The sequence below is a fragment of the Mustelus asterias genome, chromosome 16 (assembly GCF_964213995.1).
Source record: "Mustelus asterias chromosome 16, sMusAst1.hap1.1, whole genome shotgun sequence".
NCBI lineage: Eukaryota > Metazoa > Chordata > Chondrichthyes > Carcharhiniformes > Triakidae > Mustelus > Mustelus asterias.
Window position 1 is genome coordinate 34178312 of NC_135816.1, and position 144179 is coordinate 34322490.

General features: G+C 44.6%; 2 protein-coding genes across 9 annotated transcripts; one reads left to right on the forward strand and one right to left on the reverse strand.

Moving 5' to 3' along the window:
- Nucleotides 1-584: 584 nt before the first annotated feature.
- Nucleotides 585-43028, forward strand: LOC144505090 (F-box/LRR-repeat protein 3-like). Of its 5 annotated transcripts, none has more exons than XM_078230886.1 (8): nucleotides 585-723; nucleotides 24401-24572; nucleotides 27055-27120; nucleotides 32289-32428; nucleotides 33616-33985; nucleotides 35814-35936; nucleotides 36028-36199; nucleotides 39034-43028. In XM_078230886.1, the coding sequence occupies exons 5-8, from the start codon at nucleotides 33617-33619 to the stop codon at nucleotides 39675-39677; spliced, it is 1308 nt and encodes a 435-aa protein (XP_078087012.1). In that variant the 5' UTR covers nucleotides 585-723; nucleotides 24401-24572; nucleotides 27055-27120; nucleotides 32289-32428; nucleotide 33616; the 3' UTR covers nucleotides 39678-43028. The 5 variants fall into 5 exon arrangements, with proteins under 5 accessions (XP_078087012.1, XP_078087013.1, XP_078087014.1 ...); XM_078230885.1 differs by lacking the exon at nucleotides 585-723 and adding an exon at nucleotides 14781-15020; XM_078230887.1 differs by lacking the exons at nucleotides 585-723; nucleotides 32289-32428 and adding an exon at nucleotides 14758-14829.
- Nucleotides 43029-63286: 20258 nt separating this feature from the next.
- Nucleotides 63287-104512, reverse strand: LOC144505092 (uncharacterized). 4 transcript variants are annotated; one of them, XM_078230891.1, is made up of 5 exons: nucleotides 104350-104512; nucleotides 82344-82419; nucleotides 73811-74233; nucleotides 70716-70804; nucleotides 63287-66938 (listed from the first exon to the last, which is right to left on the reverse strand). In XM_078230891.1, exons 2-5 carry the CDS (start codon nucleotides 82378-82380, stop codon nucleotides 66861-66863), a joined length of 627 nt encoding a protein of 208 aa, XP_078087017.1. In that variant the 5' UTR covers nucleotides 82381-82419; nucleotides 104350-104512; the 3' UTR covers nucleotides 63287-66860. The 4 variants fall into 4 exon arrangements, with proteins under 4 accessions (XP_078087017.1, XP_078087018.1, XP_078087019.1 ...); XM_078230892.1 differs by lacking the exon at nucleotides 104350-104512 and adding an exon at nucleotides 103247-103386; XM_078230893.1 differs by lacking the exon at nucleotides 104350-104512 and adding an exon at nucleotides 91042-91388.
- Between the last annotated feature and the right edge of the window lie 39667 nt (nucleotides 104513-144179).

Consider the following 144179-nt stretch of genomic DNA (forward strand, 5'->3'; position numbering starts at 1 on the left):
TGAGATCTGACCCACTATGGTGATGTCATCCAAATGAACAAGGGATCTCCCACTCACATTCTTTAAGGCAGCTAGTTATACAGGTGTCTTATGGTAAGACTGATCCTGCAAAAGGTTTTGTGCTACCGATGAGTCATTTACACATGCTCATACCCACTAAAGTCATCAGTATATATTCAAATAGGAAGATGCTTACCATAACACTCTGTAACATACTTGTCCTTGAGGAGTAGATGATGAAACATTGCAGTTATTAAAGTGGATGATTCCAATTGTCCTGACTTCAGCAACTGAGCAATAGGTTTGGGGATTCTTGGTTCTACAGATCAGCTAAAAAGTTTTGTCTTGTTTCCTTTTTGACTATGGCTTTGTTGACTTGCTTCCAGCAATCAGAAAGAGTGAGACATTTTATCTGCAAGAGCAGGGGTGCTTAGATATTATTCAACTGTGACCATCACAGCACACACTAACACAGTAGAGCCAGGACACCAGACTAGCACACAGAGATCAGACTTGCAGTTGGTTTTTAACCCCTTTTCTTCTGCATTCCAGGAAGGGGAAAACTACAAACATGTCTGCAATATAACACACAGATTGTTTCTGCTGAAATGGTAATCAGCATCCATTATCTCCATAGGACATTACAGTTCAACTTGCATTGCATCTCTCCCTTTGAAATGTCTCTCTCAGGACTGAGTATAATTCACAGAGGAATCCTAGCAAGTGAGTATATTGCTGTGTCAGCCAGCCTTTGCTTGGTTGTGCTTTTTTAAAGAACATGTCTTATTTAAAAGTTCAAAATGTTCGTACGTAATCCGGGGCTATGATTCATTGTCATGACAAGGTGCAGGCTACCTTGAGTACATGCATGCCAGCAAAACTGTGTGATTGACACATGTGCTGTTAGGTCCCCTGCTGGGTGTTCAGAGTGTGGAGATGCCGGCGTTGGACTGGGGTAAACACAGTAAGAAGTTTAACAACACCAGGTTAAAGTCCAACAGGTTTATTTGGTAGCAAAAGCCACACAAGCTTTCGGAGCTCTTAGCCCCTTCTTCAGGTGAGTGGGAATTCTGTTCACAAACAGAGCTTATAAAGACACAGACTCAATTTACATGAATAATGGTTGGAATGCAAATACTTACAACTAATCAAGTCTTTAAGAAACAAAACAATGTGAGTGGAGAGAGCATCAAGACAGGCTAAAAAGATGTGTATTGTCTCCAGACAGTGAAACTCTGCAGGTCCACGCAACTGTGGGAGTTACAAATAGTGTGACATGAACCCAATATCCCGGTTGAGGCTGTCCTCGTGTGTGCGGAACTTGGCTATCAGTTTCTGCTCAGCGACTCTGCGCTGTCGTGTGTCGCGAAGGCCGCCTTGGAGAACGTTTACCCGAATATCAGAGGCCGAATGCCCGTGACCGCTGAAGTGCTCCCCAACAGGAAGAGAACAGTCTTGCCTGGTGATTGTCGAGCGGTGTTCATTCATCCGTTGTCGCAGCGTCTGCATAGTTTCCCCAATGTACCATGCCTCGGGACATCCTTTCTTGCAGCGTATCAGGTAGACAACGTTGGCCGAATTGCAAGAGTATGTACCGTGTACCTGGTGGATGGTGTTCTCACGTGAGATGATGGCATCTGTGTCGATGATCCGGCACGTCTTGCAGAGGTTGCTGTGGCAGGGTTGTGTGGTGCCATGGTCACTGTTCTCCTGAAGGCTGGGTAGTTTGCTGCGGACAATGGTCTGTTTGAGGTTGTGCGGTTGTTTGAAGGCAAGAAGTGGGGGTGTGGGAATGGCCTTGGCGAGATGTTCGTCTTCATCAATGACATGTTGAAGGCTCCGGAGGAGATGCCGTAGCACCCATCAACTCAACACTCTGATCAAGACCTTTGATCCGGACCTTCAGAACACCCTCCGTGCTCTCATCCCAAGTACTCCCCGCGTTGGAGATCTCTACTGCCTCCCGAAGATACACAAGGCAAACACACCCGGCCGTCCCATCGTATCGGGCAATGGGACCCTGTGCGAGAACCTCTCTGGCTATGTCGAGGGCATCCTGAAACCCATTGTACAAAGAACCCCCAGCTTTTGTCGCGACACGACGGACTTCCTACAGAAACTCGGCACACATGGAGCAGTTGAACCAGGAGCGCTCCTCGTCACAATGGATGTCTCGGCACTCTACACCAGCATCCCCCATGACGATGGCATTGCTGCAACGGCCTCAGTGCTCAGCGCCAACAACTGCCAGTTTCCAGATGCAATTTTACATCTCATCCGCTTCATCCTGGACCACAATATCTTCACCTTCAACAACCAGTTCTTCATCCAGACACACGGAACAGCCATGGGGACCAAATCCGCACCTCAATATGCCAACATCTTCATGCACAGGTTCGAACAAGACTTCTTCACCGCACGGGACCTTCAACCGATGCTATACACTAGATACATCGATGACATTTTCTTCCTTTGGACTCATGGCGAACAATCACTGAAACAACTATATGATGACATCAACAAGTTCCATCCCACCATCAGGCTCACCATAAACTACTCTCCGGAATCGGTTGCATTCTTGGACACACGCATCTCCATTAAGGACGGTCACCTCAGCACCTCACTGTACCGCAAGCCCACGGATAACCTCACGATGCTCCACTTCTCCAGCTTCCACCCTAAACACGTTAAAGAAGCCATCCCCTACGGACAAGCCCTCCGTATACACAGGATCTGCTCAGATGAGGAGGATCGCAACAGACACATCCAGACGCTGAAAGATGCCCTCATAAGAACAGGATATGGCGCTAGACTCATTGATCAACAGTTCCAACGCGCCACAGCGAAAAACCGCACCGACCTCCTCAGAAGACAAACACGGGACACAGTGGACAGTGTACCCTTCGTTGTCCAGTACTTCCCCGGAGCGGAGAAGCTACTGCATCTCCTCCGGAGCCTTCAACATGTCATTGATGAAGACGAACATCTCGCCAAGGCCATTCCCACACCCCCACTTCTTGCCTTCAAACAACCGCACAACCTCAAACAGACCATTGTCCGCAGCAAACTACCCAGCCTTCAGGAGAACAGTGACCATGGCACCACACAACCCTGCCACAGCAACCTCTGCAAGACGTGCCGGATCATCGACACAGATGCCATCATCTCACGTGAGAACACCATCCACCAGGTACACGGTACATACTCTTGCAATTCGGCCAACGTTGTCTACCTGATACGCTGCAAGAAAGGATGTCCCGAGGCATGGTACATTGGGGAAACTATGCAGACGCTGCGACAACGGATGAATGAACACCGCTCGACAATCACCAGGCAAGACTGTTCTCTTCCTGTTGGGGAGCACTTCAGCGGTCACGGGCATTCGGCCTCTGATATTCGGGTAAACGTTCTCCAAGGCGGCCTTCGCGACACACGACAGCGCAGAGTCGCTGAGCAGAAACTGATAGCCAAGTTCCGCACACACGAGGACGGCCTCAACCGGGATATTGGGTTCATGTCACACTATTTGTAACTCCCACAGTTGGGTGGACCTGCAGAGTTTCACTGGCTGTCTTGTCTGGAGACAATACACATCTTTTTAGCCTGTCTTGATGCTCTCTCCACTCACATTGTTTTGTTTCTTAAAGACTTGATTAGTTGTAAGTATTTGCATTCCAACCATTATTCATGTAAATTGAGTCTGTGTCTTTATAAGCTCTGTTTGTGAACAGAATTCCCACTCACCTGAAGAAGGGGCTTAGAGCTCCGAAAGCTTGTGTGGCTTTTGCTACCAAATAAACCTGTTGGACTTTAACCTGGTGTTGTTAAACTTCTTAGGGTGTTCAGAGGTCAGCATTATATGCACAGTGAAATAATTTAGATTCATGGGCAGCCGGAAGTTTGTGTATTGCTTGCCTCAGCAAGACCAGTAGTGGAGCGATCACACATCATGACCCATCACTGAAAATGACCCAAACGGGGAAAACTAGCACAGAGGCATGCAGCCCATAACAATAAACTACTTGGTCTTTGAGGCCTGATTGCCAAGACATGTATTTCAAGATTTATATCAAACTATCTAGAATGATTTTAACTTTTCTGGCCCTTGGGTTCACCGAAAGACAGAAAAAAAGTAACCTGTTCACTTTGTATATTGAATCATAAGCCTATTTATTTTTAATGTTTTTGTGACGCTGCTACACATAGCAACCAGAGGGACAGTATCCACTACATATGCAAAGACAGCAGGTCCACAGCTAGATAAACAGCATTTACCACAGATAAACAATCCATCACTTATTTAGTTAGCAGGAACCGGATGATTCATTTTGCATATTCTGGGTACAGAAGCAGTTGAATAAGCTCAGGGAATATTTTTGCAAGGTTTTACTGATGACGTCTAAATTTACTGATGTGTAACAGAAGAACTGATTGCATAACCCTTTCATTTTCTTCCAAAGTGCATCTTGTTCTACTCCATTAAAAGATTGGCCTCATTCATATTTAATCTCTTCAACAAGAATTACCTAGAGAGTACTGCTGCTGGATTGAGTCGACAAAAGCTTAATGTTTCTGTACGGCTTTCATTTGTCATCTCTTTTAGTCACAGGGTCACTCCATTTAAATTATGCGTTACTGCTGAAGTTGAAATATAACACAAGTGACCATCACCCAGGATTCGCCTGCTAATTTTACCAGAAGGGGCTTTTTTTTCAGCTTTTCTCATAATTTGTGCAGTAGAGATGCATTTTCAAAGAAGGTACAATTTTCCAAAAACAGTATATTATTACATTGTCATGTGTTTACAGCATTGATTTCCAATAGATATTGCTGAACATATCCACACCAAGGACTGAACTTTTATCTGTTGTCTAGTCATAGAGTACCAGTATTCCCATTAATTATTGGCAGACGCAAGATAAAAAAAATACCATTGTGTTCGAACTGAATAATTTTTCTTATCACATTCTTGTGCCAATTTTCCTATTTCTCTGGCCATGAGCAATGACCTGTATGCACATTTATGACAAATATACTCCAAGGTTTCTCATCTAATTCAGAGATGTTTGAAAACGTCACCAATGGTATGCCAGGTCACATGCTTGTGTGAAAGATTTTCTGCCGAGTTTGTATTCCAGTCTCAGCTGCGACCTTGTGTAGGGACGTTCGTGGACAACACTGAGAGAGAGAACATGTAAGAAGTGCCATTTCTAGGATGTTCTTCTGCCTCATTTGAGCACTGGCAACAGAGTCGTTGGTTTGATTCTTGATGAGAGCTGGTATGTAGTGTAATGAGCAAAGGAAGAAAATAATAAATATATTTCAAAATCAAGAAAATAGATAGATGAGCAAGCAAAAAAAATAGTGAAGAATGAACATAATTTACTGGTCCAAGAAAAATCACAAGGCAGAGAGTAAAGGAAGCTGGCATAGACCACGTAATCTATCACTCCCCACACAATCCTTAATGAGATCCTTAATGAGTGGGTGAGATCCTTAATGAGTACTCTATCGGTATTCATCAAGGAGAAGGACATGACAGATGTTGAGGTCAGGGATAGGTATGTGAATGCTCCAGAGAATGTCAATATATCGAAGGAGGAAGCTTACTGCAGGGCAAGGGAAGAAATAGTTGGGGCTTTAACAGATATTTTCAAATCCTCTTTGACCACAGGTGAAATTCCAGAGGACTGGAGAATAGCCAATGTTGTTCTCTTGCGTAAGAAAGGAAGCAGGGATAATCCAAGAAATTATAGGCCAGAAAGCCTGACGTCATTGGTGGGGAAGCTTTTGGAAAAGATACTGAGGGACAGGATATATGCACAGTTGGAAGAAAATAGGCTAGTTAGTGAAAGACAGCTTGGTTTTGAACAGGCAAAGTCATGTCTCACGAACTTGATTGAATTTTTTGAAGAGGTGCCAAAGATAATTGATGAGGGAAAAGCTGTGGATGTAGTTTATATGGACTTTACTAAGGCATTTGACAAGGTCCCACATGGCAGACCTGTACAAAAACTAAAACTACATGGGATTCGGGGTGGGCTGGCTAGACAGATACAGAACTGGCTTGGTTATTGAAGGCAGAGAGTAGCAGTGGAAGAGTGTTTTTCAAAATAGAGATCTGTAGCTAGTGGTGCTCCACAGGGATCAGTGCTGGGACCCCTGTTGTTTGTAGTATATATAAATGATCTGGAGGAAAATGTGAATGGTTTGATTAGTAAGTTTGTCGATGGCATTAGGATTGGTGGAGTTGCTGATAGTGTCGGGGATTGTCAGAAGATACAACGGGATATAGATAGATTGGAGACTTGGGCACAGAAATGACAGATGGAGTTTAACATGGACAAATGCGAGGTGATGCATTTTAGAAGATCAAATTTAGGTGTGAATTATACTGTAAATGGCAGAACCCTTACGAACATTAACATACAGAGGGATCTGGGTGTGCAGACCCACAGTCCCCTAAAAGTGGCAACACAGGTGGTCAAGATGATTAAGAAAGCATATAGCATGCTTCCCTTCATCAGCTGGGGCATTGAGTACAAGAGTTGGGAAATCATGTTGCAGCTATATAAAACCTTGGTTAGGCCGTATTTGGCGTGCAGTTCTGGTCACCACACTACTGGAAGGACATGGAAGCTTTGGAGAGAGTCCAAAGAATATTCACCAGGATATTGCATGGTAACGAGGGTGTTGGCTATCAGGAGAGGTTGAGTAAACTAGGATTGTTTTCACTGGAAGGACGGAGGCTGAGGGGAGACCTGATAGAGGTCTAAAAAATTATGAAAGGCATAGACAGGGTGGATAGTCAGAGGCTTTTCCAAGGGTGGAAGTGTCAATTGCAAGGGAGCACAGGTTCAATGTGAGAGAGGAAAGAGGGGGGGAAGTTTTTCATGCAGAGAGTGGTGGGTGCCTAGAACGTGCTGCCAAAGAAGGTGGTGGATGCAGGCTCATTAGCAACATTTAAGAAGCATCTGGAAGGGTATGTGAATGTGGACCGAGTAAGGGCAGAGGGTTTTGTTTTAGCTTAGTTGGGGCATCTTGATCGGCATAGGCTTGGAAGGCCAAAGGGCCTGTTCCTGTACTGTACATTTATTTGTTCTTTGTACAAGTCTCCTCAAGATGCATGCACCCATTGTTTATAAAAAAGAAAGTCAAAACAACTCTGGAAGCACAGTTTCAGGATATGTTTATTGGAAGTGGCCTTTTACAGTTGTATTTTAATTTCAGGTCCGAGTGTTTATCAGGATCTAACTTTCTGTTCCATGATTATCCACATAAGCTCATAGAATGCTACAACACAGAACATAAGAACATAAGAACTAGGAGCAGGAGTAGTCCATCTGGCCCCTCGTGCCTGCTCCGCCATTCAATGAGATCATGGCTGATCTTTTTGTGGACTCAGCTCCACTTATCCGCCCATTCACCATAACCCTTAATTCCTTTACTGTTCAAAATTTATCTATCCTTGCCTTAAAAACTTTCAATGAGGTCGCCTCAACTGCTTCACTGGGCAGGGAATTCCACAGATTCACAACCCTTTGTGTGAAGAATTTCCTCGTCATCTCAGTCCTAAATCTGCTTCCCCTTATTTTGAGGCTATGCCCCCTAGTTCTAGTTTTACCCACCAGTGGAAACAACTTCCTGCTTCTATCTTATCTATTCCCTTCATAATCTTATATGTTTCTATAAGATCTCCCCTCATTCTTCTGAATTCCAATGAGTATAGCCCCAGTCTACTCAGTCTCTCCTCATAAGCCAAACCTCTCAGCTCTGGAATCAACCTAGTGAATCTCCTCTGCACCCCTTCCAGTGGCAATATATCCTTTCTCAAATAAGGAGACCAAAACTGTACACAGTCCTCCAGGTGTGGCCTCACCAGCACCTTATACAGCTGCAACATAGCCTCGCTGTTTTTAAACTCCATCCCTCTAGCAATAAAGGACAAAATTCCATTTGCCTTCTTAATTACCTGCTGCACCTGCAAACCAACTCCTTGAGATTCCTGCACAAGGACACCCAGGTTCCTCTGCACAGCAGCATGCTGCAATTTTTTACCATTTAAATAATAGTCCATTTTGCTGTTATTCCTATTTGGTGTCACATTTGCTGTTTTCAAATCTGCAGGAGCCACCCCAGAGTCCAGAGAATTTTGGTAAATTACCACTAGTGCATTTGCTATTTCTCCCGCCATCTCTTTTAGTACCTTGGGATGCATTCCATCAGGACCAGGAGACTTGTCTACCTTTAGCCCCATTAACTTGCCCAACACTAGGGGAGGAAGGAAACCACCGTGCCTGTGTTAGTTTTCTGTAGATTTATCCAATTGGTTTCACTCCCCTGTTGTTTTTCCATAATTTGGTGTCTACTATGGCCACCATGTTGAGAGTAACCATGGATGTGGACACTCTCCTCATCCCACAACTGCTCCCCAGGGTATTTGCTGAGGATTTCCTGATGTAACTGGCAATGGTTTTCTTACCAATTGGGAATACAACTTCACTCACTGACTGTGGCCCCTGGCTACTGGCTTTCTGTTGCTTTTACTCTATCAATGCCAGACATGTTCAATCAAATTTTCTCTTAACTTTTACTGCTCTAAGCCGAACAACCCCAGTTCCTCCAGTTTCTCCACATAATTGAAATCTCTCACACCAGTATCATTCTAGCAAAATTCTTCTGCACTATGCATAAGGCCCTGACACCTTCTTAAAATATGATGTCCAAGACTGAACATAATATTCTGCATGTTCAGTATTTTATAATGGTTTAGCAAACTTCTTTGCTTTTGTACTCTACTCTAAAATAAAGCCAAAGTTCCCACTTTGTTTTTTTAGTAGCCTTTTCAACTTGTAAAAATGGTACAGCAATTATCATGGGGGATTTTGTCAATTGGTCAAACCAGGTCGGTCAAGGCAGCCTTAAGGAGGAGTTCATAGAATGTATCTGCAATAGTTTCCTCGAACAGTTTGTAATGGAACAAACGAGGGAGCAAGCTATCCTAGATCTGGTCCTCTATAATTATGATGTGGAGATGCCGGTGTCGGACTGGGGTAAGCACAGTAAGAAGTCTCACAACACCACGTTAAAGTCCAACAGGTTTATTTAGCAGCACAAGCTTTCGGAGTCTCAGGCTCCTTCTTCAGGTGAAGGAGTCTGAGACTCCAAAAGCTTATGCTGCCAAATAAACCCATTAGACTTTAACCTATATAATTAGGTGGGAGTAATTAACAATCTCAGAGATAGGGGTCCTCTCAGAAGGAGCGATTACAGCATGGTTGAATTTAAAATACAGACGGAGCGTGAGGAGTTAAAACCCAATACCAGTGTCTTGTGCTTAAACAAAGGAGACTACAATGGGATGAGGGAGGAGTTGGCTAAGGTAGACGGGGAGCAAAACCTTTATGGTGGTACAATTGAGGAACAGGAGAGGACTTTCAAAGTGATTTTTCACAGTGCTCAGCAAAAGTATATAGCAATTATAAGGAAGGACTGTACAAAAAGGGATAATCAGCTATGGATATCTAAGGAAATAAAGGAGGGTATCAAATTGAAAGAAAATGCACACAAAGTGGCAAAGATTATTAGGAAACTAGAGGTTTAGGAAATCTTTATAGGTCGAAAGAAAGCCACGAATAAAACTATAAGGAAAAGTAAGATAGATTATGAGTGTAAACTACCTCAGAATATAAAAACAGGTAGCAAAGGTTTCTACAAATATATAAAATGAAAAAGAGTGGCTAAAGTAAACATTGGTCCATTACAGGATGAGAAGGGGGATTTAATAACGGGAAATGAGGAAATGGCTGAGGCATTGAACAGGTATTTTGTATCGGTCTTCACATTGGAAGACACAAATAACATGCCAAAAATTGATGACAAGAAGCTTTGGCAGGTGAGGACCTAAAAACAATCATTATCACTAAAGTAGTAGTGTTGGGCAAGCTGATGGGACTAAAGGTAGACAAGTCTCCTGGCCCTGATGGAATGCATCCCAGGGTACTAAAAGAGATGGCGGGGGAAATAGCAAATGCATGAGTGGTAATATACCAAAATTTGCTGGACTGTGGGGCGGTTCCCGCAGATTGGAAAACAGCAAATTTGATGCCACTGTTTAAGAAAGGAGGTAGACAAAAGGCGGGTAACTATAGGCCGGTTAGCTTAACTTCTGCAGTGGGGAAAATGCTTGAAACTATCAGCTAAGAAGAAATAGCAAGACATCTGGATAGAAATTGTCCCATAAGGAAGACGCAGCATGGATTTATGAAAGGCATGTCATGTTTAACTAATTCATTGGAATTCTTTGAGGACATTACGAGTGCGGTGGACAATGGGGAACCTGTGGATGTGGTGTATCTGGATTTGCAGAAGGCATTTGACAAGATGCCACACCAAAGACTGCTGCATAAGATAAAGGTGCATGGTGTTACGGGTAATGTATTAGCATGGATACAGGATTGGTTAACTAACAGAAAGCAAAGAGTCGGGGTAAAAGGGTGTTTTCTGATTGGTGATCAGTGACTAGTGGCGCGCCTCAGGGATCAGCGTTAGGACCACAATTGTTTACAATTTACATAGATGATTTGGAGTTGGAGACCAATTTAGTGTGTCAAAATTCGCAAATGACATTAAGATGAGTGGTAGAACAAAGTGTGCAGAGGACACTGTAAGTCTGCAAAGGGATATAGATAGTCTAAGTGTGTGGACAAGGGTATGGCAGATGGAGTACAATGTTGGTTAATGTGAGGTCATCCAACTTGGTAGGAATAACAGCAGAATGGACTATTATGTAAATGGTAGAAAATTGCAGCAGGCTGCTGTGCAGAGGGACCTGGGTGTACTTGTGCATAAATCGCAAAAAGTTGGTTTGCAGGTGCAGCAGTTAATTAAGAAGGTAAATGAAATTTTGTCCTTCATTGCTAGAGGGATTGAGTTGCAAACAGGGAGGTTATGGTGCAGCTGTATAACGTGCTGGTGAGGCCACACCTGGCGTACTGTGTACAGTTTTGGTCTCCTTACTTGAGAAAGGATAAACTGGCACTGGAAGGGGGTACAGAGGAGATTCACTAGGTTGATTCCGGAGTTGAGAGGGTTGGCTGATGAGGAGAGACTGAGTGGACTGGGGCTATACTCAATGGAATTCAGAAGAATGAGGGGAGATCTTATAGAACACCACAGCACAATTCCATCTAGTCTGAATAAAGACCATTCACAGCTAATCTCTGCTTGCTGTCCAACTTTTTACTATGTCGCCACTATTCTTTAATCACCCAGACTTTAATTTTGCTGATAAGTCTATCTTCGATATGATTAGATACAACTCATATCACTTACCTTTTTTGTGGTGGCTCATTTTAACTTGAATTGTTGCAAGGTCGATGGAATCAATTCTGCCACAACTTATGTTTCAATAAGGCAAGGATATTGATGTGAGGATGGACCTATGGGTATGAAATGGAGCAACCCAAGAATTAAAGTAGTAAATATGAACTGTTTAGTATTTGGTGGGCAGAAAGAGGCGGCTGCACCATTAAATTTATTTTGAGAATAAACAAATAATTTGCAACATATTGATCCACCACGTTGCAATATGGTTTGGCCATATCAGAGCTCCTGATGTTCAGGAAACTTAGCAATTAATTCCCAATGTGTTAACAAAATTAATCCCAGAATTGGCAGTCAAGGACCGCTGAAGGTTCAGGAGGAAGAACAGTCCTTCAAACAGAGACTGGCTTCAACACTGCGCTAAATGCTTCCCGCAGTTACACAAAGGTGACCATCATATCTGCACTGGCTTTCCAAATGAGCATTATGACTTAATGCCATTGCCCTGCCTTTTCCCTGTACTCATGCATCTTGTTTCTATTCAAGTATTCATTTAACACCCTTTGAATGCCCCGATTGAACCTGCCTTCACCACAATTCTAGGCAGTGCTTTCTGGACCTGAATCACTCAAAGTGAAAAAGGTTTTTTCTCACATCATATGTGCTGCTTTTGCAAATCACCATAAATCTGTGCCCTCTCATTCTTGATCCTTTTACAACCGGGAACAGTTTCTCCCTATCTACTCTGTCCAGCCTCCTTATGATTTTGAACACCTGTATCAAATCTCCTCTTCTCTCCAACGAGAACAGTCCCAACTTCTCCAATCTATACTCATAATTGAAGTTTCTTATCCCTGAAATCATTCTTGTCAACCTTTTCAGTACCCTGTCAAAGCGTTCACGTACTTCCTAGTGTGGTGGCCACAACTGTACACTGCCCCAGCTGAGGTCTAACCAATGTCTTGTATAAGTTCAGCATAACCTCCTAGCTCTTGTATCCTATGTCCCGATTAATAAAGTCCAGTATACTGTATGCTATATTAACTGCTCTCTACTTGTCCTGCTGCCTTCAAGCGTTATGTATATATACATCCTTCTGCATCCTTTAAGAATTGTACTCCTTATTTTGTCAGTCCATATTCCTCCTATCAAAATGCACCCTCTCACACTACTCCCCATTGACCTTCATCTGCTACCTTTCTGTCCACTCCACCAACTGGTCTATGTCTTTCTGAAGTTCTATATTGTCCTCCTCACAGTTTACTATGCTTCCAAGATTTGTGTCATCGGCAAACTTTGAAATTGTCCACAGCACATCAAGATCTAAATCATTAATAAACATCAGGAAAAGCAAGGGTCCCAAAACTGGCCCCGGGGCCAGTTTTGTAAGGAATAAACTACAAACCTTCTTCCAGCCCAAAAAATATCCATTGACCATTACTCTGTTTCCTATTACTTGGCCAATTTTGTATCCACATTTCTACTGTCCCTTTTATTCCATGAACTACAACTTTTCTCACAAGTCTTGCATTGTACTGTACTGAATGCCTTTTGAAAATCCATGTATACCATATCAACAGTGTTATCCTCAGCAACCTTTCTGTTACCTCTTCAAAAAACTCTAGCAAGTTAAACACAATTTCCCTTTTAAAAATCCATGCTGTCTCTTTCTGATCACCCAAATTGTTCCATGGAACTACTAATGCTATCCTATGATAATTGTTTCCAGAAGTTTCCCCACCACTTAAGTTAAACTGACTGGTCTATAATTGATGGGCTTCTCCTTACAACCTTTTTTGAACAAGGGCAATGTCTTGAGAAGGCTGAAATATTATGGCCAATTCCCTTCAGTATTTATTCCTTCAGTATTCTTAGATGCATCTCATTTGGTCCCAGTTCCTTGTCAACTTTATGGATAAACACTTCCTTCTTATCAATTCTGAACCCAGAGATCTGTCACTGTGGCCTGGATAGTATCTACTTCCGTGGTAAAGACAAATGCAAAGTATTCATTTAGTGCCTCAGCCATGCTCCCTGCCTCTTTGTGTAAATTCCCTTTTAGGTCCATAATCGGTCCTATTCCACCTTTTATCATGTATAAACTGAACAACCAAACCTGATGAAATTCCTGAACTTTGATCCAATCTGAAGTAGATAAGGTGCATAGTATGGAAGAGCAAATTCAGACCTTAAAAGCAGATAAGGAAAATTCTAACAAGTGAACTGAATGAGACAAAGGAAATCAGTGAAGATGGAAGAAAGATTCCAAAGGGAACTGAGTTTCCAGGTGATGTTGCTAAGCTCTTAGCAGATAACTCAGGTGAACTCACTAAAGTAGTTGCTGAGCTGAACGAAAAAGAGCTTTAAAAAATGAAAAATAGGAGAGTAACCAATTATTTGGCCAAAACTGTAAAACAATGGTAAGTGAAGTTTTCACTTGTGAAACATTAACTTTCAGAAAATCATAGTGGACCCACTCTCTCCAGAGCGAAGAGGCCTATGGGGTCTTGATTTGATTTATTATTATTGTCACATGTAGTAGTATACAGTGAAAAATATTGTTTCTTGCATGCTATACAGACAAATGATACCGTACATAGAGAAGGAAAGGAGAGTGCAGAATGTAGTGTTACAGTCATAGCTAGGGTGCAGAGAAGTATCAACATAGTGCGAGGTAGGTCCATTCAAAAGCCTGATGGCAGCAAGGAAGAAGCTGTTCTTGAATCAGTTGGTCCGTGACCTCAGACTTTTGTATCTTTTGCCCAACACAAGGGGGGACAGAGTATGTCTGGGGTGCGTGGGGTCCTTAATTATGCTGGCTGCTTTGCTGAGCAGCGGGAAGTGTAGACAGTGTCAGTGGATGGGAGGCTGGTTTGCGTGATGGATTGGGCTACATTCACGACCTTTTGCAGTTCCTTGCGGTCTTGGGCAGAGCGGGAGTCATACCAAGCTGTGATACAACCAGAAAGAATACGTAAACTCATAACAAAGTCAATACTACATAAACTCAATGAACATAATATACATAAACTCAATACTGCAGGAGCCACCTTCAGCAAGCTGCTTGGCTGCTCTACTGTTGCATTATGGGACTGTAGTTTCCTAGAGCGTTTGAAACTACAGGTCCCACCGTGCACCGCGCTTCCCAGCACCCTCCCCCTCCTCCTCCTCCTCCTCCTCCAGCGAGCGTCATCCAAGACCGTTTCACCAACTGCCCTCCCCACTGGTGTAGCGGGAGTTTTTCTATTGGCCAATTGGTGTGCCAATCATTATGGAACGGCCCCTTTCGCTGTGAGTTGCACTTTGATTGGTGATCCGCCGGCTGGATGTGTGCCAGGTCACTGTGGGTTCCGCCCACCCTCTGACGCATGCCGAGTCCAGTCCGCGCCTGATTGGCTGATCCCCCACGTCAATCAGGGTGATTGACGAGGTGGGGAGAAGGAGGCGGAGGAGCCAGTGTCACTGAGCTTTGAAAGGCGGCGAAGTGGCGCAGTAAACGGGAAAGTAAGTGGGGGAAAGCCACCTCATCGTTTATTTATCATGATGCTGAATTGGTTTATTGTTTAGCGGTGGGGAAGGAGGGAGTCGTGATGCGATCTGTTTGAAAGTGCGTGTGTGAGGCCGGATTGTGGAGCCTTGACCTCGCGTTGCTGCAGACCCTCCCCCCGCCGCCCCTCACTCCCAGCCTCGCGCCGGTAAGAACCGAGTCAGACTGCCGAAAGGTTTGTGGCGCAGCATGAAGCCCGGGGTGGCCGTTAATGAACGGGCAGTTTAAATGGGCCCTTCTCACAGTGCTGCTGTACGCTACCGGGGTTGCCATGGTTACTGAGGATGGTAACCTCAGTAACCATCAGACAGGTTTGCAGAGAGGGCGGGGGAAAGCTCTGTTGTCCACCATCAGGAATCCTTCATGCAAACAATTGGCATAGTGTCACTTGTTTATCCGAAACTTCTTCAGAATAAAGAACAGCTTCTTCTCTGCTGCCATCAGACTTTTGAATGGACCGACCTCGCATTAAGCAGATCTTTCTCTACACCCTCGCTATTGACTGTAACGCTACATTCTGCACTCTCTCCTTTCCTTCTATATGCTTTGTCTGTATAGTGTGAAAGAAACAATACTTTTCACTGTATGCGAACACACGTGACAATAATCAATCAAATCAAAACAGGTTTTTTTGAAATCACAAGCTTTTGGAGTGTGGCTCCTTAGGTGAAGTGGAGAGAGGCGTGCAGACACAGAATATGTAGGCAAAGTGATAATAGTCTGACACACTCAGGAAATCAGTCTCTTAATTTAAGCCTCCGTTACTTTTTAGGAGTTATTCCTGAATTATGCAAATCTGTGAGTTTTTCCAAACTGTAGATCATAAAATGCCCTGACTGTCACGCTGTTTACTTAGCTCATAGAACATAGAACAGTACAGCACAGAACAGGCCCTTCGGCCCACGATGTTGTGCTGAGCTTTGTCTGAAACCCAGATCAAGCTATTTCCTCCCTATCATCCCGAAGTACTCCATGTGCCTATCCAATAGCTTCTTAAATGTTCCTAAAGTTTCTGACTCCACTATCCCTGCAGGCAGTCCATTCCACACCCCAACCACTCTCTGAGTAAAAAACCTACCTCGGACATCCTTCCTATATCTCCCACCATGAACCCTATAGTTATGCCCCCTAGTTACCGCTCCATTCATCCGAGGAAATAGTCTTTGAACGTTCACTCTATCTATCCCCCTCATCATCTTATAAACCTCTATCAAGTCTCCTCTCAACCTCCTCCGCTTCAAAGAGAGAAGCCCAAGTTCCCTCAACCTTTCCTCATAAGACCTACCCTCCAAACCAGGCAGCATCCTGGTAAATCTCCTTTGCACTCTTTCCAGTGTCTCCACATCCTTCTTGTAGTGAGGTGACCAGAACTGCACACAATATTCCAAATGTGGTCTCACCAAGGTCCTGTAAAGTTGCCGCATAACCCCACAGCTCTTAAACTCAAACCCCCTGTTAATGAACGCCAACACACTATAGACCTTCTTCACGGCTCTATCCACTTGAGTGGCAACCTTCCGAGATCTGTGGATATGAACCCCAAGATCTCTCTGTTCCTCCACATTCTTCAGAACCCTACCTTTGACCCTGTAATCCACACTTAAATTTGTCCTACCAAAATGAATCACCTCGCATTTGTCAGGGTTAAACTCCATTTGCCATTTTTCAGCCCAGCTCTGCATCCTATCTATATCTCTTTGCAGCCTACAACAGCCCTCCACCTCATCCACTACTCCACCAATTTTGGTGTCATCAGCAAATTTACTCCACCCTTCAGCCCCCTTCTCCAAGTCATTTATAAAAATGACAAATAGCAGAGGACCAAGCACTGATCCCTGTGGCACTCAGCTGGTAACCGGTTTCCAGTCCGAAAATTTTCCATCCACCACCACCCTCTGTCTTCTGTTAGATAGCCAGTTACCTATCCAATCGGCCAAACTTCCCTCTATCCCACACATCCTTACTTTCTTCATAAGCCGACCGTGTAGGACTTTATCAAATGCCTTACTAAAATCCATGTATATGACATCAACTGCACTACCTTCATCTACACACTTAGTTACCTCCTCAAAAAATTCTATCATGGGCCAGCCTACTTGGAATTTACAATCCATAAAAGTAAAACCACTATGCAGTATATTTTTATAAATTTAAAGCTGCTTTACTAGAGGTTGAAGCTAAATTTCCTCCAATTGAATGTTGTGAAAACCCACGATTTCACTTTTGACCTCTGGCGTACACTCTGCTGGCATCCTTAGTCGAGAGACGGAGGACTGTTCCCATTGGCAGAAGCGTCAGAGACCAGAGTACACTGACGTGATGACATGAGGTATGGCAACATGTGGAAAATAGTTTTTACACAAAGTGATTAGGACCTGGAATGCACTGACTGAGTCATGTGATTCAGCTATGGTTTTCAAGAGGGTATTGAATAATGCACCTGGAGAGAGAAATATTGCAGGGAAAAGTTTGGAGAGTTGGACAATCTGAGTTGCCCTTGCAGAGAGTTGACATGGACAAGATGGACCAAATGGCTTCCTGTGCTGTAACCATTCTATGGTTCTATAAATCCTACCTCTTAATTAGGACAAGTCACCAAAACATTTTAAGGTTTTAACAAGTGTCCTGAAGGAGGAAAGAGATGTAGAGAGGCAGAACAGTTTAGGGTTGGAATTCCAGAGCTTGGAACCTAGCAGCTGAAAGTACAGCCACGCACAGATCAAGGAACATTGTGGAAAGTTAGAAACTAGTAGGAAATACAGCCATGTTCTTCATTTTGTTTCTGGCTGGCTGATCTCTACTTCATTTACCCACTTGTGCTCCATATCTGTTGATATTATTACTTAGCAAAAAATATCAGTCTTGAAATTTCAATTGACCCAGCATTTACAGCCGTTGAAGAAAAATTTCTGTCTTCCTTTTTTTACTTGGAAGTGATCTGTTTTAAGTATTAAGATTATGCTCCCCTCTTCCACTCCTGGGTTTCCCCCACCCAAGGAAATAGGGTGGCAGAGTGGTTAGCACTGCTATTATTCCGGTGAAATTTTCCAGTTTTGGGGTGAGCGTGGCCAGAAACTCCCACCCTTAGTGTCCAAAACTGAATACCTGTCCAGTTGGTGACCAAGGCTCATCTGAAGCACAACTTTTAAAAACATTTTCAGCTCTATTGAGATAAAGGTTATCGTTTTGTTCCATTAGAAGTTTGATTACTGTTTGTAACTGTGCACCAGATTTGCATCTTCTTATTTGGTAGACCCTTGGAGTCTCCGCACACTGAGACTTGCTTCCACAATAAAAACAGGTTCTTAGGTGACTGAGGAATCTAATGCGTGACCTACAGTCTCTGTCACAGGTGGGGCAATCAGTGATTAGAGACGTGGGTTGGTGGAGTGCCCGGGTTGCTACACAATCCCTTCACTGTTGATGCTTGGCTTCAGCTTGCTTTTGGCAATGAAACTGAAGGTGTTCAGCTCCTTCCCAGATTTTTTTTCTCCACTTCGGCTGGTCTTGGGCCAGGGATTCCCAGGTGTCAGTGGGGATGTTGCACTTTTTCAAAGAGGTTTTGAGGATGTCCTTGGAGAGTTTCCTCAGCCATCCTTGTGTCCATGCTCTGAGTAGCACACTTGTTTTGGGAATCTGGTGTCAGGCATGCGAATGATGTGCTCCACTCAGTGGAGCTGATCAAGTGTTGTCAATGCTTCAATGCTGGGGATTTGGCTTAAACGAGAACACTGATGTTGGTGGATTTGCAGGATCTTGTGGAAGCAGCGCTGGTGGTACTTCTCCAGGGTTTTGAGCTGACTGCTGTACATAGTCCACATCTCTGAGCCACATAGGAGGGTGGCTATCACGACTGCTCTGTAGACCATGAGCCTGGTGCCAAGTCTGAGGTCCTGGCTTTCAAGTACTCTCTTCCTCAGGTGACTGAAGGCTATGCTGGCTCACTGAAGGTGGTGTTGAACCTCATGGTTGATGTCTGCCCTTAGTAACAGTAGGCTCCCAAGATACAGAAAGTGGTTCAGGTTGTCTAAGGCCTTGTTGTGGGTTTTGATAATGGGATTAGTGCTATGTGGCGGGGGTAGTTTGAGGAGGACCTAAGTCTTATGGATATTTAGTGTAAGGCACATACTCTTGTAAACTTCAGTGAAGGTGTTGAAGGTGGCTTGGAGCTTGGCCTCCAAGTGTGCGCAGACACAAGCATCATCTGCATACTGTATTTCAATGAGAAAGGATGAGACGACCTTGGATCTGGCCTGTAGGCAGTGAAGGTTAAACAGATTCCCATTTGTTCCAGAAACAGAAAATGCTGGAAAATCTGAGCAGCTGGGGAGAGAATAGAGCCAACGTTTTGAGTCTAGATGACCTTTCGTCAGAACTGAGAGCAAAGGGAATTAGTGGAGATTTATACTATGAGGACGGGGGTGACGGGCATGGAATGTGACAAAGGGAATGAGAATACAGAAGGCTGAGAAGGTGCTAACAAAGTGTCCAATAAGTGATCATAATGGGTTTATTGGCAGAACAGAGGTGTAAATTGTTAAAGGACTGCCTGATGAATGTGGCAGTTGTCCTGAAGGCAGGGGGAGGGGGGGCACAAGAAGGAGAGCTGGAATGGAAAGTGAAAAAATGGAGGTGAGAAAGAAAGATGATAAAATGGATGCATAAAATGAAACAAATTTTTTTTAAAAATGGAAATGGGGTGAAGGTGGAGGAGAGAGTTCATGCTCTGAAGATTTTCTATTTTTGTTTCAGATTCCAGCATCGCAATGTTTTGTTTTTTCCCCATTTGTTCCATAGTTTAGTTTAGCTCCACTCCAGCGACGAGGTTGCTGAGGACGAATTGGAGCGTGGCAACAAGGAAGATTGAGAAGAGCCTTGATGCAATGATGCAGCCTTGCTTGACAACAGTCCAAATGTGAATTAGTTGTGTGGTGGATCCGTTGTTCAGGATCATGACTTGTATGTCCTCCTGGAGGGGACTGACGATGGTGATAAACCTTTGGGGGCAGCCAACTCAGAGGAGGGCACCCCATAATCCCACGCAGTTGACACTGTTGAAGGTCTTTGTGAGGTCAAAGAAGGCCATCTACAAGTGTTGGTACTTTTCCCTGCAATTTTCTTGTAGTTGCTACGCAGTGAAGAGCCTATCCAAGCATCTCTCAGTGGATAGAATCCACATTGGGACTTTGGGAGGAGCTCTTTTGACAAAAGGAGGGCTTCTGTGATTACCTTCCCTGTGGCCAACAGCAATGCTTCTCCATCATATTTTCATGTTTCGGCAGGCGTTCCATCTGCTCCTGATACCTTTTGTTCTTTAGCTGCCGGATGGCTTTTTCTACTTTGGCCAGATTGAGGTTGAGCTGAGATGGTGGCACAGTGGTTAGCATTGCTGCCTCACAGTGCCAGGGACCTGGGTTCAATTTCGGCCTCGGGTCACTGTCTGTGTGGAGTTTGCACGTTCTCCCCGTGTCTGCGTGGGTTTCCTCCGGGTGCTCCGGTTTCCTCCCATACTCCAAAGATGTGTGGGTTAGGTGGATTGCCCATACTAAATTGACCCTAGTGTCAGGGGGTTAGCAGGGTAAATATGTGGGGTTATGGGAATAGGGTCTGGATAGAATTGTGGTTGGTGCAGATTCGATGGGCTGAATGGCCTCCTTCTGCATTATAGGGATTCTGTGATTATATAGTGAGAGGTAGAATGCTGTGGGATGGAGTCGCGGACACTTGGGTTGAAGATAGAATGTCGATTAAGGAGGTCTTTGCAGCATTCATTAGCAGATAGTGACTGCCTCTCTTTTCTTGATGAACCTCTCTCTGTTCTTGGCCAGCAGTAGGTCCCATTCATTGACTCTGTCTACACATCTGACTGCCTCAGCAAAGCAGCCAGCATAATTCAGGACCCATGCACCCGGACATTCTCTCTTCCACCTTCTTCCGTCAGGGAAAAGATACAAAAGTCTGAGGTCACATACCAACCGACTCAAGAACAGCTTCTTCCCTGTTGCTGTCAGACTTTTGAATGGACCTACCTTGCATTAAGTTGATCTTTCTCTCCACTAGCTATGACTGTAACACTACATTCTGCACTCTCTCGTTTCCTTCTCTATGAACGGTATAATTTGTATAGTGCACAAGAAACAATACTTTTCACTGTATACCAATACATGTGACAATAATAAATCAAATCAAAAGGTGGGGCCTTGGGTGCTTGGGTCATAGGTCGTCTTGACTGTGCTAAAGAAATCTCATCGTAATGGTTGTCTGCTAACTGCTGGATCTCCTGCACCTTTTCCACCCACCATCTATTTTTTGGGTTGCAGGGACTTTTTGCTAAACCTCTGCCTTCAGCTGTCTATGGAGCTGTTTTCTTGCTTTCGAGCTGGGTTGCTGTTTCAGATTCAGAAAAGCTTTGCAATTGCAGCATGTCAGGTCCTGGATCTCCTGATCGTTCTCATCAAACCAGTCAATCAAATCAAGTGACCAAGCTCTCTGCAGGTTCTGATAATGGAGGCCTTGAGGCCAGACTGGATGATGTGAACACTGCGTCTCTGGATAACCTTGCACTTTATCTCATTGAGATTTGTCTATCTTTGTTTTGCCCACTTTCTTAGTCTTTGTAATTTATTGTTTCCATCTACACAATTTACAGTGAGTACATTGTAACTTGCTGTAATCTGAAAACTGAAAATACAGAGTGGTTGGGGTGTGGAATGGACTGCCTGCAGTGATAGTGGAGTCAGACACTTTAGGAACATTTAAGCGGTTATTGGATAGGCACATGGAGCACACCAGGATGATAGGGAGTGGGATAGCTTGATCTTGGTTTCAGATAAAGCTCGGCACAACATCGTGGGCCGAAGGGCCTGTTCTGTGCTGTACTGTTCTATGTTCTATGTAACTTGCTATTCCTTCAATCAAGTCGTTAACATATTGAAAGTTGAGGCACCATTGAGCAGCCTTCAAGCCACATCCAGAAAAAGTGAAGAAGTCCACTGCACAGCTTTTTAAATTGATTAAGTCCCACTCTGCTTGTTTGTTCCCCAGATTTTTCTTTCCAACATAACATTTTAAAAAGTAGCAGATGTAAATCATTAAAAGTGAATGAAAATCCCCAGAAACTCCTTCAGAACCCGCTCAACCTGTTGTGTTTGGATATTTAGCACAAGAGTAATGGGAGGTATATGTTGTCAAGAGCCCTATTCTTACGGTGATGTGGCCTCAGCCCTGCATGTCCCTGTATGATGTGGAGATGCCGGCGTTGGACTGGGGTAAACAGAGTAAGAAGTTTAACAACACCAGGTTAAAGTCCAACAGGTTTATTTGGTAGCAAAAGCCACACAAGCTTTCGGAGCTCCAAGCCCCTTCTTCAGGTGAATGGGAATTCTGTTCACAAACAGGGCATATAAGGACACAAACTCAATTAAAGACTTGATTAGTTGTAAGTATTCGCATTCCAACCATTATTCATGTAAATTGAGTTTGTGTCTTTATATGCCCTGTTTGTGAACAGAATTCCCACTCACCTGAAGAAGGGGCTTGGAGCTCCGAAAGCTTGTGTGGCTTTTGCTACCAAATAAACCTGTTGGACTTTAACCTGGTGTTGTTAAACTTCTTACTGTGTCCCTGTATGACAGTAAGAGTTTTAACAACACCAGGTTAAAGTCCAACAGGTTTATTTGGTAGCAAATGCCATTAGCTTTCGGAGCGCTGCTCCTTCGTCAGATGGAGCAGATAGCCACTCCATCTGACGAAGGAGCAGTGCTCCGAAAGCTAATGGCATTTGCTACCGAATAAATCTGTTGGACTTTAACATGGTGTTGTTAAAACTCTTACTGTGTTTACCCCAGTCCAATGCCGACATCTCCACATCGCCCCTGTATGAAGCAGTCCTCTTCGGTGAATTTTGAGCATTGTGCAACACTCAGCTGCTTTGAGCTGGAAAAGGTATTTGCACTATTGCCTGGAATATTCTGGAAGCTATGTCTCATTTTCTCTATTTTATCATAGCTGGAACTAGTGGCAGTTATAATTACAAGCAAATTCCTCTGATATTTTGAAGAATCCAATTTAAACAGCTGAACTTTAACCCTTGGTACAATGTTAGGGAAGTGCCAAGTTGATTATTTTTTGAAGCAGCTCAATTTATTTTATTTTCTCTACATGTAGGCTTCCTGGTAACTGACTTTTTTGTGTCATGTGGTTAATGTGGACCAATCAGTGTTCCAAAAATGAGGCCAAAAGCAAAACAGCTTTTTTATGTAAGAGTTCAGTTAGTATTAATAATTCTAAACTACTTGAGCTTTGCTGTTAGTTTACAGTGTAAACTAAACTGCTTAGCTATTATTGTTTTTCTTGTAACTTCTATTTATAAGAAAAGTTGTTAATGTATTCCTGACATAGCTGGTCCTATCATTTAATATTCTCCTGGTAACTCAGATCCAGTAGTATATGTTACATTTTATCTGTAAAACACTGCCTGGGAAATAAGGGCCCTATTGCAGGTGAGTGGCAAAATTGATTTGCTGTCTGCTAAGCTTATTCTAGTGGTCTGTTGAAAACTTTAGTTTCAGGCAATTCTTTTTATATTTCTGTAGATCTCTTATGGTAATGATCATATACAAAATTCTGAAGTTTATTCTCCAGATATTTGATCCGTTTCTGTCTTTCGTGATTCACTGTAAGTTTCTCCTCACCCTCCCCTCCCCTCCCTCCCCAACCCCAACCCCACCTCCATTTCTCTTCTGGGGATACTTTCTACCAAAACATTCTCTCTCATACTTCCCTTGTTTGTGTTATCCATTTCAATCCTCCTATGAAGACCAAGATTGAGACTGATTTTCTAATGGCTGGAGAAATAGAAAGGGATAGGGGGCTGTAGAATACGTTAAAAAGAGAGGGTTATATGGGGTATTAGCTGAGGTGGGAACACATCCCAGATTGGAGGGTCATTGTTTAAATGTTGCGTAATATTTGGTACCAAAATTAGGATTAATGTGGCCAGTCCAAGAACTGGTGTGGTGTATTAAAATGAGAGACTCTTTGGAGGGCTTGGCTGGAAGCAATCTTGTTTTAAGGGAAGGACCAGTGTGAGGATACTATTGGGCTGGGGTATGAGAGGGAGTAGCTAAAACTGAGATGATGTCCACAGAGTGAAATTTAGACTTTAGCCTACACTTGTCCTAATATTGTGATTATCAACCAGTCAATTGTTCCATTGTTTTCATTGTCCACTTGTGTGAGATATACTAATCTTACAATTCCCATTTTAAGATGTTTGGAAACAATTTGGATAGCTAAGCTTATGTTCTTGACATCTTTTTGTTCATTTACTTGTCCCATTACTGCTCCCATTGACCTTGCGTCATCAACCTTTCTATCCTGTCTTCTGTTCTATCATAGACCTTCATTTTAGTTTTTGTTTAGTTATCCTCTCCCTTTCACTTGTACTAACCTATTATGTTACTAACTTTCTTAGTTCTGATGAAAGGTCATTGACCTGAAACATTAACTCTGCTTCTCTCTCCACAGATGAGGTCTGATGTGCGTATTTCCAGACTTTTCTGATTTAGTTTCCACACATATATGTAACAACAGAATTTAATCCTGAAGATATTAACACGCCTACCTACAATGCTGTGCGATGGAAACACAATATAACTTATTCAATCACTTTAAATTAGTGGTTCTGGTGTTATGTAAGGTACATTACCTATTCCAGTGAATATACGTATAATGTACAGTAGATTGGGTACTGCATTGGCAAATTAATTCATATATTTAAAATTGTTTATGTCCAATTCCATGCAAATGGTAAAGACTTTTATCAAACATTTCAACCAACAAACTGCTAGAAAATGTTTTCTCAAGGACACCCACTTCTAGCTAGGTTAAAGGAGAGATTGGGAAGACATTCTTTACACAGCGGGAGTTAGAATGTTTATTCATTGTTGATCAGAATCCATGAAATATTTTAAAAAAGAATTAGGTGTTTGCCTGTAAACAGGAAAATATTGGGGCTGAGCGGGTGAATACGTGGCTTAATGTGGAGAAATATGTTCTTGCAGCTCAATGCCTGCTAATGTGACACTATTGGGACTGCCTTAATGAAACTAAAATATCATTAATTTGTTTTGTGACAAATGTAAATTCAACCTTGAAGATTCTGCAGCCCTGGTTGAAAACAGCTACATCAGTATAATTTTGTGATACAGACTTACGATATTGACCTTTGTGATATCCCCAATAACTGGGAATAGACTGTGACATATAGCTTGAATTTGACAATGACTTTGTTGGTGTTATGATTCCTGTAGAAACCAATAAATTTAAAAAAAACAAATATTCCAGTGGCAAATTTGATTGCACAACGTGATTTCAAGTTTTAAAACATTTGCTGTAACAAACAAACTAAAAGCAACATTGACTAAACATTATTTTGTCAGATACTTATACTCCAAACTATAGAAAAAATCCTTTGTTAATGCTGTAACACAACCAAAATCTCCCTCTACAGGCATACCTTACTTTGTCCTTAAGGAGACACTCTAACACCTGGAACCAGTCCAATGTGATTCTTAGCTTCTTAGGGTTTGTTTCCCTTCTTTTCCTTTTGACTTTGATAGTGAGGGTTATCCTTGAGATTCCTCCTTCGAGCCAAAGCTAGTCAAATCTTCCAGTCTCGTTTAAATTGTCATGAACTTGGCCTCTTCAGTCTCTGTCTTAAGAAAAATCCCTGTAAACTGATCATATAATGGCTTCCAATCAACGTTCCCCTTTCAAAGCCCATCTCCATGGCAAAGCGAATCATATAGGCCTTGCATCCAGGTAGAAGTGCTAATTAGTTTACACCAATCTGAACTTGAAAACTAAGTAGACAGATTAGAATATAACTATTTCCAAAATCTGACATTCCTGACACCTTTCTGGGACTTTGGAATCTAGCGGTCTATCCATAAGTCAGCACAGATGCTTTGGTTAATTTTTACAGGCATGAAGACCTTGTACCTTCTTCCCAGTAAAACAATCACCCCCCCCCCCACCTCTTAAAATTTAATACCTAGACTTGTTAACAAAATTTAGAATGAAGAGGGTTACATGATCCCCTTCATTCCTCCATTTTATCCTAAATTGAAGACACAGTATCAAAACATAATATTAAATGCCACATTTGTAACAGTGTACTCGTGTCTCTGGAAGTATATATGCACAGTAAATTCTCTTAAACTGGGAAGAGTGACAGCAGCGTGCTGAAGCACAACATTACCCACACTGTCTTTAAAATTGAAGGAACTGAATAATTTTTTTTGCTTTGCATAAATAATTTGCATCATGAAATGCAGTTATTCCATTCACATTTAAGAACAGGCAAAATAGAACAAATGTAATTCCATCGCGTAATAAAGATTTAAAGGAGATAATCTTTAATTTTAATTTGGGTTTAGGATTAACTGACTCAAACCAATATCTCGTTCATGATATTTGAGCCTTTGTCCTCTGTATGACTTTCTTAAGTAAGCGTTTTAACAACACCAGGTTAAAGTCCAACAGGTTTATTTGGTAGCAAATGCCATTAGCTTTCGGAGCACTGCTCCTTCGTCAGATGGAGTGGATTTTTGTGTCTCTGTATGCCCTGTTTGAGAGCAGCTTTCCACTCCATCTGACGAAGGAGCAGCGCTCCGAAAGCTAATGGTATTTGCTACCAAATAAACCTGTTGGACTTTAACCTGGCGTTGTTAAAGCTCTTACTGTGTTTACCCCAGTCCAACGCCGGCGTCACCACATCATGACTTTCTTAAAGCAGAGACCATTTCCTGTTTTTGTTGGGTCATATCTCATTTTCAAAACTTGAAGGATCGGAGAGAAATTTCTTATGCATTCAGTCACAGAACATATCTTAATTAGTGTACCAAAAATAGGGTACTTCTATGATTTTGTCTGAATGGATATAGAAATTTTTATGTTTGGCTCACTGTCAGTCTAAATGTGAATATTAAGTTTGAAAAGGAACTGACAAGGGGAGTATGTCCCTGTAAGTTGCAATATTACTGATGGTACTGATTTGTAATGTTCGGAATGGGGGTATGGGAATAGAAACTTATGCTATCTCTGTGACCAGTTAGTAACGTACTTAGATGTTGGGGATGTTATTTCCTGAAATTTCTAACTTGAATCCCTGCTAACAGAATTTTCAAGATGGCCGAAAATCTTCTGAAGAAAATTGAAAGCTTCGTCACATAAAGACCCGGGAGGTATTAAGCACTTTAATAATATTCCACCCTTAAATACAAGTGATGTAGTTTTTGTTGTAAATGTTTTTATCACATGTTATTAACAGAATAAGCCATAAATCTTTGAACATGAAGTTTACCTATTTTCCAAGTGCAATTTATACGTTGAGATCTATTCTTCCTGGTTTATTTCTAACCTAAACCCTATATTTTCATTTATATTATCTTACTTTCTAAACAAAATTAAGGTAATGTATTTTGCTACTTGATGTAGCATTAAATGGAACACTTTCAACAAAGTGAAATATATGTGCATATTTGTACATGGATTGAGAATTTAAATTAGAGTTGATTTATAGCCCTCGTTTTGTGGAAGGAAACTTAATTGGTATTCTGCAGATGGTGACCTTTGCACACCAGGTGTTAAATTATGAGCCATTGAATTAATTGGAAGCTAACATTTTTAATAACTTTGTTAGCTTCGGCATTCTTTTGCTAAACTAGTTATTTGAAGTTAATCTATGCAGTGACACCTTGTAATTACAAGTCTTGGGTAAATTAGTGTTCATCACTTTATTTAATGCATCTTGACGTGGTGCTCAGTTTTAGCAGCAGTTTCTGTTTTGAAAAACCAGTAGAAATTCAGTGAATGTAAACCATTGATATAAATTTATCAACTCTTGTTTTCTATAATTAGAATGTTTATTTAAATTTTAAACAAAGTAATTCTTACTGCAACAAAAACAGAAAATGCTGGAAAATTTCAGCAGATCCAAAGGGTCACCCAGACTCGAAACATTGGCTATATTCTCTCTCCACAGATGCTGTCAGACCTGCTGAGATTTTCCAGCATTTTCTGTTTTTGTTTCAGATTCCAGCATCTGCAGCATTTTGCAAGTCACTTGTCTGTTGAACAAGTGAAAAATGCACAAATTACTGACAGTATTAATGGTGCTTAACACTGTCATGAATAATTTTGCTATGACTCTCATTGGTTCTTATCTTACTCATCTGTTCTTAAAAGAAATATGATAAGTTAGCGTGGCTCTGGATCTGAAGTAACATCGTTGGCAAGGTTTTTTTTTAATAGGTTCATCAGTTGTGAGCATTGCTGGCTGGGCCAACATTTATTGTCTTTGGTGAGTTGCATTCTTGAATTGCTGCAGTCTCTGTGGTATACCCAGTATTGTTAGGGAGCAGGTTCCACAATTTAGATGCAGTGACAGTGAAGGAACAGTGATAGATTTCCAAGTCAGGATTGTTATGGTTTAAGTCAGAAACTCCAAAGTGTTTTATGGAGCCTGCCTGGATCATAACTTTTGCACCTTGAATTTGGCTAGGGTGAGCATGATATGTTTCACTTCAGGTAAGATTCAAATGACCCACGAGGGAGCTTTTATCAAACAAAGTTTATTTAAGAATATAGTTAACATGTATGGAAAGAAAATTAGCAATAACTTCTATCAATTACAAACAAAAACAAAATAACCATGATAATATATAACAGCTATATCTAAGATGTTCCAATCAAACCAAAGCCTTCCATAGACAAAATCCTTTAAATAAGTTCAACACAACAAGTCTTATGTTCACGTGACACTGGAATTGAGTCACTTGGTTGGAGAATTGAAAACTCTTAGTCTTGTAAGTTCTAGTAGTCCTCTTGACACACCCAGAACATTTTGAAGTCAGAAGAGCTTCCCAGAATCCCAGGGAGACTCTGGTCAAGCCACCAACAGCAGATTTTCCATTCCAGGAAGGCTTTCAGGGAACCCGCAGAATTTCCAAAACCAGGGAGCGAGAAATACTTCTTTACAGCTTGCTGTTCCTTCTAAAACTCAAAAACCTGCTGCCCCAAACTGAAAATGAAAAAAGCTCCTATCACCTGACTTGCCAACCAGTTTATCTCCTTATAATGCAGAATCATTAACATCCCTGTAAAAAATAAACAAACCCCCATTTAAGCAGCAATAAAAGGACATATCCAGTCAAACTGGCAACAATGACATCAGCTGAGGCTGTGAATTGCAGGAGCATGATTTCTAAAAAAAAAATTATCTTAAAGGTACACTAACGTCACAAGATAGTGTGTAGTTTGGAGGAGAACTTGCAGATGGTGGTGTTTCCATGTGCCTGCTGCCCTTGTCCTTCTAGGTAGTTGCGGTCATAGGTTGGAAGGTGCTGTCTGAGAAGTCTTGTGGAGTTCCTGCAGTGCCTCTTGTAGATGGTAGACACTGCTGCTACTAGGCGTTGATGGTGGAGGGAATGAATGTTTGTGTGTAGGGTACCAAATAAATGGACTGGTTTGGCTTGGATGTTGCTGAGCTTCTTGAGTGATGTTGAAGCTGTACTCATCCAGACAAATAGAGAGTATTCCATCACACTCCTGACTTGTGCCTTATGGATGGTGGACAGGCTTTAGGGGTATGAGGAGGTGAGTTGCTCACTGCAAGATTCCTAGCCTCTGACCTACTCTTGTAACCATCGTATTTATATGGCTAGTCCAGTTCAGTTTCTGGTCATTGCTAACCTCTAGGATATTGATAGTGGGGGATTCAGCAATGTTAATGCCATTGAATGTCAAGGGATGATGGTTAGATTCTCTCTCGTTTGGAGATGGTCATTGTCTGGCACTTGCTAGGTGCAAATGCTACTTGCCACTTGTCAGCCTAAACCTGAGTATTGTCCAGATCTTCCTGCGTTTAGACGTGAATGGTACTGAGCGGTGTGCGATCATCAGTGAATATCCCCACTTCTGAACTTATGATTGAAGGATGGTTATTAATGAAGCAGCTGAAGATGGTTGGGCCTAGGACACTGCCTTAATTAAAATTATTGATAGTAGAAACATTAACTTGTGGCAGTATAATAGTTAACATTCTGAAATTAAAATATGTTAGCAATTAATAATTGTCTTAGGCAGAATAATACTCCACTTTTTATGGCTGTCATTCACAGGATAGACTAAATATTGCTGCATGTTCTATAACCACTGTGCCACCATGCAGGGTTTAACAGCCGAGTGGTCCAAAAGAGCTCTAGAAATCACATCTTTCTTTTGGTATTAGGAGCAGGGTTTAACAGCCGAGTGGTGGAGGTAAGCTAGGAGATGCTGCCTGATCTGATTGTTTTAAGCACTTTTCAATTTTGTTGCACAATGTGAGGTATTGTGTACCTACAAAGTATTTGCAACACTTATTCGTTGCAATATGTTGTAGTAACCTTAATTTTACCTGCAAATTAAGATTTAAATTGCTATAACTATTCCTTGGGCATAAAACTGCGTGTGTTATATTTTTATGGGAGGCTTATTTGCCCTTGAAGTGTTCCTTCAAAGTATGACTTGCATCAAAGGTGATTGATGACTCAACCTACGAAAATATTCAAATTGACTTGGATAAGAATAGTCAGCAGAAATGGAAGGATTTATTTCTCCAGCAGGACTAGTTTCCCTGAAAAATCAGAATGTTATTTTTCAGCAAAGCAGAAAAATATGCATAGGTTAAGACAGTAATCACAATGGTTTGGTCCAATGATGTTTGGATGCTGTAGATAACCCAAAGCTGGAATTAGATTTATTGCTCTGAAAGCACTCCCATGTGGTTGATTTGTATTGCACTATACATTTATTATTTTATTATTTAATTATTACGTAATCAGCAATTACCAAGAAACAATATTGGTCCATATTGCATACATCTTTTTTAGAACTGAACGTGCAATTGTTTGTTATGAGCTTTGATATCAATAACACTGACTCCTAGTTTGGATTACTTTTTGAATAACACTGGTGTTCTGCTCTTCTCTTAATCTATGAAGCAGAAATATATCCTGGGTCGACGTCTGTGTGAAGGTCATACTCTTTTCCTGTGGGTCCTACAGTAATTCCCATCATTGTCCTGTAGATGTTGTCCATCATGTGCAATCCTCATTTTTACCTCCTCATTGGTATCAGTTGCTCCTTTCTGACTCTGCCTCTGGTTCAAACAAAGTGAATGCATTTGTGTCATTGCTTGCAAAGTCTAGGTAATTTGAATGCTTATGCAACCAGTGGCTCTAGTCTACACACACAAGTTAGGCCACTATGGTGCCTTTCAAGATATGATTACTTGCTAATAAGTCCTTGAGTGTTAGATGCTAGACAGAGGATCAGTTTGACATGAATACTTGTTGGGCTGGCACAGAGCTATGAAGCATCCATTCCCAGTTCACTCCTTGGTCTCACTTTTCTCCTCCATGGCCTTTCAACACATAATTGGTGTGTGCCTCCTACAGACCTGTTTGAGGCAATCTAGGTTAAATTGTTTAATTCTGATTCTCTTATAGGTTATGGTTAGTTCCCTCTTGCTAAATCAGAAAGAGTATAGGGTACAGTATCCTGGTGGTTCCATTTACTCATCTAGTAATCCAGGGACTCGAAACAATAATCCATGGATCATTGGAAACTTGTGAATTTGAATTTGAATTTGGGGGTGCGGCAAAATGGTATCGATAAAAGTGACCAGAAAGCTGTCAGATTGTCATTAAAAGCCCAAATCTCCTAGCCTATTCCTGAATTTCTATCAACCCTTCTGAGATGAATGCATTCCTCCAGTTGTAGCCTTTTGCCCATCCCTGATTTTAATCGCTTCCCCATTGGTGGCAATGTGTCCAGCTGCCTAGGTCATTCCCTCTCAATCTCTCTAAATCCCTTTAGCTCTCCGGTTAAAATGCACCTCAATATCTACCAAGCTTTTGGTCCCTTTATGTAGCTAAATGTTATTATTTTCTTGATTACACTCCTGTGAAACACTTGGGATGTTTTACTGCATTAAAATTGCTATATAATTGTTGTGAGTGAACAGACAGTTCTATGAGCATACGGAAACCTTGACCTTTGTGAACAGACTGGAATCGTATCACGGTAGTGAAGAAATTTAGGATGAGTGGATTGGAAAAATTGTTTGGCAGGTTGTATTGTTAATGTGACATTATGTTGTCGTCTGCTGACTTACTGCCTGCATAGTACAGATATCCATTTTTTCCCCATTTAGCAAGAAGTATTTGTTGAAGCCTGCTGTGGCACTCTCCCTTAGCCCCACAACCTATTGAACATTTACTTTTGTGACATGGGAGACTGTATTCACTTTGCTACTTTCTGCCATATTCCCTAAAAATTGCAACTTTCCTATATGGTATCTGTCATCTAGGAGGACCTCCCTACTCTTCTGAGACTTGACATTCAGTGGTGTTACGATCACTGAATCCCCCACTATCAACATCCTTGAGGTGACCATTGATCAGAAGCTCAACTGGACTCACCACATAAATACAGTCGCAACAAGAGCAGGTCAGAGGCTAGGAATGCTGTGGCAAGTAACTCACCTCCTGACTCCCCAAAATCTGTCCACCATATACAAGGCCCAAGTCAGGAGTGTGATGGAATATTCCCCGCTTGCCTGGATGGGTGCAACTCCAACAACACTCAAGAAGCTTGACACCATCCAGGACAAAGCAGTCTGCTTGATTAGCACCACATCCACAAACATCCGCTCCCTTTACCACCGATGCTCAATAGCAGCAGTGTGTCCTATCTACAAGATGCACTGCAGAAATTCACCAAAGATCCTTAGACAGCACCTTCCAAGCCCACAACCGCTTCCATCAGTGGTTCCCAAAGGGTGCAGCGCGCCACACTGGTGTTAAGTCGTAACACAAAGAGAGATGGCATGAAATCTGGAAACTTCTACGGGTTTCTATACATGAATGTTTAAATGTTTCTTTGATTGTCCTTGAATCTTCCCGCCATCCTCTCTCGCTGCACCAGTGTGGCGCGCCGCACCCTTTGGGAACCACTGATTAGAAGGACAAGGGCAACAGATGCACAGGAACACCACCACCTGCAAGTTCCCCTCCAAGCTACTCAACATCCTGACTTGGAAATATATCACTGTTCCTTTGCAGACACTGGGTCAAAACCCTGGAATTCCCTCCCTAATGGCATTGTAGGTAAGCCCACAACATGTGGACTGCAGTGTTTCAAGAAAGCAGCTCACCATCAGCTTCTCGAGGGCAACGAGGCAATATCTGTGAAGAAACAAATAGTAGAGAAATGCACTTACTAATTGTTGAAATTCTGTTAATATTTCTTTAGTATATATCTATAGTACTTTTATATCTATAGTAATTTTAGCTCCCTTGAAGTATTAAGAATAACTAACCCCATCGCCCTATTTCCCAAATAAAATAAGTAATATACTTGCTATTTCCACATAGTATCTGTGGGAGGGAAAAAAATCACTCGCCTATTATTTAAACTACCTTTTGACCTTCAGATTTTTTGTTGGGTAAACATCACGTCACATCGCATCTTCACCTTATTAACTGCATAATCCCATAAACTAGTCTGATTTAGTTTGAATTCAGTGCTAGGATCGAAGCTTGTCATCTGCATCCAACATTGCCAGCTATAATTAAAAGTGAGCATTTTGCACTCATCAACTAAAATAACATCAGCTTTTGTTTTCTTTCCGACAGAATGAAGCAAAACAGAATAAACCAAAATGTTGAGACCCAGCCTGCTTCAGATGTTGATAAAGGCAAAAAAAGACGAAAAACGAGCTCAGCTCCAACCAGTGAAACTCTGAGTGCATGTCAGGTAGACTGGGGAAACCTGCACTATGATGTGATTCTACACATCTTTCAGTACTTGCCATTGGTGGATCGGGCTTATGCATCATCAGTATGCAGGACATGGAATGAAGTCTTTCACATGCCTGAGCTATGGAGACGATTTGAGTTTGAATTGAACCAGCCAGCCACGTCCTATCTGAAATCAACCCACCCAGATCTAATCCAACAGATAATCAAAAAGCATGCAGATCATCTGCAGTACGTCAGTTTTAAGGTAAAAAAAATAGATATTTTTGAATCATACAATATTTAAAAATAAATATAGCTAATATTTATTTTGCTATGGATAATCTTCCTCTTTTTAACAACCATGGGAGTATACATTTCTCCCCATTTCTGAAAGCCAGCATACTGGTGGTAGATACTCTGGTACTTTAATAGTGGCTATTCTGAAGTTGAGAAGGCATCAGAAAATTGGTTGGCAGTGGGGAACATCATAGCTTAGGTTAATCCTATCCACTCTTGCGTTTCATGGAAGGAATCTCTTGCTCATGAAGTGGGTCAAAAATTCTAGTGCTTTTCCTCATCTCTCTCATGCTCTCCAAAACCTGGAAACAGTGGGAGGGGAAAAACTGATTTTGAAAAAGCATACCAATATCTGAGGTGCAAACAGCTGTGTGTGGGCTGGATGGTGGAGGAAGGGTGGTAAGTAAAAATAAAACATTGTTTTTCCTCAGCATTTATATATAGCTTATGCAATTGAACAAAAAAATTGAATCTAAAGTTGATGGGTGGGATTTATGTTTTAATATTGGGGTGAAGGAAGTTGGGAGCATTTTTGTCTGTCGACCTGGAAAGAGCAAATTGAGACTTTAGTCTGTATTCATTCATGAAGGAATGATGGCAAGCTTCTTGAGTATTGTTGCTGTACTCATCCAGGCAAATGGAGAGAATTCCATCACACCCTTGTCTTGTAGTTGGTGGAAAGGCTTTAGGCTCTTGGGAGATGAGTTGCTTGATGCAGAATACCAAGCTTCTGACCTGCTCTCGTTGTCACGATATTTATGTACCTGGTTCAGTTACGTTTCTAGTTGATGGTGAGTGACTCAGTGATGGTTTTCCTGTTGAAAGTCGAGGGGAAAAGGTCAGACTAACTAGTTGGGGATTGTCATTACCTGGCATTTGTATGATACAAGTACTTAATAATCTCAACTTGAATCTTGTCCAAGCATTGCTGCATGCAAGCACAGGCTGCATTGTTACCTGAGATTTGAAAATGGAACTGAATGCTGCAATTGTCAGTGAAAATCTCCTTCTGACAAAGGGAGAAAATCATTGATGAAGCACCTGAAAATGAGTGGGCCTAGGACACTGCCCTCAGGATCACTTGCAGTGATATCCTGGGGCTGAGATGATTGGCCTCCAACAAACATAAGCATCTTCTTTTTGTGCTCGGTATAACTGCAGCATTGGAGAATTTCCCCCTGTTCTATGGGCTTTGGAATTGCCTTGCCAGCTCCCTCCTCCTTTAAGGTGCTCCTTTTAAAACCTACCTCTTTCACCAAACCTTTGATCACCTATCCCAATATTTCATGTGATTCATTGTCAGATTTGTCTGATAATGTTCTTGTGAAGTGTATTGGGACATTTTACTACGTTTAGATGTTAAGCAAACACAAGTGGTTATTGTTAAAGTCGGGAAGGATTGAAATTGATAATGCCTTCTGGACAGTGCAGATTGGTGGAATTACAGGTATACAATTAGTGCACCTTTGGGAAAATTGACATTGAGCTGTATAAAAGCTATTTGGAACATTTGTCTGAAGGAGTCAGTAAGACAATATGTAATTTCTTCAGGCAAATGGCATGTAAAGCATAAAAGTAAAGCAATCTTTTTTCTTGATACTTTAATTATGCTTTTACAATGTATCCAACTAATCAAATAAGCAGTACTCACAAAGGCTTGGATACTGTCCACAGTTGGTGTTTTGGACCTTGTTTATAGTTCCTTCAATGATTATGGTTTCACTTTAAATTACAGAATTGATTGTAACATTCGGCTTACTTTCCATCATTTGAATCTACTTTCTTTCATTTTTCAGGTTGACAGTAGCACTGAGTCTGCAGAGGCAGCCTGTGATATTCTTTCACAACTGGTCAATTGTTCCATAAAGACCTTGGGACTGATCTCCACAGCAAGACCCAGTTTCATGAATTTGTCAAAGGTAACTTTTTATTTTTTTAAAATCTATCTTAACTTTTAGTGCTTTAATTAAGATTATGCTGCATTCATTATCGTTCCTTTTGCTTTCACAGTCGCGTTTTGTGTCAGCCCTGACTGTGGTGTTTGTGAACTCAAAATCACTGTCATCAATCAAGATTGATGACACACCAGTAGACGACCCATCTCTTAAAGTTTTGGTGGCTAATAACAGTGATACTCTGAAATTGCTGAAAATGAGCAGTTGTCCTCATGTTTCACCTGCAGGTAAATCTAAGCTTGTTTATGATGTAAAATGTAATTCAGCAATAAATGTTTTCAGAGTACTAAAATGTTGCTCCTAAGTGTCTAATGCAGTGTATTGATCTAAGTGATCAGTCCAGAAGAGCTTGTGGAATCTCTGTCAACTGCTTTTTATTGAGTTCATCTATTTTTTATTGAATAATTGGACAATCCTATTTTCATAATTCAATTCATCATTCAAAAAATTGCATTATGCAATGATTGTACATTTTTGAGGTGAGCAATAACACTTTGTATGCTAGCCTATTGATAGCATGCTGAAGCTATTTGAATGGCTCAGTTGATCCTCAGAAAGCTGTAGTTTGATTTGGAACCTTGTAGTTAAGTTGAACACGTTCAAGTGCGATTCATTCTTATACACTGATTTGATTTTAGTTTGCTTTCAGAATGTTTGTGTTGTTTTAAGTTACTATCACTTTTCTGTTCTCTGAGCACCTTTAGTATATATTAACATGATGCTGGACAGGAGTTGTAATAAGAGTTAGCTGTCTACTAAGCAATCATGCTATTCATAGTAATGAAAACTTTTCAACTTGGAAACTAATGAAGGAGGTTCAGACCTGAATTCAGTACTGATACAATCCTGCTGGGTGTGGTAGAAGAAGTTACTAAACTTGTATATTTTGCTAATGAATTGAGATTAACTATGCTAGCATGACCACCTTTTCCAATACATTAGGGATATATTTAACTTGATTAGAACAAAGGAAAGTTTGACCCTCCTAGCCCGTGCCGATCATGATGCCCTAACTAACCTAAAACAAAACTTCTGTCCTTACTCGATTTGTATCCCTCTATTCCCTCCCTATGAATATACCCTTCCAGATGCCTCTTAAATGTTGCTAATGTGTCTGCTTCCACCACCACCTCTGGCAGTGCGTTCCAGGCATTTACCACTCTCTGCATGAAAACAATCCCCTGTACATCTCCCTTAAACTTTCCCCTTCTCACTTTGAATCTGGGCCTCCTTGTAATTGACACTTCCATCCTAAGAAAAAGCCTCTGATTATCCTACCCCGCCTTTCTGAGGCTCTCATAATTTTGTAGACCTTTATCGGGTCTCTCCTCAGCCTTTGTCATTCCAGTGAAAACAATCCTAGTTTATTCAGCCTCTCCTCATAGCCAGCATTCTGGTGAATCTTCTTTGCATTCTCTCCAAAGCTTTCATGTTTTTCTGGTAGTGTGGTAACTAGAACTGCACTCAGTACTCCAAATGTGGCCTAACCAACGTTTTATATAGCTGCAACATGATTTTCCAATTCTTGTAGTCAGTGCCCCAACTGATGAAGGCAAGCATGCCATATGCTTTCTTAATAACCTTGGCCACATGTGTTACCACTTTTAGGGAACTTGGGTCTGCATGCCCAGATCCCTCTGTATGTTAATGTTCGTAAGGGTTCTGCCATTTACAGTATAATTCACACCTAAGTTTGATCCTCCAAAATGCATCACCTCGCATTTGTCCAGATTAAACTCCATCTGCCATTTCTGTGCCCAAGTCTCCAATCTATCTATATCCTGTTGTATCCTCTGATAATCCCAGGACTATCAGCAACTCCACCGATCTTCATTGCATCCGCAAACTTAATAATCAGACATTTTCTTCCAGATCATTTATATGTACTAGAAACAACGGGGCTCCCCGCACTGATCCCTGCAGAACACCACTAGTTACAGATCTACTTTCTGAAAAACACCCTTCCACTGCTTCTCTCTGACTTCTATAACCAATGAATGATTCTATAACCAAGCCAGTTCTGTATCTGTCCAGCCAGCCCAGCCCAAATCCCATGTAATTTTAGTTTTTGTACCAGTCTGCCATGTGGGACCTTGTCAAACGCCTTACTAAAGTTCATATAAACTATGTCCACAGCCCTTCCCTCATCAATTATCTTTGTCATCTCTTCAAAAAACTCAATCAAGTTGGTGAGACGAGACATGACCTTCCCTGTACAAAACCATACTGCCTGTCACTAACTAGTCCGTTTTCTTCCAAAAGTGCATATATCCTGTGTCTCAATATCTTCTCCAAAAGCTCCCCACCACTGACATCAGGCTCACTGGCCTATAATTTCCTAGATTATTCCTGCTTCCTTTCTTAAGCAAGAGAACAACATTGGCTATTCTTCAGTCCTCTTGAACCTTGTCTGTGGTGAAAGAAGATGTGAAGATATCTGTTAAGGCTCTAGCTATTTCTTTCCTTGCCTCCCACAATAACCTGGGATAGATGCCATCCGGCCCTGAGGACTTGTCTATCTTGATGCAATTTAGGATACTCAACACTTCCTCCTTCGATTTTATTCACATTCTCTAGAGTGTTCACACACCTATCCCTGACCTCAACATCCATCTTGTCCTTCTCCTTGGTGAATACTGATACAAAGTACTCATTAGGTATCTATTCTTTCCCAAACATTTTTTTTTTATTAATAAAGGTTGATGTAGATATCAACATAAATTAAGTTTAGAAAAAAACTCTTTGCACTCATGATAATTTCAGTGCTGGTCTTTATTTGTATTTTCGGAAGATTGCTGCTGTTGTGGAGAATATGGGCTATTCCCTCCAGGAACTGAATTAAACTTATCAAAGCTCATTTCACTTTAACCCCTCTTGTTAATGAAGAAAGGACAATTTTGTCCTAATCCTAAGTCTATAAAGTAGAAAGATAAAATTATTCTGTCCCTCTTGCCATCTAGTTCAAATTACTGTTGACTTGATTGTAAATTAATTTTCTTATTGACTGTCTATCTTTTGTTAGTCATCTGTTAAATTGATATTAAATGTTATTCCTGTGCAGGTATTCTTTGTGTGGCAGATCAGTGCTATGGCCTTAGAGAGCTGGCACTAAACTATTACCTTCTGAGTGATGAGTTGCTATTGGCATTATCCAGTGAGAAGCATGTTCATCTGGAACACCTTCGCATCGATGTGGTGAGTGAGAATCCTGGACAGACACAGTTCCACAGCATCAAAAAGAGCAGCTGGGATGCTCTTGTGAGACATTCTCCAAAAGTCAACATTGTCATGCATTTCTTTCTGTATGAAGAAGAGTTTGACCCATTTTTCCGTGATGAAACTCCCGTCACGCACATATATTTTGGCCGTGCTGTCAGTAAGGAGATGTTGGGTCGCATTGGAATGAACTGCCCAAGATTGATTGAACTGGTAGTCTGTGCAAACGGTCTTCAGCCTCTGGATGACGAATTGATTCGCATTGCAGAACGTTGCAAAAACCTGACTGCTATGGGCCTGGGTGAATGTGAGGTTTCATGCAGTGCATTTGTGGAGTTTGTGAAGATGTGTGGAGGACGGCTGACTCAGCTATCCATTATGGAGGAAGTACTGATACCAGATCAGAAATATAACTTAGAGCAAATCCACTGGGAGGTTTCCAAGTATCTGGGCAGGGTATGGTTCCCAGATATGATGCCCACCTGGTAAATCTTTTGCAGATTATTTAAGCTGAGAGAATGAGAAATTTGGCAGGATCGAGAGGATGGCTCACATGCTTTCATCAGTGAATAAAGCGTACAGATCGAGGCTGTTAAATCTGAATACCAACTAAATATTAGCACAAATTACATTTACAAAGTCTTAAGATATATTTGAATGCACTTTTCAATCCAGTTTATCAGGATTTGTATGTTGACTACCGTGATTGTGTCTGCATATCTATTTACTTGCTGTATTTTAACATTTTCAGAGCATGAAATATTGGCTCATTTTTAACTAGATCTTATGTGACTTTTGTTTATGGACTGGACTGATTCATAAAGGATTGTGACTTTGAAGAAAGTCCACTTGACTTTCTAATCATGGAAAGTTCAATATTGTGAAGTGATCAAGTCAATGGGCCTATGGATTAATATTTTATTCCCTTCTATTTAGGATGAGGAAAGAACTCGGTAAGCTGACAAATTAACTGTTACTCATTTGTGACTGGTATCCAATAAATGCCCTTTAAATGTGTGAATTTTGACATTGAACTAGAAGAATTTTAACTTATCTGATCTGCCAGAAGGGAGGGATAGACTGCACAGATCCGATAGAGGGAGTTAGAGGCCTCGAATGTGGCGGGCTGGAGCCCTGTGTGGGGGTGTGGGCGGAGTGGGGCATGTCTGTAGTGGTGGAAATTGTGGTGCGCAGGGCACCACATGTTGCTTGTAAGCCTCATGGGGTGATTGGGGGATTGGATGCTTAGTGAAGTGGCAAACAGTCAGGAAGAATGATATTGGAGCATGTGGAGGGCGGCATGGGTTGGAGGAACATTCACAGCCCCCATTAGCAGTCAGGGAGGGTTCTGACCATTGAGGCGGTAGGCTTTGGTGAGGACTGAATTAGTGGCCTGGAGTAAAGGAAAATAACGTGAAATGATTTGAAAGGTCATTTGGGAGGTGGTGGGGGGGGATTGTAAGGGGGTTGCAAGGGCAGGAATTGGATGGCGAGTTAAATTTCAAATGGGAAAAACAGATGAGGCACCCAGCCTCACTGAAATATTTTAAGTGCAAACCCGCTTCCTTGAGGGGTTTACTGCTCTCTGCGAGCCTGCTCTAACTTCATCAGAAATAGAAGGTGGTGGATTGGAATTCAGATTTTTAACATTTATCTCTCACATCAGACCCAAACACCTTCTCTTCAGTGAAGCAGATCATTTTTACATTAATCTATTTTGGATGGTGGGGGCATTGGATGTGGTCACTTTTTTGACCCGGTGACTTTGTTACACACATGCACACAGTGCTAGAATAGACAAATCAGAAGAATGGGAAACACTGAAAACCCTGCTGCCTTTCTGAAAATGTGCACTAGGTGTCTTGTTCCGCCTGTGCATCCTTGGATAAGGCTCCGGTTTATACGTTTTATGCTAGATATAAGTTTTTTTTTAAATAATTCTAGATGAACATTACCATATTGTGAAGCTTAGTTATTTTGTTGTGTGCTAGAAATTTCAATCAAACCACAAGGAAATTTCTTATCCTCGTGTCAACTTCAAAATAAGTTGCAACATTTACAAAAGATGTCTTTCAGCAGGTTTTAATCTATTCAGTTTTGGTGAATTTATCAAAAATTGGAAGTACTATTTTCTTGAGTCAAGCTACCCTACTTAGATGTGTTGAGTAAAGTTAACTTGAGGTTATAGTCTAAGTTGATATTATTTGAAGTCTAATTGCATGTCTGTAACCCTGATTACAACTTGAAAGCTTGTAGAAGCAGATAAATAATTTTGTGGGTGCAAATAGAAATGCTTTTTGGTGGAGTTTTGATTTGCAGTGACTTGGCAACTACTCAAAGCTGTGGAAATTGATCTGAATAATGATTAAACTGAAAATGGCTCAGCTGAAGTTTGAAAACATCACCACATGAAAACAAATCATTTCGAAAATACTTTGAAATAAGATGTTTTAATTCATTTGAGTTTTTTCGAACTTGAGGTTGTTTCCTCAACATTTGTACCGTTGAGATCCATCTAGTAGGTCACCTCAGAAAGTTGAGTTTTAAACTGATAACCTGGTATTACTGTGCAAGAATCTGACAATTGCACAATTTTCTTTAGAGTAAGTGAGTCTGCTAGTTTAATGACTTCTCTGCCATTCCTCTTCCCCTCATTCACATTTCACAGATATTGGCAACCTATTAAAATTAAATTGCACCCATCGGATATCATAATATTGATGCTGGTCCAGTTTAAATGAATGTTTGATTCATGTGAGCAGGAAACTTTAATCTGTCATGTCTGGGCAAAAGTAATTCAAATTTGATGATTTGGTACTTGGAACCAGGCTGTTATGTAGAGCATTCATGTATCAGTTCTGACGTAAGGTCACAGTATTAACTCTTGTTTCTCATTCCATAGATACTGCCCAGACCTGCTGAGTATTTCCAGCATTTTCTATTTAAATATAGCGCACATGTAGTACCATCATCCCAGCTGAAAATATAGACAGCACAATATATGGCTCACCTTTGGTGTAGCTTAACTATAGTCTTCATGTGATGCAGTTCAGAAATTGAGTCATATCATTGATGCTAGAATGATACCGTTAGGTCAGTATACTAATTTGGATTTCACAGGTGACTTAGAAAAAAATGTTGATTGACAAAAAACTGAAAATATGTTTCAGTAGCACAATAGCAACCTATAACAAAACTTTACATAAAGTCATTGCTTACTGGCGATGTTGAGGCACAAACATATTTGCGTGTTGTATGAACAAAATTACTGATGTATCAATGCTGTCAGTTGTGAAGAATGAATCATCAATTTTAAAATGATAAATCAGTTGAGAAATTAATTTTGTTTGTGTATTTTACACTAAAAGTGGACATGTTTTTCTCATAGTTACGCTTTCCATTTCTCTTGTAATGTGGCTGAACTCTTGTTTCTTATTTGGTGTTTCTCCGAAAGAAGGCTTGACACTGATTCAGAAACCCATTCCAAAGCCATTTTTGGAACATATGGAAAACTGAAATTATTTCAGTTAACTTGACATTCAAATCCATTTTTCTAAAATCAAAGTGTATTCAAACCAAGAGTTTCACTTGGAGATCTTGAGGCAGATTTAAGTAGCTGCTTTAATGTCTGATAACAATAAAGCAATTTCCTGAAAGTTGTATTGTTTCTACTTGCTGATTAAGTTTTATAAAGTATATTTTATGTATTTTCTTACGTGATATAAAAATTCAGATATTTAAAAGTGAATGTTTTTACTGTGCAATTGTTTATGATGGCTACAGGTAACCAAACATGCGTATTAGAAATTTAGAATATGCGGATCATTAAAGCAAATTATTTGTTCCATTTTCTGGTGTATTTATTTATTCAAGTTTGAGTGATTTTTAGGAATTCAAGTGACAGGCGGGGAGTTTGACTGAGGTAACCTACCTGTCACACCATAACACAAGTGTCCTAAGGCAGGCTCAGGAAGGACACAAATATCCATGAAACAGTTCTTTTCAGCAGTGCTCTGGAAGTTGAAATAACGCCAACTGGTTGTGAGTGATTGATGACTGCACTCTTTTCATATCCTTCTGGTTCAAATGCAGCCCAGATGAGCAATGGCAATTTTTCTCACCTGTTAAAGGTTCTAAGAAGATGAATTAGCAGCAGTCTCTATCCTGTTCCCAGTGATGCAAATAAGAAGTTACCCTCCACCCCATAACTACAATTTCTTGTGATTTGCTGCCAAATCTCCTGGAAGGAGCTTCTACTGAAATGCTTTGTAGGGTCTTGATCCCTGATGTATGAAACATATTGATGTTGACCAGATATTTGGTCAACATTTCACAACTTTCAGTTATAGAACATAGAACATAGAAAGTCACAGCACAAACAGGCCCTTCGGCCCACAAGTTGCGCCGATCACATCCCCACCTCTAGGCCTATCTATAGCCCTCAATCCCATTAAATCCCATGTACTCATCCAGAAGTCTCTTAAAAGACCCCAACGAGTTTGCCTCCACCACCACCGACGTCAGCCGATTCCACTCACCCACCACCCTCTGAGTGAAAAACTTACCCCTGACATCCCCCCTGTACCTACCCCCCAGCACCTTAAACCTGTGTCCTCTCGTAGCAACCATTTCAGCCCTTGGAAATAGCCTCTGAGAGTCCACCCTATCCAGACCCCTCAACATCTTGTAAACCTCTATCAGGTCACCTCTCATCCTTCGTCTCTCCAGGGAGAAGAGACCAAGCTCCCTCAACCTATCCTCATAAGGCATGCCCCCCAATCCAGGCAACATCCTTGTAAATCTCCTCTGCACCCTTTCAATGGCTTCAACATCTTTCCTGTAATGAGGTGACCAGAACTGCGCGCAGTACTCCAAGTGGGGTCTAACCAGGGTCCTATAAAGCTGCAGCATTATCTCCCGACTCCTAAACTCAATCCCTCGATTAATGAAGGCTAGTACGCCATACGCCTTCTTGACCGCATCCTCCACCTGCGAGGCCGATTTAAGAGTCCTATGGACCCGGACCCCAAGGTCCTTCTGATCCTCTACACTGCTAAGAATGGTACCCTTCATTTTATACTGCTGCTCCATCCCATTGGATCTGCCAAAATGGATCACTACACACTTATCCGGGTTGAAGTCCATCTGCCACTTCTCCGCCCAGTCTTGCATTCTATCTATGTCTCGCTGCAACTTCTGACATCCCTCCAAACTATCCACAACACCACCTACCTTGGTGTCGTCAGCAAACTTACCAACCCATCCCTCCACTTCCTCATCCAGGTCATTTATGAAAATGACAAACAGCAAGGGTCCCAGAACAGATCCCTGGGGCACTCCACTGGTCACTGACCTCCATGCAGAGAAAGACCCCTCCACAGCCACTCTCTGCCTTCTGCAGGCAAGCCAGTTCTGGATCCACAAGGCAACAGCCCCTTGGATCCCATGCCCTCTCACTTTCTCAAGAAGTCTTGCATGGGGGACCTTATCGAACGCTTTGCTGAAGTCCATATAGACCACATCCACCGCTCTTCCTTCGTCAATGTGCTTGGTCACATTTTCAAAGAACTCAACCAGGCTCGTAAGGCACGACCTGCCCCTGACAAAGCCGTGCTGACTACTTTTGATCATACTAAACTTCTCTAGATGATCATAAATCCTGTCTCTCAGGATCCTCTCCATCAACTTACCAACCACTGAGGTTAGACTCACCGGTCGGTAATTTCCCGGGCTGTCCCTGTTCCCTTTCTTGAATATAGGGACCACATCCGCAATCCTCCAATCCTCCGGAACCTCTCCCGTCTCCATCGACGATGCAAAGATCATCGCCAAAGGCTCCGCAATCTCCTCCCTCGCCTCCCACAGTAACCTGGGGTACATCCCATCCGGTCCCGGCGACTTACCAACCTTGATGCCATTCAATAGTTCCAACACATCCTCTTTCTTTATGTCCACATGCTCGATCCTTTCTGTCCTCCGCAATCCAGCAGTACAACCACCCAGATCCCTTTCCACCGTGAATACCGAGGTAAAGTATTCATTAAGCACCTCCGCCATTTCTAACGGTTCCGCACAAACTTTTCCCCCTTCACCTTTTAAGGGTCCTATGCCTTCACATCTCATCCTTTTACTCTTGACATATATGTTACAAGTAACTAATTTATACTGCTGTACATACATATGAAGAGTTTTCAGGCAGGATAAAATTTTTGGACCACCTTACTCACCTAGCCACAGTATTGCCTTGCTATGTTTTCAATAACTGAATCACAGTTGTAGCCTAGTTCTGCCTTGAACCCCATTCAGGGGGCAGAATATTCCCATCCCACCCAGTAGGCTGGACGGAGAATCTAATGGCAGGGGAAAAGGTCAGTAACTTGCTCGCATAAAAACGGTTTGTAATTGTCCTGTTGGCGGATCAGTTATCCCGCTACCTAGTGGGGTGAACACTATTTGTATTCATTCAAATCTCGTGAATGATCATTAAAACAACTGCTAGCCAGAAATTCATGCCTTCCAATCTTGCATCATGCCAGCAGGAAATTTATTCAACTTCAAATTTATTTGAAAATGAGTGGCGTGCACAAGTTGCACCTCAGTTCACTCATGACTGGATGTGTATAACCTACATAGCTTACCTGCCATAGCGCTGTGCTGCTCTTCTTGAAATAAATGCCACACTGCTGGGGCTGCAGGGTTGGTGTGCACTTGTTCTTTGCCAATGTTGTCCATAAAGACACCACTATGTTATGGTATTCCTGCAGACCTCCAGCTTCTGACGTTGACCAGTACTGCACCCAAGATTGGGGAGTGCAGAAGTCTTCTGTTCCTGGTTGTTGGCTGTTTCTGTACTGGCTGCAAATGGAATGGTGTTAGTAACTGGAGACATCTGTAGATTGGAAACACAATAAAGGAGGGGGATTGGGGTTGACCTCGGTAGGGAAGCACACATTCAGCCTCCGGATGGGGTGGGTAGAGTTCCACATGGGGCACAGGCACTTCACAGGTGATGAGTTTGGAGGGAGGGTAGAAATGTCCATCACAATAACTATGGGTTCAGGTGAAGGGGAGGCTGGAGAATAGAAGGAAACTCTACCTTCACATTGTGAGGTTTATGGTATGTATGTGTGTATATAATATATAGAAACATAGAAAAACTACAGCACAATACAGGCCCTTCAGCCCACAAAGTTGTGCCGAACATGTCCCTACCTTTGCGATTACTAGGCTTACCTATAACCGTCTATCTTACTAAGTTCCATGTACTTATCTAAAAGTCTCTTAAAAGACCCTATGGAATCCGCCTCCACCACCGTTGCTGGCAGCCCATTCCACGGACCCACTACCCTCTGAGAGAAAAACTTACCCCTAACATCTCTGTACCTACTCCACAGCACCTTAATCCTGTGTCCTCTTATGGCAACCATTTCAGCCCTAGGAAAAAGCCTCTGACTGTCCACTCGATCAACACCTCTCAACATCTTATACATCTCTATCAGGTCACCCCTCATCCTTCGTCTCTCCAAGGAGAAAAGGCTGAGCTCACTCAACCTATCCTCATGAGGCATGCTCCTCAACCCAGGCAACATCCTTGTAAATCTCCTCTGCACCATTTCTATGGCTTCCACATCCTTCCTGTAATGAGGCGACCAGAACTGAGCACAGTACTCCAAGTGGGGTCTGACCAGGGTCCTATATAGCTGCAACATTATCTCACGACTCCTAAACTCAATTCCTCGATTGATGAAGGCCAGTACACCATACGCCGCCTTAACCACAGCCTCAACCTGCACAGCTGCTTTGAGCGTCCAATGAACCCGGACCCCAAGATCCTTCTGATCTTCCTGCCAAGCGTCCTACCGTTAATACTATATTCTGCCATCCTATTTGACCTGCCAAAATGAACCACCTCACACTTATCTGGGTTGAACTCCATCTGCCACTTCTCAGCCCAGTCTTGCATCCTATCAATGTCTCGCTGCAACTTCTGACATCCCTCCACACTGTCCACAATCAGCAAACTTACCAACCCATCCCTCCACTTCCTCATCCAGGTCATTTATAAAAATCACAAAGAGTAAGGGTCCCAGAACAGATCCCTGGGGCACTCCACTGGTGACCGACCTCCATGCAGAATATGACCCATCTATAACCACTCTTTGCCTTCTGTGGACAAGCCAGTTCTGGATCCACAAAGCAATGTCCCCTTGGATCCCATGCCCCCTCACTTTCTCTAACATATATATATATATATATATATGGCACATGGACAGTGAGAAAGGTAGCATTGAATTCCATCTGCAAATATAAGTTGAGGAACCACCATCTTGCTGTACTACAGTAATGGCATTGGCTGAAAATGAAAGTCGCAGTGAATCTGATTGGGAGGGGCCTGAAGCAGTGTGAGAGAAGTGCAACGTTGGATTAAGGGGCTGCTTCTGGGGATGCGCTCATCTGGTGCTGCAAGAGTGAACGGGAGTCAGCTTGGAAAGGGGGAAGAAACTTGGCAAGAAACATACTGAAAATCAATGTTTTCATTAGCATTGTTGAAGGGATACTCAGAAATTAGTGGTTTCATGTCACAGTCCCTGCATCTCAAGAGTAACACATCTGAATGTAGACCTTGTGACCGTAGGCAATAGTGAAGGAGACACAGCTGCATTATATATGTCAGGTGTTCATCAGAATTGGTATTCGTAACTGACCAAAGAATTTCTGCTCATTGGCCATGAGCACTGGATTGATCATTAGTTTGCCACATTAGAGACTGGAGTGCAGAGCTAGAGCTACTTTGCATCACTCATCTCACTTACACCTTATCATCCCACACAGGGCTCCAGATGTCACATTTCTTGGATGCAATCTTAGTTACTTCAATGTGTTTGTTAACATCTTGGGGACAAAGCTGCATCAGCCACCATTCAAGTCAAGCAGGAAAAGCTATAGAACCCTACATTTCCCATTGGTTTCTTATTCAGAGCTTCACTTCCACAATCCTTTAATTCGTGTCTTCAATGCTTCATTTCAGAGAGAAAACAAAAGAACTATTGGATCCAGGCCTCAATGCTGCCATTGTAGAGTCCCAGTACAGTGGAGGAGGTGAAGTAGGAAGAGGCAAAGCCAAGCACAGCTCCAACTGGAAGCCCCTGAGGGACATAGTCAAGCTGAGGCAGAGCTTAAGCAGGAAGGTCAGGATGAGAGACCCAGCAAACTGAGGTGACTAGCCAGACCATGGTTTATCGTTGAAGAATGTTCTATTTACAAATGAGTGAGCAGTGGTGCCGGGCATGTCTGTACTTGCCCCGAGACCTAGTACATCATGTATGCTGCATTCATCCAGAAGTGAGGGAGTGCTGCTCGGGCTGCAGTAGAGAGTGACAGTTGGTGTCTCAGTGAGGGAGTGCTGCTCGGGCTGCAGTAGAGTGTGACAGTTGGTGTCTCACTGTGGGAGTGCTGCTCGGGCTGCAGTAGAGTAATTAATTTATTTAATTATTTTTCAGTTTAAATTAGTGAAAAAAATCGGAGGTTTTTTTTTCTAAACAGGAAATAGGCCCAGCAGCAGCCTGGGAAGATTTTTGGAGGGTTTAAAAGTAGGCCGCACCTTTGAGCGGGCAGCGTCGTTAGCGGGCAGTGGAGTGAGCAGGGGACAGAGTGAGAGCTAAAAGGGCTTTGGCTCACAGGGCTTCGGCGAGGAAGGTTGTTTGTTTGTTTTTCTTCGGTTACACCCCCTTTTTGTTTTATCCCCAAATCTAAAAAGGACATGGCTGGTATGAGTGGGAGGCCAGTATACTGCATTCGGTGTGGGATGTGGGAGTTCCTGGAGACAACTTGCCTCCCGGAAGTCCATATCTGTGCCAGATGTGTGGAACTGCATCTCCTGAAGGATCGTGTAAGGGAGCTGGAGCTGAGGCTCGATGAACTCAGTTTAGTTAGGGAAAATGAGAGAGTCATAGATAATAGTTATAGTCAGGTAGTGACACCAGGGTCTCGGAAGGAAGACACGTGGGTCACGGTTAGGAGGGGTAATAGTCAGAAGGGTGATGTGCCAGAAAGCACCCCAGTGGCAGTCTCCCATAAGAGAAAGGGATGGGCAACAGATGGGAGAAGGGAAGGGAGTGAGCAGTCTGTGGAGGGATCCCCTGTGGTTGTCCCCCTCCACAATAGGTATATTGTTTTGGATTCTGTGGAGGGGGATGACCCTCCAGGGGTAAGCCACGAGGACCAGATCGCCTCCACGGGGACAGGCTCAGGGGTCCGGAAGGGAAAGAAGGGGTTTAGGAGAGCGATAGTTGTGGGGGACGCAATAGTTAGAGACACGGACAGGCGCTTCTGTGGGACTGAACGAGAATCCAGGATGGTAGTCTGCCTCCCTGGTGCCGGGGTACTGGATGTCTCCGAGAGGGTAGGAAGCATATTTAAAAAGGAAGGTAGTCAAACGGATGTGATTGTACACATTGGGGGAAATGATGTAGGTAGGAAGAGCAGGGGGGTCATACGAGAGAAATTCAGGGAGTTGGGTGCTAGGCTAAAAAGTAAGACCTCCAGTGTAGCAATCTCTGGACTGCTCCCGGTGCCTAGTGCAAGTGAGGCTCGGAACAGGGAGATTCTACAGTTGAACGCGTGGCTAAAGGACTGGTGCAAGAGGGAGGGTTTTAAATTCATAGATAACTGGGAAATCTTCAAGTCAGGATGGCAACTGTACAGAAAGGATGGGTTACACCTTAACTGGAAGGGAGCAAATATCCTGGCTGGGAGTTTTGCTCGAGTGTTTCGGCAGGATTTAAACTAGTGTGGCAGGGGGGTGGGGAACAAAACAGGAGGTCAGTAAATACTGAGGCTGGGGTCGAGCTGGGGGCCAGGGCAAGGCTAGCTAAGAAGAGGAGCACTCTGGAGGAGGAGGACCTGACTGGGCCTGGAGGTCTGGAGTGCATCTGCTTCAATGCGAGGAGTGTAACGGGTAAAACAGACCAACTTAGGGCCTTAATGCTTGTGCGGAATTTGGATGTGGTTGCGGTGACGGAAACTTGGTTAAAAGAAGGACAGGACTGGCAGCTGAATATTCCGGGGTATCAGTGTTTTAGGCGAGACAGAGGGGGGGCTAAAAAAGGTGGGGGAGTAGCGATATTAGTTAAGGAGCATATTACCGCGGTGCAGAGGGTAGACAACTTAGAGGGGTCATGTACTGAGTCGCTGTGGGTGGAACTCAGAAACAGGAAGGGTGCAGTCACTATGCTGGGGGTGTACTACAGACCACCCAACAGCCCACGGGAAGTGGAGGAAAGGATATGTCAGGAGATTCTGGATAGGTGCAGAAAACATAGGGTTGTTGTAGTGGGGGACTTTAATTTCCCTGGCACAGACTGGAAAGTGCTTAGAGCTGGGGGACCGGACGGGGAGGAATTTGTAAAATGCGTACTGGAAGGTTCTTTGGAACAGTATGTAGATAGCCCGACTAGAGAGGGGGCTATACTGGACCTAGTTCTGGGAAATGAGCCCGGTCAGGTCGTCAAAGTTTCGGTAGGGGAACATGTGGCAAATAGTGACCACAACTCTGTTAACTTTAGGATAGTAATGGACAAGGATGAGTGCTGTCCTACGGGCAGGGTGCTAAATTGGGGGAAGGCTGACTATAGCCGGATTAGGCAGGAATTGGTGGATGTTGATTGGGAGAGGATGTTCGAGGGTAAGTCCGCGTCTGGCATGTGGGAGTCTTTTAAGGAACTATTGATAAGGCTGCAGGATAGGCATGTGCCTGTAAAAAGGAAAGATAGGAAAGGTAGGATTCGAGAGCCGTGGATAACCAGGGAAATTGAGGATCTGATTAAAATGAAAAGGGAGGCGTACGTTAAGTCCAGGCAACTGAAAACAGATGGAGCTCTGGAGGAATACAGAGAGAGTAGGAAAGATCTCAAACGGGGAGTTAGAAGGGCAAAAAGAGGGCACGAGATGTTCTTGGCAGGCAGGATTAAGGAAAATCCTAAGGCATTCTATTCATACGTTAGGAACAAAAGAGTTGTCAGGGAGAAAATCGGACCTCTCAGGGACAAAGGAGGGGAATTATGCTTAGAACCCAAGGGAATAGGGGAGATCCTAAATGAATACTTTGCATCGGTATTCACGAAGGAGAGGGGCGTGTTAACCGGGAGTGTCTCGGAGGGAGGTGTTGACCCGTTAGAGAAAATCTCCATTACGAGAGAGGAAGTGTTAGGTTTTTTAGGGAACATTAAAACTGACAAAGCCCCAGGGCCTGATGGCATCTATCCTCGACTGCTCAGGGAGACGAGAGAGGAAATTGCTGGGCCTCTGACGGAAATCTTTGTCGCTTCTTTGGACACGGGTGAGGTCCCTGAGGATTGGAGGATAGCGAATGTGGTCCCATTGTTTAAGAAGGGTAGCAGGGATAACCCAGGAAATTATAGGCCGGTGAGCTTGACGTCCGTGGTAGGGAAGTTGTTGGAGAGGATTCTTAGAGACAGGATGTATGTGCATTTAGAACGGAACAATCTCATTAGTGACAGACAGCATGGTTTTGTAAGAGGGAGGTCGTGCCTTACAAATTTGGTGGAGTTTTTTGAGGAAGTGACAAAAACGGTTGATGAAGGAAGGGCCGTGGATGTCATCTATATGGATTTCAGTAAGGCATTTGACAAAGTCCCACATGGCAGGTTGGTTAAGAAGGTTAAGGCTCATGGGATACAAGGAGAAGTGGCTCGATGGGCGGAGAACTGGCTTGGCCATAGGAGACAGAGGGTAGTGGTCGAAGGGTCTTTTTCCGGCTGGAGGTCTGTGACCAGTGGTGTTCCGCAGGGCTCTGTACTGGGACCTCTGCTATTTGTGATATATATAAATGATTTGGAAGAAGGTGTAACTGGTGTAATCAGCAAGTTTGCGGATGACACAAAGATGGCTGGAATTGCGGATAGCGAAGAGCATTGTCGGGCAATACAGCAGGATATAGATAGGCTGGAAAATTGGGCGGAGAGGTGGCAGATGGAATTTAATCCGGATAAATGCGAAGTGATGCATTTTGGAAGAAATAATGTAGGGAGGAGTTATGCAATAAATGGCAGAGTCATCAGGAGTATAGAAACACAGAGGGACCTAGGTGTGCAAGTCCACAAATCCTTGAAGGTGGCAACACAGGTGGAGAAGGTGGTGAAGAAGGCATATGGTATGCTTGCCTTTATAGGACGGGGTATAGAGTATAAAAGCTGGAGTCTGATGATGCAGCTGTATAGAACGCTGGTTAGGCCGCATTTAGAGTACTGCGTCCAGTTCTGGTCGCCGCACTACCAGAAGGACGTGGAGGCATTGGAGAGAGTGCAGAGAAGGTTTACCAGGATGTTGCCTGGTATGGAGGGTCTTAGCTATGAGGAGAGATTGGGTAGACTGGGGTTGTTCTCCTTGGAAAGACGGAGAATGAGGGGAGATCTAATAGAGGTATACAAGATTATGAAGGGTATAGATAGGGTGAACCGTGGGAAGCTTTTTCCCAGGTCGGAGGTGACGATCACGAGGGGTCACGGGCTCAAGCTGAGAGGGGCGAAGTATAACTCAGACATCAGAGGGACGTTTTTTACACAGAGGGTGGTGGGGGCCTGGAATGCGCTGCCAAGTAGGGTGGTGGAGGCAGGCACGCTGACATCGTTTAAGACTTACCTGGATAGTCACATGAGCAGCCTGGGAATGAAGGGATACAAAAGATTGGTCTAGTTGGACCAAGGAGCGGCACAGGCTTGGAGGGCCGAAGGCCTGTTTCCTGTGCTGTACTGTTCTTTGTTCTTTGAAGGGGGGGAGGTTTAACACAGATATCAGAAGGACATATTTCACACAGAGGGTCGTGGGGGCCTGGAATGTGTTGCCGGGCAAGGTGGTGGAGGCGGACACACTGGGAACGTTTAAGACTTATCTAGACAGCTATATGACCGGAGTGGGAATGGAGGGATACAAAAGAGTGGTCTAGTTTGGACCAGGGAGCGGCGCGGGCTAATTGTTCCTTGTTTCTCGTTTCAAGGCTTCATTCTATGATCATCTTGCTGGTGCCAGTACAGAGCGAGACTGCGGATAGTTGGGAACCTGTCTCGGGGGCAGGGAATTCATATGGTGTTCATGGAAGTGGAAATGACTAGGGTTGGGAAGCATTTTCCGATCAGGGCCATTGTGATCTCCTGGACTCGTTTCGATCGCCTCAGGGGGTCGGAGAGGAATTTCCCAGATTTTTTTTTTCCCCATATTGGCCCTGGGGTTTTTCACTCTGGGTTTTCGCCTCTCCCTGGGGATCACATGGTCTGGAATAGGGGGGTGGGGGTGAGTTAATAGGTTGTAATGAACAAAGCATCGTAGCTGTGAGGGACAGCTCGGTGGATAGGATATTGGTGTGTGGATAGGCTGGAAAGTTGGGCGGGGATCCTGGATTCGGGATTCGGTCCTGGACCGGGGGGGCGGCGCGGGCTTGGAGGGCCGGGGGGCCTGTTCCTGTGCTGTATTGTTCTTTGTTCTTTGTTCTTTAAGACCTGATGCCACATGTGAATAGAAGCTATTTCCCTGCCAGTTGCTTTGAAGGTGACAGCAGCTCTCAATTTCTTTGTTTCTGGGTCTTTTCAGGGATCAACAGGGGACCTGTGCAGTAGCATCTCAGAGTGAAACATGTTGATGCATAAAGGAAGTCACCGATGCCCTTTACAGGAAGGCCCATCATTATGTCTGGTTTACACTAGACGAAGATAGCCAGGCCACACGATTCACCGACTTCACCGCCAAATCAGGCTTCCCAAGAGTACAGGGTGCAATAGACTGCACCCATGTGGCTATACGGACTCCCTAGCACATAACTGCCCCAAATGTTTAAAAACCGCAAGAGCTACCGTTCAATCAATGTACACTTGGTGTGTCATCATTGGAAGCACATTATGAACATTTGTGCCATGTACCCCAGGAATTGCCATGACTCCCACATGATGAGTCACTCACAGATGCTGGAGATTTTTGAGGGGACAGTACATCTGCAGGGATGGCTGCTTGGGGATAAGAGGTATTTACTAAAACATTGGCTGATGAGTCCAATGTGTCACGCTCAGAGTCATTCTGAGGCAAGGTACAAAACTGCTCACAAGCATCTTTATAGAGCAGAACATAGGGCTTCTGAAGATGTTTGGGCTGCTCAAGTGGCTCTGTGCAATGCACTTCCTGCATTATGTTGCACCCTTCACATTCTGGCATTGCAAAGAGGCGAGCCCTTGCCAGAGAGCTAGGTGAGAGCATATGACCACATCTCCCCTAGTCCTCAATGCCATTTATTCCCTTTCATCTCAGGGGTGTTCAATCACTCACAATGAAAACAAGTTCTGCATTCACACTTGCATGTTCAGTCTCATGAATCACAAGGCCATGATCCTTGCTTCAGTCCAATGCGCTCACTCTGAGAACTAAGTGTCCATGGAGGAACAAGATGCGAGAGAATTCTTGACGTTTTCCCTGCATTGTAATACTGCTGCGAGTAAGTAGAGGACATGCCGAGGAATATCCAGGCCTTGGGCCACCAGAGGACATCAGCCAAGGTCATCACAGACACCAGGGCGTAACAGTCAGCAGGCTGCCTCCACCTCTGCTGCGAATGTTGGGGCTGCACACATGGTGGTAGGGTAAGGAAAGAGAAACTTTAATATCACTTTTGGTTCACGGGTGTGCTATCTCCTCAAAGAAATTGCACTTTTGCAAAGACATTTGATGGTTATTTGAATGTTTTGGTCAACTAAAAAGTTGCAAAATTGTACATTGGTATCCTTTTATGTTAATGTTTAGCCATCCTCCCACTCAGTCCCACTGTGAGATTAACATTCATGTGATGTCAACCTCAGTTGAACTAGTCTCCACACCCTTGTGTGGTGTCAGGGGGAGGTGTTAAATCTTGATTTGAAGTGTGTGATGTAAGCATTTCTAACCCTTAGTCAAGGAGCACCATTGAAGTCAACTCATTAGCATTGATAAGTGGCACTGGAATGTGCCCTCTGGTCTGCTCTACAAGGATGCTTTTGGAGCTGTGAGCATTGTTGTGCCTCTCCTCAGAATGTTTCTGAGGACTCTGGAAGGGTCTCCCGATCAGCGGCAGAAGTGCCCTCGGCGGCCTGAGCTGCTGGGGAGGATATGGTCACAGGCAGAGGGGACTGTGAGCGACTGCATCATCAGAAGAGGCCACTGGGGTGTCCAGTTGATGCTCATCCTCCCTGTGGGTGCCTGGCCTGTCTCCTGCTGAGGATGGTGCACCTGGAGGGAGGTCAAGGTACTCTGCTCCATGTCGCCTACATTTTGGTTCCCACCAGGGCGTGTGGGCACGGGTGCAGGGATGAGCGCAAATCCGGCAAAATCTGCTGGACCAAGGTCTCCACAGTGGTTGCCAGCATTGAAGCGCTCACATGTTGAAGCCATGACATCTGACGGTACGTGTATGAAGTCCTCCATCTCTGGGGTGACCACTGAATCTCTTCCTGATCTAAAGAACAATCCATTTGTGGGATGTGGGAATCACTAGCTAGGCCAGCATTTTATTGACCATCTCAAATTCCCCTTGAACTGAGTATCTTGCCAGAGGGCAGCTAAAAGTCAACCACGTTGCTGTAGGTCTGGAGTCACACATAGGCCAGACCAGGTAAGGATCATAGAATCATTGAATCCTACAGTGCAAAAGCAGGCCATTCAGCCCATTGGGTCTGCACTGACCACAATCCCACCCAGGCTCCATCCCCACACACCATGAATTTACCCTAGTTAGTCCCCCTGATACTAAGGGACAATTTAGCATAGCCAATCCACCTAACCCACACATCTTTGGACTGTGGGAGGAAACTGGAGCATCTGGAGGAAACTCATGCAGACACGGAGAGAATGTGCAAACTCCACACAGACGGTGACCCAAGCCGGGAATCGAACCTGGGTCTCTGATGCTGTGAGGCAGCAGTGCTAACCACTGGCACCGTGCCGCCCAGGTTTTGTTCTTTAAAGGACGTTGGAGAACCTAATGGGTTTTTACGATAATTGACAATGTTTCATGGTCACCATGAATTTATTGCACCATCCGCTGTGGTGGTGTGGTCAACAGCCTGAGCAACTAATCCTGACAAACAATTGGATAACCTAAATTAAACAGCAGTCAACAGCCTCCACAGCCAGGCCTGATGAGAATTCAGACAAGCCAAGTTGAAAACACAAACACAGGCCAGAGACGAGCAACGATAAGCCTGGGCTTGCCTTGGAGTCTGGAACTGGAAGTGCTCAGCCCTGACCAAGTAAGGGCAGTATTTGTGTATTCCCCAGTTTCAGCTAGACTCTCTGGCACCTTGGATTCCCACCATTACCTTGTATGAAAAGGGGCAATGTGCACCCCATGCACCTGAGGGTGGACACCGAGGGGGCCCTGGAATTCTTCAAGATGGAACCAGTAACCCCATTGGGTGCTGTGACCCCACCCCTACCTCCCAGGGACCTGATTAGCTGAAAGCAGAGAATCTTCCAGAAGGGCGCAAAGAGGGGGTTAAGAAGAGAGATCTGGAGGCCATCCCCAGTGAAGACTCAATTTGACCCCGAGTGAGAACTCAACCTACAGCAAAGATGAGGCAAAGACCCAGTGTCGACTCAAGAGGGTGTGCAAGATCAACTTTCACAAAGAAGACCCCGAGTTCAAGAGACAGCAGAGCTGAGTGAACCGGACCCGGCAGTTCCATCAAGTTCATTGACATGGGTAATATCAGAAATCTCAGACAGATGGCATAAAGCACTGTTTTGCAAACTATTTTTCTGGCGACCCATTTTTACCAAATGGCAGTCCCTCACAACCCACGTCACGTGGAAAGCATAGTGAAATACAATCTTTTTGCTTTGTACTAACATTATACAGTATATTAAACATCTGGGGAGGTCAGTTTCAGATCCATTTTCCAATTTATTCAAGCCATATTCTGGCACAAAAGAAATTGGTGTTACTATTTTGCAAACTCCTTTCGTCAACAAATACATTCAGAGTAAATGTCTGAAATCAGACAATGCACTCATTTACTGTGCATCAGCTATCAACAGGTAATTGACTGCAATTTATTTGTGACAGATTTCTTGTTTAAGATGCATCTTTGGAAAGCGGAGCTCACCAGATCAACGTGATATTTTTCGGTGGAAACTTAATAAGGCAATCTCCGATTATCTCATTCTGTTACCATCCCAGCAATTAAACCTCCCTGGTAGATGGGATATGTCACATCAATAACTATGTTTTGCTGCATCCATTGAAGTCTGTGGTTAATGTGTCAATTATCCTTTCTCACATACAGCTGTAATTTAAAAAAACATCTCAATGGTTTTCCTGTTTTTCAGACATATTCTCACTTTGAAATTGATTCAACTGCAAAATATTTGTCTGCACACAGGAAAAATAATGATTTGGATTGCGAGATAATGATGATACTTGTCGAACTCTGAAGTTATAGCCTGCCTTCACGGCAGGAAATTTGAGACTCAGACAGAGTCCATTGAGCAGGCAAGCTGTGGTCCTGCTGCCACAGTCGCAATCTAAACGGGATTTACTGTAAATCTAAAAAGAACTCTCACCTAATTCTTATCTTTTTCTTCCACAAGTTGGACATTACTTGAATTGTATCAGGCAATACTAAGCTTTTCCTCTACATCAAAAGTCCTCATGTTGGCTATATCATCGCTTGAGAGGTCCTCATTGTCCTACCGCCTTCTACAAAACATTTAACAGAACATCCCACTTTTTTTTAACAGGATCACAGAAAGTTCCTTCATAGAATCCCTACAGTGCAGAAGGAGGCCATTCGGCTCATCGAGCCTGCACCGACCACAATCCCACCTAGGCCCTATTCCCCGTAACCCCACATATTTACCCTACTAATCCCCCTGTCAATTTAGCACGGCCAATCAACCTAACCCACAAATCATTGGACTATGTGAGGAAACCGGAGCACCTGGAGGAAACCCATGCAGACACGGGGAGAATGTGCAAACTCCAGACAGTGACTCAAGGCCAGAATTGAACCCAGGTCCCTGGCGCTGTGAGGCAGCAGTGCTAACCACTGTGCCACCGCGCTGCCCTTGTTTTTCTATTTTACTGGATCGCAGGGCATCCCACGTATTTTTAACAGGATGACAGAACATCCCATTTTTTAAACGGGATCATAGAATATCCTGAGTTTTTTTTAACAGAATAATTTTAGAGGGCAGCGAGAATTTACCCAGTGACCTACCTGCGGGTTGCAACCCCATTTTGTAAAAGCCTGGCATAAAGTATTAAGTTGTTGTGGGAATTGAGAGTCGTTGTTTAGAGTTTGTATGATAAGAATCTATTAATCAAATTGGGTTATACTCAACTCTTGTCCTTTGTTCATAAGAGCACTGGGGTAACCAAGTTTTAGTATAAACTGGTTGATGTGTCTAAAGTTACTGACAACAGTGGGATTCGAACCCACATCCTGAGTGTTTTACCCTGGGTTACTTACTGGATTACTAGTGCAGTGACAATGCCATTGTGCCATCTCCTCTTGTTGCATCTCCAGCATCGATTTGGTGGCTGTTTCCAAAGGCTCTTCATCTGACTCAGACTGAACAGGTGCCTGGTCTCCAGCAGCCCTCTGAGTGCCAGAGGCCTGGGCAGTCCCTGACTCTGACTGCTGCGGGGACGTGTCAGTGAGGTGTTCTCCAGGAAATAAACGCAAGCTTAATCTAAAGCTGTGCCCCATTGAAATGTACGTGCCTGTGTTGGTGGAGGGTGCGGGTGAGCGCTGTGACAAACCTTCCTGAGTTTCCTCCTCAGATGTGGTCTGAGGACTTGGACTGGTGCCCAGCTGCCTGTTGGGCCTCAAAGTGCTGGTGCCTAGAAAATAGGGAATAGAGTTTCAGTTGATGAGCATGAGCTGTATAAGACTGCATGTGACTCACGGTGAGTGTTAGGATTTGATGAAGTGATAGAGCTGTTACTCACTCTCTCCAGCCCACCTATCTTCAAGACATTTGGAGAGATGTTATCCAGCCACCAGAAGAAAGCCAAAAGCCTCAAAAAAGCAGCAACGGCCTGCTTCACCCACCAGGCCCCCAAGGCCTTGATCAAAGAAGTGAAAGTGCACAGACATGTCCTGTATCCTAGGGATGGCTCCAGGAAGCACACCAACCTCACATCTCCAGCTTGGGAGGCCATCACAGGGTCAGCATGGCTGGAAATCACACTCGAAATGTCATCCAATGCAGGAAGAGGATGAATGATCTCACCCGCTCCATCCTTCAACTCCTTCCAGTAGCAAACTCTCATCACGCCATCTGGTACTCAAACAGCTACTGTCTTCAGGGATCTCACACATCCATTAGCGGGGGAACATAACAACACTCATTCTCTCCCGGACACTTTCACATCACCACAATCCCATCTGTCATGTTGCTTACACTTCATTCTCTGGTCCTTCTGGGGAGGGATCATCACAAACAGAAGACAGATGTCTTACCCAACCGCTGCTCCATTCCCTCTGATACATTGCCTTGCTTTCATCTTCAGGGAGGCCAAGCTGGCATGCAATAAGCACAAAAGATCACAGGGGGAGGGGGGGGGAGGGGGGGGGGGATGTCCAACATCATTGCCTTCACTAGGGTTGAGGAAGCTTGGGAAGACAGGGGTCACTCCTGTGGGGAAGGGGCGTTTGATCTCTCCCAGTAATTTAGTATGGCGTTTAAATATGGTGCCCAGAACTTCAACCCCGCCAGCTGACAGTGGGTGGACACATCACTCCTGACCAACCAGCACAGTGGTTAGCACTGCTACCTCACAGCGCCAGGGACCCGAGTTCAATTCCCGGCTTGAGTTACTGTCTGTGCGGAGCCTGCACGTTCTTCCTGTGTCCACGTTAGTTTCCTCCCACAGTCCAAAAGATGTGCTGGTTAGGTGCATTGGCCATGCTAAATTCTCCCTCAGTGTACCCAAACAGGCCGGAATGTGGCGACTCGGGGATTTTCACAGTAACTTCATTGCAATGTTAATGTAAGCCTACTTGCGACATTAATAAATAAAATAAAATGAATGAGTTTCCAAGCACTGAATCATGTACGTGTTCCTGCCATTCCAGTAAGTGGGATGGATGTTGTGGGAACCGCCCGCCACCACATTTGGTCTCATAAATGGAAAATTCCACCCAAGGTTTCTTGTCCCACTACCCATGTTGTTAACATTGTGACAGAGAACAAATGAGGATAATAGTTGCTGAATTCTGAGCTCCTATCTTGCGAGCCATATAACTGAACAATCTTCCCTGCTAACCCCTTTATTCAAATAGGGAGGGAGGCAGAAAGCAGGAAACAAGAGGCCAGTTAGACTAACATCTGCCATCGGAAAAAATGTTAGCCATTGTTAAATATGTTATAGCAGAACACTTGGAAAAATTCAAGGCAATCAGGCAGGTTTTTTTTAAAGGGAGATCATGTTTAACCAATTTATTGGAGTTCTTTGAAGGAGTCAATGTGCTGTGGATAAAAGGGAACCAGTAGATGTACTTAGATTTCCAGAAGACCTTTGATAAGGTACCACATCAAAGGTCATTGCGTAAAATAAAAACTCATGGTGTTTTGGTGGGTGGGGGGGGGGGGGGGGGGCGGTAATATATTAGCGTGGATTGAAGATTGGCTAGCTAACAGTAAATTAGAGTAGGCTTAAATGGGTATTTTTCTAGTTGGCAGGATGTGACAAGTGGTGAGCCACAGGGATCAGTGCTGGGGCCTCAACATTTCAAAAATTTATATAAATAACTTGGATGAAGGGACCAAAGGTTGCTAAATTTGCTGACAACACAAAGATAGGTTTGTATCCATTAGAATTTAGAGGAGTAAGAGGCGCCTTGACCAAAACCTTTAAAATCCTGAGTGTTCTTGACAGGGTGGATGTGGAACGGAAGATTCCTCTTGTCAGAGAACCTAGAATGAGGGGTCACCATTTAAAAATAAGGAATTAATCATTTAAGATAGAGATGTGGAGAAATGATTTCCCTCAGAGGATTGAGAGTCTCTGGAACTCTCTTCCTCAAAAGGCAGTGGAAATATAGTCTGAATAATTTTAAGGCAGTGGTAAACAGATTCTTGATCAACAAAGGGGTGAGAGGTTATCGGTAGGCAGGAATGTGGAAGTTACTAGCAGATCATCCATGATTTTATTGAATGGTGGAGCAGGCTTGAGGGGCAAGTGGCCTACTCCTGCTCCCAATTTGCATGTTCGTATGTCTTTAGAATGAGAGCACATATAATCCAAGGATAGATATATTTTGCTTTAAGTGACAGAGCCTGCCTCTGCTATAAAATAAAATAATTTATGGAACTTGCAAGTATCAATTCACAGTAATCCCTACTAACTTGTTCAGGCCCAGTCAATTACTCATTCTTCTCCCCTCTGGAAATTTTATAGTTAAAGGAACTGTAACGTGTGTTGATTTGCTTTGTTAATTAAGGCAATTGATATAAAAAGATTGTAGCTACATGACAGAAAGCACAAAGGACAAATAGATTATTTCTGGTTTGGCAGAACGTTTGAAATGACCAATCCTAGATCAATGAGGAATGGATCAAATTGATGAAGTGACAGCACGGTTACATACATGCTAATTTTCAAAACACAGTGGGGTGAATTTTACTGTCCCGCCCGCCACAGGAATCGGAGCGGGCGAGGGGTGGACCAGGGAACGGTCCGTTGACCTCGGGCAGGATTTTCCAGTTTCGGAGCGAGCGTGGCCAGAAAATCCCACCCCGCATGTTTTAGAGAGATATGTTGTTCAAAAGTCAATGAATCGAAGCAATGTTTTGTAGCTCTACTGCAGAATGTTGAAAAATCTAATGGAAACAAAACAGGCAACTAATGGGGCATTCCCATTCTCAACCATGGTGTTGTGATGGCCTGTGTGTTTTTGAAAAAAAAACTTATTTTATGTTTGGATGTTGACCCCCTTAAGAACTAGGTTTTTCTGGCAAAATATCTGGCTTCTAGTAATTGTTCATGTGACCAAGTTGCCTGGGAGATAAACAAAAAAGTAGAAAAGATGACACAAGTAGTTACTTATCAGATGGGTAGATTTGGTTTGTGTGTGCAAACCTTGTGGCTTTGTTCTTTTAGTAGATACCTGGGATTTTGAATTCTAAACAAATAATAAATGAGAATGTTTTAAGTCTATACGAAGATTGCAACATTGCAGATCAGTACTTTAAAACATCTTCGACTACAACTGCCAAGTGGATGATCCTACTTGCTCCCTTCCTAGCTGCCATTGTACAACCAATTCAATTCCCCACATGAGATATTAAGGAGTGACTAAGGAAGGCTGTGGGCCCTGACAACATGCCTTAAATAGAAACAGTAAATGCTAGAAGCACTCAGCAGGTCAGATAGCATCTATGAGAAAAAAACAGTTAGAAGTAAGGGATTCGAGAGACGAGAACAAAAGGAAAGTCTGTGACAGAGAGGAAGATACGAGAGATTCAATGACAGAACAGTTATTCTTACAGTGCCAAATGGAATGGTGATGGGACAAGAAAAAAGAAAATGAGATCTGCTTCTTGCTTTTTCACCATTCTCTGTAAGACATACGCTCATGTCATTCATTTTCTTCTGTATTCCACCTATCACAGCCTTTCCTATGATCCTTGTCCGACTCACCTATTACATCCATTAGTTTTTCCAGCACTGATGAACGGCCATTGATCCACAACATTGGGTTGGATTACACAGCTACAGTCACCCCACTGATGTCTTTTATATGAGAGGTAGCAAGCCCAATGCTTTCTCCCCACCCTGAGTTGTGCCCCATAATATGGTGTAACATTAGTGCCTTTGTCCTCACTATGGAAACCTGGAGTTTTAGCTAGCCACTTTAAATCTAGAAGTGATGAATCATGACACAATTTTTTCTATTATTTCAGTGGATGTGGGCATCACCCGCAAGGCCAGAATATGTTGCCCACTCTTATTGGTTTGAATGGCCCCACAATAATTAATTTGAATTAAGCTTACCCAAGTGCATTAATTAACCCTTGCCGTATCATCAAGAAAGACATCAACCACTGATCATGCATAGTAAGACTTATTTATTGTAAAAGCACAACTTACGGTTGAATTTTGATTCTGTGGAACTCTAAATAGACATAGTTATCTAACAATTGAATAGCAAATCATTAATAGTCGCGTACCAAAATTATTAGCTGAAGTTTTGCAAGCAATTCAGTGTATTGCTTAATATTAGTCTACCCCTACGTGTCCAAAATCAGAGAAAGATGAGAGCAAAAGCAGCTCAGATATTATCGCTTGTGGAAGGTGAGTTCATCCAAAACAGAAGACTAAGTGGGTCTGAATGTTAATGGAGTTAGATGAAGAGGGTAGATGGAGGCTTGTGTAGAACAGAAACACTGACATGGACCAATTGGGGTAAATTGGATTTTTCTGTGCTGTAAATACTTATTGGTCTATGATATTACAAAGTTTTAAATATGACGCAGATTAATTACAACAGTGATCAGAGCCTGTGGTTATGTCCGATCATGGAGCCAACAAGATGGTAATAGCCAACAGACTACGGATAGGTAGCCTATTGCACAGATTATCAACCAGAAACTTGTGGCTAGCAATGCTTCAGGTCTTAACGATGTTGCTCCTAAAGATTAGGTTGTTTGAGTTTATCTCCTGTCTTTGCTCAGTTGCTGGTGTTGTCTTCAAGATGACCAAGTTGATGTATTCTCCTTTCGACAGTGTGGTTATCAGTTCCAGATGATTTTTTTGTGTTAACTGAACCCATCTTACACCTGAGAGACTGTATCTAAGCTAGCTTGACTGTCATCTCTCTGTGACCTTGGCCACATACCATTGCATTGGACTGATGGTGTAAAATTGGTGATAGCAAGTCAGCAGCCCATTTTACATTGCTCCTGATCTTATATATCCATTGACAGCAGCTCAGGGAGAGGTTTTGAGAGCAAATCAATTACAGGCACCAGTGGTGTTTTCCAAATTGTGAAGAATTAACGATGAAAGCTACATCAGCAAAAGTGTAGAATAATGGTAGCATAAAATAACATTAATTTTGTTTTTGTGATTAAATAGGCATGATCTTAAAAACATATTAAAGATGGCAGAGTCAGTAATGTGGCATATGGGAGCTCCTGGACTCCAATGAGATTGATCCAGGGCAAACACATCTGCAGTAATCGCTTGTGGCTTGAGGAGCTTTGGCTCAGATTCATTGAGTCAGAGGCTAAGCTGTGGACACTGTGATGCCTCAGTGAGGTGGAAAGTAAGCTGACAATTACTCCAGGAGGCAGCCACACCCCTGAGGCCAGGCAGAACTTATGATCACTGATCAGGAACAGCAAGGCATGACTGTGAGGCAAGTAGGTATCGGAGACCTACATGTAGAGATGCTTGCTTCCTGTGTGGATGAGGAGAAGGACTGAAGGTGGATTAGCATTCTGATTATGGCACCTTGGTAAAGGATACCTTCAGGTGTTTGGGGAGGGGAGTGAAAAGGGATGTGGTCATGATAGACAATATAGTCAGGGCATAGATACTGTTCTCTGCAGTCATTACTGGGAGCTCCAACAGTTGTGCTACCTTCCTAGGCCTGGGCGAAGGACATCTCCTCATAGCTGGAGAGGAACTTGGAGTGAGAGAGAAAGGATCCAGTTGTCATGGTCCATGTGGGAACTAACAACATAAGTAGAATGAGGAATAATAGTCTACTAAGAGAATTCAAGGAGTTAAGGTCCATATTCAAATGCAAAAAAGCAATAGCAACATTGGGAATGGTTTGGGATTGTTTTAGAAAGCAGCAAAGCACCCATCAAAATTTAATAAAAAGGGAAAAAATAGAGAGTAAACTGGCCAGAAATATAAAAACAAATCATAAAAGCTTTTCTAAGTATATAAAAAGGAAGAGTAGCTAAAATAACCATTTGTCCCTTGGAAGCAGAAACAGAGGAAAATATGATGGGGAACAGAGAAGTGACAGAGGCAGTGAATAAAGATATTGTGCCTGTTGCCCCAATCGATGACACAAATTTCAGACCTGAAATAAATGATGTGCTCGCGGCTAAAAAAGGACGAGGAAATTAAGGAAATGTATTACAGATTTTTGAGGATGTACATAAAGGTGAACTAGTAGATGTCGTATACCTGGATTTCCAAAAGGCATTTGCTGAGGTATCATACAAAAGGTTAATAGACAGCAAAGGAGCTAATGGATTTGGGGGTAATACATTAGCATGGATAGAGGATTGGTTAATGGATAGAAAACAGAGAATGGGCACACAAATGGGGCTATTTCAAACTGGCAGGCTGTGAAAGTGGAAGGCCACAAGGATCAAGGGGCGGCATGGTGGCACAGTGGTTAGCACTGCTGCCTCACAGTATCAGGGCCCTGGGTTCAATTCCAGTCTCAGGTCAATATCTGTGTGGAGTTTGCACTTTCATTCTGTGTCTGTGGAGCTTTCCTCTGGGCGCTCCAGTTTCCTCCCACAATCCAACGACGTGTGGGTTCGGTTGATTGGCCAGGCTAAATTGACCTTAATGTCAGGGGATTAGCAGGGTAAATATGTGGGGTTATAGGGATAGGATCTGGGTGGGATTGTGGTCAGTGCAGACTCCAAGGGCCGAATGGTTTCCTTCTGCACTGTAGGGATTCTATGAATGCTGAGGCCTCAGCCATTTACAAAATCTATATTAATGATTTAGACTAATAACCAGAATAAATTTGCTGATGATACAAAACTACACGGAAAAGTAACCTGTGAAGAGGACAGAAAGAGGGTGTAAAGGAATATAGGCATGTTAAGTGAGTAGGCAACAAGATGGCATATAATGTAGGGAATTTTCAGGTTTTTCACTTTGTTCTAAGAATAGACAAGCAGATTTTTTAAAAAGGAGCAAAACTTGGAAATGTTGATGTGCATAGAGACTTGAGTGGGCTCGTACAAGGATTAACATGCAGGTGCAGCAAGCAATTAGGAAAGCAAGCGGCACGTTGGTCTTCACTGCAAGGGGATTGAGTGCAAGAATATAGAAGTCTTGTTATAATTGCTTAGGGTTTTGGTGAGAACACATGTTTTTTTTTTCTTTCGAGGGATGTGAGCATTGCAGGCAACAACAGCATTTGTTGCCCATCTCTAATTGCCCTTGAACTGAGTGGTTCGCTGGGCTATTTCAGAGAGCAATTAAGAGACAAGTACATTGGCGTGGCTCTGGATTCACATGTTGACCAGGTAAGAATGGCAAATTTCCTTTTCCAAATAACATTAGTGAACCAGGTGTGTTTTTGTGTTCAATGATAGTTTGATGAATGAGACCAGCTTTCAATTCTAGATTTTACGAATCAAATTTAAATTCCACCTGCTGATATGTCACCTGAGCATTAGCCTGGGTTACTGGTCTAGTGACATTACCAATGCACCACCATTTCCCCACATCTGGAACAGTATGTGCAGTTTTATTCTCCACAGTTCTCCAAAAAGTAATTTTCGCTGAAACAACATTTTGAAAATAAACGTTACCAACATAAAATTGTCTCCTCATAATTAGGTTGTTAATATATTTTTGTCGCAATTCCTTAATGAATATCATTCAATTCTGTGAGTGCTTCCCAATCAGGATTGGTTGATTTTCTTTTAATTATTGGGCCTTTCTGTGCATACTTCATTCATTGGTGTACCTTCATGGACTGATTCGGTGTTATACGATGCACTCTGCAACAGAAAATCCGCATGTTAAATCATTCATATAACTTGCTATTATTTATCTCACCTGTAAAATCAGTTTACCTTTCCCTAAATTACTCCAAATAAAGCTGGATCCCTCAGAAATAAAGCTATCCATTGCGTAAGGAATCCTTAATAGTATGATAGGAAGTGGGGCTGAGACTGGGACAGAGGTGAAGTGTTTTGTCATTCCATAGAGTGCAAAATCTGTTCAGGGTATATAGCTCAGTCTGTCCAGTGAAAATTGTCACCCACAGACAGGTTGAATTTTAACTGTTGCAAAGAGCAAATGGGACGTGACTAGTTCCTAATACATCATTCAAGGGATTTCTCACTGGTTACATTATCACGAATTATCCTGTTCTCAGCAGTTACCCAATCCCCTGGATAAGGAAGAAGCCGCAGAAACTCAGATTTCCATTATTTTATATTTCCCCCAGCAGTTCTTGGGATTTTCTCTCAGTTGGGGTGGGGTTGTTCAGTGGGTGTTTGGGAATACAGTTTACATCTGCAGCATGACAGACTTTCCTGCCATTCCACCTCATTTTCCTGCTACTCCACTTGGATGGCACCACAGGGCAGAAGGGCTGAAGAATGTGGCTGTTCAGCCTACCGCTCCTTAAGAAGCTCAGTGAAGTCCCAACAGACCAATGTTTGTCCAGCTGTAGAAATTAGCCCTCATCATTTTGAAAGTTCAATTGGGATAGTTTGGCTACTCATCTTTGTTGGCAACCAGAGGGTCCTGATCTTCAACCCTAAACCCAGAATGGACTGCCTGCAGTGATAGTGGAGTCAGACATTTTAGGAACATTTAAGCGGTTATTGGATAGGCACATGGAGCACACCAGGATGATAGGGAGTGGGATAGTTTGATCTTGGTTTCAGATAAAGCTTGGCACAACATCGTGGGCCGAAAGGCCTGTTCTGTGATGTACTGTTCTATATCTGCTGCTTGTCTTCTTTTCCTTTTAACCAGTAATCATCATGCAAACCAGCCTCCCATCCATTGACTTTGTCTACACTTCCCACTGCCTCGGAAAAGCAGCCAGCATAATCAAGGACTCCTCACACCCCGGACATTCTCCCTTCCACCTTCTTCCATCGGGAAAAAGATACAAATGTCTTAGGACATGTACCAACCAACTCAAGAACAGCTTCTTCCCTGCTTCCATCAGACTATTGAATGGACATACTTCGTATTAAGTTGATGTTTCTCTACACCCTAGCTATGACTGTAACACTAAATTCTGCACTCTCTCCTTTTCTATAAACAGTATGCTTTGTCTGCATAGCGCGCAAAAAACAATACTTTTCACTGTATACTAAAACACGTAACAATAATAAATCAAATCAAATCAAAGTACTGAAAGATGGAACCTCCACCATTGCAAATCTCCCTCAATGTGCCCCAAGTGTATTAAATTAGATTAGGCACTCATATCTATAATGGACCTTCAGCATCCAAGAATCCAACCAATTTAAGTTATCAAAATGCTACAAACTGAACCAAGCTGACAGCTTAGGATAATTAGGTGCAATAATGCCCGACTTGTAATATTTCCTGTTAAGTCTTTTTGCACAGATATCAGAGTACACTCAAGTAGAGCACAGGCAAGGGGATGAGTGGGAAGAACAAAGAGCTTGTATTTTATAAAGCACCTTTTTACATGCTGAGGACATTGCCAAAGTGTTTCCGAGCTTATAAATTACTTTTTAATTGCAGTCACTATTTTTACACAGGTAACCCCAATAGTAAATTTTCATACAGCAAATCCCACAACCGAAAGGTGAGCAAAATGCAAAATTAATTTGTTTTGATGATGCCAATTGAGAGCTAAATGTTGACCAGATCATGGGGAAGAACGAGCTTATTCTAGTGCTTTTTGTTCTTTAGCATCCACTTGAACTCTTAGGAACACGAGGGCTCAATTTAATGTCTCATCTGAAGGATGGTTCCTGAAACAATGCAGCAACCTGACATGAACTGGGCTGAAATGTCTGCCTGGCTTAGATGGAGGAAACAGGAGGGAAAATTAAAAGGCCAGTTGATATGTCGGAGTTCACTCTGGACTGTGTACAACAAAAATGGAACTGGTAGGGGCTTGTGGGTCAAACATCTTCCTGACTGTGATTCTCCAGAAAAAAACTAAGTGCTGCCACCAGTGGATTGGAGTGTTTCTCTTTGGCACTGGCAGTACCTCCCAGGTGGGATTCATCCATCTGAGGCATGTAAAAATGTGCATAGCAGGAGACACGCTGGCCAGCCCGCTTTCATCAAGATTGGGGTGCTGTTTTTTAAAGGGTGCCCCGATTTCCGCTTCAGTGAGACGATCTCCGCTTCCCCCATGCCCGCCCCCACCATGGAAATGGTGACCCTCTCCCTCACTCCGAGGATGAGGGGCACACCACCAACCCTTCAAGAAAGAGAGGCGTAACTCACCTCCACCACTAAAATAATGGGACAACACCCCCCCTCCCCCCCACAAACCACACAGGCATGAGGGTGATCCACGCACTTCCACTCTCACGCGTCTCACCCTTCACCTTAGGTGCCCCGTCAGCCCACTCCCCTCGGTAGTGCCAACAGTGCACTGCCCCCAGGCTATGACACCCTGGCCTGTCATGTTGGAGCCCAAGATGGGGGGGGGGGGGTGGTCAGGGAAGTCATTGGAGTGCCCATTTGCCCTCTGCTGCTGGGATTCCTCTTTCTCTCTCTAAGAAGCTGCAGGTGTGAGAAAGCCCCTTTCAAATCCTCTGACTGATAGAAGTCAGTCACTTTCATTGGGGGGGGGGGAATTCCCTTCTCCACAGCGGCTCACTTAGCCCCATTTTTTTAACACAGCATTTAATTCAAGTCTCTGAGTTTTCATAGAAAGCTGAAAGCCTTAGAAATCCCTCCAACGCCATTGAAAAGCTTTGTTTCCATTCAGTTTCAACCCAGTCTTTTCCACTCTTGTTTGATTGACAGGTTAATGATTTCTAGACAGCATGCAGTCAGTTTTAATGTTGATCTTTCCCTTCAGGGTTGAATGCATCTCAAGGACACCCCCCATTGTTCCTCACCACAATGTTTACACAAAAGAGAAACCGAAAACACTTAGCTGCTTTGAAATTGCCTACAGCTGCTGATCAGATAGACCAGAATGAAGATTTTGATCAACGAGATGCCTGAAATTGCCATGCCAGGAGTGATGTTCTGGGTTCTGGAGATAGAAAGGGCAGTCTAGCCACGAGACCCCATCCCGGGGAGAGTGCCTGCGTCAACCTCTTGCCCCCAGCCTGAGTCCACCATACCCCCCAGGACCTTTGAGTGACCTTCCCTCTGCAGCCTGGCAGTGGCTAAGGGCATATGGGAACTGTGCTTACCTTCTTGAACCCCTCGTAATCCAATGCAACAGGACCTGTACTAAAGCCCATCCAGTGCAGATCCCACTGGGGAGGTGGGTGAATTGCGGGAGGGATTTGAATCAGGCTTCAAGCCCGCTAATTGCATTCAAATTATCAACCATGTATAATAACTAGGTTCCTGGGGCCAACGGGCGAGCTGGGAGACTCATAAAAGGCTTGACACCCAGCGGGCGTGCCGGTTTGGTCCTTGCGCCTTATTCAATGGGCCATTAGGGTTTCCAGCCATGGCCAGCGGACACGGAGAATACCCACAGCCCTCCACCTTGCTTCTCAGATAGAAATTGATGTACATACTAAGGAACCTACAGAGAGGGGAAAAGTTATTCAAGTTACATAACTAGATGAAATAAAACTTACTTTTCCTTTTTGTTTGAAGAGGTATGCTACCACAAGTACAATGATTGCAATCAGTATAATGGCAACAACGATGATAGTGATAAGAATTCCTAGAAAATAAAATGTTATGATTTCGTCTCAATAAATTCATAAATCAAGCAAATAAAATTTAACCAGTTGTCATAATTTTGTAAATCGGGAGGGAATAAGTGATTTGTCAATCTTTAGTGCCGTGTATGACGAAGTCAGGACTTATTAATCACAAAGAGCTTTATTGCAGCTTCACTATGTAAGAAGGATAAAGGATGCATTCAATAATAGAATCCTACAGCGCAGAAGGAGGCCATTTGGCCCATCAAGTGTGCACCGACCACAATACCCCCAGGCCCTATCCCCACAACCCCATGCATTTACCCTAGCCAATCCCCCTGACACCAAGGGGCAATTTAACATGGCCAATCCACCTAACCCACACATCTTTGGATTATGGGAGGAAACCGGAGCATCCGGAGGAAACCCAAGCAGACATGGGGAGAATGTGCAAACTCCACACAGGCAATGACCCAGGCCAGGAATTGAACCCGTGTTCCTGGTGCTGTGAGGCAGCAGTGCTAACCACTGTGCTACTCCATGTGGCCATACTAAATTCTCCTCCAGTGTACCCGAACAGCTGCTGAAGTGTGGCGACTGGGGGATTTTCACAGTAACTTCATTGTAGCGTTAATGTAAGCCTACTTATGACTGATAAATAAACTTCAAAAACGTTTTAAAAATTTTGACAACAAAGGAACAAGTTTTATTTATACGGTGCCTTTGACATAAAATATCCCATGGTGCTTCACAGGAGCAGTATAAAGCAAAAATATGACACTGGGCCACATTAGAGCAGATGATCATAAACTTGGTCAAAAAGACATGTTTTAAAGAGTGCTTTAAGTAATGAAAGTAAGATAGAAAAATGCAGATGTTTAGGGGAGGAATGCTAGAGCTTAATAACTTAAGGAATAACAAATTCCAAGTCCGATACATATTATAGGCTTGAGAGATTCTGTAAGGAATGGTATAATAGGATAAATGCAATAACCCCACACCCTTAGCAGAGAGCAGCACTGTAAAATGACATGGTTTGGAGAATAAATGTTGTTAAATCTCCATCTCCTGCTCCATCTAACTGTGCCAGGCATTACACGATTGATAAATCTACTCGTTTGTGCATATTATAACGCATTCCCAGAAACTTGTGTGAAAACAAAGTAGTTAGAACAAAATAGTTAAAATACTGCTGGAAGATTTGTAGCAGTAATTGTTTCGGAGGAATTCATCGGACATACTGCCATAGCCTTGAGAGAATGTAACTTCCAGCCCTGGGAAGACATTACTGTGCAGACATTTCTATTCAATCTCACAGTAGACCTAACGAGAGCTGCTTAACAGTGGTTGGTTTAGTAGCTATCAGTTCTCAGTAATAAGGGACCGGATTCTGTGGTAAAAATGAAAATGAGGCTATCAGTATTGACCGTTAGTATAAATCAGCAGCTTCCAGCAACTGTATATGTGCAGTTAAACGCATAAATGGGGAAGTCATTGCTCAATGTGCCCTAGTCTTGCAGAAGAATGATATCTTGCAAAGACTTATCTTTAAAATATATGGAACAGTGTGGAGTTGTTGTACTTACATGATGTAGACACACTAAACTCACTAGTTGTTGCTGCTCCCGGGAGACATTGTAACTTTGATTCTTCAATAGAGATTTTGCATCTCAGGCTTTATTACCAATCTTGGTTTAATCCTGAAAGTGTATTTTTTTCCAAAGAATCCCTATAGTAGAGAAGGAGGCCATTCGGCCCATCTGCAGCGACCAGAATCCCACCCAGGCCCTATCCCCAAAATCCTCATCTATTTACCCTAGCTAGCTCCCCTGACACTAAGGGCAATTTAGCATGGCTAAGCAACTTAACCCGCACATCTTCGGCCTGTGGGAGAAAACAAGAGCACCCGAGGAAACCCCCGCAGACACGGGGAGAACGTGCAAACTCCAAACAGACAGTGACCCAAGCTGGGAATCAAAGCTGGGTCCCTGATGCTGTGAGACAGCAGTGCTAACCACTGTGCCACCGTGCCGCCTCCCAACTGTGCCACCGTGCTGCCCCTGTCCTGGCCTTTGGGAAATCCAACAACTAAAGTGAGATGAGGACTATTGTGTGGGAGAACCAAGTACCTTTCCAGCATTGCTTGTGAGCCATTAGCAACAGGAATGCTACCTCTCAACCTCCCAAGTCAAATGAGGCCAAATGTCACTATCTCTGATCAGACAATCGGCTGTACCCTGAAGCCAGCAATGGGTCACCCCATCCCCCAACGCCACCATTCCCCGCCCCCCCCATTCCCACCAACCTCCATGGCCACAGACAATCCTTGATCACCGACCACCTCATTACCACTGACCACATCCCACCAATTGGATCCCCTTCTGCAATAAGCAACTTACTCCTGAATCCTTTATCTCTGGCCTGATCGGTCGCTGAAACCACGTGTTCACCACAACCCGACAAGTCATGCTGTACCTGCACTGACCCATCTGTGATCTCTACCCCAGAAACAAGGTACCCACTTTTCCTTGGCCAGCGTCTCTTCTGCAGTGCTCCCTAACCAACAGGGAGCTAAGCCTGTCAATCAGGCCGGCTTCCAGGCTGCAATCCTGTCGGAACAAAACTGTTCATGCTGTGGATTAACTCCACAGCATTCAGGGACCAGGACTCTTATCCTCAACTTGGAAATTCTACTCGGCAAACATCAGGGCCTTAAATTCTTGTCCAATAATTGTGAAGCATAAAACAATACAGCAAATACATCAGAGCAATCAAAAATCTGACCTGGAGGTAAAGAAATCTTCCATTTTTGATGGTTTTCCGAGATCTGCATTATTTGTATAATTTGGTATATTTAAACATCAGTTTTCCAATCAAATGTGAGTCGTATTAAAAATTCATGTTATTTTAAACCGTAACTTAATGAAACATCGATTTGCTGAAAATTAATAAGTGATCCCATATTGAATTACTGAGATGCTAAAGATGGTATCAGTTGAAATCAAAATAACTTTTATTAATCTTACCAAACGTTTTTGCATGTTTTACTTGTTTTCCTTGTGGGGTTACTCCTGTGTCTTCAGTATTCGGTGAATTATTGCTTGGAGTTCGGGGTAACATGGTTGCGGTGCTGGAATTTTCAGGCATCCCAGTTTGTGTAAAGTTCGGACCAGCATTGTCCTGCAGAACTTCATCGATAGCAGTTGTATTAGATACTGTCTGTTCTGAATCAGAGTATGGAGTAAAAGCAATGGTATTGCCTAAAGCAGAGTCGGCCAGGGTGCTAACGTTATTTTCATCGCGCCCATGACTTTCAGTCTTCAAAACTGAACCAGATTCAAGATATGGTGTTGTTATGCCAAAATCCACAGACTCAGAACTTAATGAAGAAACTTGAAAAGTCGATGATACTTCGACACATTGAACAGGGAAGATGGACAAACTAGCACCTTTATGAACGAAAAAAAATACAGTCAATGCATTTATTCCACAAATCTACTCTGTATTAAAAAATAAAAAAACATTGTTTGGGGTGGCACAGTGGCACAGTGGTGAGCACTGCTGCCTCACAACTCCAGGGACCTGGGTTCGATTCTGGCGTGAGCTGACTGTATGGAGTTTGCACGTTCTCCCCATGTCTGCAAGGGTTTCCTCTGAATGCTCCGGTTTCCTCCCAAAAGAAAATGTGCAAGTTAGGTGGATTGATTGTGATCAATGAGTGGGGTTAAAGGGTTAGAGTGGGGGATTGGGCCTAAGTAGGATGCTCATTCAGAGGGTCGGTTAAGACGTGATGGGCTGAATGGCCTCCTCAGCATGGTAGAGATTCTATGATTTTAAGGATTTGAATTGAAATTCTGAATGTAGAGAATGATGGTTTGGATGGTTTGTAAGCAGTAGAAATGCAGGTACAGTTTAATACAGGTGAGTCTAAAGTGGGGATGTAGAAAATGCTCACAGTCAACACAATAGAGCAAAAAAATAACATCTGGGAATACTTGGTGAACAGGTCACTAACACATCACCTAATTTTTTTGTGTGAAAGAAAGAAAGAAAGCAAAAATGAAAAACAAAATTGTAAAGCTTTACATGACAATAATTGGAGTATCAGTATTGGTCGCCTTACTTCACAAGGCTTAAAGGGTTCAATGGGTGACTATGAAATTATAGCAACACTTATAACACAATTGTTTACCCTAGGACTTTGTTCCCTTGAAAAGAAGAAGGATAAGAGAGACTTGGTAAGACATGAAACGGTTCAGTAAGTTGGAAGTAGATCGGGGGGTGGCGGGGCTGGTTTTGGGATTATTGAGAATTTTAGAACCACAATATATAAATTCTGAACAAGGAAAATGAAAGTGGTAAACAGACGTAAGTTTTTTTTTTGCACAAGTGTCAGCAACATTTTGAACAAGTTTGTATGTGGTGGAACAGGAAAACTTTTTAGGGGTTCAAGAGAAGGTGAGCAAATTCATGACATCTGAAAAAAAAATTTGATACCCATGGAGCCAAGAATTCTCAGCCTTGCCAGAGTGGAGTTGCAACAGCAAAATTATCAATGAGGTCAAGAACCAAACATGACTTTGCTTGGGGTTTTCACAGGGCTATGGTAGGGATGGAGTGGCGACTCACTTCCTATTCAGCCAGTGGTAACATTGTCTTTCACCTTCTTCACATCTCTATACTTTTTGTAGATTGAGTATCTAAAACAATCTATTTAATAGGTTGGATTTGGCCAGGCTTTACTGGTAGGAAGAGGCTTTGTACCTAACTGAATTGCTGCTATTTCTTGCTAACTTCTAGTACCCTATAGTTAGATATTTATAGCTTGCCTCCAATTGGGAAACATGCCAGGCAAAGGGAACCAGGAGTAAGATACTTAACATAGTAGCATTTACTTAAAGAGTTGCAGAAGCTATTTAAAGGAAATAATTATCTAGTCCTTCTATCCACATTCTCTTCCCCCAAACCCCATCTAGTTTGCCATCCTACACAAAGTTGCTCATGTAGCAATGAATAATTATAGAAATGACCAAGTTTTGCGTAGCTTTCCAGTTTCTAGCTTTTCTGGAATGGACTTTACTTGGACCAGGAAATCTCTCATCCCTCACTCGCTCTATACTCAACATTTGAAGGAAGGATCAGCTCTTGTTTGGTCTGTGTATAAAAGGAACAGTCAACGAAACTCTCAAAAGAATTTCATAAAATATATCAATGGTTATATTGAAGCTGAAGTGAAGACTCACTTAAAGGTAATGTTCACAGCAATAACAGCTTGGCTGCATGAGACACAGCTTACGGTGACTGAATTTTAAAAATAAATTCATGAAATAATTTGCCTGTCTTTTCTTTCACCTGTCCAGCCCCTTCAGTCTCACAAAGTCTACTAGTAGGCTGTAAAGTCTTTTGAATCTTTGCAAAGACTGTAGGAATTTTTGAGATCATGCTTTCACTTTACAAATTACTTGTCAGGTCTCAGCTGAAGGACTGTGGACAATCCAAGGCTTCAGGAAAGATTTTTAGAAGGGAAATACAGAGGAGCTTTAGCACGACGTTATCAGGGATGAGGGACTTCAGTTATCATAGAAATCATAGAAACCCTACAGTGCAGAAGGAGGCCATTCAGTCCATCGAGTCTGCACTGACAACAATCCCACCCCTGGCCCTATCCCCACAACCCCACACATTTACCCCGCTAATCCCTCTAACCTACACATCCCGGGACACTAAGGAGCAATTTAGTGTGGCCAATCAACCTAACCCGCACATCTTTGGACTGTGAGAGGAAACCGGAGCACCCAGAGGAAACCCACGCAGACACGGGGAGAATTTGCAAACTTCACACAGACAGTGACCCAAGCCGGGAATTGAACAACCCAGATCCCTGTAGCTGTGAGGCAGCAGTGCTAAGCACTGTGCCACCGTGCCGTCCTTATGAGGAAAGGTTGGAAACATTAGGACTATCCATCTTGGAAAAGAGAAAGTTAAGATGTGGTCTGATCGAGTTTTTCAAGATGAACAGCTTTGATACAGTGGATAGCAAAAGACTATTCCCAATGGCAAGTGGGATCCACAACAAGTGCCATAGTTTTAAAATAATTGACAAAAGATCTAAAGCAGAGAATTATTTGCACTCAGGGTCATTGAATTCTGCATGCGCCACTTGGAAAAGTGGTGGAAGCTGAATCCATAAATAATTTTAAAAGGGAGTTGGACAGGTATTTGCAAATGAGGAAATTCTAGGGTGACAGACAAAGAGTGCGGGTTGTAGAACTAAACACAACAGCTTTTACAAAGCACTGGCACAACTTTTTTGGTGTTGGAAGTTTTTATGATTTTATTAGATGTTTTCCTTGTTCAGTTTTTTTTTTTTATTTATCAGCACAAACAGGCCCTTCGGCCCACAAGTTGCGCCGATCACATCCCCACCTCTAGGCCTATCTATAGCCCTCAATCCCATTAAATCCCATGTACTCATCCAGAAGTCTCTTAAAAGACCCCAACGAGTTTGCCTCCACCACCACCGACGTCAGCCGATTCCACTCACCCACCACCCTCTGAGTGAAAAACTTACCCCTGACATCTCCTCTGTACCTACCCCCCAGCACCTTAAACCTGTGTCCTCTCGTAGCAACCATTTCAGCCCTTGGAAATAGCCTCTGGGAGTCTACCCTATCCAGACCTCTCAACATCTTGTAAACCTCTATCAGGTCACCTCTCATCCTTCGTCTCTCCAGGGAGAAGAGACCAAGCTCCCTCAACCTATCCTCATAAGGCATGCCCCCCAATCCAGGCAACATCCTTGTAAATCTCCTCTGCACCCTTTCAATGGCTTCAACATCTTTCCTGTAATGAGGTGACCAGAACTGCGCGCAGTACTCCAAGTGGGGTCTAACCAGGGTCCTATAAAGCTGCAGCATTATCTCCCGACTCCTAAACTCAATCCCTCGATTAATGAAGGCCAGTACGCCGTACGCCTTCTTGACCGCATCCTCCACTTGCGAGGCCGATTTAAGAGTCCTATGGACCCGGACCCCAAGGTCCTTCTGATCCTCTACACTGCTAAGAATGGTACCCTTCATATTATACTGCTGCTTCATCCCATTGGATCTGCCAAAATGGATCACCACACACTTATCCGGGTTGAAGTCCATCTGCCACTTCTCCGCCCAGTCTTGCATTCTATCTATGTCTCGCTGCAACTTCTGACATCCCTCCAAACTATCCACAACACCACCTACCTTGGTGTCGTCAGCAAACTTACCAACCCATCCCTCCACTTCCTCATCCAGGTCATTTATGAAAATGACAAACAGCAAGGGTCCCAGAACAGATCCCTGGGGCACTCCACTGGTCACTGACCTCCATGCAGAGAAAGACCCCTCCACAGCCACTCTCTGCCTTCTGCAGGCAAGCCAGTTCTGGATCCACAAGGCAACAGCCCCTTGGATCCCATGCCCTCTCACTTTCTCAAGAAGTCTTGCATGGGGGACCTTATCGAACGCCTTGCTGAAGTCCATATAGACCACATCCACCGCTCTTCCTTCGTCAATGTGTTTGGTCACATTTTCAAAGAACTCAACCAGGCTTGTAAGGCACGACCTGCCCTTGACAAAGCCGTGCTGACTACTTTTGATCATACTAAACTTCTCTAGATGATCATAAATCCTGTCTCTCAGGATCCTCTCCATCAACTTACCAACCACTGAGGTTAGACTCACCGGTCGGTAATTTCCCGGGCTGTCCCTGTTCCCTTTCTTGAATATAGGGACCACATCTGCAATCCTCCAATCCTCCGGAACCTCTCCCGTCTCCATCGACGATGCAAAGATCATCGCCAAAGGCTCCGCAATCTCCTCCCTCGCCTCCCACAGTAACCTGGGGTACATCCCATCCGGTCCCAGCGACTTACCAACCTTGATGCCATTCAATAGTTCCAACACATCCTCTTTCTTTATGTCCACATGCTCGATCCTTTCTGTCCACCGCAAACCAGCAGTACAACCACCCAGATCCCTTTCCACCGTGAATACCGAGGTAAAGTATTCATTAAGCAGCTCCGCCATTTCTAACGGTTCCGCACAAACTTTTCCCCCTTCACCTTTTAAGGGTCCTATGCCTTCACATCTCATCCTTTTACTCTTGACATATTTGTAGAAAGCCTTGGGATTCTCCTTAATCTTACCCGCCAAGGCCTTCTCATGACCCCTTCTCGCTCTCCTAATTTCCTTCTTAAGCTCCTTCCTACATCCCGTATACTCCTCTAAATCCTTAATACCTCCTAGCTCTCTGAACCTTCTGTACGCCTCTCTTTTCTTATTCACCAGGTTCATCACAACCTTCGTGCACCACGGTTCCCGTACCCTACCAACACCCCCCTGTCTCATCGGAACGTTGTCATGCAGAGCTCCAGACAAACATTCCTTGAAAATCCTCCACTTTCCTTCGGTACTTTTCCCCAAGAATGCCTCCTTCCAATTTAGACCATAAGACCATAAGACATAGGAGCGGAAGTAAGGCCATTCGGCCCATCGAGTCCACTCCACCATTCAATCATGGTTGATTTCAACTCCATTTACCCGCTCTCTCCCCATAGCCCTTAATTCCTCGAGAAATCAAGAATTTATCAATTTCTGTCTTGAAGACGCTCAACGTCTCGGCCTCCACAGCCCTCTGTGGCAATGAATTCCACAGACCCACCACTCTCTGGCTGAAGAAATTTCTCCTCATCTCTGTTCTAAAGTGACTCCCTTTTATTCTAAGGCTGTGCCCCCGCGTCCTAGTCTCCCCTGTTAATGGAAACAACTTCCCTACGTCCATCCTATCTAAGCCGTTCATTATCTTGTAAGTTTCTATCAGATCTCCCCTCAACCTCCTAAACTCCAATGAATATAATCCCACGATCCTCAGACGTTCATCGTATGTCAGGCCTACCATTCCTGGGATCATCCGTGTGAATCTCCGCTGGACCCGCTCCAGTGCCAGTATGTCCTTCCTGAGGTGTGGGGCCCAAAATTGCTCACAGTACTCCAAATGGGGCCTAACCAGTGCTTTATAAAGCCTCAGAAGTACATCCCTGCTTTTGTATTCCAAGCCTCTTGAGATAAATGACAACATTACATTTGCTTTCTTAATTACGGACTCAACCTGCAAGTTTACCTTTAGAGAATCCTGGACTAGGACTCCCAAGTCCCTTTGCACTTTAGCATTATGAATTTTGTCACCGTTTAGAAAATAGTCCATGCCTCTATTCTTTTTTCCAAAGTGTACGACCTCGCACTTGCCCACGTTGAATTTCATCAGCCACTTCTTGGACCACTCTCCTAAACTGTCTAAATCTTTCTGCAGCCTCCCCACCTCCTCAATACTACCTGCCCCTCCACCTATCTTTGTATCATCGGCAAACTTGGCCAGAATGCTCCCAGTCCCGTCATCTAGATCGTTAATATATAAAGAGAACAGCTGTGGCCCCAACACTGAACCCTGTGGGACACCACTTGTCACCGGTTGCCATTCTGAGAAAGAACCTTTTATCCCAACTCTCTGCCTTCTGTCTGACAGCCAATCGTCAATCCATGTTAGTACCTTGCCTCGAATACCATGGGCCCTTATTTTACTCAGCAGTCTCCCGTGAGGCACCTTGTCAAAGGCCTTTTGGAAGTCAAGATAGATAACATCCATTGGCTCTCCTTGGTCTAACCTATTTGTTATCTCTTCAAAGAACTCTAACAGGTTTGTCAGGCACGACCTCCCCTTACTAAATCCATGCTGACTTGTCTTAATCCGACCCTGCACTTCCAAGAATTTAGAAATCTCATCCTTAACGATGGATTCTAGAATTTTGCCAACAACTGAGGTTAGGCTAATTGGCCTATAATTTTCCATCTTTTTTCTTGTTCCCTTCTTGAACAGTGGGGTTACAACAGTGGGGTTACCCGTCTAATTTCCTCCCTGATGACACTGTATTTCCCTTTACTCCAGAGAAACACTTTCCTAGCCTGCCTGATCCTATCTCTTTCCAATGCTATCGTGAAGGAGATAGAATTATGATCGCTATCCCCAAGATGCTCACCCACTGAGAGATCCTCCACCTGTCCAGGTTCATTAGCCAGCACCAGATCAAGTACAGCCTCTCCTCTAGTAGGCTTATCCACATACTGTGTCAGGAAACTCTCCTGGACACACCTAACAAACTCCTCTCCATCCAAACCCCTAGCCCTAGGGATATTCCAATCTATGTTTGGGAAATTAAAATCTCCCATCACGACAACTCTGTTATTCCTACATCTCTCCAGGATCTGTTTCCCCATCTGCTCCTCAACATCTCTGTTACTATTGGGCGGCCTATAGAAAACACCCAGCAACGTTACCGACCCCTTCCTGTTCCTCACCTCCACCCACAGAGACTCCGTAGTCAATCCCTCCACGGCGTCCACCTTCTCTACAGCCGTGACACTATCCCTGATCAACAGTGCCACTCCCCCCCCTCTCTTGCCTCCCTCCCTGTCCTTCCTGAAACATCTAAAACCCGGCACCTGAAGCACCCAGTCCTGTCCCTGAGACATCCAAGTCTCCGTAATGGCCACCACATCACAATTCGAAGCAGCAATCCACGCTCTAAGCTCATCCACTTTATTCACTACACTCCTGGCATTAAAATAGACACATCTCAGACCTTCAGCCTGAGCACTTCCCTTCTCCATCACTCGTCTAACCTCCCTCTTACCCTGTTTACATTCCTTATCTATTTGCGAGCTAACCTCCTCGTTCTCAGTCCCCTCATTTCGATTCCCTCCCCCCAACCTTTCTAGTTTAAAGTCTCTCCAGTAGCCTTAGCCAACCTTCCCGCCAGGATATTGGTCCCCCTGGGATTCAAGTGCCACCCGTCTTTTTTAAACAGGTCACACCTGCCCCTAAAGAGGTCCCAATGATCCAAGTACCCAAATCCTTGTCCCTTGCTCCAGTCCCTCAGCCACGCATTCATTCTCCACCGATTCCTGTTCTCACTCTCCCGCGGCACAGGCAGCAATCCCGAGATTACTACCTTTGCATTCCTCTTTCTCAGCTGTCTACCTAACTCCCTATATTCTCTTTTCATGACCCCTTCCCTCTTCCTACCTATGTCAGCAGTACCTATATGCATCACGACCTTCGGCTCCTCTCCCTCCCCCTTCAGGATTTCTGGGACTCGACCAGAGACATCCCGGACCCCTGCACCAGGGAGGCAAACCACCATCCGAGAGTCCCGTCTGTGTCCGCAAAAACGCCTATCTGACCCCCTCACCGTAGAGTCCCCAATTAGCACTACCCTCCTTTCCTTACCCTTTTGCACTACTGGGCCAGGCTCAGCTCCAGAGACACTGCCACCGCTGCTTCCCCCAGGTGGGCTGTCCACCCCATTAGTACTCAGACAGGAGTACTTATTATTAAGGGGCACATCCACCGGGGTGCTCACCATCAACTGAAGTTGTGAAGAATTAAAACAATGAAGTTTGTAGCTGTAAAGTAAACATCGACTCAATCCAAAAATAAAAACAAAATGTATTCCAAAAGATCTCTTACCAACAAAATGAATGATAACTGTAATGCCGTTCATCATTCTTGCAATTAGATGTCCACCACTGGCACTGTATTATCCCTGACAAATAATGCAGAAATGAGAACATTGCCACTGCATTACAACATAAGAACGGTTATTACTTCATATTGTTGAGTCATTTCCTCCCCTATTTTTCCTCATAGCACTTCCTCACATTGGAACTCAATACAGATCATGCAATAATGAAAAGAAAGGTGATAACATCAATTCCTCATCACTTTGGTGTTTCCGAGGCCTAGAATTGGGGCAATTTGTGTGACTTCGGACTACAGAAACAAGAACAGACCATTCATCCCCTTGAGCCTATACCGACATTCAATTAGATCATGTCTGCTACGTATCTCAACATCATCTACCCCCACCCTGGTTTCATCATCTTTAGCAGCCTTGCTGATAGAAACATAAACTGGACAGAAAACTGGGAGGGGGGAGGATTTTTATGTTGCCTTTCTGCCTCAAGAGGACAGCCTGAATTTCCAAAAGCAATTTGCTATTTTCCATGAGCAGCTGCGAATTTCAAACATTAAAATGAGAGCTAATAGTGTAACAGCCCTGAACTTCCTGGATGTGTACCCACGATGCACTAGGGTCAGTTAAATTAATAAGTTAAAAGTGAACCAATTGCCAAGCTCAGAAAGTGGAGGTGAGGAGATTTTGAACTTGCTGACATTTTGAATGGTGATCACTACAGCTGGAAATTATCCATAGAACCATAGAATCCCTACAGTGCAAAAAGAGGCCATTTGGCCCATCAAGTCTGCACCAACTCTCTGAAGGAGCATCCCACCCAGGCCAGAATCTGAACCCTATACCCTGGTGTTGTAAGGCAGCAGTGCTAAACACTGTGACACCATGCCTTTGAGTTATCTAATGCTATGGAGCATTTTTTTAAAAATTGAATACAAACAATTTGTGACTCGCCACTGGAGTGTGAGATCAATGGCAGAGTTTTTTTCCCCTTCCCCGTGCTACCTTTCCCAGCATGTTTCCCATCCTCTACCCACAGTGAGGGCTTCTTGGGAACAACTCTGGCAAATCTCGGCAGGCATATCTCTGGAACCATTCTCCCGAAGCAAGAGGTGCAAGAGAGGATAGAAAAAGTGGAGAGAGGCGGCACTGAGAGAAGATGCATCCCAATAGACATAACTGTCTCCCAAAAAACATACTGGCAATACAGGCCCTCTCGATTTCTAGTAGAAGGGTGCAGTTAACCAGCGGAAATAATGGAGCTGAACCAATACAGCACAAGGACTTGTAACCAAGGGCATCTGCCCATAACAGTTTTGTCTGTGGATAGAGAATTCATTGAATCTCTACAGTGCAGAAGAAGGCCTTTGGCCCATTGAGTCTGCACTGACAACAATCCTACCCAGGCCCTATCCCCATAACCTCATGTATTTACCCTCCTAATCCCCCAACACAAAGGGGCAATTGAGCATGTTCAATCAACCTAACCCACATGTCCTTGGAGGAAACTGGAGCACCTGGAGGAAACCCACGCAGACACAGGGAGAATGTGCAAACTCCACACAGACAGTCACCCAAGGCTGGAATTGAACCCAGGTCCCTGGCGCAGTGAGGCAGCAGTGCTAACCACTGTGCCCCTGTGCCGGTCATGACTACACACAATTTATATGGAATCAGGGTAATTTCAGACAGCCTTGGGGATCTTTCCAGAATCAATTAGGGTGACATCCAAGCATGTATTTGCCAAGTGACAAATTCATTTTTCAGGAGAGCTGAGCAACTCATACTGTTTGGTGCAACATTACCTACATTACATCAGTGACTACACTTCAAAAAGTACTTCATTGGTTGTAAAGTGCTTTGGGATGCCTGGAAGTCGTGAAAGGTTCTACATGAATGCAAGACAGCAGGGAGGTATTACTAAATAGTACCCTAAATTACTCTTGTTGGGAGGTGAAAGAAGAATGCCCAGAAAATAATGAAGCTCACAGTGGCTTCGGGCATCTAAGTCCCTGCTGGTTGACAAGTTACCTTTATATTTGTGCTGAGGCTAGTTTTGAAGTGCCTCAATCACAGTATTTCATGTTAAAGTGGTACAAGGAATAGAAGGGGCTACCCGGGAGATTAGCAGGTACCAGAATCGAATTGGTTGCAATAATGAGAAAGCAAAATGTTGTGGATGCTGGAAATCTGAAATGAAAATAAAAAGTAATGGAAATGCTCAGTGGGCAGGACCACCTGTGGAGAGGAAACAGAGTTAATGGGCAGTTTCTTCCCAAACCCACAGAAGCAGGTTAGGAAACAGGACCAGGAGAGTAGAATATAACACATTGGGTCAGCTACCTGACATATTCACTCCTCTGAGCAATCTTGCCAGAGGTAGATCAATGCAGCAGAAGCTACCCACCCAGCAACGATAGACGGCTAAGAAAGGTCATTTATGGGCCAACTAGAAGGAAGTTGACGGAGCCCCAAGATGATCCCAATGGCTGATGGGTGCCCATCCTGAGGGTGGAGATCGGCAGATAACTGGAGGTGGCCTCCTGGTGGCCAGCTAGGGGGTCATCAACATCTCCTCTTAATCATCCTACCATATATCTGCTGGATGATTCAGCCACAGCCGCAAGCCATCTTGTGAAGGGATTCCCACTCCTTCCCTTCCCCCTCTCCTCCTCGCCATCCCCCTCCCTCTCCTCCACCCTCCCCCTCCCCCTCCCAGCAATGACATCCTTTGCCAATTACACTGTTAAACCAATCGTATTGATAAAGACAAGCGATGATCATTCGCTCAACTTCCAAACATGTATAAATAGAGCTGCAACAGTTGGGTGTGGGGAAGCAGAAGGAGACTGTTATAATGAGAATAAACTTGCTTAAGTTAAAAGACTAGCTTATTCCTTTGCTATGTACTATTATTGGAATTCACAGTCAGCACTTGGTAAAGATGTGCCCTTGGCTGGTGGTGCAGGGAACTCTGGGCACCCAGTGCTCAGCTTTGGAGAGGGCCGTCACCTCCCTGGCATGGGAGGAACAGAAGACTAGGGGCAAGGCTGCCAATCACAATAGGAAGGTTGGTGCTGGTAATGAAAGTACAAATGTCAGAGTTTGGTTCAGCGGTGACAAGGGGAAAAACCCACCACAGGAAGGGCAGAACCACAAACAGCAGAGTGCAGGGGAGAGGAAAGAGGCCCAGGAAGACAATGGGGGCAATAGTGACACCACAAAGTCTACTGCTGAAAATATAGCTATGACCAAGATCCAGTGCTGCTCTGCAGGAGGATTGTCACAGTCATCAAAGTCACTTTGACCTTGAGACCTTCTTTGATTTTGTCAAAGGAGCAGTTGTGGACCTTAGTGGCAAATCACAAATGACAGCACGCCGGTGCATTTGCAGGTCACTGATGGCCTCTTTGTCGATGTTATGATCCTAGACCAGACCCCCATGTTGTTGGTAAGATCCAGTTTGAGTCTATTCGCATTTTGTGTTATTGACAGTAGTGGGACCAGAAGATCCCACCGCCACTGGATGGCTCGCCGCCCCCTGCTGTGAGAAACTCACAGTGCGGAGGTCAGAGAACCCCTCCCTCTGTCTCTCTATCTCTCTCTCTCTTTCTCTTAGGATTCCAATCTTCACCTTTGAAGATCTCAGCTTGGAATTCGCTCCAAAAGACACTCCAACTTGAACGGCTTCAATGACAGCAGGGTTTCAATCTCACTTTCTGAGATTCTGTTCTGCTGAATTCCAGAGAAGACTCAGTCACCAGTATCCAAGCACAATTTCAGCTTTCTGGCTGTGCCAAGCAGAATGCTACCACTCCATGGGGGAACCAAGGGGTGTTAACACAGATTCGCCAACTTCAGCTACCATCTTGGACCTTTGGAGCTTCTTCTGAGCCCTCATTGATGATTAAACTTTCTTCTGGACCCACTTCATTTAATGTCTGCTTCCTGCAGGTTTTTTCTCTAATTAGAGCCTGTTTCTCTGTTCCTTCCTTTTAACTGAACTTAACTGGGACCTGTTTCTGCCTCCTTTCTTTGTCCCTTACCTTGGACTTGTTTTCTTGGGACTGCTCCCTGTCCCTTATCTGGGACATTTCTTTTGACCTCTTCCTGTGAGGATTACATGAATGTCAGGAATTTCTTGATACAGGAAAGTTTCAAGTGAGCCACTCTAACCTAGGTTGAGGTGCATGGCAATCTGAGCTACCTGTTCTAATGTTGGAGCAGAAGCAGGCTTCTTGCTGGTCCTATTTTCTATGTTTCTATGTTTCCATCTTACCTGGATCTACCTTATCTATCTCTTTAAGTATTTTGAATGAGATCACATCTTATTCTTTGAAACTTTAGAGGAAACAATCCCAGTTTCCCCAATCTCTCTTCATCAGACAGTCTGACTATCCTGGGGACAAGTCGAGTGAACCTTCGTTGCACTCCCCCTTGGCAATAAAATCTTTCTTAAGGTAAGAAACTCAAAACTGCACACAATACTCCAGGACTGGTCAAACCAGAATTCTATACAAGTGAAGCAAGATTTCACTACTCCTGTACTCAAATCCTCTTGTGAAGGCTAACATACCGTTAGCTTTTCTTAGAATCGTAGAATCATAAAGTGCAAAGGAGTCCCTTTGACCTACTGAGTCTGCACTGACACATGAGAAACACTTAACCTCCCACCTAATCCCATTTACCAGCACTTGGTCAATAGCCTTGAATATTATGATGTGCCAAGTGCTCATCTAGGTATTTTTTAAAGAATGTGAGGCAACTCGCCGCTACCATCCTCCCAAGCAACGCATTCCAGACCATCACCACCCTCTGGGTAAAAAGGTTTTTCCTCACATCCCCCTAAACCTCCTGCCCCTCACCTTAAACCTATGTCCCCTCATGACTGACCCTTCAACTAAGGAGAACAGCAGTTCCTTATCCACATTGTCCATGCTGATGAGGTCACCCAGGTCCTCTTGTATATCTACACTTTCCAATCTCTTACCATTAAAGTGCATCTGTTCTTCCTAAAAAGTGCAAAACCTCACATTTTTCCACATTATATTCCATCTGTCATGTTCTTGCCGACTCACTAAGGGTGGGATTTTCCAGCCGCATTTCCCCTGAGGTCAATGGACCTTTGCATGGTCTTCACCCCCTCCCCCTCCCCCCACCGCTTGTTGTAATTCCCATGGCAGGCAGGACAGGAAAAATCCCCCCCCCCTAAGTCTGTCTAAACCTTCTTGAAGCTGTTTTGCATTTTCCTCACACCATACATTCCTGCCTAGCTTTGTGCCATTTGTGAACTTGAAAATAATACATTTGGCCTCCACATCCAAATCATTAATATATATTTTGAAGAGCTAGGACCCAAATACTGATTCATGTGGTTCCTCACTAGTCACAGCCTGCTAATGTGAGACTGAACCATTTTCTGCCTGTTAACCAAATCTTAACCATTACAAGTATATTACCTCCTACTTCTTGTGCTTTAATTTTGCGAACCAACCTCCTGTGAAGGACTTGATCAAAAACCTTCCGAAAATCCAAGCATACTACGTCCATCTTTATCAACTCTATTAGTAACATCCTCAAAAAACTCCAACAGCTTTGTTAGATGTGATTTCTCATTCATAGTCCATGTTGACTCTATTCAATCAGATCATTATTTCCCAAGTGTCCCTTAATCACACACATCCTTTACATTAGATTCTTGCATTTTCTCTACTACTGATGTAAGGTTGTGGTTCCCTATTTTCTTTCTCCCTCCGTTCTTAAATAGTGGGGTATTATTCTGGGGGATTTCTTGTATCGTCCTCAGCGAAGACAGGCACAAAGTAATCATTTAACTTCTCTGCCATTTCTCTATTCCCCACTATGAATTCTCCTGATTCTGCCTGTGATGGCCCCATATTTTTACATACCTATAGAAGCTTTTACAATCCGTTTTAATGTATTTTTGCCAGTTTGCTTTCACAATATATTCTCCCTTACTTGATCAGTTTCATGGTCCTTTGCTATATTCTAAAATTTCCCCTCCCCACATCATCATCAAGGGAGGTGATGGCCTAGTAGTATTATCACTAGACTATTAATCCAGAAATTCAGCTAATGTTCTGGGGACCTGGGTTCGAATCCTGCCAAGGTAGAATTTGATTTCAATAAATAAAAATCTGGAATTAAGAATCTACTGATAACCATTGTTGATTTTCGGAAAAACCCAACTGGTTCACTAATGTGCTTTAGGGAAGGAAATCTGCCATCCTTACCCAGTCTGGCCTACGTGTGACTCCAGCAATGTGGTTGACTCTCAACTGCCCTCCAAAGGCAACTAGGGATGGGCAATAAATGCTGACCAGCCAGTGAAGCCATGTCCCAGGAATGAATTTTTAAAAAATCAGGCTTACCATGTTTCCTGGCAACTTCATAGGCTTTTAAAAAATCTTATATAATCCTTAACTTCCTTTGCTAACCACGATTGACTGACTTTTCTTTTGTGTAGTATAGTTGCTGTAAACTATGTAATCATTCTTTAAAGACTGCCCATTGCATATGTACGGTCATAACTTTTAATATATTTTCCCAATTCACCTCAGCCAATTTGTCTCCCTACTTTCATAATTCCCTTTGTTTGAATTTAACATACTGGCTTCAGTTTGAACTACCTCTTTCAAACATAATGATTCTATCAAGTTCTTGTCCTTCATCTCGAAAGGTTTATTTTATCAGCAAGATTATCATGAACCCTTTTTTGTTACATGATGCTAGATCTAATGTAGCTTAAACTTGAGTCAGTTCTTCAACATGCTGCTCTAGAAAACCATCCCTAACACCTGGAGAATCTCACCCTCCACAGCATTAGTACTCATTAGATTTACTCAATCTATATACAGATTGAAGTCACATGTGATTACTGTATTACTCATGCTTCATGCTTCTCCAATTTCCTGAATAATGCCATGCCCCACACTGCCACGACTGTTTGGTGGCCTATAAACAACTTCTACTGATGTTTACTGTCCTTTGTCATTTTCTTGCTCCATCCAAACAGATTCCACATTTTGTTCTTACAATCTGAGATCCTCCTTTACTAATATACTGATCCCATCCGTTTTTACCAGCACAACACCACTTCCTTTTCCTTTATGCCTGCCCTTCCTAAATGTCGAATATTCTTGAATATTCTAGTCTTGGTCTCCCTGCAGCCATGTTTCCGTAATGGCAATTAAATCATACCCATTTATCTCTATTTGTGCCTTTAATACATCTACCTTGAGTGTTGGCCGGAATTCTCCCAAAGAAGTTCTAAGTGTTGAATTCGCGTGGAAACTGGAGTAATTCACACTGGTTTCTTCAGTAGGAATTCAGAGAAGGATCACCCACACTGTGCACTGCAGAGGCCACCAGCGTGAATATCATTATAAATCAGTGGGCAGGGCCTATTCCAGCCCAGAAGGTTGAAACCAACGGGCCTCTGCGCATGCGCAGTGACCCTGCGTTGTCAGCCTCTCAATTGCTGACCAGCTCGATCGCTGACCAGCCCCACGATCCCCACAATGCTGTCCCTCTGACCTCCCCCCCTCCCACCCCCACCCATGGCCTAATTGCTGGCCCCCTGACCATGCCTGGGCCAGCCCTGACCGTCCACCTCCTATCCCGTCCCTTCCCGGACCACCCCGATCTCCAGCACTCACCCCCAACAGTTACCCCCTCCTCTCAGTAGTGCCAATCCCACTCCCCCTCCCTCCCCCCCCCAGCAAGCAGACCCTCCCCAGCTGAGCCCCCCCCCCCCTTCCTGGCTGAACACCCCCCTCCCTCCCACCCCCAGCCCACCCTGCTGGCCTCCTTCCTCAGTTGATGATTTCAATGGCAACGTGACAGCAGGACCTCTAAATTCCAACCATGTCCCCTTGGCACTGCCCCATGCCCGATGGGCTTGGCCAATGTGCCCCCTGGACATTGAATTGGCACTTTGCCGCTTGGGCAGTATCAGAGGGCATAGGCTAGCACAGCCAGTGTGCACATGCCCGGGGGCACCACGCCCCACTGCACAACCCTTTGAGGGGCCCCGATTGCCCCCCCCCCCCTTCACTACACCAGGGTCAAGCCGCCAGCTTCCCGAGGGGAACTACTGTAATCCCTGCTGGAGTGAAATACTCTGGTGGGGTGGAAAGGCTAGCGGGCAAGGAGACCTCAGTCCCGGGCCCCCTAATAGCATTTAAATGATACTTAAAATATCATTTAAATGCAACCCCCGCCAATTTCCGAAGTGGAGCAAGCTGCGCCGGAAATCAGGAGCTGGAAATCCAGCTCTGGGAGACACACATCGCCCCTGCGTGATTGTCCTGGCCTGCTGCGCTAGAAAATTAGCACAGCAGGATGGGAGAATCACGGCTGTTGTGTGCATTCAAGTAGAATGCCCTTAACTTAATCTTTTTGACATCATTCCACATTCTTGGTTTAATTGATGCTTGCCCTCAATTTGCCTGCTTTCTATATTCACTTGCCACTTTTCTACTTCACGTTACCAGCTGTACTTCCAGATAATTTGAGCTACCCCTCAGGTCCCCAACCTCTGACAAGCTAGCTATTTGAGGATGAAGCCTGAATCATTTAATCACTTACTGCCAATGAAGGAAGCACAAGTGCATCCTAACAGACAATATCACCAAAACATTGTAAGAAAAGAATATTTAATTGTTCATTTACCTGGTCTTCATCCTGACGTGACTTTACTTCAAGGAGAATTAATGCAACCTACAATAGCCTCACAAGCAGGAGCAAATACTTCTTCATATTTGCAGATTTACGCAACCTATGTGTTCATTTGTGTTTGAAGTGAAGTTTCCCATCTGTCGCCTGTTTCCTACATTCTTTCAAAATTCTACCAGCCAGAGATGATCAGAAATCACAGTAAGAAGTTACAGAGGATCATGTCGCAGTGCTTATTATTAAATTCCATCAAGGACCCTGACAGCAATTACTAAGGCAAATTTTTACATAATGAGAGGCGGTAGCCAATGCATCTGGCCCAATGGGTTGTAAAGTATTTGGATGAGGTGTTGAGGAGCAAAGAAGTTACTTGAGGAAGTGGAACGGTGGTATAAGAACGTAAACAGACATAACGGAGGGAGTGGAGAAGTGGTTCAGCAACAGGATATAAAAGTTGTTACTGTTTAAAGAAGCAACACATGCAATAACGGAAGAGGATAAACTAGAACAACAGGGTGGTAAGAGGGCAAAGGAAGATTTTAACTGCCAGGCTTCACAAAGGCCTCTCCTGTCTGTTGCTGACAAAGGAAAGCAGCCTTCAGCCAACCCAGCAAAGTGTCTGTTTTTTTGGAAAGCAGTGTTTTGTGTTAAGGTTTCTTGAACTTCCACAGCAGAGTGGGAGGGAGTGAGAAGCCACATGACATATCATTCCTTCAGCTGGAATAGGTTTACCTTGTGGTAATATTACTGTATTTTATAGATTATAAAAATATAAAGAATTGTTGCCTAAAGGGGTGTTTAGTTGTGAGCCTACCCAAGTAGAAAATCCTTTAGGGGAATGTTCTGTAAAACTAATTTTAGCCGTGTAAATGGATTCTTGTGAATTTTGGTTTTCTTTTCCCTTGTTCATAAATGCTTTAAATTAATATTTAAAATCCCCAAAGTGTGAATGGAATTTGTGGCTTCTGACTTCAGTACACATCTTTTCTTGTGGTCAAAATACGAAAAGAAAAGATTTGTGATGGCTTGCCATGTTTCCCTTTGGGATTTGTTTTGCACAGAAGTTACCACATATCGGACCATAATACTACGAAATTGTGCATTTTTACATTGGACATAAGGCACAGAAAATACCATTAGCCCAACCAGACTCAAGAGGAGGCTCCACATGAACCTCCTCTCATCTTTCCTCATCTAAATCAACTATCATAATCCCCTATTATCTTCTAGTTCAAATGTTTGTCTTGTTTCTCTTAAATGCTTCTATACTATTCAAAGATGTGCGGGTTAGGTGCATTGACCATACTAAATTGGAATTACAGGGATGCTTAAATGTGGGATTACAGGGATAGGGCCTGGTGGGATTGTTGTCAGTGCAGACTCGATGGGCCGAATGGCCTCCTTCTGCACTGTAGGGATTCTATGATATGCTCCAATCACTTCCTGTGGCAGTAAGTTCCACATTTTTGCCATACTTTGGATACATAAAATTTTTCTAAATTTCCTATGCGGATTTCTTGGTGACTATCTTATATTGATGACCTCTGTCCTCTAGGTTTGCTCTTTTCCACAAGATGAAACAATGTCTGGGATCCCCCCTCCACAACCCCCCCATCCCCCGACCTACTCACTGCAGTGGGTTCTTCTGCTGTGGATGTGGTATGCCGAAGTCTAGGGCTTTTGCATGGCTTGCGCACACCATTACCTGGGAACCTGCCACAGGGCTTGGCTTCAGCGGAACTGGAGGATCCCACTGGTGGGAAGAGCCAGAAAATCTCACCTATTATTTTTGCTTCCGTTCCATCAAAACCTTGCATAATTTCAAAGACTTCCACTAGGTCAAGTATTCAAAGGAAAAGAGACTGAACTTGTCAATCTTTCCTGTCACGAATACTATGCCTTTTTGGTATTATCCTCGTAAATCTTACTTACACTTGCTCCAATGCTTCTATATCGTTATTCCACTGAATGCTGTACTCTAAATGTGGTCTAACTAAGTTTGATACACGTTTAGCAAAGCTTTCTTACTTTTCAATTCAATCCCTCTTGAAACATAGCCCAATCTTTTGTTTTACTTTTCTTTATGGCCTTGCTACAGCCTGTGACACAGCTTTGAGTGATTGATATATTTGTACTCAGAGATCTCTTTGTACCTGTACCCTATCTAGACTTGCATTTTCCAAGTAATAATTGACTACTCTATTCTTACCAAAATGTACCAGCTCACATTTATCTGTGTTAAAATTTATTTTGCTAATTCTTTAATTATTTTCATTGGACAACATGGTGCCACAGTGGTTAGCACTGCTGCCTCACAGCACCAGTGACCGGGGTTCAATTTCGGTTTGCACCACTGTCTGTGTGGAGTCTAAACATTCTCCCTGTGTCTGTGTGGGTTTCCTCCAGGTGCTCCAGTTTCCTCCCACAGTCCAAAAGATGAGCTGGTTCGGTGCATTAGCCATGCTAAATTCTCCCTCAGTGTACCCGAACAGGCGCCACCGTGTGGCGACTAGGGGATTTTCACAGTAACTGCATTGCAGTGTTAATATAAGCCGACTTGTGACACGATTAAATAAACTTGAAACTTTAAAACTTTTGTCCATTCTGCAAGTTTATTAATATACTTTTATAATTTGTTGCAGACTACTCCCCTAATTTGCCGCGGCACGGTAGCACAGTGGTTAGCACTGCTGCTTCACAGCTCCAGGGACCTGGGTTCGATTCCCGGCTTGGGTCACTGTCTGTGTGGAGTTTGCACATTCTCCTCGTGTCTGCGTGGGTTTCCTCCGGGTGCTCCGGTTTCCTCCCACAGTCCAAAGATGTGTGGGTTCGGTTGATTGGCCATGCTGAAAATTGCCCTTAGTGTCCTGAGATGTGATGGTTAGAGGGATTAGTGGGTAAATATATAGGGATATGGGGGTAGGGCCTGGGTGGGATTGTGGTCGGTGCAGACTCGATGGGCCGAATGGCCTCTTTCTGTACTGTAGGGTTTCTATGATTTCTATGATATGCAAATTTAGAAATTGTATTTGATTCCAAAGTCCGAAGAATTATTGTAAATTGTGAACAGCAGTGGTCTCTGCACAAATCTTTGTGGAGCACCGGGACTGGGGTTTTTAGTTCTGCGTCGGGAACCCAGTCACTTATTCAGTTCTATATCTCAACCCAGACATGTCCACTAATGCCAAGCCAACTAATCACAGTGAATAGGTGCACCATCTGATCATGGATGGTGAGTGAGCTTCTGACGTTGAAGAGAATGCGGCAGCATTCAGCAATCAGCAGTCTCACGGGCTAAGATGGGAGCTATTGATGTGAACATGGAGGGAGAGGGGGAGAAGTGAAGCTAAGTTTATCTTTATTCTCAAAAATGCCATGCTGCCTGGTCATGGTTCTGGCGGGGCAGCTCCTCCAAGGGATGGCTTGCGGCTGCAGCTGTGGTGTGGAAGGCGCCATGGTTGAGGCCAAGGTGGATTGCCTGCATTTCATGTGGCACAATAATGGAGCCCAAATACCAATAGCTTTGCTACCTGCTGTTCCTTGATGGGTAGCAGATCCACCCAGATTTGGATTGAAAATGGCTTAGGGTCATGATCATAATGGGGAACCAGCACAGAAGCTGAGAGCACCAAATTGTGTTCACACCAATCTCTGATCTCGCCCCGACCCATTTAAAAATCCTGGCCCAATTTCCATCTTCTGCCACTCTGAATAAATACTCTTTACTCTCACTCTTTGCTTTCTTTCTTAAGAGCAGTCCATTCTGTCACTTGTCTCCCTTAGTCTATTATGGAGATATCTTACAGAAGGCCTTTTGAAAACACATTTCATTGTCTTCTCTTTCTGTCACCTCTCAAAATCTTAGTGAGGTTGGTCAAGAACATAAGACCTAGGAGCAGGAGTAGACCATCTGTCCCCTCGAGCCCCCTCCGCCATTCAATAAGCTCATGGCTGATCTTTTCATGGACTCAGCTCAACTTACCTGCTCGCTTACCAAAGCCCTTAATTCCTTTACTGTTCAAAAATTTATCTATTCTTGCCTTAAAAAACATTCAGTGAGTTAGCCTCAACTGCTTCACTGGGCAGGGAATTCCACAGATTCACAACCCTTTATGTGAAGAAGTTCCTCCTCAACTCAGTCCTAAATCTGCTCCCCCTTATTTTGAGGCCATGTCCCCGAGTTCTAGTTTCACCTGCCAGTGGAAACAACTTCCCTGTTTCTATCTTATCTATTCCCTTCATAAACTTATATGTTTCTATAAGATCTCTCCTCATTCTTCTGAATACCAATGGGTATAGCCCAAGTCTACTCTGTCTCTCCTCATAAGCCAACCCTCTCTACTCCGGAATCAACCTAGTGAATCTCTTCTGCACTCCCTCCAGTGCTAATATATCCTTTCTCAAATAAGGAGACCAAAACTGTACAAAGTACTCCAGGTGTGGCCTCACCAGCACCTTATACAACTGCAACATAACCTCACTGTTTTTAAACTCCATCCCTCTAGCAATGCAGAACAAAATTCCATTTGTCTTCTTAACTACCTGCAGCACCTGCAAACCAACTTTTTGTGATTCATGTAGAAGAACACCCAGGTCCCTCTGCACAGCAGCATGCTGCAATTTTTTACCATTTAAATAATAGTCCATTTTGCTGTTATTCCTACCAAAGTGGATGACCTCACATTTACCAACATTGTACTCCATCTTCCAGGCCCTTGCCCAACTCGCTTAGATATCTATATCCCTTTGCAGACCTTTAGCGCCCTCTGCACACTTTGCTCATCTTAGTGTCATCTGTGAATTTTGACACACTACACTTGGTCCCCAACTCCAAATCATCTATGTAAATCGTAAACAATTGCGGTCCCAACACTGATCCCTGAGGCACACCACTAGTCACTGATCGCCAACCATTACCCCCACTCTTTGCTTTCTGTTAGTTAACCAATCCTCTATCCATGCTAATACATTACCCATAACATCATGCCCCCTTTACCTTATGGGGCAGCTTTTGGTGTGGCACATTGTCAAATGCCTTCTGGAAATCCAGATACACCACATCCACAGGTTCCCCATTGTCCACTGCACATGTAATGTTCTCAAAGAATTCCACTAAATTGCCCTTCATGAATCCATGCTGCATCTTTCCAATGGGACAATTTATATTCAGATGTCTTGCTATTTCTTCCTTGATGATAGATTCAAACCGGCCTATAGTTACCCGCCTTTTGCGTACCTCCTTTTTTAAACAGTGGTGTCACATTTGCTGTTTTCCTATCTGCAGGAACCACCGCAAAGTCCAGCGAATTTTGGTAAATTACCACTAGTGCATTTGCTCTTTCTCCCGCCATCTCTTTTAGTACCCTGGGAGGCATTCCATCAGGGCCAGGAGACTTATCTACTTTTAGTCCCATTAGCTTGCCCAACACTACCTCTTTTGTGATAGTTTCTAGGTCCTCACCTGCCATGGCTTCTTATCATCAATTTTTGGCATGTTATTTATGTCTTCCACTGTGAAGACCGACACAAAATACCTGTTCAATGCCTCAACCATTTCCTCATTTCCAGTTATTAAATCCCCCTTCTCATCCTCTGAATGACCAATGTTTACTTCAGCCACTCTTTTTCATTTTATATATTTATAGAAACTTTTGCTATCTGTTTTTATATTCTGAACTTGTTTACTCTCATAATCCATCTTACTTTTCTTTATAGCTTTTTTCGTGGCTTTCTGTTGACCTTTAAAGATTTCCCAAACCTCTAGTTTCCCACTAATCTTTGCCACTTTGTATGCATTTTCTTTCAATTTGATACCCTCCTTTATTTCCTTAGATATCCATGGCTGTTTATTCCTGTTTCTACAGTGCTTCCTTATCCCTGGTATATACTTTTGCTGAGCACTGTGAAAAATCACTTTGAAAGTGCTCCACTGTTCCTCAATTCTCCCACCATAAAGTTTTTGCTCTCTGTCTACCTTAGCCAACTGCTCCCTCATCCCATTGTAATCTCCTTTGTTTAAGGACAAGACACTGATATTGGATTTTACCTTCTCACGCTCCATTTGTATTTTAAATTCAACCATACTGTGATCGCTTCTTCTGAGGGGATCCCTAACTGTAAGATCATTAATTATTCCTTTCTCATTACAGAGGACCAGATCTAGGATAGCTTTCTCCCTGGTAGGTTCCATTACATACTGTTCAAGGAAGCTATCGTAGATACATTCTATGAACTCCTCCTCAAGGCTGCCTTGACTGACCTGGTTTGACCAGGATGGATTCCTCTGGAATCCATGCTGACTATTCATTAGCATGTTTTTCATTTCTAGATGTTCTTCTACTTTCCTTTAGTAAAGAATCCATCATTTTTCCTATCACTGAATTGTTCTCCAATCTTTGGAATTGGTCTGTTCTTCTTCTTAAATATAAGAATTATATTAGCAGCCACCAGCATGGCATCTTTTTTTTCCCAATTAATTATTAAACATGAGTAGCCTAGCCTCTGCTATCTCTTCTCTTTTGTTAAATTTTGTTAAAATATTTTATTTTACGGAACTCGTCTCTAACTGTTTTTATTTGCCGAGTTCCAACATAATTGCTTCACGTGATTCCTCTTATTAAAATTACCTGATGCACGTTCTAATTCTATTAAACACTTATTCAGTAATACTTAAACAGTTACTCAGCTGCCGTGGATCTGTTTTATTTCAATCTCCTTGTCAATAATTCTTTCTGCTCCATTGCACCTACATACCCTTTCCTTCACATTATATGCTAAATATCCGATCATGCGTTATGCTTATCCATTTAGCCTGTCATGCCTCACTATCCGACACTCCAGGAGCCAGCGACAATGGACTGAATCTATTGGAACTGAGTTCATCCACGGGGCAGTGAAATCAAACATTCAAGGAGCTGAATTTCAGCCCCAGAAGTGCCACATTTGGCGTGGGAATCAGTGCTTGGCTAATCCTGCACTAGACCGTGCTGCTGTATTTCAAAAGAACAAAATGGCAATAAAGCTGCCTTCGGATGTGCATCTCTGTTTTGTGTTTGAAAGCTATTTACAAGTGTGGTATATACTTAACAGATGGGGAAGTGAACATGAGATTTGGAAAGATAAAATCTTAACAGGAATGCATATGGCTCTGACTAATACTGCCATATATAGTAGGTTTTGCAGAATTATTCCATATTAAGTATGATTGCCTCGTTTGCTATTTGAACACATTCCAGAAGTAATCGACTGTTGAGGTTGGTGTGGCTGGTTATTTAGCAATTCTGTTTTCCTTTTTTGCAATCTTCCTTGATGTCGTTTACTCACACTGGGTTTCAGCTTTGTAATCGTCTAGAACCCTTTTGCAAGTGCTCAGTCTTTGTAAATATAATTTCATCATGACTTTCACAGGTATCTTGATGATGCAGGGAATTTCAGCTAATTCCCAAAACTGTCTTCACCTGATATTTAGACATGCAAACACCTAGCCTGTGTTCGAGATTGCAGTTAAAGCCGATCCTCCCCGAAACATTCTAAGTGCTGAATTAGCGGGGGAAATGGTGCAATTCACGATTGTTTTTTCAGTGGGAGTTCACACTCGAATCTCCCTACTCTGTGCAATGCAGAGGTTACAATCATGAATATCATTAAAAGCTCAGGGGGCAGGGCCTATTCACGCCAGAGTCTGACAGTTCCGGAACTCTGCGCATGCGCAGTGGCCCCGATCTGTCAGCCTCCTATTTGCTGGCCAGCTCAATCGCTAGCCAGCCCGGGAGCCTCGCAATGCTGCCCTCCGACACTCCCCCCAGGGCTCGATCGTGGCCCCCACACGACCATTCCCGGGCCAGCCCTGACCTCCTCCCCTCCTGGAGCACCATGATCTCCAGCCCCGCACCAGCAGTGATGAACACCCCACCCCCCCACTCCATCAGAACCCCCCCCCCATGGGAGGCAGACCCCCCCCGGAAGACCAACCCCTCCCCCAGCCAGCCCCGATCGCTAGCCTCCCTCCAGCACCGACCAAATTCCAATGCAGAGTGGCAGCAGGAACCCCCACCCCCCACCGATCACCCCTAGGCTCTGCCCACAATAGGCCCCGCCCCCTTGGCACTGCCCCATGCCCGGTGGGCAGTGCCAAAGTGCCCGCGGGCATGGGCACTTTGCCTATTGGGCAGTGCCAGGGAGCACAGACTGGCACTGCCAGGGTGCCCAGGCTCAGGGAGCATTACTCCCCACCACCCGATCCCTGCGGGGACTCCGATTGCCCCCCCTTTCACTTCAGCCGGGTCTCCCACTGGTTCCCCGAACGTGGGGAGCTACTCCCAACCCCGCCGGAATGAAATACTCCTGGCGGGGTGGGAGATGCTATCGGGCCCTGAGAAATCAGTCCCGAGCCTGATAATGACATTTAAATTACATTAAAAACAGATTAAAATCACTTACCTAGTCTACCCGTTGGTTTCCAGCATGGTATTTACTGCGCCTGCTCTACGGCGGTGGGAGGCGTGCATGCTTCGGGGATGCAAGCGTAAATCCTGCAAAATGGCCGACAGGCGCATCTCCCAACACAATGCGTCAAAAAAACTAGTGCGTCGCGATGGGAGAATCGGGCCCTAAATATTTAAAATTCCGCCTTTGCTCAGGAACACTGCAACTGAGGGAATATTTTCTCTTGAACAACTCAACACAAGGCCCACTGGAGTGGAGTCAGAGGGGTGATACACTCCTCCCACTAAACATCCTCTGCCCGGGAGATGGTTTGCCTTCATTCATAAGGAGAAAGATCTGCTCCAGAATCCTGGCTGAGATCAGTGGAGAATCAAATAAACCCGACATCTTCTTGCTCTCTGCAGTTTACTGTTGTTTTTATAGATATAGCTCTTGGGGCTAAAGGGATCAAGGGATATGGAGGCGGGGGGGGTGGGGGGCGGGGGGGGATCAGGATATTGAATTTGATGATCAACCATGATTATAATGAATGGCGGAACAGGCTTGAAGGGCCAAATGGCCGACTCTTGCTTCTAGTTTCTATGTTGTACAATGCCATTTATGTATTGAATGCTCCTCCTCCAGAATGAACAGCCACATTATTGCATTGAGAGGGTAACTGCTTCTTAAACATATTTACAGTTTTAGTTTTTCATTTATTAAGAGCTGAATAAATCAAAGTGACAGTGATTGCAAGGAGTGCACTAACAGTCTGTTCATTCTTATTCTCAGTTTATATATTTTTTTGCAGAATTGTGGCAGACTTTTCACAAACGGACTGTTGCTATAGCAACAGTCCAGCTGAGGCTGGAGATTTACTGTTGTGAACAGTAAGCAGAAGATTTGATAACTTTTCCATTGAAGATTTATTTTGAAATAACAGAGTTTATTTTGGATCTACCTGAATTCGTAAAAGAATACAAGGATATAAGCAACACAAGTGCTTAAGCTAGCTATTCCCCAGTGTGGAAATAGAAGCCAGTTGTCAATGAATCATGAACAAGGTACACGAGAGCAGCTTCAGCCCTCAGAGGTGGTGCAGTCATTTTTTTTTAGCATTGACTGATAGCTTCGCTTAACAGTTTCCAGACAAAATTCCTGATAGCGACCTCTCAGCTCCTCCACAGTAATTCATCCATCAGCTGAGACTCTAAACTAATAATAAGTCTGCTTGTTTGGATGGTGTATGCTGAAGAGCAGGATGTCTTCACTAAATCTTGGCCAAAATTCTTCCAACTCTCAGCATAATGGCTGCTGCTTTTGCTTGTATAATGACAATCTATCAAACATGTAGTTAATTCGCAATAAAGATTTTTGAAAGTTCACAAGAGGCATAAGTGGCTAATAAATGCGAGTTATTTTCTTCCGTTTGGTTTACTTCTCCTTCTGCAATTTTTTTTTAACTTTATTCCGCTCGCTCCATGTTAACGCCATTTGTTTCTTATCTGCCTGAGGCTTTCCGTTCTGTTCCATGGTGATGGGCTGAGCTTATTACCTGCCCCAACACCTTATGCCAAAGGAAACAAACTTTATCTTCTTTTACACAACGGCAGCTCCAGTCATTGAGACACAGCGTAGGTTGGATGCAGAAGACAGCACATTTTCCACTGCCTCTTTGGCCAAGCTTTTATCATCATCTGACCTGATACATGCCTCAAATTTGCCTTAACCTGAGTGTCAAAATGGCATGACGCATTCCTAAATGTGACCTTTCCATTTCATGTATCGGTCATCCTGTAAGCTCTCTCAGTGATTTAGCCAAATTGATCCCAATTTCTGTTGAAATATGGGCAGGTTTCTGGACTTCCACATGCAGCAGACAATCAAAAAGTCTATTGTGATGTCAAGGTCTACAGCAAATACAAAGTATAAAAGCAACATGCTGCTTGGACCTTGTGCGGAATATCATGTTCAACTTTGGATACCCATTGCAGGAAAGATACTGATCTTTCCTGGCCCGTTCTTGAGTAGCGCAGCAGGCCAGGAAGTGTCAGCGGAAGGCCAGAAACAGGCGGAACAATGTGAGGGTGATTACACAATGCAGCTGCTTATTTGCATCTATTTAGTGAACCTGGGATGCAATCTTCTGGGCTCACTAATGTTTCTGACCCTACTAGTGGAGGTCCACACCAGTGGAGATCACATATAGTCCTTAGCAACAGGGACTCACTGGTCGGACCAAATGTCATTGAGGTCCCTCGAGATGTTGGAGGCAAGTGGGGTGTCCCTTGGGCAGTGCTGGCTTGGCACCCTAAAACTGCCCACTGGGCACCCTGCCACTGCAGCCTGGCACCCTGACAATGCCAGCCTGGAACCCTGGCAATGCTAGCCTGGCACCCTGGCACTGCCCACTGGGCACCCTGGCGCTGTCAGCCTGGCACACTAGCAACGTCCAGTGGACACCGGGCAGTGCTAAGGGGCCGGATGGGGGTAGGGCTAGATAGGGGTGGGGCCAGACCGGGAGTGGGGGGAGGTAGGAGGAGAGGGAATGGGGGGAACTCTGCATTGGGGGATGTGGGTTGGTGATGGGGCTTGCGCTCAGAGGCTGGGTCCGACCTGGCCATCAGGAGGCCAGCCATTGGGTTGGGGAGTGTCGGGGCCGACGCTTGGGGGAGCAGGATGGGACAGCAATCGGGAGAGGTGGGGCCAGCGATGTCAGGGGGGCATGTCTGGGCCGGTGATCGGGCAACTGGTGATGTCCGGGGAGGGGGAGGGGCATGTCAACTGATTTCCTGGTATACTGGGAGATTGGCACACATGCGCTGGCCCCCTCAGCAGTCTGATGCCGGCCTCTCGGGCAAGATTATGCCCCACCCCCACACCCTCCCACGCCGGCATAAATCTCTGTGCTGCACAGAGTGCCTTGAATTTATTTTACTAAGTTCGCCCCAAAAAACAGGAGAGAAAAAATCTTGTTTCCTCGCCTGTTTGGCACTTAGTTTTTTATTTGGAAAAAGTGAACAAGGATGGTGGAATCCAGAAGACCAAAGTGCGAGGGCTGCGATATAAATTTGGGCAGCACCTGTAATTTTGGTGGTATTGGTGACTTTTGGCTTTCCGCATGCACACCCTTGGATGGGATTTTCCAGTCCCACCCACCCCGAGACTAGAAATTCTTGCCCAAGGTTCACGGATCTTTCAATGGTCCATTGAATTGTCCTGTGATGATTTCTATGGCAGGCGGGACTGGAAAATTTACCCCTTGGGTGTGGGCTGTGCCATTCGTTACTTTGGGTAGGGTCATTCGTGTGAACACAGAGTAAATGTGCCAAAGCATGCAGAGCAGGCAGATGTGCCTGTTAGCATGCAATGCTGTTTTGACTCTAGTGGTACCTTTTTCAACTTGCTCCAGTGAACACCTTTCATTCAGCAGCAGAAAAGACCCTCTGCCTGAGCAGTCCAGTGAGGAACCCATGTCCCCATGATACCATGAGTCATAAAATGCCATCAAGCAGACCATTATGGTGATTAAACACCACTTCCATTGCCTGGATCTCCCCATATGGGTGCTCTGCAGCACTCTCCAGTATACATGTAATCTGTATCCTGCACAAACTCACCATCATGACAGCTTCCACAACAACATTTAGATATTGTGTGGCTTCTGTGACATTGACCATCAGACACCCAATCGTGGTTGGCTTCACAAATGTTCTTCTTGAAATTGACCATTCTCTTGCTGGAAAGGATGGGTCTCAAGATCTATACAAAGACTTACCTGAGGTTTCTTTTGGACTCCTCCATGCTCCTTGTCATAGAGGCTTTCTGACAGGCCTGCCAAACACTATACATTTCTGTTTGAATATCTGTCAAACCTACTTTGTTATACCAATCACTCGAAGTCCTCAGCTGAATCCTAATCTGACCTCTGCACCAGAACCCGTGTACAATCTCACCCTCTGCAGACTATTCACGCCTAGTATCTCGCCATATGCAGGTCCCATCTCTAAGCTCCTCTACAAAGTATTTGCAATGTTAGTACACTAAAGTCCTGCTGTTCGCATGGGTTACGTTTCTTGAAACCGCGAACGGTGAAATCATGAACGATGAACAAATTTACCAATTGGAATCAATTAGATAGGTTGCAGCCATCCTAAAAGTTTACAAGTAAAAAGGCTCAATGGCAATAAAAATTAAATTTTTAATAAATTTAAAGAGAAATTTACTGGAGGAATTTTTAATTAAAATGCAGGAAATAGGTCAAGGGCACTTTGTTTTGGCTTTATTTAGGTGAATTTTTCTTTCCTTTGGTACTTTCTAGAGATGGCTTCCATTTCTTTTTGTAAAACTGCAGGTAAGTGTATATTTGGGTCCACAGTGGGTGAACTGGTGATGAAGAATATTGCACAGATAAGCAAATTCAAGACAGAGAAAGTAACAAATGGTGGGATTTTACTATATCTAAGGTGATCGCTGCGACTGTCTCATCATATGTAGACCATCTGTCCCAAGATGTGTAGGCCATGGTAAATGTGTGGGATTAGAGGGATAGGACAGGGGAGAAGGCCTGGGTAAGATACTCTGTCAGAGATTCAGTGTGGACTCGATGGGCCGAATGGCTTCTTCTGCACTGTAGAGATTCTATGAATCATCATCAGTCTCTTCTTCTTATACTTCTTGCCACTGTGCCACTGCCCAGCCAGGTTGCAGTTCTTGCGTATCAGATAGTGAAAAGACACGAAGACAGGGTTGTAGTGAGGGGCTGGAGAGGGCAGAGGGTAGGGGGGAAAATAAGAGGTGAATACTTATACCGTGCATAGCTTGTAAATCCAAAGCGATTGTGAGATGAGGGGTTCAGTAGGATGTTAGCAAGCGCGTTACCTCTGAGTGTACAGTCATCAATGATCCTTTAAACCCCATCACAGGTCATAGCCGCTCCACCGACGGCAAGCATCATTGCCTCCTTTGGGGTAAGGGTATAAACCATGCTGGTCTCCAGCTGGTTTGCTGCTGCTGCCTCTGTTTGTGCTCCACCTTGTGCTGTAAGAGAGTGTGTAGTGTGCTGCAATGTGTTTGTGTGATGTGGCTATCATGGTTGAATACTTGGAAATATGCACAAGCTGTGAAATGTGGGTGTGAGCCTTGAACAGTGCTAACTGTGTCAAGGTGAGGTGAAATTATGAACGTTCGATCTAAATAATGGCCGATAGAGACTGTTGGTAAAGAGGCAATGGTGAACTGAACAGTGTGTGAGGTGAATAGTTTATTTATAAGGATGTGGCATTTGTAGATGCATTCGCTGACTGTGACCATTTGTGCGAGGTCATTGAACTTATTTTGACATGTCCTCAGGGGTACACTACGAGCATTGACCATAACAGTATCTACTCACATTGCCTTCCAGTGTCTGTCTGGCCCCCATAGGTACAGCACGCCTCTCCTCTTTTCCAACTTCTGCATCAAGGCCTCTGGTACCGCGTCAGAGAACCTTGGAGCACACTTTCTGCCCTGTTACGCCATTTTAGTGTTCTTCTAACTTGGGACACTTTTTGCCCAACCACTTCCACAATCTCCCCCTTAAAAAGTACAGGTTAGCATTAAGTGGAACTATGCTCTTTAAAATTTTGCAACCCCCTGCTCAGGCATGAAGCCACTCATCAATATTCATAGCGTTGGCTGCATGCCATAATCATGTAATGAGCTGCAGTACAAAGTTTGCATGCTGTCTGCATCGAATGGAAGGGTGACAGGTTAATTGTACATCGCAATTCCTGTGCCTGTTTTCTGGCCTCATATAACTTTGTGGCAGATGAGTTTAATGGGTGATCTGATTGAAGCAATGGAGGAAATTGCTGAGGTTGGTAAGGAACAATTCTTCTTTTTATTATGGAAACACAAAAGAGGAAGCCTTAAATAGTTGAGTTACGTCAATTAAAAACAAGGAAAATGTTTATTCGGCTGGGCCAAATCAGAAATTGTCATTTCCTGTCACTATTTAGTCTCAAAAATCAAGCCCAGGCAAATGTTGTTTATATGCAGAGTAGTGCGAATGTGGACATTATCACTACAAAGTCATAGGTGCAAAATCAACTGACCTGCATAAGATGAATACACTCCGGAAGTAAAAGGCATTAATGGAGATGGAAAAATCAAAGCAGAGAATTAGAATTAAAAACATCGAGCTGTTATAGCTAGTAACACCAAAAGGTGCAGCAGGTCAAAGGGATGTGTGACCCCTGCTCTGGAGTCCTTACAAAGTTCATATATTACCATTGGTTTAAACCATTCTGTGTTCAGTGCTTCAGTAATAGAAACATAGAAACATAGAAAAACTACAGCACAAACAGGCCCTTCAGCCCACAAGTTGTGCCGAACACATCCCTACCTTCTAGACCTACCTATAACCCTCCATCCTATTAAGCTCCATGTACTCATCCAGGAGTCTCTTAAAAGACCCTATTGAGTTCGCCTCCACCACCACTGACGGCAGCCGATTCCACTCGCCCACCACCCTCTGTGTGAAAAACTTACCCCTAACATCTCCTCTGTACCTACCCCCCAGCACCTTAAACCTGTGTCCTCTCGTAGCAGACATTTCCACCCTGGGAAAAAGCCTCTGAGAGTCCACCCGATCTATGCCTCTCAACATCTTATACACCTCTATTAGGTCTCCTCTCATCCTTCGTCTCTCCAAGGAGAAAAGACCGGGCTCCCTCAGCCTATCCTCATAAGGCATGCCACTCAATCCAGGCAACATCCTTGTAAATCTCCTCTGCACCCTTTCAATCTTTTCCACATCCTTCCTATAGTGAGGCGACCAAGTGGGGTCTGACGAGGGTCTTATATAGCTGCATCATTATCCCCGGACTCCTAAACTCAATCCCTCGATTGATAAAGGCCAGCACACCATACGCCTTCTTAACCACCTCCTCCACCTGTGGGGCCGATTTTAGAGTCCTACGGACCCGGACCCCAAGGTCCTTCTGATCCTCTACAGTACGATGAGTCTTTCCCTTTATATTGTACTCCTTCGTCCCATTTGACCTACCAAAATGGACCACGACGCATTTATCTGGGTTGAAGTCCATCTGCCACTTGTCCGCCCAGTCTTGCATCCTATCTATGTCCCTCTGTAACTTCTGACATCCCTCCAGACTATCCACAACCCCACCAACCTTCGTGTCGTCAGCAAACTTACCAACCCATCCCTCCGCTTCCTCATCCAGGTCATTTATGAAAATGACAAACAGCAAGGGTCCCAGAACAGATCCCTGGGGGCACACCACTGGTGACCGACCTCCATTTAGAAAAAGACCCATCTATACCCACTCTCTGCCTCCTTTGGGCAAGCCAGTTCTGGATCCACCGGGCAGCAGCCCCTTGGATCCCATGCCCTCTCACTTTTTCTAGAAGCCTTGCATGGGGGACCTTATCGAAAGCCTTGCTAAAATCCATATAAACCACATCTACCGCCTTCCCTTCATCAATGTGTTTAGTCACATTTTCGAAGAACTCCACCAGGCTCGTAAGGCACAATCTGCCCTTGACAAAGCCATGCTGAGTATTCTTGAGCATACTAAACCTCTCTAAATGCTCATATATCCTGTCCCTCAGGATCTTCTCCATCAGTTTACCAACCACTGAGGTTAGACTCACCGGTCGGTAATGATGATGTTCATTCACTAAAAGTTAGCTTGTGATTTTCCAAATTCACTTTGCTTAGGTCATTTACAGCCACTGTAAAGAAAAAAGTGCTTGTTACTTTCAAACTTGTGCTCTCACCATTGAAGTTAATCTGCTTACATTTATATTATCCATTCCTCTCCTCATGTTAAAGACCTGCTCTCCATCAAATTTATCTGTGCAATGGAACCAAGTTCGGCTGGGTAAGTCTTTACTCCTATTGTAAAGCTTTAAGTGCTGGAATTAACACATACAATTCTTTGGCTGTGCTCCAAAATATCAATCTTCTTTTCTTGTAACTATACACAATAGGGCATCTTGCATTGCTGATCATTTGGTAGATATTTCCTCACCCTTCAGCTTGAAAAATATTTGTACCATATATTGCTGGAAATGTGAGCAGATAAAGTTGCAATGAGGTCAACGGGTCACCTGGGGCCTTGGTGAGTGACTGAAACATCAGTCTATCTCCTTACTTTCCTACCTGCCTTTGTGTCATTATTAAATTTAGCTACAAATGTTTTGGTCCCTTCATCCAAATCATAGATTGTAAATAGTCAAGGCCCCAGTACTGATCCCTGTGGCACTCCACTAGTTACAATGTGCCAACTTGATAATGAGCCATTCATCTCTACTCTCTGCTTCCTGTTAGCTAACCTATCTTTTATCCATGTTAGTATGTTACCCCCCCACCATGAATCTTATTCTGTGTAGTAATCTTTGATGTAGCACCTTATCGAATTCCATACTAACATGTACAAGTTAGGTGAATTGGCCATGCTAAATTGTCCCTTAGTGCCCCAAGATGTGTAGGTTAGGGGAAGTAGCCGGGTACACGGATGGGGTTACAGAGATAGGGTGCAGGGTGAGCCAGGACAAGGTGCATTGTTGGAGAGTCGGTGTAGACGCAATGGGTCAAATGGCTTCCTTCTGTACTGAAGGGATTCTATGTTATCCACTACACCATGAGCTTTTGTCTAATAACCTTTGATGAGACACCTTGCTGAAAGACTTTTGGAAATCGAAGTGCACCGCATCTACAGGTTCCTCTTTAGTCACCTTGTTTGTTAGTTTCCTCAAAGAACTCTAATAAATGCAGCAAACAAGATTTTCTTTTCACTAAACCACATTGACTCTGTTTGATAATGTTTTCTAAATGTCCTGCAATTACCTCCTCAGAAATGAATTCTAGCGTTTTTCCGATGACACATGTTAGGTTAACTGGCCTATGGTTTTCCAAATTGTGTCTCCTTTCCTGAAAAGCTATTTGCATTGTGCTTTCACAATTCACAATGGGGTCTTTACAGAATTGAGGGAATTTTGGAAAATTATAATCAAGTCATTTACTACCTTTGCTGCTATTTCTTTAAGGCCTTAGGGATGCAGGCAGTCAGGCTCAGGGAATATGTCAGCCTTTAGTCATATAATTTTCCCAGTATCTTTTCCTCAACGATTGTGGGCCAGAATCTCTGACCTCACCCGCTGTTGGGATTCTCCAGTCCCACTGTTGTGAATAAAGATTTGGTGCCAGGGCCCTGGGCCTGATTCCGGCCTTGGGTCACTGTCTGTGTGAAGTTTGCACATTCTCCCCGTGTCTGCATGGGTTTCCTCTGTCTGCTCCGGTTTCCTCCCACACTCCAAAAATGTGCGGGGTTAGGTTGATTGGCCATGCTAAATTAACCCTTTGTGCCAGGGGGACTAGCAGGGTGAATACGTAGAGTTACGGGGATAAGGCCTGGGTGGGATTGTTGTTAGTGCAGGTTTGATGGGCTGAATAGCCTCTTTCTGCATTGCAGGGATTCTATGATTCTATGGCTGAGCACCAAATTCTCTGTTCTTGCTGACAGCGGTAGCAGGGCACATGAGAATGGAGAATTCTGGCCTGTATTTGTTTTATGTTCCTCGCTTCCTTTTATATCTTGATTTTCATCATAGAATCATAGAATCCCTACAGTACAGAAAGAGGCCATTCGGCCCATCGAGTCTGCACCGACCACAATCCCACCCAGGCCCTACCCCCATATCCCTACATATTTTACCCACTAATCCCTGTAAACTACGCATCTCAGGACACTAAGGGGCAATTTTAGCATGACCAATCAACCTAACACGCTCATCTTTGGACTGTGGGAGGAAACCGGATCACCCGGAGGAAACCCACGCAGACACAAGGAGAATGTGCAAACTCCACACAGACAGTGACCCAAGCCGGGAATCGAACCCAGGTCCCTAGAGCTGTGAAGCAGCAGTGCTAACCACTGTGCTACCGTTCAAGTATCCTTGGAATTTTTTCTGTTTTCTGCAGTGAAGATAGACACAAAATATCTGCTATTTCCTTGTTTTCCATTATTAATTCCCAAGTTCTGGCTCTCAAAGGGAACAACACTTTAGATAGTATTTTCCTTTCTAAATGCTTGTCGAAACTCTTGTCAGAGCGGCAGGCTCTGATTAAAAACTGACGTGTATCTCTCCAGATGCACCACCAAATTTTCAAACCAGATTTCCTGGCACTTAATGCCAAAAAAAACCCGGGGACATGGTGTGCACCATCATTCTGGCGGGGTGGGGCCCAATAGAGCGGCAAGACTGACTCCACAGAAATTGGGGCACCATCTTTAAAAGGCGCCACCATCTTTAAAAGACCCTCTCTCCTTCCCCCCTCCCCCACACACCCCACTACAACCATAGAGGTATCGGGGGCTCTCTTCCCCCCACTCACCACACAAGTATCGGGGCCACTCCCCTATCACAGATATCAGATCCCACCCCAACACACATAGGAGAACCCCCATCTCCATGAGAGGACCCACCCCTGGCACTGGCCCCCAACACCTACCTACCTTTGTGCTCCTGGCAGATTCGCCACAACTGAATCCCATTCTTATATACATGTTTAAACCTTTTATTGACATCTTGTCACATCAACGAAGTATGAATGTTCAGTGTGTTGGGGTCATGTGGTTGTGAAGTCCATTTGTAATATATAACTGTATTAAAATATATTTAAATGAGGTTCCCACCCTTTCTGAGCAGGAACCTCTTGACATCACTGGGGCAGGGAAAATCAGGAAAAGTGATTTCACTGGCACCCAATTATGTCTTCCTGCGAACCCATCCTATAGCGTAGTTAGTTAGGAGGTCTATAAGCTACTCCCACAAGTGACTTCTTAACTTTGCTATTTCTCATCTCTACCCAAATTGATTTAATATACTGATCTTTTGAGCTAAGGTCAACAATCACTACTTACTAATGTCATCCTTAATTAATAGAACTACTCCACCACCTTTTCCTAACTTTCTGTCCATCTGAAATGTCAAGTATCATTGAATAATTAGGTCCCGAATTTGATCATTTCACAATCACTTGTCTGAAATGGTTATCAGATCATACATATTTATTTCCTTTGTACCATCAATTCATCTGTTTTGTTACAAATGTTGCATACATTAAGAAAAAGACCCTTCAATTCTCTCTTTTTACTGTTCTTTCAAACTCTGGTCATATTTACTGATGCACTCTTATGTTGGCACACTCTGTCCTTCCTTGCTGCATTACCCATATCATTACCCTGCTCTGTCCCCTCAGGCCCCACCCTCTTGATGTGCCAGCCTGGCACTGCCAGCATGCCAGGCTATCAGTGCCAGGTTGGCACTACCCAAGGGGCACCCCCCTTGCCCCCGACCTCCCAGGAGGGTCTCAATGGCCTACAGTCCTACCGGCGAGGCCATCAAGACAGGTACCTGTTGATGTGGACCATACACGATCCTCTCCAGTAAGAACCTTCACCGGCGAGGCCACAAAGGCAAGTGAGCCCGGATGATGGGCCCACTTGTAATATTTCAATTCTATTTACCATAGAATTTCAATATTACAGTCAAGTTTGCGCTCTTTTTGGGCGTGAGGCTGATCTTGTCAGATATCTGGTGCCGGTAAGGTCGTTAGAAGTGAGAAATAGGGTGCAAACCCAATTTTTCAGCTCTCTCATGACCTTACCTGCTCATCCTGCCCACTGACCAGCGGGGTGAGATGGTAAGATCGTCCCCTTTGGTTGTGAAAGGTGGCATATAAATGCAAGTCTTTCTATACTCAGGGAGCTGGGTGGCTCACTTAGGTTTCCCTTGGGTGATCCTTAAATATTAATTTGCAAGGTGCAATTTTAACCAGGTGCCTGTGTCTTTTACATCGATAATATGGATGTCACAGTCTGTTCTTGCTTTCCTGTTCCTTGCTGGAAATGCTGCTGATGCTATTTTGGTTGGTGATTTTTAACCTCCTTTGTATACATAATTGTTTACACCGACACTTCATGCTTTCTTTAGCCTTTTGTAATTTTTTTAAGCACAAAGGTTTTGAACATCACTGGAAAATTGAAAGGTTTGCAGCTGCTGTAACAGAACTTCATCAGTAGGTGGTAGACAGGTTATTGAATAAGTCTATGAACCCAAGACATTCATTCTGCCAGCAAATGACATCCCTCGTTGCTTTACTACAACAAACGCTATTCTGGACCTGATTCGTGCTTCTCACATAAACTTTTATCGTAACCTGGAAACTCTTCATTCGTGTTAAAAATTCCAAAAAGCAGACTATAGAGTCTTACAAAATTATAAAAAGGAATTGTAATTCATGAATTGTCTGGTTGCAGGTGTGAAGAATTCAGTTGCTATCCGAGCTTTGAAGAATGTTGCATCATGCAGCATCTGAATAATGAATTAAGTATTGTTAGAAGATTTTCATGCCACTTCTTAACCTGAAACAGCACTGAATCCAACACTTGATTCCTGCATAGTACGTTCTTCTTTCAGCTGGAACCAGGGTTATGCTGGTACAAAATTGAACTCAGAATACCGGATCTGGCACCAACAAGATGAATTTGCAACATGACTTGATGACAGCAAAAGAATGTTGGTTCTGGCCAATACTCCCTTAAATGTGTATCATTTGTTGACTTTATTTCTACACCCATTAAGTGAGCTTTCAGCACCAGCCTGTACTAATCTTTCAATGTTGGTTGCACAGGCTGCAATGCCTGCTGTTCATTTGCTGATTATATTTAACCTTTTCCTCTGTTAGTAATGGAAGATTTTTTTTTGCCTCAGAGATGGTAACCGTTGGTTATATTTGCAAAAGAGAGAGAGAGATGAAGAAACTGGGGCCTAAATTAAATAGTGCCTTATTACAGGTACAACAAAAACAAATGTGCAGGTTAGGTGGATTGGCCATGCTAAAATGGCCCCTTAGTGTCCTGGGGATTAGCATGATAAATTCGTGAGGCCACAGGGATAGGGTCTGGATGGGACTGTTGTTGCTGCAGGCTTGATGGGCTGAATGGCCTCCTTCTGTATTGTAGGGTTTCTATGATTCTATGAGCGTCAACATGTATTTTTATCGTACTTTTGGAATCCCTACAGAATCATAGAATCCCTACATGCAGAAGGAGGCCATTTGGCCCATTGAGTCCACACCGACCACAATCCCACCCAGACACTATCCCCGTAACCCCACATATCTACCCTGCTAGTGCCCCTGACACTAAGGGGCAATTTTCCATGACCAATCAACCTAACCAGCACATCTATGGAGTGTGGGAGGAAACTGGAGCACCCGGAGGAAACCCACACAGATGCGGGGAGAACCTGTAAACTCCACACAGACAGTCACCAGAGGCCGGAATCGAACCCGGGTCCCTGGCGCTGTGAGGCAGCAGTGCTAACCACTGTGCCACCATGCCGCCCCATAACATATTGAAACATCCCAAAACACATTAATGAAGCATTATAATACAACGTATGATGCTGAGCCATATAAGGAGATATAAGGTCAAATGAGCAGAAGCATGGTCAGAGAGATAGGTTTTAAGAAGTGGCTCACAGGATGAAAGCATGGTAGAGAGGCAGTGATAGAGAGGGAATTCCAGAGCTTGGGGCCTACACAGTAACTAACAAAAATTGAGAAAGCACAAGAGACTGAAATTAGAGTAGTGCAGATATCTTGGAAAGTTGTGGTGTTGGAGGAAATTTTGGAGATAGAGAGATGTTCCCCATGTTCTGCTTTCTGGATTTGTGGTGATATCACTGCTGAGGGATTGTTCTTCCAGAGTGGGAGCTGGAAAATAGGTGTGGAAGCAGGTGAATCCAGAGGGTCAGCACAGGGGGCGATTGTGAGGTCCCTGCGAGGTGTCCTGTGAGTTGCCAGGCTGCATGGGCAGAAGGGGGAGTGGGGGGGGGGGGGCTCAGAAAAGGGTTGGTTCTCTGCCTCATGAGGTCTGAGTACCCACTCACTGTGGGGAGGATGACTGCAGTGTGAATTTGCCCCTCACACTCAGGCAGCTCTGTGAGACCAGAGGGGATGAGCTGTCTGGAAGTTGAAGGCCACTGGTTCTGGAGGTTTGACTGTTCGGGATTAGTGTCAGGGTGGCAGGCTGTTCCAGATAAATGGCTCATTTAATCCCCTGCCCATGTGAGCTGGGGGAATGAAGGTGCACTCTAAGGAATATGTTGACATGTTTATTGCAGTCTTCACATGAATCAGGTTGCCCTGCCTGCCACAAGAGCAAGCTAGTTACCTGATCAACTCTCGGACCCTTCCTTGATGACTGCAATCCATGAGTGTGCCAGTGAATGGTGCCCAGTTTTTTTAACCCTTTGGAAGCGTAATTCCTCCACCCCCTCCCCACATGCTGCACAATTTTAGTTATTTAAAAAATCTTTTCTTACAGTTTTGTTTGTACTTCAGCCCCATGCACCTGGTCTACAGGAACCCGGTCCAGAGGGAGGGCGAGAAGGGAGGGGACCTCCTCATGAACCTTCTCCTGGACCTGACCAAACTTGCAATCAACAGGTCCAGGCACTTGGGGACAGAGGGGGTCGCCCGACCCAACTGTCTGCTGCTCTACGGTGGCTATATTTGCTGCAGAAGAGGGAGCATGCTGTGTCCATGGGCACCGCCGAGGGCTTCCGTGTCCTTTGGGCACCACAGGATCTGGGGTGCCTTATCGACCCCCTTAATCATGTTTTCATTTGATGTTTGAAGTTTCCTTTGTAATTTGCCCCTCCCTCGATGTCCAGATTGTCACCACACAATACGCATCATGCAGGTATGTGCCCGTTTCCCAGGGAGCTTCCATGATAGTTACATCTTGGGGAGCTCGCAGATCCCAACTGTTTTTCAGACAGGGCAGTGGCTGGAGGAATGGCCTCTTGGGGACTCAGGAGGTGGTTGATGCTGCCAGTGCAGAGACTCACTACAACAATCTCCCATAGAGACTCACTACAACAATCTCCTGTAGAGACTCACTACAACAAGGCTCATGCAACAACATGTGCGCTGGTCGAGCAGGCGATTAGACTGCTCAGGATGCAGTTCCAGTGCTTAGACCAGTCCCAAGAGTGGTGGGAGGGAGCTCTCCAATACAACCCCCAGAGGGTGTCTCACATCATTGTGGTCTGCTGCACTCTGCACAGCCTGGCACTGCAGTGGGCAGAGCAGCTGGACCAGGAGGAGATGGGGGAGTACCACATCTCTTTGGATGAAGGGGAAGTTGAGGAGGGTGGTGAGGGTCAACACGCAGAGAATGGGAAGGAAGGACCTTGGGTGATGGCCAGTGCCTGCATGGGCTGAAGGACTCGGAATGCCCGCATAGCCTCTCAGTTTAGGGATGACTAGGGAGTGAAGAGCTCTCTCACCATGGAGTCTGACATCTACTCACTAATGTGGTGCCTGTGGTTGGTACGTGACCTCAGACACCCCCGGGATCTCCTGGATGGAAGGTCCAGGCTGTGCTTTTGTCAGTCCTCTTCTCTCCATGTGCCTGGGGGCCCCTGGGCTCCTCCATGGGATAGAGGGACAGCTGGAGTGAGATCTCGAAGATCCGCCGTCCTCTGATGATGGCATTTGTGGATTCCCACCAGTGCCTGCACCATGCAGTTGAAGCCCTGCGTCATGGAGCTCACACCCTCGGCCATGAAGTTCATGAGTTGATCCATAGAGCGGACGTCTCCCACCATGGAGTGCACCTTGTGTACCAAGGTCTCCACTGAGGACACCATCCTAGCAGTGTTGGCCTCATTGTGTTGAAGTGACAGCACCATCTCCTTGAAGAGAAGGCAATGGGATTCTGCCAGTCGGCCTTGCAGTCTGTTGAGGGAGGCTGCCATCCCTTCCTGATACTCGTGACTCCACCTTTACAGCTCCAGCAGCTGTGGGACGACCGTGCCCAGGGGCACATCATTGGCCTGGAGTTCAGCAGAGTCTTGGGGTCTGGCATCCCTCCAAGTGCCAAATTACCTGGGATGTCTCTACATCCTCCTGCTGTGGATCTTCAGCTATGAAGTGCTTATCAGGGAGTGACCCAGAAGCCTGTCTACAAGTTAATCCCATGGATGTGCACTGTGTAAGGAGCAGGTGACAGCTGTGATACCTCCTCGATACTAGTTTCTGAGATGTCTCCCTTGGAGCTGCTCGGGTCTGTGGTCTCCGGAGGGCATGAGGATGGTCCAGGCTGGTCGACTGATTGACCTGCAAGGGAAGTGAGATGGCATCAGTGCATCATGGGGTATATATACTGGGAGAAAGTTAACCCACGTGAGGCTTGCACCATGGCTACATGTGTTGAAGGTTTTCACTTTTGCCTGTTGTCCCCACCTGGCCCTCTGCACAGATACCGTCCTGCTCCTTGCCAGCCAGCTCAAGGGCTCTCTCCCCAAAGGTTATTAAAGTTCTCAGCTCAGGCATGACTCCGGCAGGCTGTGCCCACTCACGCCAGTTATGCTCGAGTTTGTCCTGCAAGAGACAGATGGGGAAAGCGCAGGCAGGAATCCTGCCAGGTCAAATGGTAATGAAATCTGGTATGGGTGGGAGGTGAGAGGGACCGGGGATGTGAGTGGGGATCTACGGGGGGACCATGGGGAACAGAGTGGGGGAGGGGGCACCATGAGAAGTTTTGGGAATCTGTGAGCTGGCTGGGAGAAAGATCACCGTGGGGGTGTGAAGGATGTTTGAACAGGTGCAGCGGGGGACATCAGGAGGCAGACTTACCCTGGCTGCATGAAGATGGCCATTCATCTTCTTATGGCGCTGTTGCCGTTTCCTCTTTTGGAGCGAGCTGGCACTCACTCTCGTGGCCACTGCCTGCCAGACGGGTGTGGTGACCTTGGTGGATGGAAGTCTGGGGGAACATGGGCAGAGGATGTCATGCCTCTGTTGCACACCGTCCAGGGGTTTGGTTAGGGCTCCCTCTGAGAACCTTCCTGGCAGGAATCCCATCAACTAGACTCACAATAAGTTTAAAAGGAACACCCCACTGATTGCAGAGGTTAAATGTTCCCGAGGTGAGTGAATCAGAGGCAAGTCACCATGAGTGTGGCGTGAATCATGTGGGAAATAAAAAAAATTGTTTGAGAGGCTCAATGTGGTGAAATTTTCCACCGTCACCACCGATGGGATTATCCACACTGAAAATATATGGGAAGTTCTGTCCATAGTGATTTAGCCGTTGGATTATAGAAGGGTGGAGTTGGTCAGTATTCAGCCCACACAGTTTGAAGGAAGTTTTGATTTGATTTGATTTATTATTGTCACATGTATTAGTATACAGTGAAAAGTATTGTTTCTTGCGCGCTATACAGACAAAGCATACCGTTCATAGAGAAGGAAATGAGAGAGTGCAGAATGTAGTGTTACAGTCATAGCTAGGGTGTAGAGAAAGATCAATTTAATGCAGGGTAAGTCCATTCAAAAGTCTGATGGCAGCAGGGAAGAAGCTGTTCTTGAGTTGGTTGGTACGAGACCTCAGACTTTTGTATCTTTTTCCCGAAGGAAGAACATAAGAACATAAGAAATAGGAGCAGGAGTAGGCCATCTAGCCCCTCGAGCCGGCCCCGCCATTCAATAAGATCATGGCTGATCTGAAGTGGATCAGTTCCACTTACCCGCCTGATCCCTATAACCCCTAATTCCCTTACCGATCAGGAATCCATCTATCCATGATTTAAACATACTCAACGAGGTAGCCTCCACCACTTCAGTGGCCAGAGAATTCCAGAGATTCACCACCCTCTGAGAGAAGAAGTTCCTCCTCAACTCTGTCCTAAACTGACCCCCCTTTATTTTGAGGCTGTGCCCTCTAGTTCTAGTTTCCTTTCTAAGTGGAAAGAATCTCTCCACCTCTACCCTATCCAGCCCCTTCATTATGGAAGAGACAATGTCCGGGATGCGGGGGGTCCTTAATTATGCTGGCTGCTTTGCCGAGGCATCAGGAAGTGTAGACAGAGTCAATGGATGGGAGGCTGGTTTGCATGATGGATTGGGCTACATTCACGACCTTTTGTAGTTTCTTGTGGTCTTGGATAGAGCAGGAGACATACCAAGATATGATACAACAGAAAGAATGCTTTCTATGGTGCTTTCTTGAAGGTACATACATAGATAGATGAATAAGTTGATGGGTAAAGGGTGGAATCAGTATCATCATAAAACTTACAGGCTTGGGAGATGAAAAGCTGAGACAACAATCTCCGTGTGAGTATCCACGTACAATTCGCCTGCCAACATCATTTTTAACAACACCAGGTTAAAGTCCAACAGGTTTATTTGGTAGCAAAAGCCACACAAGCTTTCGAGGCTCTGAGCCCCTTCTTCAGGTGAGTGGGAATTCTGTTCACAAACAGAACTTATAAGTTCTGTTCACAAACAGAACTTATAAGACACAGACTCAATTTACATGAATAATGGTTGGAATGCGAATACTTACAACTAATCCAGTCTTTAAGAAACAAAACAATGGGAGTGGAGAGAGCATCAAGACAGGCTAAAAAGATGTGTATTGTCTCCAGACAAGACAGCCAGTGAAACTCTGCAGGTCCTGGACCACAACAGAATTCCCACTCACCTGAAGAAGGGGCTCAGAGCCTCGAAAGCTTGTGTGGCTTTTGCTACCAAATAAACCTGTTGGACTTTAACCTGGTGTTGTTAAACTTCTTACTGTGTTTACCCCAGTCCAACGCCGGCATCTCCACATCATGAACATCATTTTTCACAGAGGAAGTCTCTTTAACTGACCAAGCTGGTGAGCCTGGGTCAATGGGGTTCAGCATTGTCTGATGGAGATGGAAGTAATGTTTAATGAGGTTGTTTGCAACCAGATGTTCTACCTGCTGTGAGATTACTTATCTGACATAAACAGAATGCTCTCAGCTCACACGCCACCAAAGTGAATACTCTTCCAGGATAACCTGCTGTTGAAAAGCAGTTGGACCATTTCGGATGAGAAGGAATGATGACCTCCTGATATATTACCGCATGCATGTTAAATACCTCTTTACCATCATGGTGGCACTGCATTGTGACAAGCCTCAAAAAACGTAGGTATAATTTTCTTAAGTAATTCTTTAATGTTCCAACAAGGGCAATTTTATTTATTTTTTAAACTTTCTGAAGCTCATCCTATGGCACTTAATATTCAAGGGAGCAAGAGCTGACATGGGAAAGATTTAGCATTGTGATGTGGACTGAGACACATTAGGGATATAATGCATATTCTGTTTTTTGCAAAAGCTTGTCTCATAAATAATGATTGTGAGCTGGGAATGTAGTGATTAACACAGTAATGAGAGAGGGAGGAGGACTTGGCGCGATCAGGTCTGACTGCAACCAGCTGTACTTTATAGTCTTTTATAAAAAGGACATGAAATCATATTGAGTTAAAACTAAAAACATATGTAGATTTAAGGTTCAGTTGTACACCACATTTCTGCTAAACGAAAGCAAACGAGGTGGGGAAACTTACAGCTACAAAGATTTTGGTCGGATCAACCTTTGTTACGTGGCCAGATTCTGGTTACTGTAAAGCTTCTTTCATTCTTGAGTGGATGTCACTCTGTAGTTTCTGTGAGAGAAAGGCTCCCATATGGCACACATCACATGAGCAATGTCACCAGAGAGCCATGGGGTGGGTTGGAATTTTAACCTGGCTGAGTGGGTGGGACTGGGACCGGACAAAGGGAGTGGGTGAGGGATGTGGTTAAACACATTAGGAAGCCCATTCCAAAATGCTGACTTCTAGGTTTCACTGAGGCAGGAGGTGGGTTGGTGTAAATATATTAGCAAGGTTGGAAGTCTTGGATTTAAACTGCTTTTCAGCTTTAACTGTGGCTGCCTGACTTTCTTGGGCTTGGGAAAGCCAGCAACTGCAGTGAGATGAGGACACTGGGGGAAGGTAAATGTTTTCACAGCACTCCATGTGGGTCAAGGGGAACAGAAATTCTTCCTCTCAACACTGAAACCTCCCCTTCCATCAGTCCCACTCCCCATTCAAACTAAATGGTTTGAACCATCCCTTGGCTCTGGGATCAGAGACACTTGCTCCCCACTCCAGGGTAGGGAACAGACGCTCCCTGGGATTAGAGCTACCATCTCCCACCCTGTGATTGGATCTCACCACGGGCTCAGGAATCAGAGCGCCCCTGGGATTGAATCCACCCATCTCCCATCCCAGAATCTGAAATCAAACCCATCTGATCCTGTGGCCTGTTCCGCAGTTCTTCCTGCTTGACCTGAAGCCAAGTCTAATTTCCAGCTGGGGACCCTATCAGGGCCAAAATTTGTACACTGCAGTTAAACCTCCAGAACATTTGGGGAACACATATTTCTGTTTTTTCCATGCATTGCAGCATCTCACCCTTGGTGCACCCTGAGAAGGTGCCAAGTCTGCTGGGTGGACCCCATTCCTCTGTTTCAATGTGCAATGGTACCTCCCTGGCACTCAGAGGGGAAGGAGTAGCTGGAGAGAGAGGTTAAGGTGCCTTATCCGCCTCTTGCCCAGCTCCTGCTGTTTAAAGCCCGTGGTCAGAGCAATGGGATGCAGGGCTGAGTGCAGATTCAGCAGCCACTGAGTATTCTGCTGGACCTGGTATTTCCTGGTGGTCACCCAGCCCTCCAGAGAGGAAGCCATCTGCTCATATGCTGGAGGCCCAGCAGAACTCAAGCCTTGGATAGACTCCTCACTGTTTGCACAAAGCTGTGCACAGCCTCTGGCATCCCTGCCAGATGTTCCCTGTCTGTCTCTGCATCAGTTCCTTGACGCCATTCCCAGAGGAATGTCATCAGTATGGGGCTCAGCATGGAGCTGGCCTCCAACAGCCTTCTAACTGTCAGGGACCTCCAGTGTCACATCCTCCATTAGCTGTTGTGTTGTGCCTGCAGTGTGCTTCCCAGATTGTGATCACCCGAGCCTAATGGCAAATGCATTCCCACCGAGGTGACTATCTCTGCGCTGGTGGAGAGAGTGGGGGACGGTGCACCCTCTGAGTGCTCTTTGCCATCATCCTCAGCAGTGGAATGCTGCATTGCTGCTGACTTCAGCTGATATCCCCCCTGAATGTGAGGGTCTGTCGTGGAGAATACCAAGAACTGGTTAAAGGGAAATGGGAATCTCACTTTCCAGTCACATGCGTCTCCTGTATATCCAGTTCTCAGTACCAAGTTGGAGACATCCTCACTTAGGGTGAGACCCTTGTCTCACCATCCACCCTTCTCCCCATAACCAATTTGACCATTCCCCTTCTGTCAGGGTCAATGTTCAGATGTCAGGGACACAGCCGCCAGTCATCAAGTATTGCCTAATGTTCTTTTGTCTTTTGTTGACAGAAAGATGAGTATCAACTCAATGGAAGCAAAACCCTTTAAGGATATACAGGCCTATGACAGCTAATGTCACCTCTTCAGTAAGTGTTCCATACATATACATTCACAGCATGAACTGCTTCCCACACATTCAGTCCACATGTCCCATCTGGTGCAGAGGCCTAGGACTGGCATACCTCTCCGCTCATAGATTCACATTGCTTTCTGTTCTCGTAGGAGCCAGTTTGCAAGGGCCACACCTACTCGTGTGGAGCCCAGGAGATTGTTGATTCTTTGTAACATCGCCCCACAGCTGGTAATCTCTGCTGCGATCTCCATCCAGACCACCCTGGATGGTGGGGGAAGGGTCTCCTGCTGCCATCACTGTGGAACAGGTCCTCACGTCATTCCTGGATGGCCTGGAGGAGAACCTGCATGGAGACATCACTAAAGCATGGGGCCACCCGTTCCCCGCGCTGAGACATTACTCAAAATGGGGTTGCATCAGTCATTGCAGTTTACCAGGGAGTTCACATCAGCACTTTGCAGCAACAGTGTACTTTCAAAACGTCCAATCGCAAAGCCAAATAGATGCTGCTGGATTGCAGGGAGGGTCTGCACATCCAGGGGCCCAGGAGGTAACGGTGGGTTGGTCAACCTCCTGCTGTCCCTGCTGCATGATCGGCCAGGTCCCTCGACTGTGAATATCCAATTGGTTGATGTTATCATAGAAATCATAGAAACCCTACAGTGCAGAAGGAGGCCATTCGGCCCATCGAGTCTGCACTGACCACAATCCCACCCAGGCCCTACCCCCACATATTTACCCACTAATCCCTCTAACCTACGCATCCCAGGACTCTAAGGGGCAATTTTTAACCTGGCCAATCAACCTAACCTGCACATCTTTGGACTGTGGGAGGAAACCGGAGCACCCGGAGGAAACCCACGCAGACACGAGGAGAATGTGCAAACTCCACACAGACAGTGACCTGAGCCGGGAATCGAACCTGGGACCCTGGAGCTGTGAAGCAGCAATGCTAACCACTGTGCTACCGTGCCGTTATTGTGCATGAAAAGCTGTCCGGCATCCAAGGAGAGGTCCCATGCACTTCTGGCCTTGCCATTGGGACACTTGATGCAACTACAAGATGCTGCCCAGAACATGTAGGTGAGACCCTGTCAATATCAGCTGGAGCCCGCATTCCAGAGGACTGAATGGCTCAGTCTCCATTGTGACCTCTGCATTTACTGATTCCTGTTAAGTTAATATCGACCCTTATAAAGAGGAAGAGGGACTTTTGTGTGCATCTCTCTCTCTCTTGACAGGTTTGTACTCCTGTACTTCTGGGTTTCAGCATTCTGCCAAATAGGATTCCCCCACCCCCCTCATAACATTTCAACATAAAGATGAAAGCTATTCTCAGCTTCCTACTGGGTTATCCTGGATGATCTTAAAAGCAACAATATATGATCTCAAGAATTCTTTCAGATCAGCTGGATAACAGTGTCTGTCTTCAATGCAACTCAAACTTAATTTACCAGGATGTTGTCATTCATTATCTTGCATTTTCATCAGCTTTGTTCACAATGCCCGGGAGGATGTTGTATCTTTGTCATTTGCATTTCTGCATTCTCATGGCTCAGGGTAAATAAGTACCTCTAAAGACCCATTGAAAGAGTTGATCTGTCTGCTGATAGCCTGCTGTGGTTTAAGGTTCTTTCATTGTGAACTTGTTAATGTTATATTAACCCTTGTACGGCAAATGTTTTTGAGGCTCTTTAACCTTCAATCAGCGGTTGTGTATGTAGGTTTCCTTCTGTTATTGTATTGTGATTGGGCTGGGGAGGGATCGCTCAAAGGCTTTTGGATCTGGTTAGGCTCTTACCTTCTTTACAATGCTCACTGATGTAATCTCTTAATGTGGAGATGCCAGCGTTGGACTGGGGTAAACACAGTAAGAAGTCTCATAACACCAGGTTAAAGTTCAACAGGTTTATTTGGTGGCAAAAGCCACCATCTTTCGAAGTGCTGCTCCTTCATCAGGTGAGTGATGAAGGGGCAGCGCTTTGAAAGCTAGTGGCTTTTGCTACCAAATAAACCTGTTGGACTTTAACCTGGTGTTGTGAGACTTCTTACTGTGTCATCTCTTAGCCAGGGCGGCAGTAAATAAATAAAGTTAATAAAACATTGCAGATGTTGAGAACCACCAAAAAGATTGCATCAAAAGAAATGCTCCTGCATAATGAAACCTACTGCACAGAAATAAATGGCAGCAGGAGCCGAGGATATTCCAGAAGCAATTTTATTTGAAACCACAGAGTCCCTGCAGTGCAGAAGGAGGTCATTCAGCCCATCGAGTCTGCACCGACTCTCTGACAGAGCATCTTACCCAGACCCACCACCCCCAATGCCGCAACCCCATACATTTACCCCACTAACCCCCATAACCTGAGCACTGGGAGGAAACCCACGCAGACATGGAGAGAATGTGCAAACTCCACACAGAAGGCGGTATTTTACCATTTTTAGTCTAAGTGCTGGGCGGGCATGGAACTGGAAGAGTTCCAGACCCATTTTTTGGGTGTGTTTTTAGGCCCCCCCCATACGCACTCTTGCTGCAAAATTCTGAGCGAGCCTGTTGCTCACTGCAGAAACCTGTGGGCGGGGCTTAACATGCCCAAAACCCTGCAGAGGGAGGTACTGCGCATGTGCAGGCCTCTGATGCTGCACATGCACATTAGCAGTAGCAGGGGTCTGACAGACAAAGAGAGAGCTGTCAGGTCCCTGCTACTGCAGGCTGCCTGAAGCAGCTCTCCCCCTCCCACACCCCCGCCCCCCCCCGCAATCGTGGGGGCTCACGGCCGTAGATGCAACCCCTGCTGCCCAGACCAATCGCGAACCCTCCCTCCGCCACCGATCGCAGACCTGCTACCCTCCCCCACTGATCACTGCAGAACAGCAGCGGGCCCCCTCTCCCTCCCTCCCCCCACCGATTGTGGCCCTGCTACCCTCCCCCACCGATTGCTGCAGAGTGGCAGCAGGCTCCTCCCCCATTAGCCCTGCTCCCAATGGCCCTCCCCTATTGGCCCTGTCCCCTGGCACTGCCCGGTGGGCATTGCCCAGGTGTGAAATTTGCACTGCCCAGGTGCCAGGGTGGCATTGCCAGTCTGGCACTGCCGTAGGGGCACCCCCCCTTGCCCTCGGCCTCCTATGGGGGGCCTTAATGGCCTCCGGTTCCCCCGGCGAGGCCAAGTAGACTGCTCCCTGTTCATGGTGAGCATATCTATTCTTCGACAGTGAGAACCTTTCCCGCCGAGGTCATAAAGGCAGACGAGCCCAGACGATTGAGTGCTGGGCTCGCGAATGACACTGAATTGCTTATTTGAATACATTTCAATATATTAACCTGCCTCTCGCCCATTTCCAGCGAGAGGCTGACTGCCCCGAAAATCCTTTTGTCATAAAATGGCGCTGGTCGCAAAAACCAGCGCCAATCACACTAATCACTTTACAGCTGCGTCGTGCTCGAAAACGGATGCGCGTGGACGTAAAATACCGTCCAGACAGTCACCCGAGGCTGGAATTGAACCCAGGCTCCTGGCACTGTGAGGCAGCAGTGCTAACCACTGTGCAACCGTACTGTCAAACACAAGTTACTGCAGATGTGAGGGTAACATTGTATTTATGATGTCGCTTGCTCAGGTCTGGCCTCCTCGGGCTCAAAGATTTAGGGCAGGAAATGTGTGCACAGCTCCAGCCAGGAGCTACTTGCGATATGAGCTCAGGACAAGTAAGAAGTCTCCTTTGTCCACATTTGAAACAAGCATTTGGATATTTTCATACACAAATAAGGGCTACTTCAGGTCGGTGCTGTGTTTGGTTTGTGTTGAGGCGTCTCTGTTATTGACCTCATATTTCAATTAAACTCACAGTAAGCGGCACGATGGCACAGTGAGTTTCCTCCGGGTGCTCTGGTTTCCTCTCACACTCCAAAGATGTGTGGGTTAGGTTGATTGACCATTAGTGTCAGAGGGATTCGCAGGGGAAATATGTGGGGTTATGGGGATCGGGCCTGGGTGGGATTGTGGTCAGTGCAGGCTCGATGGGCCGAATGGCTTCCTCCTGCACTATAGGGATGCTATGATTCTATAAGAATAAAATCTACTGTCTCTTCTAAACACTCTAGAATTCCCTGCTTTGAAAATTGAGTAAGAAGTCTCACAACACCAGGTTAAAGTCCAACAGGTTTATTTGGTAGCAAATATTGAAAATTGAGTTCAGGCTTTTGCTATCTTCTCATTTGCAAATGTGTTTTAATTTCCAACCCTTAAATGCTCCATGTTTCCCACCTCACATTTTATCACTCCCTTAAGCTTCCCACTTAATAGAATCGTAGAATCCCTACAGTGCAGAAGGAGGCCATTTGGCCCAACAAGCCTGCATCAACAACAATCCCACCCAGGCCCTATCCCCGTTACCCCACATATTTACCCTACTCATCCCTCTGACATCAAGGCATAATTTAGCATGACCAATCAACCTAACCCATACATTTTTGGGCTGTGCAGAGCACCCGGACGAAACCCATGCAGACATGAGGGGAACATGCAAACTCCACACAGACAGTCACCCAAGGCTGGAATTGAACCCAGGTCCCTGGCACTATGAGGCAGCAGTGTTAACCATTGGGGAACTGTGCTGCCCCTAGCTTTGTTCTTTGCTTTGTCAATATTTAAATGTTTCTGTCAATTACTTGACTCAGATGGTTTGCTGCCCCATTTTGCTCAGTGTTTACATACTAAAGTATAAAGTATAAAGTTTATTTATTAGTCACAAGCAAGGCTTACATTAACACTGCAATGAAGTTACTGTGAAATTCCACTCGTCGCCACACTGCGGCACCTGTTCGGGTCAATGCACCTAACCAGCATGTCTTTTAGACTGTGGGAGGAAACCGGAGCACCCGGAGGAAACCCAAGCAGACACGGGCAGAACGTGCAAACTCCACACAGACAGCGACCCAAGCCGGGAATCGAACCCGAGCCCTGTGAGGCAGCAGTGCTAACCACTGTGCCACCATGCTGCCCATGGCCGGAATTCTCCAGCCATCCAAGCCCCGCCACCGCTGCCAGCAGGAATGGAGAATTTGGCACTCACTTTGGAATCAAGGCCCCGGGGGTGGAAGGACCAGCAGCGCTACTGGGGAGGGGGGAGGCTGCGGATTGAGGAAGAACCCAAGCACAGGTGAGTGATGGCGGGAGGGGTTCATGCTGTGCGGTTTGCGGGTAAAAGGCGTTGGCGGCAAGGGGGTGGCTCTCAGCGGACCCTCCCTTCCCAAGGTCCTTTGGTCAGGCCTTTATAAAAGGGAGCCCCCTCTCACGGAACTTGCAAGCTAACACGCTAAGGTTAATACATGCAGCATTGGATTGTGGCCTTTAATTGGGCATTAACTTACCACTTAAGGGCTGCAATTGTTAGCGGGATGGGGCAGCAATCCATGAGCCTTCTAGCTACAGACTTCATTGGGGTAAAAGTCCACCCTCCCACCTGAATAAATGCGACCCATCAACAAACTTGTCAAGGGGGAGGGAACAAGATTCTGCCTGATGTGTGTCATTCAGACAACATTCTGTCTCCAAGCATACAGCAAACATGCATCTCTTCGAAGAGGAAAAATAGCCCAAAATCCATCTGGTTTCAGAAAGCTGGATGTAATTGAACCCAAGCATGGTAATGGTACATTGGGGAAACTATGCAGACGCTGCGACAACGGATGAATGAACACCGCTCGACAATCACCAGGCAAGACTGTTCTCTTCCTGTTGGGGAGCACTTCAGCGGTCACGGGCATTCGGCCTCTGATATTCGGGTAAGCGTTCTCCAAGGCGGCCTTCGCGACACACGACAGCGCAGAGTCGCGGAGCAGAAACTGATAGCCAGGTTCCGCACACACAAGGACGGCCTCAACCGGGATATTGGGTTTATGTCACACTATTTCACATAAATATTTCTGCTTTTTTCCTCCTGAGTCTTTATCATGCGATCCTAGAATCAGAATTTATGTCACACTATTTGTAACTCCCACAGTTGCGTGGACCTGCAGAGTTTCACTGGCTGCCTTGTCTGGAGACAATACACATCTTTTTAGCCTGTCTTGATGCTCTCTCCACTCCCATTGTTTTGTTTCTTAAAGACTGGATTAGTTGTAAGTATTCGCATTCCAACCATTATTCATGTAAATTGAGTCTGTGTCTTATAAGCTCTGTTTGTGAACAGAATTCCCACTCACCTGAAGAAGGGGCTCAGAGCCTCGAAAGCTTGTGTGGCTTTTGCTACCAAATAAACCTGTTGGACTTTAACCTGGTGTTGTTAAACTTCTTACTGTGTTTACCCCAGTCCAACGCCGGCATCTCCACATCGTAATTGAACTTGGCATGGGGTCAAAGTTCAGGTTCCAAAAACAAGACATTCTGGAGCATCTACCCAGGAGCCTCTGCCTGGTAGTAATATACTGCATAAAGAAGACAGATTCTCCTACTTTCATTTCACACTTACCTGTGCTGTTTATGAACATAGAAGTACTTTCGATTTCTGATGAGGTGACCTGCTTAATGCTCGCGACTTCTAGTTTATGAAGTGATTGTGGTGAAACCTATGAATAATGCTGCCTAGTCTTTTGAAGCGATAATGCAATGTCGTGCGTGTCTCCGATTTAACAGGGTTACTGTGACGGGCCAGAACTGTGAGGTTGTTGTAGCAGCTTGAGTTCTGTTCTTCATATGGTGAGAACAGGTAATAAAATAGCAAATGAAATTAAAACAGAATGATAGGATTATAAAGAATTCTTTCTTCCAAGACTTCGTCTCTATTTGTTTCCTGTGGCAGGATTTTGTTCTGAGGTCGGGACACCAACATTCGGACATTTCTGCGTTCTGATGTGATATTTTTTACAAGTTGGCTAAGTAGTGACCAAGAGGTGCTGCCACTGCCATTTACACCCCACAAACACACCTATCCCCCCCACTCCCCACCTCCACCACTCCACCATCCTTAACCAGCATGTTTCAAAATTGCTCGGAAGCTGCAATATGCTGGCAAACTTATATACTGGCCCCTGATTGGAAATTGCTAGCCAATCTACCTCCATTCCTACCTTTGTGGCAACTTGAATATTTTGCTCTTAGTCTCCTCAGACTTAGCAAGAGCAAGGAGATCTTGTTGAATGTCGCGTGAGTGGTGATCAGGGTGGCTTACTGACAATCCTTCCTCCCTCCCTCCAATGAGAAGATACTGCTCTCTGCTTGATGGCAGCAACACAGTAAGAGTTTTAACAACACCAGGTTAAAGTCCAACAGGTTTATTTGGTAGCAAATACCATTAGCTTTCGGAGCGCTGCTCCTTCGTCAGATGGAGTGGAAATCTGCTCTCAAACAGGGCACAGAGACACAAAAGAGACACAAGTTTTTGTATCTCTGTGCCCTGTTTGAGAGCAGATTTCCACTCCATCTGACGAAGGAGCAGCGCTCCGAAAGCTAATGGTATTTGCTACCAAATAAACCTGTTGGACTTTAACCTGGTGTTGTTAAAACTCTTACTGTGTTTACCCCAGTCCAACACCGGCATCTCCACATCATGATGGCAGCAACACAGGGGAGGTCATAGTTTGGAGGATGCTAAAGTTAATTTTTTTGTCATTGCTGGAGAAGGTCACTCATATTATTGGTAGAGTCATACAGCGCAGAAAAGGCCCTTTAGTCCATTGAGTCTGCACTGAAAACACCTACCACAAAGGGGCGCTAATCCCATTTTCCAGCACTTGTCATAGTCATAGAGTCATACAGCACAGAAAAAGCCAGATGAACAATGAACAGATTTATATGACATTATTTTCCACCCAGACCTTTGAACTAGATTAAAAGCTCCATTAAAATTGCATTCATGGGAGTGCTGTTGCATGTATTAATCATTCCATCTGTGACCACTATAACAATAATTTCTGAAATAACATTGGCAACCTTGGTTGACATAGCATCTTGAACAATAGAGAAACAACCTTTGGTGCTTCACAAAGAATGAAGAAATGGTAGTCTGAAGATGATACAAGAATGAAAAACCAATAACTTGTAAAAGGTGTGGATCTTTGAGTCATAGAATCATGGAATAGTTGAAGTAAAGAAGGAGGTCCTTTGGGCTGTAGTGTGTGTACCAGATCTGTGCTAGTACTAGTCAGCTCATTCCACTCTCCCGACCTTTCCCTGGAGCCTAATATTGTTTTTCTCTCTCAGGTTCTTATCCAATCTCCTTTTGAAAGTCTGAGTATATCTATTTCCACCACACTCTCAATTAGAACTACCCAGATCCAATCACTCACTGTGGGATCTCAATCAGTTTCATTAATTATGATTTGCCATCAACAAGTCCAAAGTGGTTTCCCTAATTAATCCATGCTTCTCCAATTTAATTTTGTTCTGGATTATTGTCCCTAACACCTGAGGTTAAACTGACTGGCCTGTATCCTTTTTTGAACAAGGGTGTAATACTTGCAATAGTCCAGCTCTTTCGATACCAATCAAGTAAACGAACTCAAATTAACTTAGGGACAAAGTAAAAGGGGCAGCTCCCCAAAAGGAAGGGGGGAACAGCCCGAACCAAAAACAAAGTCGAAAGGAAACTTAAAACGTCAAACCAAAAGGTGATTATCGGGGTCGATAATACACCCCAGCCCCTGCGGCGCCCAGCGGTCGCGGAAGGCGTCAACCGCGCCCGTGGACACCGCATGCTCCCTCTCCAGAGACACCTGGCCGCGAATGTAGCCGCGGTAGAGGGGCAGACAGTCGGGATGGACGGCCCCGTCGATCGCCCGCTGCCTGGACCTATTGATGGCGCGTCTCGCCAGGCCCAGGAGCAGGTTCACGAGGAGGTCGGCATCCCGACCCGCCCCTCTCCGCACCAGGTGCCCGTAGATCAGGAGCGTGGGACTGAAGTGCAAACAAAACATCAATAAGAGGTGTTTGAGGAAACCAAAAAGGGTGTGCAGTCTAAAACACAGAACGTAGACATGGTCCACGGACTCCACGAGGCCACAGAAAGGGCAGTTGCAATAGTCCAGTACTCTGACACCACTCCTGTACCTAATTGGAAAATAATGGCCATTACCTTCTCAATTTCCACCCTCGGCATCCTCAGATGCATCTCAGCTGTTCTTGGTGACTTATTAACTACATGCACATGCAGCCTTTCAAAAACCTCCTCTTTATCAACTGTTCAGCCCTTCCACATCTTCTTCCTTGATAAAGATAAATGAAATGTACCTCAACCATATCCTTGTCTCTATGCATTAATCCCCTCTTTTGTTCCTATAATCCTCCACTTTTCCTCTTACTACTCCTTTTACTATTCATATTTTCGCAGAAGGCTTCTGGAGACCTTCTGCTGTTCACTACCAGTCTCATCATCTGCCGCTCTAAATTCCTTTTTTACTGCCCTCCACACTTCCATATTCAGCCTTTATATTCTCACTTTGATTTTCAACCTGACACCTGTTGTACACTCCCCTTTTTCTGTTTCATCTTACTTTCTATCTCTCTTTTATCATCCAGAGATTTCTGGTTTTGGTTGATCTTCCTTGCCCTTCAAGGGAATGCTCCTTGACTGCGCCATCTCCGCTTTAAAGGCATTGTTCCATGCATTTTTTCACCAATCTTTTACTTCAGTTTGCTGGGGATGGATCCATTCTCGCCCTCGTTCAAATCAGTTCTGCTTCAATTTAGTGTTTTTGAATTAGATTGCTCCTCATCCTTTCCATGGCTAACCTAACCTTTATGATATTATGATCACTATGGCTGGAAAGTTCCAGAACTGCCATTTGATCCACTTGATTCAGCAGGACCATATCCGTCCTTCATTATTGGGTCAGAAACATAATTATCAGGAAGATTCACCTGATTATACTTCAGAACCTCTTCCCCCCTCTCTGCTCTGTACTACTAAGTTAAGTTAATTTATTAGTGTCACAAGTAGGCTTACACTGCAATGAAGTTACTGTGAAAATCCCCTAGTCGCCACATTCCGGTGCCTGTTCAGATACACTGAGGGAGAATTTAGCATGGTCAATGCACCTAACCAGCACATCTTTGGACTGTGGGAGGAAACCGGAGCACCCGGAGGAAACACACGCAGACACAAGGAGAATGTGCAAACACCACACAGGCAGTGACCCAAGCTGGGAATCAAACCCAGGTCCCTAGTGCTATGAGGCAGCAGTGCTAACCACTGTGCCACCGCGTTATCCTCAGTCGATATTGGGTTAAATGAAGTCCCCATTATCATCAGCTTTTAGTTCTCCTTAATTATTACAGCCACCTTCCTCCTTTCTTTCATTCCTTTCTTTCCTTCAAATATCATACCCAGGAATATTTAGCACTGAGTCTTAAGGATGGTGTTAACAGTGGGGAATTCCAGAATGTGAACCAGGATACTGGGACTGTAATTCGGACAAATGCTCAGGTTACTTTTCATTTTAGGGAATAAATGATTAAATTGTCCTTCTCAAGGTCATTAAGGATGGGAAATAAGTGCTGGCAGAGCCAGCCATGCCCACATCGCATGAACGAATACATTTAACAAAGTAAATATGCTTACCATTCATTCACAAAGCAAACAAAAGATTCTGAATTAAACCTCACATCCAAATGTGGGATTTACTGCTTTCTAATATTTCTACTTACTTCAACAAACCAGTGAAAGAAATATTTCACACCCTTCAGTTGACAGAGTTGCCAAGAGGCATATCACAATGCTACAGGGGGAAAAAAAATAGTGAAAGGACCATTGTGATATTTGCAATGCATATTTAGTTTGAAAACAAAGGATAAGACTATAAATTAGGTGAAGGTTCTTTAAAACACTTTAAAATAATAAGGCAATGGTTTCTTGAACATTGCAGACATGAAAACGTTTTGAGAAACTGGAAAATATTTGGTCAACCGCAGACTTTTATTTAGAAAACTGACTCATTGCAGTTCTTAATTGTGTTTGGTTTAACTCTGAGGACAAAGTTCTATTTTCAAAACTTTTATAGTTCTCTCATGTTCTCAATGTAATATTGAGGGGGGATAGGGCAGGGGGAGGTGCAATTGTAATGATAGTTGCACTAATTTAAATGTTCAAAACGTTAATGAAAATATTGAAATTAAAATTGACTGTTTTTGATTGTTTCTTTCATTAAATATTCTAAATAATTATAAAATAATAAATTGTTGAAGTATCCTCTTTTCCAAATCACAAAGAAAAGTGCTGGGACGTGAGAATAGATTCCCCCATGAATGCTTTAGCCAATCTGGACAAAGTCTTGAAGAGTTTTCAAAAGACAGGACTATGCCTGAAAAGAGAAAAGTGCACCTTTCGATCAATGAGGTGGCTTATCTAGTTCATAGATTGGATGCACAGGGGCTACATCCTATGGAGGACAAAGTGAGAGCCATTAAGGAAGCACTGGCCCCTTGGAACACCTCCGAACTCCATCCCTGGGCTAGTCAACTACTGTGGATGGGCGGTTCCTCCCCAATCTATTAACATTGCTGGCACTTTTGCATGTACTGTTGAAGAAACGATAGAGGTGGTGCCACAAAAAGAGGCTTTCAGCCAAGTGAAACAAGCAATTCAATCATTGTGCCGATTCGTACATTTTGACCCCAGGAAAAAGTTGGTTCTCACTTGTGATGCATCACCGTATGGGGTGGGAGCTATATGAACACATAGGATGGGTGATGGGTCATAGAGACTCATCGGATATGTGTCAACAATCTTCTCAGATGTTGAAAAAGGGTATTCTCAAATTGAAAAGGAACGCCTAGCCATGATTTATGGTATTAAAAAATTTCATCAATACATCTATGGGAGACATTTCACTGTCATAACCAGCTTTTTAAGGAAGACTAAGCAATTCCCCCAATTGCATCTGCTAGAATACAACAATGGGCATTGAAATTGACGGTTTATGAATACACTTTTAAACGCAGGCCAGTGGCACACAGCGCATGCAGACACCCAAAGTCACCTCCCATCACCAGAAAGCCCACCACCCTTCCAGTACCTCAAGAGATTGCAACAGCCTTGAACGTTTTAGATATATTGCTGGTGACAGCAAAACAGTTAAGCTCTAGACTAATCAAGACCCACCATTATCAAGAATCAAAAGCAAATTGGTGGAATGAAAGAGCTGTGGAACAGATGAAGCCTTATCAACGAGAAAGGAGAAACTTAGTTGCAAGGATGGTGTCATCCTGTGGGGAGCAGGAGTGGTCATCCCCATGTCTGGAAGGAAGTTATTGCTTGAAGAATTACATAATGCCCATTCGGGCACGTCAAAAATGGAAATGTCGGATCGAAGCTATATAGGGTGGCCTGGCATGAATGCTGACATTGAAAAGATTGTGAAACGGTGCCAACTACAACAAAGGTTACCTGCTACAGCCCCTTTGCACACCTGGATTTGGCCAGATCGGCTCATGTTGACTTTGTGGGCCGATTTATGGATAACATGTTCCTTTTACTAGTGGATGGCCACTCAAAATGGCTGGAGGGGTGTGAGATGAAATCCACAACTACCTATGCAACAATTGTGGAACTGCGCCAGTACTTTGTCACCCACAGATTACCAGAAGTATTTATTTCAGACAATGGAACAACATTGATGAGTGCAGAGTTGCAAAACTTCATGTCACCCAATAGAATGAAGCATTTCTAAGCGGTGCTGTTTTCCCCGCTCATCTAATGGGCTCACAGAATATGTGGTACAAAACTTCAAAGCTGGCATAAAGAAATTAACATCGGCATCCGTTGAAACAAAGTTAACAAGATCCCTGCTTGTCTACATGATCATCCTGTATATGGCCACTGGAATAGCTCCTGCTGAGTTGCTGATGGGTTGGAGTTTGAGGACCAGGTTGACCCTGGTAGTTCCATGTTTGGCAGGGAGGGTAGAGTCAAGGCGGTGTATACAGAAAAGGAACTATGATTCATCAAGAATTGAGACAACACTTCAGATAGATAATCCAGCTTCTGCAAAAAATTTTGGGAATGGACCAAATTGGATCCCAAGTGTTGTAGAGATCATAACTGGCCCAGTGCCCGATGAAGTGAAAGTTCAGGACAAAATTCTAAAGAAACACTGAGATAATTTAAGAAGACAAGAGTCGTCTCAAGGGCAAGTATTGGGACTACTCCAATTGTGCCCACTAGTAGTGTTGCCATTGGTCAAAGGAGTGAAGAGGCAAGTCAGCCTGTTGCAGAACCAAATGTTTATCCCAGTGAAACCCTGGAAACAGTGGAAAGTGATGTGCCTGTACACGTAGAGAGTCAGGCATGAAAAAGTCCAACAGAATCTATCTCAGCTGTTGAATCACAATCGGTTGAGCAATGCGGCCCACAGAGAAAGCGAAAATCCCCTGACAGACTGAGTTTCTGATGAACTGTGTTAAAAATACTTATTATTGTTAATGTTGGATAAATAGACATTTTTTAATAAAGGACTTAAAGGGGCAGGGATGTAGTAGCGAGCTGTTTTAAGGGGCAAGTGTCCAGGGGGTCATGTGACCTGATTGCCCAATGTGGTGGGAGCACGTGAATCCTAGGGCTGAGCGCAGACTTTTACCATCAGGATCGAGTTGAATGGAGAAGACGCATATTGAAGCATTCTGTACTTAGTTTGAGTTGGTTAATAAATCATTGTTGTTGTTGTTAACCTGGTGGTCACCAATCATGACAATTATCACTGTCAGTGAGCTTGTAACATCCAGCAGATAACTGGCTCTCTGACTACTTTTTTTATTCATTCATTGGACATAGGTATCGCTGGCTGGCCAGCATTTATCGCCCATCCCTAATTGCCCTTGGGGGGCAGTTGAGAGTCAACCACATTGCTGTGGGTCTGGAGTCACATGTAGGCCAGACCAGGTAAGGACGGGAGATTTCCTTCCCTAAAGGACATTCGTGAAGCAGATAAGTTTTTCTGACAATTGACAATGGTTTCATGGTCATTAGTAGATTCTTAATTCCAGATTTTTTGTATTGAGCTCAAATTCTACCATCTGCCATGGCGGGATTCAAACCTGGGCCCCCAGAACATTAGCTGAATTTCTGGATTAATAGTCTAGCAATAATACCACAAGGCCATCGCTTCCCATCCTCACCTGTCCCTTCCCTCAGTACGATTACACCAGCAGCTAGTGTGATGTGGAATTGCCCCAACATTCAGCAGGCTGTTCTACTCCCCCTGGGATTTAACAGGCATTGGGAGATTCCCACGACAAGTGCTCAGCCTGGGAGGTTTCCCTTTGTAGGCTGGTGGGGGGCTGGCATGGGGGTAGGGGCTCCCTCCTTCATGGGCCCCCAGGGCATGTTGGAAGCCTTGCTGCCTCAGGATACCATCCCATCATGGCTGCCATCCTCTTGTCCCCTCCACCACAATTTGCCAGTTTGGCATCCAGTAAAACTCGGAGACACATGCATGAAGTGCTGGAGAGCTGCCAGCCTCTGATTGGCCAACAGCTCTCTGAGGTGGGACTTCCTGTCCCTGAGGGGCAGAAACTCACCTCCAGCCTATTAACAGTCAAATGGCCAAGGGGCAGCTGCTGTTCCCCTCTGGAGGTTCCCTCAGTGACCTATTAGCCAGAGTGACCTGGAGGGTGGGATGGAATCCAGCACTTTGTATAATTCAGCCCCATGAGTGATAATGCACACTGAAACCTGCACTGCATAGCTATTCCACAAGCAGGAAGTGCTAAAGGGATCACACCATGCTTTAGATTTGTACAGCTAAAAAGCAAAGAAAATCCTAAACACAAAAGGTTAACATTGCACTTTATTGTAACTGCAAATAACTGGATATTATTCTATAAATACAGACATGCTCTGCTCCACAAGGCAGTAACTGTAATACTAAGTGAAATACTTCTGCAAAGTGCTTTGGGGTACTTTCTGATGTTAAGGTTGCCATAAAGGTGCAGGTTGTTTGTGTTCAAAAAGCAGAAAGAGACCCATTGAAAAATAACGGGTGGAATTTGGAGGAAAAGCAGGAAATTAGGATTAAAAGTTGCTGCCATAGCTGGTACAATGGTACGGCAGGACTGATGGGTCTAATGGTCCACTTTGTGCAGCATAGAGAATCATAGTAAAGTAAAACTAAAAGTAAAGTTTATTTATTAGTCACAAGTAGTCTTACATTCACACTGCGATGAAGGTGCTGTGAAAATCCCCTAGCCGCCACACTCAGGTGCCTGTTCGGGTACGCTGAGGGAGAATTTTTAGCATGGCCAATTCACCTAACCTGCACATCTTTGGACTGTGGGAGGAAACCAGAGCACCCGGAGGAAACCCGCAGACACGGGGAGAGAGTGCAGACTCCTCACAGTCAGTGACCCAAAATGGGAATCAAACCCAGGTTCCTGGCGCTGTGAGGCAGCAGTGCTAACCACTGTGGCACCATGCTGCCCCTACAGTGATATCGACATACATAGACTTCCTACAGTGCACTAGGAGGCCATTAGACCCATTGAGCCTACTCTTTGATTTGTTTCTTAAACGTGATTAATCCAGGGCTCTGATGAATATTTATATGATATGCTTTTTGTCCTCACCAAATCCTTATTTTAAGCCAACAATATTTCAGCCTGTGCGTCAGCTTGTTAGGGAGGGGTAGGTTTTCAACTTTCCAAGCCAATGTAGAATTGGGGCTTATGGATTGGTTTCCCACTATAACAATCAAAGGCAATCTGAGTAGGTAACTATTATAGCAGGCAACCAATCCACAATGCCAAACCGCAAGTTGGTGTTTCACAGGAAAACTTGGCTCTTTCACTGGATTACCCAAGCATGATTAAGTTAAGCCAGTATTTTAGTTAGTTGATTGGTAGGGTGGTTGGGGGCTGGCTGGTGGCGGGGGGGGGGGGGGGGGGGGGGGTAGTGGTGTGGGGGGGAGTGGGGAGGGGAGTGGGGAGGGGGGTGGGGGGTGAGTAATGGTGTCAGGGGGCATCAAATCATATGGCATAGCAGGATGCATCATGCCTATTGCCTACCCGCCTCTGCTGGCATTTCAAATGTTGTAGGATAGGTATTGGGTGGCCTGCCTGGCCTAAAGCCAATTGAAGTCATTAAGTAGGCAATCAATGGCCACCTAAGGGCCCTCCGGTGAGGCTGCTGCTATTTTAACAATGATAGGTTTGGGGGTTGGTTATTCACACCATGTGGAAAGGCCACCAGATAAAGCCAAAGGGAAAACCACCAATCCTGTTGTACCAATTTTGCTGCGCTGTTTATAATGATAGCATCACTAATGAAAGTGATCATTTCTTTATCTAACAGAAGCACACCTGACAGGATTCACTGGATCTTGATTGAAAGTCAAACCCCTGTTTGACGGTCCCCTCTTCTGTTGATCAGGCTGGAATTGGCAGACTCAATGAAGGCCAGATATCAATGCTGGGAGCTACCTGTTCTGTTTGGCATAATGCAACACCACAAAATGCATTGACTCATTGAGCCATTGCAGTGCTACCACTAAATCCATTTTGCAAATTTTACTCGAAAACAGGACAGCTAGATTCAAAATCTGAATCGCTGACAATCATTTCTTTGTATGAAAACTAACAAATGAGCACAGTGCTAGCTTCTTTCCCTCTGATATTTAATAAGTTCACAAGTCTATAACCTGAAACCTCACTCTAGTTTACACAAGTGAGCTTTATAAATGTAGCAGATGTTATGACATTGTAGGAAATCATTGCCATGTTATTGGAATATCCGAGCTGACACCATTTCTTCTTCCTAATAAGCCACCATAAGTTAGATATGCCACTTACATTGCTGTTCAAAGAGGATAAAGAAGTGTCTATAAATATCCTCTAGTCATAACAATTGTGTAATATTTCAATTAACTGCCTAAAGTGCACTCAGTGTTTGCTCTGATTCACACAAATGTTTGCCCACTTTTTAAATTCTTCCGCTCCCTCCGTCAATATTATTCACTGATGTTTATTTAAATCTAAATGTTTTTTAATCCACTACTGGGGTTGAAATTATGACTTCTAAAAGCACAAACAAAGGCTAATGCGATCAGGAATTTGCAGCAATAAACCATGTTGAATGTCTAAGATAAAAGCTGTGGTGAACCATCGTTGGTTACCACTGTGGGGTTATTCCAATGTTACTGTTGGGTTAGGGTGTTGCCACTGTGGGGGTTGTTATAATGTTGTTGGGTTAGGGTGTTTACACTGTGGGATTAATATACCTGTGGTAGATGTTGTTATGGCACATCCCGGTCGGGCCCCGCCTCCTGGGGAGAGGTATAAGACCCTCTGCTCAGGCGGGACCCCTCCAGTCTGGATTGGTGTACTCGTGTTAGATAGTTCCATCGTTTGTCAATAAAAGCCTTCAATCGCTGAAGCCTTGTACCTCGTGCTTGATTGTCGCGCATCAATTTTATTGACAAACACAAAACTCTCTACAGTAAAGAGAGTATGGAGCAAATGCTGAAACCAGAGCGTCTGACGCTGGACCCACGTGCGGTCGGTGCCTCTAACACCTTCGACCACTGGTTGAAGTGTTTCGAGGACTACCTGACAGCCTCTGCAGCAGTTACTACGGACGACGACAAACTCCAGGTCCTCAACGCGAGGGTAAGCGACACGGTCTATCTTGCGATTCGTGCGGCCACCACTTACCCGAGTGCCATCGAGCTCTTGAAGAAACGATACACGAGACCACCCAACGAGATTCACGCTCGTTACCTCCTCGCTACACGACGTTGGCAGTCGGGCGAAACCATGGAGGACTACGCCAATGAGCTCTTGCAGCTTGCCAGGGGCTGCGACTGCAAAGATGTGTCGGCTGAGCAATATATGTACGACCTCGCCCGAGATGCGTTCGTAGCAGGGGTAGGGTCCTCGTACATCCGGCTTAAGCTATTAGAGAAAGGGAACCTCAACTTGACCCAAGCGATGGAGATGGCTGAGATGCTGGAGGCAGCGTCGAAAAGCTTGGCTCTGTACCCCGAAGACCACGCGGAGACAACGTGGCAGGAGCAAGCACAAATCCCTCCTCGCCCCACGGGCTCGCGCTCCCATATCGACCCGACAACGGCGGCAGCTCCAGGCGGCCAGCGATGCTATTTTTGCGGAGGAACCAAGCACCCACGGCAACAGTGTCCAGCAAAAACGGCGATCTGCAGTCAGTGCGGTAAAAAGGGGCACTATGCTAAAGTTTGCAGGTCGAAGCCCAAGAACGGCAGTGCAGCCTGTGACCCTCCAGAGCGGAGACAATCTCCTTCGACGTCGCAGTACCCGCGAGGCCCGACCACGTGCGAATCCAGGACGGTGCCATCGTGGCTGATGGAGGAGGAGGATGACCACCAGGAGTCGCTACGCTTGGCGCCCCCACCCACGTGCGATTCATGGGGGCGGCCATCATGGTCGACGACGACCAGGAGCGACCAGCAGGGGTCCTCAGTATCAACCTCGGCTGCATGCAGTGACGCCCGGGGGCCAACGGTGGCGTCGATCTCTCTGGACCAGACAAAGCATCACAGGCTTGACAGTTCGATGATGAACATCAAGGTAAATGGTCGTACTGTGTATTGTCTGTTTGACAGTGGGAGCACCGAGAGTTTTATTCACCCTGACACTGCAAAAAGGTGTGGACTCCGGGTTCTACCTGCCAAACAGACAATTTCTATGGCATCACGGTCCCGGTCTGTACCGATCCAAGGACGTTGTATGGTAACCCTAGAGGTGCAGGGCACAATTTACGAGCGATACAGGCTCCTTATGTTGCCGCACCTTTGCGCGCCAATTCTCCTCGGACTAAACTTTATGGTCCACATGAAGAGTGTGATCCTACAGTACGGTGGGCCACTCCCTTCACTGGCAGTAGGGAATCAGCCGCAGCCTCCAAATTGCCCAAAGCGCCCTGCATGCATTCTTTCCACACTGAAGATCACCACACCTTCTTTATTTAAGAATCTGGTACCAGGCTGCAAGCCCATCGCTACTAAAAGTAGGCGTTACAGCGCTGAAGACCGGATCTTTATCAGATCTGAGGTTCAGCGGCTCCTCAAAGAAGGGATCATACAGCACAGTGCTAGTCCGTGGAGAGCGCAGGTCGTGGTGGTTAAAAGCGGGAACAAACCCCGGATGGTCATCGACTACAGTCAGACCATTAACCGTTATACGCAGCTGGATGCGTATCCTCTCCCGCGCATATCTGATATGGTCAATCAGATTGCGCAGTACCGGGTGTTCTCCACCATAGACCTTAAGTCCGCCTACCACCAACTCCCCATCCGCCCAGAGGACCGACAATACACGGCTTTTGAGGCGGATGGTCGTCTATATCAGTTTCTTAGGGTTCCATTTGGTGTCACCAATGGGGTCTCGGTCTTCCAGCGTGCTATGGACCGAATGGTGGACCAGAACGGGTTGCGGGCTACCTTCCCGTACCTGGATAACGTCACCATCTGCGGCCATGACCAGCAGGACCATGACACGAATCTCCAAAACTTTCTGCGCACTGCATCTCGCCTGAATCTGACCTATAACAGGGAGAAGTGCGTATTCCGTACGCGCAGGTTAGCTATCCTTGGATACGTGGTGGAAAACGGGGTCATCGGCCCTGATCCAGACCATATGCGCCCCCTTACTGAACTTCCCTTGCCCGCTAGCACAAAAGCACTGAGGAGATGCCTCGGCTTCTTTTCTTATTATGCGCAGTGGGTCCCCAACTACGCGGACAAAGCCCGTCCGCTCATCAAGTCCACGACCTTCCCACTCACGCCGGAGGCCCAATTGGCCTTCAAGGCTTTGAAAAGCGACATTGCGAAAGCCACGATGCACGCGGTGGATGAATCCATCCCTTTCCAGGTGGAAAGTGATGCATCGGATTTCGCCCTGGCCGCCACACTAAACCAGGCAGGCAGGCCCGTCGCGTTTTTTTCCCGCACCCTTCAAGGTCCCGAAATTCGGCATTCAGCAGTGGAGAAGGAGGCTCAGGCCATTGTGGAGGCCATCAGACACTGGCGCCATTACCTGGCGGGGAAGCGGTTCACCCTGATCACGGATCAACGATCCGTGGCGTTTATGTTCAGTAATACGCAGAGGGGCAAGATCAAGAAGGATAAGATCTTGCGGTGGAGAATTGAGCTCTCCACCTATAATTACGATATTATGTATCGTCCAGGGAAGCTCAATGAGCCCTCGGATGCCCTCTCGCGCGGAACATGCGCTATCATGCAGGAGGACCGCTTGAAGGCCCTCCACAATGACCTGTGCCATCCTGGAGTCACTCGACTCTACCACTTCATAAAAGCCCGCAACCTGCCCTACTCGGTGGAGGATGTCAGGTCAGTAACGAGAAGCTGTCGGATTTGCGCGGAATGCAAACCGCACTTTTATCGACCGGACCGGGCACAATTGGTCAAGGCCACTCGCCCCTTCGAGAGGCTGAGTGTGGATTTTAAGGGCCCCCTTCCCTCAACGGACCGGAATGTCTATTTTCTCAATATCATAGATGAATACTCCCGGTTCCCGTTTGTTGTCCCCTGTGCGGACACGTCGACTGCCACAGTGATTAAGGCATTCAGTGATCTTTTTACCCTGTTCGGGTACCCCTGCTACATACATAGCGACAGGGGCTCGTCGTTCATGAGTAACGACTTGAGGCAATTCCTGCTCTCATACGGGATTGCCTCTAGTAGAACCACGAGCTACAACCCTAGGGGTAACGGACAGGTGGAGAGGGAGAATGCTACAGTCTGGAAGGCTGTCCTATTGGCGCTGAAATCCAGGGGCCTTCCAGTCTCCCGTTGGCAGGAGGTCCTTCCAAATGCGCTTCATTCCATTCGCTCCCTCCTGTGTACGGCAACCAATGCTACTCCCCACGAGAGGATGTTCTCATTCCCTCGGAAGTCGTCCTCGGGGATCTCCTTACCAGCCTGGTTGACGTACCCAGGGCCCGCAAGTCCGACCCCTTGGTCGAACCGGTCCAACTCCTCCACGCCAACCCTCAGTATGCCTATGTGGCATATCCTGACGGGCGAGAGGACACAGTCTCGATTCGAGACCTGGCGCCCGCAGGGGACGTAGCAACTCCTGTCGCTCCTATACCCCCTGTCACGAACCCCCTTTCACTTCTTTCTTCCCCAGACGTGGCGCGGTCAGCACCGGGACCAGTGCATAACAGTTATACTCCCATGTACAGCTTGCCTGAGACTCGGATCCCCTGCACCATCGCCTCACCAGGGTCAACCGGCCCGGGAGTCCTCGAGGGGACAGCCGGACGCTGTTTTGGAGAGAACGCCACCGCAAGCACCTGCTCCGGTGTCGCAACCGGTGTTGAGGAGATCACAGCGACGGTGCGGTCCTCCAGACCGTCTGGACTTGTGAATTTTGTATATATGTGACCTGTTTTCGCACCCCGCCGGCCTTTGTTTTCAAAGGAGGGGTGAATGTGGTGAACCATCGTTGGTTACTACTGTGGGGTTATTCCAATGTTACTGTTGGGTTAGGGTGTTGCCACTGTGGGATTAATATACCTGTGGTAGATGTTGTTATGGCACATCCCGGTCGGGCCCCGCCTCCTGGGGAGAGGTATAAGACCCTCTGCTCAGGCGGGACCCCTCCAGTCTGGATTGGTGTACTCGTGTTAGATAGTTCCATTGTTTGTCAATAAAAGCCTTCAATCGCTGAAGCCTTGTACCTCGTGCTTGATTGTCGCGCATCAAAAGCAAAATACTACGGATGCTGAAACCTGGAATAAAAACAGAAAATGCTGGAAAATCTCAGTAGGTCTGATGGCATTCAGACTCGAAATGTTGGCTCTATTCTTTCTATTCTTTGGCCCTCTATTCTATTCTATTCTATTCGTTGGCTCTAGGGGATTTTCACAGTAACATCATTGCAGTGTAATATAAGCCTACCTGTGACACTAATAAAATAAACTTAAAATATTCTCGCTCCACGGATGCTGTCAGACCTGCTGAGGTTTTTCAGCATTTTCTGTTTTTGCTGCTCAATGTCTATCCCTGCTTACAACCTTTCACTCTGTTTCCACACATAAGCAATTACAATATATTTTCCTCAAACCTCTGACTTTGGTACAAAACTGCTAAATAGTTTATTCATCTGCTCCACTTATTTTCTTGGCCATGGCTAAAAATGTTCATGCTTCATTTTTTGCTCAGTGTCTTTTGATTTGATTTTTGATTTGATTTATTATTGTCACATGTATTAGTATACAGTGAAAAGTATTGTTTCTTGCATGCTATACAGACAAAGCATACCATTCATAGAAAAGGAAAGGAGAGAGTGCAGAATGTGGTGTTACAGTCATAGCTAGGGTATAGAGAAAGGTCAATTTAGTGCGAGGTAGGTCCATTCAAAAGCCTGATAGCAGCAGAGAAGAAACTGTTCTTGAGTCGGTTGGTACGCGACCTCAGACTTTTGTATCTTATTCCCGACGGGAGAAGGCGGAAGAGAGAATGTCCGGGGTGCGTGTGTGGTCCTTAATTATGCTGCCTGCTTTTCCGAGGCAGCAGGAAATGTAGACAGAGTCAATGGATGGGAGGCTGGCTTGCGTGATGGATTGGGATGCATTCACAACACTTTGTAGTTTCTTGCAATCTTGGGCAGAGCAGGAACCATACCAAGCTGTGATGCAACCAGAGAGAATGCTTTCTATGATGCATCTGTAAATGTTGGTGAGAGTCGCAGCTGACAAGCCAAATTTCCTTAGCCTTCTGAGAAAGTAGAGGCGTTGGTGTGCTTTCTTAACTGTAGTGTTGGCATGGGGGGAGCAGGGCAGTTTGTTGGTGATCTGGGCATCTAAAAACTCGAAGCTCTCGATCATTTCTACTTCATCCCTATTGATGTAGACAGGAGCATCTTCTCCAATATGCTTCCAGAGGTAGAAGACTAACTCCTTTGTTTTGTTGACATTGTTATAATGTGCTATATTGTGTTAGTCTGAACACAACATTAGCAGGAACACCAGTTAATTGCAATAAAAAAATGCTTTTGAGTCTAACTACAGCAGATGTTAATTTAAACTAGGATCTGCTGCATGCTGTTTAAGGTTGTGCATATTCTGCACATCATTTCAGTTTATTACAATTATTGCAATAATCTAGCTGGGATTAAAATTTGTGGAAGACACTGTGTATCAGATGAAGTAAGGCTGCAGCAGAGTCTGGTCGACTCTTTTCAAGTGGTTACCCTACCAAGTTCCCCTCCAAGCCACTCACCATCCTGACTTAAAGTAAAAGTTTGTTTATTAGTCACAAGTAGGCTTACATTCACACTATAATGAAGTTATTGTGAAAATCCTCTAGTTGCCACACTCCGGCACCTGTTCGGG

What these genes read in the sequence shown, in the direction of transcription:
- LOC144505090 (XM_078230886.1), top strand. Translation starts at nt 33,617, where the DNA reads ATGAAGCAAAACAGAATAAACCAAAATGTTGAGACCCAGCCTGCTTCA. An exon ending in TGCAGTACGTCAGTTTTAAG is followed by an intron (nt 33,986 to 35,813) that starts GTAAAAAAAATA and finishes TTCATTTTTCAG; the next exon opens with GTTGACAGTAGCACTGAGTC. An exon ending in GTTTCATGAATTTGTCAAAG is followed by an intron (nt 35,937 to 36,027) that starts GTAACTTTTTAT and finishes TTGCTTTCACAG; the next exon opens with TCGCGTTTTGTGTCAGCCCT.
- LOC144505092 (XM_078230891.1), bottom strand. Translation starts at nt 82,380, where the DNA reads ATGATGAACGGCATTACAGTTATCATTCATTTTGTTG. An exon ending in AGTTATCATTCATTTTGTTG is followed by an intron (nt 74,234 to 82,343) that starts GTAAGAGATCTT and finishes TCGTTCATAAAG; the next exon opens with GTGCTAGTTTGTCCATCTTC. An exon ending in AAAACATGCAAAAACGTTTG is followed by an intron (nt 70,805 to 73,810) that starts GTAAGATTAATA and finishes TTTATTTTCTAG; the next exon opens with GAATTCTTATCACTATCATC.